The sequence below is a fragment of the Clarias gariepinus genome, chromosome 4, assembly GCF_024256425.1.
Source record: "Clarias gariepinus isolate MV-2021 ecotype Netherlands chromosome 4, CGAR_prim_01v2, whole genome shotgun sequence".
Lineage (NCBI taxonomy): Eukaryota > Metazoa > Chordata > Actinopteri > Siluriformes > Clariidae > Clarias > Clarias gariepinus.
Window position 1 is genome coordinate 13,218,972 of NC_071103.1, and position 128,233 is coordinate 13,347,204.

Below are 128,233 nucleotides of genomic sequence, written 5' to 3' on the forward strand. Positions count from 1 at the left end.
AGTTCATCCCAAAATTTAATAGATGGTGCTGTACATTTTTTTAATATGCATTCATGTGTCTGCAATTGAAATCTACTAAATACACACCTTCATTCCGCACAAGTCAGCCAAAAAAAATCATACACACTTTAGGAAAATAAAATCTTATATAAATATTTTAATAATACATTTATTTGTATGTTATATATACAGTACATACCAATTTGTTTGGACTTTTTCCTGATACAATTTATGATATCTTGATTTTTCTCTTTTTCTTAAAAACAGTTTTTGCATGGCCCAAGTTTCTGCTCTTTTGTCATGCATGACTGTTGCTTCTTACATTATGTTGCATGCGTTTTGTTGTATTCCTTAATCAAGTTTGTTAGCCTGACTATTGTACAACTGGCTGGTTGGAGTGTCGTAACTACAGTATGCGGCCTGGTCTATGTGACAATAAAAAAAAAAAAACAATGATAAGAAAAGCTGATCTGAAGGAGGCTTAACCAACAAATGGCTGCATCAAAGAAAAGGAAAAGCACAACTTCTGTCAGGAAAAAGAACCAGAGGAACAGCAGGTGCATGGCAGTGGATTTTAGGTGAGACATTCTCTCATGATGGAACTACTTGCATTCTCACCAACTGCCATTAAAGGTCCTCAGAACTTATGAACATTCTAAGTATCCATACTCCCACACTATCAACACCAGAAGAGAAAGGTGTTTTTTCTCAGCCAACTTTCCTCTACCCACGACCTTGAATACAGAATAAAGTGGTATAGAAGATGAGTGAGTAAGAGTGAGAACTCCCCTCTACTAAACGTCTTTACTGGCTAGGGGGTTTCAACGCATACATCAAAGCTGACCATAATTTTGTGCATTGGGACAATGAACAAAACAGGCAATGGCTGTTAGAGCTTTTTCCTGTTACACTCTGTGCATAACTAATACTTTCCTCTCAAGTAAACCCATACACAAAGTTTTTTGGTGACACCCAGGATCACACCACTGGCATCAAGTTGATTTGGTCATTAAAAAAAGATTACTTATTTATTATCAGTAAGATTCATCTTAAGCCCAATAATTCACCACTCAAAGCACAAATTGAAATCCAAAATAAATACAACTTAATTATTTGAGACCCCTGAGAGCTTCCATAAGAGTATGAGTTGAGCGAAACCGAGTGCACACCCTACTGGCACAGCTGTGGAGCAATAGAATTACATCCAGGACTGATTAGTTTGTACCCAGGGTTTTACCCTCCTATGTATTCTGTGCGGAATTCTCTACTCACACACAGTAGAAGGGGGACATCCAGTGTACCTTTTACAATCTCCCACTATAAAAATGTTGGCCCATCTCTCAGTGAATAAATATTCTTACAAGCCTTGGAATTTGTGGAACAGCGTGGCAATGGTTTGCTTCTTACCTAAAAGATAGGTCATATGAGGTAACATGGAGGGGATCTACATCTGCCCCACGTAGACTCTCTACTGGTGTCCCGCAGGGCTCAGTACTTGGTCCTCTTCTGTTCTCCCTCTATACCCGGTCTCTTGGTAAGGTCATATCATCGCATGGACTCTCATACCACTGTTATGCAGACGACACCCAACTTGTTCTTTCCTTTCCTCCCTCTGACACTCAGGTTTCCACCCGGATCTCAGCATGTCTGGCAGACATCTCATTTTGGATGGCTGCTCATCAGCTGAAGCTCAACCTCAGTAAAACCGAACTGTTGTTTATCCCTTGTGACTCATCTCCAGGTCAAGACCTTGTGATATCTATGGACAACAACCAAATCACTCCTTCAGCCACCGCCCGCAATCTTGGGGTAACCGTGGACAATCATTTGTCATTTTCCCCACACATCGCTAACCTTACTCGCTCTTGTCGATTTCTTCTTTACAATATCAGAAGAATTCGCCCATTTCTTTCTTCACAGGCTACTCAGGTGCTTGTTCAGTCCCTTGTTATTTCAAGACTGGACTACTGCAACTCACTCCTGGCAGACCTGCCTCTGTCCACGATTCGTCCTCTGCAACTGATCCAGAATGCAGCAGCACGTCTTGTTTTTAACCTCCCCAAATTCTCCCACACCACCCCGCTCCTCCGCTCCCTGCACTGGCTTCTTGTAGCTGCCCGCATCAAATTCAAAACACTGATGCTTGCCTACAAAGCTAAAAATGGCACAGTACCCACTTATCTCTCTGCGCTAATTACACCACGCACTGCATCACGTTCCCTCCGATCCTCCAGCACTGCTCACCTCATCCCACCATCTCTCAGGGATCGAGGGCGGCATTCATCCAGGCTCTTTTCTGTTCTGGCACCTAGGTGGTGGAATGAACTTCCTCTAGATGTCCGTACATGAGAGACTTTGACTATCTTTAAACGACGACTCAAGACTCATCTGTTTCTCCAGTACTTGGACTAACTTGGATTTTACATTTTTATATCTTTCCTTATATTTTACTTCTTAGAATTTGTCCACTGACAGAAGGGGAGAAAATAGTTTATTTTGTAGATCCTTATATAACATGCGTAGTGGGCAAATAGGAAGGTTCACCTGGGGCTGCATGTTTAATCAGAAAAAAAAACTCTTATTTATAATGATGGTGATTCACTTGTATTGTCATGCATTCCAATTATGGGGCAGTCACATGTTTACATTTCTACAACAACCCCAGATTAAAGATTAGCGTTTACAGCTCTCATTTCTCTTCCGCCATCCTACAGTATTGTTACTCACATGACGTGTAACAAAGGAGGCAGACCTTAACAGACTAGTCAGTTTACTCGATAAAGTAGGAGCGGCAGTTTGTGCACAATTTAAAAACTTGCGCCAATGTGGGAAATCGTGGTGGCAAAGGTAAAAGTGATAATGAAACAATGTTGGTTCTAAAAAGAAAGCGCACATTCCACAGTGTGAAACTTTTCCACATTGTGGCAGCAACACAAGGCAACACCACCAATATTTACAACCACCACAAACTACAGTACAAATTAGTCATTAGGGACAAGGGAACCACATCTGAAAATACCAGCCACCAAACCGCACAAATGTTCATAACTCAGACATTTTACGGCCCTTTGTCATGACCTTTAGATTACCACTGGCACAAAAAAATAAACAGCATTACCTATTACTTGGCTAATGACATAACTCCAATCAACTGAATTGAAAACGAGGAATTTAAGACAATGATAAAGACTATAGACAAGGGCCACACTCTTTTTCTATTTTTCTATTTTTCACTCCACTACATTTCTACATAGTGTTAAGTTATCTAACCAAAGTGATGGGAAGTATTTAAAACAATAATATCGCCACCTGGTGATTATTTTGTCTGTATAATTGCATTTCATAATCGTGTATCAGGTGTTTAAATCAGAAATAGAGACGGTTGTAGACAGCGACTAAACAACGCTTTCACAGTCAGAAAAGAGTGATAGAGAGAGCGAGAGAAAAGGTCTTTTACTTAAAGACTACTGTGAGCTAATACAAGCTCAGTATATTTGATACTTATGTAAATTTGAAGGAAAGTTCTTTTGTACTACTAATCAAAGAGAACTGTAAATGAATGACTTCTACTTTTGATTAAGTAAATGGTGTGCATCACCACAAAAAGTGGATCCAACATTGCAAAAGCAGCAGCCCTAATCAACTAGACAAGGTTTCATTGTTTTGGCCATGGGCTACATCTCAATATACTCATATATTAATTTAAATATGAAAAATGGGTACTTACTTTTTGTAAATAATTTTCATTACAGAAAGTCATACAAAAAGCAGAATAACATTAGAACGTATAAGGTACTATGCACACACATTAACCAGACGCAAGAATGATAGAAAAAATATAAGTACAAATGGCTTCATTTTAACACTCTTCTGCTGCATGTTTCTATATTTTATTCTGTGCCTTTTTAACTAATTATTTTTATTTATTTTATTTTAATACAATTGTTTTGTAATTTTAATTGCTAAAAAAGTGCTCTTTTTTTAGCAGTACTGCACCTCCAGCACCACCACACTGAGCACTGGGGCCCCACAAGGCTGTGTGCTCAGTCCCCTACTGTTCACACTGCTGACTCACGACCGTGTAGCAACACACAGTTCAAATCACATCATTAAGTTCGCTGATGACACGACCGTGGTGGGTCTCATTAGCAAGAACGACGAGTCAGCGTACAGAGAGGAAGTGCAGAGGCTAACGGACTGGTGCAACAACAACAACCTGTCTCTGAATGTTGACAAGACAAAAGAGATGGTTGTTGACTTCAGGAGGACACGAGGCGACCATTCTCCACTGAGCATCAACGGCTCCTCTGTGGAGATTGTCGAAAACACCAAATTCCTGGGTGTCCACCTGGAGAAGGACCTCAACTGGTCCCTCAACACCAGCTCCCTACACAAGAAAGCCCAACAGCGTCTCTTCTTTCTGAGAAGACTGAGAAAGGCCCAGCTTCCACCACCGATCCGGATCACCTTCTATAGAGAGACTATCGAGAGCATCCTGAGCGGCTGCATCACTGTCTGGTTTGGGAATTGTGCCATATCGGACCGCAAAACCCTACAGCGGATAGTAAGGACAGCGGAGAAGATCATCGGGGTCTCTCTTCCCTCCATTGAAGACATCTACACCACATGCTGCATCCGCAAAACCAACAGCATGGTGGCTGATCGGACACACCCCTCTCACACACACTTCACACTCCTGCCATCTGGAAAAAGGTACCAAAGCATCCGGGCACACACATCCAGACTGTGCAACAGCTTTTTTCCACAAGCCATCCGTCTCCTCAACAAAAAGGGACTGAACTGATAAACACACACACACACACACACACATACACAAACATTATCACTCAGCTTAATTCAACTACATCAATACATCAAAACATTGAGACTGGACTGACTAATCAACACAAGCGCAGACACACTGACCTACACCACCAAACTATCGTACACACATCTGTAAATGCCTCACTGTTTATCTCTTTTGCACAATATTTATTACTTTTTGCAAAATCTTAATTCTTGCTGCTATGTTTTACTACCTCAACACCATATTTTATGTTCTGATATGTCGCTGTCGCACTGTCACTTTGTTGTTGCTCGTTTGCACATTTGCACGTGCACTTTATGTTGTCTGTTGTCTGTAAAACCTGTAGATAGTCTTTTAGTTAGTTAGTCTTTAGTTAGTTTTTGTTAATTTATGTTGTAAGTTATGTTAGGACTATCTGTCTTGTCTCTGCTAGCCAGCTAACTAGGCCTCTAAGTTAGCTAGTTTAGCTTCTCTGTTAATTTATGTTGTAAGTTTATGTTGCATGTAGCACCTTGGTCCTGGAGGAACGTTGTTTCGTTTCACTGTGTACTAACTGTATATGGTTGAAGTGACAATAAAGCCGACTTGAACTTGAACTAGGGAGAGCTGATTGGCCGAGCTCTCTCATCAGGGTGGGAAATGTCTAATATTTTTTTTGAGGATGTGGGGATTTTCTCCCTAATTTAGTCGTGGCCAATTCCTCCCCGTCACTAGGGGTCTCCCACATAAAGGGTACTACTACCATTTAGCCAGGAGGGCCTAAGACTATCACGTATTCCCTCCGAACCGCGTGACGCCAGCCAACCGCATCTTTTCGAACTGCTTGCTCACGCACCGTTAGGAGCGGAGTAACACACTGGGAGGAAAGCGCTAGCCACTCCTTCCGTGTGCGCAAGCTCACAGACGCCCCTGATTGGCTGTAGAGCCGTGATTAATGTGGGAGCACAAAGTACCTCTCATCCCTCAGCCCTCTCTAGACCTCTTCGAAAATCGAACCAGCAATCTTCGGGTGATAGGGCGAGCACTTTACCACTGCGCCACTCGGAGGCCCAGGTTGGGAAATATCTCACATTAATTTTGGCTCTACAGCCAATCACAGGCGTCTGTAAGCTCACGCAAGCGCAAGGAGCGGATAGCTGTTTTCCGAGAGTGTTATGTGTCACGTGGTTCAGAGGAAACATGTGATAGTCTTCAGCCCTGACTGACTGACTGGTAGTAGTAGCCTCAATTTGGGAGGCCCCTAGTGAGCGAGAGGAATTGGACATGGCTAAATTAGGGAGAAAATCTAAACACTAAATGAAAAAGTCTCTTACTAAAGCCAACACATACACACACACCTTAAGTCCCTAGGGGCTACAGTGTAGAGAGGGGTTCCTCAGGTGGTGAAGTCAGTCTGGGTGCTGTTACCAGTGGCTGAGGTCAGGTGAGGCACGCTGTCAAGCCAAACTAAGCAAGGCTGTCAAAATGGACAGGAGGTACTCAAAAGCAGGACACAGCAGAAGGTCATTTAGAAACGGAGAAAACGGAGAAAGTTTAGGTGGAATACAAGTAATGGAGGAGATGCTGCAAGAATGCAATAACGGTTGTTCAGGAATTGCTGACTCGTTTCACATGCACAGAACTCAGTGTCAGGTTTTGGGGAGTCAACTGCAACAAATAACTGGAAAAGGAGGTGATCCTATACACATGGAAAGACTGAGTTATGGGAGATGAGCAGGTTTAGGAAAACTTAACACTGGTTTTCAATCAGAAAGGTACTCACATTGTGGCTAGGCATCGGGCAAATAAGTACAGTAAAGACCACCTTTGACTCACATGAAGATGAACAAAGATCTCTCAATGGGAAGCCTGAAGGCCAATGTGTAGTGAGAGTAGCCAGGTTTGCTAGTGCTAGCCAGTATGAAGTCATAGCACATTCATCAACTGTGTTAGAGTAGATTCGCAAACAGGGTTGGAGCAAATTAGGTATTCTAATTATTCATGGTCTCAGGCAGACTTCAGTTGTATGTAGATATAATGAGCATGCAGGTTATCATTCTGTCAGGTTATCATTTTCTATCAAGTCTGATAGAAACATGTATTTGCAGATTAACAAGGCAATTCAATTTCAGGTCAAGGTTTACAGACATCTGTTGGATGCACATGCACTGAAAATCCCAGAAATGGCAGGAAAATTAGTATTTAGCACACTCAGTTTGCAAGCCACTAATCCAAATTCAGAGAGGATAGTTCACTGGGTCTATGTAACCTATCAGGTATATTTAGTTATAGCAAACAAGCCCTGACTGGTTTGACTTGGTTAATGTGGAATGTACTGTAGGGTGGATGCACAAGACCCTGGCCAGTTTCAGATGGGTTGCCACTGGGTTGAGGATCTTGGAGATTGGAAATTGTCCAACAAAATGAGGGGCAGGTTTTCAGGAGGCAATTTTTAAGGGGAGGTTGTGTGGTACCCTGTAATATATTTATTTCACAACCTAAAATAATTATATCTTTATCATCGTTATTGTTTTGGAAGGAAATGTAGTGTGGGAATGCGTGACGATTTGCGCTGTAATTGGTTGTACGCCAGTACGTCACCGTGTACACTGGCACGGCACGTCACCATGTGACTACGAGATTGTCATGCACACTCAGAACGCGGCCGGCACTAGGACCCGGAAGTTAAGCGGTCGCCAACCAGGAAGTATAAAAGAGGTAAACAAACCATAGCACCTCGCTCAGTCATTGAGTTTCGCCGATGCTACGTCGGACTCCTTTACCTAACTGTGAGTACTCACCTTCTTGGTTTCAATTCCTGATCGAGTGTGTATCTATAGGACGCGGGTTAGATTGTGTCTTTCCCTTACTCCCCTTTTGTGAGAGTCCTTAGACTAAAAAGCGTGATTATCCTGCCTACTCGTGTTCTTCCGCGTTTGGGTTTACCATTCACGCTACAAAGGTGGATGGCGCCGCATCAACCCCCCCCCCCCCTCCTTCTGATGTATTTTTGGCACTCCCGGATAAGTGGGACGGCACGGATGGGAAGTGTAATGTGTTTTTAACAGTGCTTGATCTGGTTTTGAGTTTAATGCCACCAGGTACTCCACCGATCGGCTACGCATCTCGCTTCTGGTCTCGTTGCTATCCGGGCAGGCAGCTGAGCGGGCCACAGCAGTTCTCCGGGCAGATTCAGATACCGCACACTCATATAATGAGTTCACCCGCCAACTCAGACTCACGTTCGAACACCCAGCGGGCGAGGTGGAGACCGACACCAAACTCTACCATCTGCAGCAGGGAGGATCGTCCGTGAGCCGGTACGCTGCTGAGTTCTGGACCCTCGCTGTGCAGACCGACTGGGGAGATGCCGCGCTCCGAACATCCTTCTACGAGGGACTTCCTGCTACCCTGGAGGGGATGATCCAGCTCGCCCTCCGTATCGATCAGCGCATCCTCTCTCGCTCAAAGCCAGCCCCTAGGACCCTGCCGCCTGCACCCACCTTCTCCTACACCACACCACGACCACCTACTGCTCTCACCACCTCAACTACTGGATCTGTCGGATCTCCACCTCCTGCCGTGGTTGACACTGGAGCCAGGGAACCCATGCAATTAGGACGCGCCTCCCTGACCGTGGCGGAACACGAACGACGGTATCGAGAGGGTCTGTGTGCCTACTGTGGGTCGGAGGCGCACCACCGAGCTATCTGCCCTATTCGCCCGGGAAACGCGCAGCCCCGGTGAGTAAAAGGAGAGACTTACCGGGCCCCCTCCACCTCTCCTCCACACCCGACGCCACCATCTCACGTTTCACGGTTCAGGTAAACCTCCAAATTGGCCACAAACGAGTTCAAAGCACCGCGTTCATCGACTCCGGTGCCCCTGGTAACTTCATTGACTCTAATTATGCCAAAGATTTGGAGGTGAAGACTGAGGCGTTATCCCAGCCGGTAAAAATCACTTCGGTCGACAGTCGGCCCTTATCATCCAGCCCTATCACCCATCAGACCCAACCCATCACACTCGCCATAGACCAGCACCAGGAGCAGATCCAATTCCACCTCACGTCCATCTCATCACTGCCCATCATTCTCAGCTAACCCTGGCTGTTGCAGCACGATCCGATCATTTCGTGGACCCGGAACCGGATTCTCCAGTGGCGGCCGACCTGCACAGAACTCTGCCTACAGGCACGGACTGGGACGTGTTCCAGGGAGTCCGAGGCCCCCGACGTCGACACCAACGCCATCCCTGTCGCCTATCAGGACTTGGCTGAAGTTTTCTGTAAGAGACGAGCCACCCACCTCCCACCTCATCGCCCATACGACCTGGCGATAAAACTTTAGCCGGGTTCCGTCCCTCCCCGCGGCCATCTCTACTCGTTATCCACCTCGGAGACACAGGCGATGGAGGAATACGTCACCAACGCCCTCTGTCAGGGGACCATCCACCTCGCCTGCCGCCGCGGGGTTCTTCTTCGTCAAGAAGAAAGGGGGCGAACTTCGCCCATGTGTTGACTATCGGGGGCTAAACAACATCACCATTAAGAGCAGACATCCACTACCACTCACCAACTCAGCCCTGGACGCCCTCTCTGGTGCCACCGTGTTCACCAAGTTGGACCTCGCCTACATCTTGGTGCGCATCAGAGAGGGTGATGAGTGAAAGACTGCATTCATCACACCCACCGGACATTATGAGAGCCTGGTCATACCATTCGGACTCTGCAACGCACCCTCGGCCTTCCAACATTTCATAAATGACGTCCTCCGAGACATGCTATGCCGATGGGTGTTCGTCTACCTGGATGACATCCTCATTTACTCCCGCCACCTGGAAGAACATATCCAACACGTACGTGCTGTTTTAAAGAGATTGCTCGCTTACCAACTGTACTGCAAGCTGGAGAAATGTGCTTTTCACCAGCACTCCACCACGTTCCTGGGTTTTGTCATCTCGCCCCAGGGTGTGGCCATGGACCCGCAGAAGCTAGAAGCTGTACGTCACTGGCCCCTACCCAGGACACTCAAACAGCTTCAGCGGTTTCTCGGTTTGCGAATTTCTATCGTCGCTTTATCCAGGGCTACAGTACAGTTACAGCACCATTAACCACATTGACCAGGCCTTCATCTCACCCATTTCAGCTCAACCCAACTGCCATCTCAGCCTTCAAGGAACTCTGCCATCGCTTCACCACTGCCCCGATTCTTCTTCATCCCGATGTCAACAAACCCTTCGTTGTGGAGGTGGACGCGTCGGATGTGGGCGCCGGCGCAGTTCTCTCCCAGCAAGGTCCAGACCAGAAACTGCACCCTTGCAGTTTCTTCTCCAAAAAATTTGACCCCACTCAGCAGCGATACGGGGTAGGGGACCGCGAGCTGTTGGGCATAAAGTGGGCTTTGGAGGAATGGCGTCATTGGCTTCAGGGCGCCAGTGAGCCATTCATCGTCTGGACCGATCACCAGAACCTGATCACCATCAAGAACCTCATACAGCTCAATCCACGACAGGCACGGTGGGCACTATTTTTTGAACAATATAATTTCCATCTTTCTTACCGCCCGGGGTCAAAGAACACCAAAGCCGACGCCCTATCACGCCAATATGAGGACGATCTTCCCCGGGCGGAACCCGTGCCTGTCATCATCTCGAATCATCGCACCCCTCCACTGGGATTTGGAGACCACATGTCTCCACGTACCCCAACATCTACGAGCGGAGGTTTTCCAATGGGGGCATTCGTCCATCATCGCCGCACATTCTGGGGCTCGACGAACCCTATCGTTCATTCGACGGGCGTTCTGGTGGCCCTACTTGAGGAGAGACGTTCTCGAGTTCGTTCAGGCGTGCCCGGTGTGCGCCAGGGTAAAGGACACAAACCAACCAACTCCAGGAGAACTCCAACCACTCCCAGTTCCTCGACGGCCCTGGACGCACATCGCCCTGGATTTCATCACGGGCCTGCCGGTTTTAGAGGGTAAGAACACCATATTAACCATTGTTGATCGGTTCTCCAAGGCCGTGCACCTGGTGGCCCTAGCCGGACTCCCATCAGCAAAGGACACCGCTGAATTGATTTTGGAACATGTAGTCCGACTGCATGAGTTCCCAAAGGACATCGTCTCGGACAGGGGGCCCCAGTTCACAGCCCGGTTCTGGAAGGCCTTCTGCCGTCTGATCAATTCCACCTGTAGTCTGTCATCCGGTTACCACCCCCAGACTAATGGTCAGAAGGAACAGACCAACCAACAACTGGAGCGCTACCTGAGATGTTTCGTTTCCGATCGCCAGCGCTCCTGTGCCCGCTACCTCAAATGGGTCGAACTGTCCCACAATCTCCACGTCTCCTCAGCCACCAACCCAAGCCCATTTGAGGTGTGCCATGGTTTCCATCCTCCTATGTTCAACCATCAAGAACCGGAGGTTGACGTACCATCGACCCAACAGTTGGTCCGTAGGTGTCGGCGGATATGGAACCAAGCTAATCGCGCCATCCAACGAGCCAACACCAGCTACGTCGCCCAGCATCGCCGCCGACACCCGCCGGGACGTTTGTACTACGTAGGTGACAAGGTATGGTTATCAAGAAAATTATCACCAAGGTTCATCGGACCATACCGCATCACGTTACGGATTAACCCTGTCACCTACCGGCTCCAGCTGCCTGCGGTGCTCCGGATCAACCCAGTCTTCCATACATCACAGGTAAAACCCTTCATCACTTCACCTCTGGTTCCACTCACCCCCCCTGCTCCTCCTCCCCAAAACATTGACGGCGGTCCCGCCTACACCGTGCGACGGATCCTTGATTCCGAGGAGCGATCTTGGGTTCCAGCACGGTTCATCCTCGACCCCGAGCTCATCCAAGACTACCGTCACAGGGTATCCTCCACCTCAGGACCGTCTGGAGCCTTAAATGTTACTAAAGACCTTAACCTTTCCCCAAGCGAGGAAATGGACTTGCTAGTAAGATGGTTGGGATGTGAGTCAGCTGAGCACGCAAAACGCATCAGAGCTGTCCACATTAACTATCCGTTACAAGGGCTCAGACTTATCTGGAAAAGGCTTCATGAAACATATGGCTTACCAGAAATGGTAGAAAGTTCTCTCTTTAGAAAACTGGAGAATTTCCCAAGAATATCAAACAGAGACAATTACAGATTGCGTGAGCTGGGAGATTTGCTTATGGAGATTCAAGCAGCTATGCAGGATGGAGATCTGATGGGTCTTTCCTATCTAGATACACCACGAGGCGTAAATCCTATAATACAAAAACTGCCATTTAACTTAAGAGAAGTGGCTCACCGTGGGATCTAAATACAAAGAGGACTACAGAGTTTCTTTTCCGCCCTTCGAGTTCTTAGTAGATTTTGTATGTCAGCAAGCAAAAATGCGCAATGATCCAAGTTTCTCCCTTACAACTGTGCAGGAAGAGTCTCGCAGACCAAACAAACAGTTAAATAAATCAGTTTTCCCCAGAGCTGTTGCAACACACAAAACCCAGGTCTCTTCTGAGTATTCATCAGCTGCCATTAAACCCAAAAATAAGATAAATCCTGCTAAACATTGCTTTTTGCATGATAAGCCTCATCCTCTGTCCAGATGTAAAGGATTCAGGATGAAATCTATGGAAGACAGAAAGTTATTGCTCAAACAGCAAGGCATATGTTTAAAATGTTGCAGCTCCATCTCACACATGGCAAAGAACTGTGACGAAATCATTAAATGTTCAGAATGTGGAAGCACTACCCACATAGCAGCGCTTCATCCAGGCCTAGCAACATGGGCAACTGGTCCAAAACACCCTGTAGCTGAGATTCAAGAAATGAATGAAGACATTCCTGTGGTATCAGAGGTCTCCTCAGCTTGTACAGAGGTATGTGGGAATAGTCAACTTCCACAATCTTGCTCAAAGGTCTGTCTTGTGAAAGTCTATCCTGGAAACCATCCAGAGAAGGCAGTCAAAGCATATGTCATACTAGATGACCAAAGCAACAGATCACTCACAAGACCAGAATTCTTTGATTTGTTTAACATTACAGAATGTTACATAGCCTATACCCTCAAAACATGTGCAGGCACGATGGTAACCGAAGGCAGACTAGCTCAAGGCTTTCAAGTGGAATCCCTTGATGGAAGTGTAGTCTTACCCTTACCTGCACTTCTTGAGTGCAATGAAATTCCAGACAACCGTTCGGAAATTCCCACTCCAGAAGTGATCAGTAAGCACAGGCACTTAAGACATCTTGTAAGGTACATTCCACAGCCCGACCATCATGCTCCGATTCTTCTGTTGTTAGGCAGAGACATAATCCGGGTGCACAAAGCCCATAAACAAGTAAATGGTCCACCAAATGCCCCCTTCGCACAAAAGTTGGACTTAGGGTGGGTAATTGTTGGGGATATGTGCCTTGGGAAAGTTCACAAACCTAACTTTGTCCAAGCTTATCACACCAACATTCTGGAAAATGGACAGTGTACGCATTTCCATTTATGTCCTAATAATTTCAACATAAAGGAGAAATCGCAAAAGGTGTTGCTTTCTGAGTCTCGTTTCAGGGAGAGCATTCAAGGTTTAAAGGAATGGGATGTATTTCAGAGAACAAAAGATGATGAGAAAATAGCTCTATCTTTTGAGGACAAGCTATTTCTCCAGATTATGGACAGAGAAGTCTACAAAGATGATGAAAATTCATGGGTTGCCCCACTCCCATTCAAACAGCCAAGACAATATCTACCAAACAACCATCCACAAGCTGTGGAACGTCTTAATGCGCTTAAGCGTTCTTTCAGAAGAAGCCAGAGATGGAAAACGACTTTGTAGCTTTTATGGAAAGTCTATTCCAAAATGATCATGCAGAGATAGCTGCTCCAGTCAGTCCTAACGAACAGTGTTGGTATTTGCCTTCTTTTGGAGTATACCATCCCAAAAAGCCATCTCAGATTAGAGTAGTCTTTGACTCAAGTGCTCAATATAAAGGCATCTCATTAAATGGGGTTCTTTTGTCAGGTCCAAACCTCAATAACAGTCTCCTTGGAGTTCTCATGCGGTTTCGCAAAGACCCTATCGCCTTTATGGTAGACATAAAACAAATGTTCTACTGCTTTAAGGTTCGACCTGCAGATAGGAACTACCTCAGATTCCTTTGGTTTCATGAGAATAACCCAGAGAATAAACCCGTTGAGTACCGTATGAAGGTGCATGTATTTGGCAACAGCCCATCACCAGCAGTAGCCATTTACTGTCTTCGGCGTGCAGCTCAAGCAGGAGAAAAAGAGTTCGGACAAGATGTCAGACATTTCGTGGAGCAAGACTTCTATATGGATGATGGACTGAAATCCTTACCCACGCCGGGAATGGCCATCAGCTTGCTAAAACGTACACAGGACATGCTGGAGGATTCCAATTTGAAGTTGCATAAATTGGCTTCAAACAGTAAGGAAGTCATGAGAGCGTTTCCATCTGAGAATTATGCCAACGCATTAAAGGAACTGGATATAGGCGTCAATTCACTTCCCATGCAGCGCAGTCTTGGCTTACTTTGGAATTTAGATATGGATTGTTTTAACTTCCAAGTTCAAAATGATAAGAAACCTTGTACTAAACGTGGACTGCTATCGGTGATAAACAGTTTGTACGATCCGTTTGTAGGATTCGTAGCTCCTGTTACAGTTCAGGGCAAAGTATTATTGAGGGAATTGACCGCAAATCTTATTGACTGGGATTCACCCTTGCCTGTGAGCAATCAAGAGCTGTGGGAATCATGGAAAAACTCTCTGCAAGATTTGCAACATGTGCAGGTGCCAAGAAGTTATGGATCAACATCACTGTCAGATGCCAAATTCACAGAACTCTCTGTGTTTTCTGATGCTTCAGAGAAAATAATTGCAGCCGTCGCTTACCTAAAAACAGTCGACTCAGATGGTAACTGTCATATAGGGTTCATCACAGGCAAGGCCAGGTTAGCTCCACGACCAGAGCTCACTATACCGCGACTGGAATTATGTGCAGCAGTGTTGGCTGTGAACATAATGGAAACCATTACTGAGGAGATTGCTGTTAAGTTTGACGAGATAAACTTCTACACAGATAGTCGAGTTGTTCTTGGCTATATCTACAATGAGGAACGCAGATTTCATGTCTATGTGAGCAACCGAATACAGAGAATTCGGAGAAGCACTACTCCAGAACAGTGGCATTATGTTAGTTCAGAGCATAACCCTGCAGATATTGCAACACGGCCCATCGAACCAATGAAATTGCAAAACTCAATCTGGTTCAGTGGACCTGCATTTTTGCATCAACCAAAGACAAAGACTGTCGCTAAAGATCCCTATGCACTTGTCGATCCTGATCAAGATGTAGAAATTCGTACACATGTAACAGTGTTGAAAACCACTGTCTCAAACGCTTTGAACGTTTTTCTGATTGGAGTCGTTTGATCAGACTATAGGCAAGTTGATTCACATTGCACACTCTTATAAGCAGGACTCAAACAACAGCACTCCAACATGCAAGGGTTGGCACTGTTGTGAACTGCCCCTGAGTACTGACACAATACAACAGAGCAAAGAAGTTGTTGTGAAAGCCATACAACAGGAAATGTACGCAGAAGACTTGCAGTGTCTGCAACAGAACAAATCGCTTCCAAAAACTAGTGCGCTTCAGAAACTAGACCCTTTTATGGATGAAAGTGGACTCTTGAGGATCGGTGGTCGTCTGCTCAAAGCAGATTTAAGCTCTGAAGAAAAGAGGCCCCTCATCATACCTGGTAAGAGCCATGTAGCTTCACTCCTGATACGACACTTTCATGAACAAACACGTCACCAAGGCCGTCACCTTACAGAGCGATAAGATCTGCCGGCTATTGGATAATAGGAGGTAAAAGACGTGTGAGCAGTCTCATCCATTCCTGTGTTGTATGTCGTAGACTCAGGAGGGGCTGTGAGACTCAAAGGATGGCTGATCTGCCCAAAGACAGACTTAGTGCAGAGCCTCCTTTCACACATGTGGAAATAGATGTGTTCGGCCCCTGGTCAGTGTCTGCTCGGAAGACAAGAGGTGGCGTCGCAGAAAATAAAAGATGGGCAGTGCTATTCACATGTCTATGTATCAGGGCCATACACATAGAGGTAATTGAGTCTCTGAGTACCTCTAGCTTCATTAATGCCTTAAGGAGGTTCTTGGCAATCCAGGGGCCAGTAAAACAGATTCGGTCTGATAGAGGAACTAATTTCATTGGAGCTTGTAAAGATCTACAGATACCTTCCAATGTGGATGAAAAGGCAGTGGAACGTTTTCTGTCAGATCAGGGCTGTGCATGGATATTCAACCCTCCCCATTCATCGCATATGGGTGGCGCATGGGAAAGGATGATTGGACTCACTCGTAAGATCTTGGATTCTATGCTCCTTCAGATGACATCCTCCAAACTCACTCATGAGGTACTTTCCACCTTTATGGCCGAAGTCACTGCCATTATAAACAACAGACCTTTGATACCTGTGTCAACGGATCCAGCGGATCCTTTCATCTTAACACCCGCAACATTGCTTACCCAAAAGCCTGGTACAGACTTAATTCCTCCTGGGAATTTTAAGAAGCCTGATCTATACAAACAACAGTGGCGTATGGTGCAAAGTCTTGCAAGTACGTTTTGGGACAGATGGCGTAAACAGTACCTCGCTACACTACAGTACAGGCGAAAGTGGCAACATCAACAACCCAACGTCTCCAAAGGAGGTATAGTCCTGCTCAAAGACTCTCAGTCCAAACGGAATGACTGGCCCTTGGGTATCATAATGGAAACTTACCCCGGTCAGGATGGACGAGTCAGGAAAGTACAAGTGAAGATCATCGGGAAGGATGAACCCAAATTGTTTCTCAGACCAATAAATGAGATCCTACTACTCCTCCATGAAGATCCTAAACAGGATGTTAAGAGTTAAAGGAAAAGAAAAAAAGAGTTTGGTATTTTTAGAATACCAGACAGGGAGTGTTAAGTTAATCACATTTAACCTTGTATAAAGTTGCAGTTTAGTGACACCTTCTGGACAAAGATCGGTATTGAACTTAGCGTTAGTGTCCTTGTTTGATGACATCAAAAATGTGAGTCTAGCAGTAATACCGAAGAGCACATTGTCATGGCTAATATCGATCCCTGATTTGAGGTTGATTTAAAGGCACATTCAGTATGTAGACATTGTATAATTATTATTTTACTTATGTTCACGTATGCAAAGGCTATTTCCATGTTATTTTACATGTTGGATGTATAATTTTATTCTTTATTTAATCGATTGTATTACCTTTATGGTTTAGGGAAGTTAAAGCTAATATTATGTCTATAAAGGTCCCGGTTGTGCTTGTGCGTGTACATATCACTATTTTGTATACTTACATTCTGTGATTTGTATGTTTTGCAGTTTTACGTCATTCCATAAGCAACAGTAAAGGCTAGATATTATCTCCTGAGTCTGTTGTCTTTTGGGAAACGTTATCTGACTGCCGAGTCAAGCAAGGCGTTTGATGCAGAGGGCAGAACATCGCATGCTCCAATGAATCTGAAAGACAGAATAAGAGAAAACATGAAAGAAGCAGTGCTGTTAATGCTGTACAGTTAGACGAGCCCCATTCTGAAAATCATAGAAACTATTACACCCCTTGCCTGCCCCTCAGCAATGTTTCACAGTCTGTAAACAAAGAGCCTGCAACGCCAGTGTTCCCCCAGCCACAGAACATGTCTTGGTTCCCCGGACAGACGGGAGTGTGGACCCAAAGTTATGAGCAGCAGACCTGTAGGTCAGAAAGTGACGCACACCAACAGCTGGCAAGCCCATTTATGCCTTCACACCAGTTTTTAACGAGCCAAAAAATGGTTAACGAACAAAACCTACCTCGTCCAGCCGCAAACCCAGACCCCAGAAATCCTCCTTCCAGCCCCAACCACTACCAAATTTGTAATATGCTGTCAGGCCAGAGCAGTATACAGTCTCAGACTTTCCTCATGGACCTCCGTATGTATACCCTAATCTTCAGTGTCCACTCTTGCCCGTTAGGTATGCACCCCAGCAACTAAATCTCCACTGCCAGCAGATTAGGGCGGTGGAACCTTGCACCCATTGCTACCAATGTGGAAGTAACGAGCACTTCTCAGCCGGATGCAAGGCTAAGGCGGCACGACCCAAGCCAGGGGTTCCGTTAAACCGGAACGGGTTGCCCCCCAGGGACAGGGTGTGACCCGTGCAACCAAGAAGTCCCACGGAAATCGAGACCCGCTTGAACTGCAATCGCTCAATAGTATCATAACCACCTCCTACCGAGTTGGGTGGCCTCCTGCTGTCACCTCTTTAGTGGGCAAACAATGCCTTGTTGCCTGTTATCTGCAAGTAAAGAAAACAGAAGTACTATGGGACACAGGTTCCCAGGTGTGCATCATTGATAAAAAAAGGGAAAGGAATATGCACCTAACATGAGACTACAGAGCATCATGGAAGCCACGGATGCCCCAGATGCTTTATGCCTGGTGGCCAATGGGGAAAGCATGCCCTATAGCGGATGGGTGGAAATGTCCTTCAAGCTGGCAATCAATGTAAAAATTACTGCTCTGCTTTAAAGAGCATTAAAACTAACCAGCATGTGGCAACAAAACAAAAACACACTGATCAGATGCTGACAGAACCGGGGTAGTTAGCTAGCCAGCATCTAACAAAGTCACAACATAAGCCTCCACAGCAGTGAAATAATATTAAACACACTAGGTTTGCCGAATGTTTTGATCTTTGACCTGGTACTCAGTAACTATCACAGTACCTGTACTGAAGGTATTTTTAATTTAATAATTATGAAATTAAAAAGATGAGTACTACATCCTTATCAAAAAGTTAATCATAGTTTGCCATTATAATATGTAGCACTACTACAGCAGCAGTAAAAGGTTTGGACACACCTTCTAGTTCCATGTTTTATTCTGATTTTTATTTCTTTCTACACTGTAAAACAATGCTGAAGGCATCCAGAATGTGCAATAATCTCCTCTACACAGTTGATATTGAGATGTGTCCATCATGGTGCTTGATGGGTTTTGCAAATGCACTTGACAGTGTGCTGCTGTTTGAACCCCCTGTTAATCCACTGTATCCTGATGGGCTGGAGCTATTTGATACCCTTCACTCCCTAAAAAAGGTAGGGCGCCCTATGGTTACTCTCAGTGTCCAGAATAGAACGGATCATGACATTACGCTGCGTGGTGGGACTGATCTAGGACCATTGCAGCCTGTGAAGTCTCTCTTACCGGTAGCTCAGCTTCAGAGTACAGCCTCCATCTCTGTCATTCAAGGCATTCCAGGAGTAACGAGTGAAAATGGCATCAAGGAATGGGATCCTCCGGTTGACGTGAGCCACTTACTGTTGCCCCAACAAAAACAAGTAAAACAGATGTTACATGAGGAATGTTCTGCCTTTTCAAAGTCCGATGAGGATATTGGCTGTGCCCCGGGATTGCAACTGAGTATCTCCTTAAGTGATCACACTCCTGTCGCCCACACCTATACGTCAGTCCCCAAACCGCTATACCAGGAAATTATGTAATACCAGGAAGGATTACTTACCCGACCTAATAGCTCAAGGATGGGTGACTAAGTCTAATTCTCCTTACTCCTCTCCTGTCGTCTGCGTCTGTAAAAAGGACGTCAGTCTCAGGCTGTGCATCGACTACAGGGATTTAAACAGCAAAACGATTCCAGATCGCCAGCCAATACCCAGGGTACAGGATGTCCTCCAATGCCTTGGAGGTAATGCATGGTTCTCCTTGCTGGACTAGGGCAAGGCATACCACTAGGGATTCATGCTTCCAGACTGTCGATATATGACTGCGTTTACAACACCGTGGGGGCTCTATGAATGGGTTCGTATCCCCTTTGGCCTCATGAATGCGCCAGCCACCTTCCAACGCTTCATGGCGGAATGCCTGGAAGGGTTAAGAGACAAAATTGCATACCTTATTTGGATGACACCATAGTATTTACCGGATCTTTTGACGAACACGTGGAAGCAGTGAGGAAAGTGCTGCAAAGGTTGAAACCCTATGGAGTAAAATTAAGGCCAAAAAAGTGTGAGCTTTTCAAAAAAGAGGTGCGTTACCTGGGTAGGATTGTCTCAGAGGAGGGCAGTTGTATGGATTCTGCAGACACAGTCGCAGTAACTGCACTCGAGGAACAGGAACTAAACACAGTGGGAGACTTGCGTAGAATTCTAGGCCTACTTAGTTACTACCGGCAATACATAAAAGACTTCTCTCGGTTCGCCAGTCCTCTCTACGACCTTCTTAGGGGTAACACAATTGGTGATAAACCACAAGGGAACAAAAGATACCAAGGGAGGAACAACAGAAAGAGTCAAGTTGTGCTATCAAATACGCCGATCGAGTGGACAAAGCATCATCAGGAGATTCTTGTAAGATTGATTGAATGCTTGGTCTAACCACCAGTCCTGGGGTTTCCAGACTTCTCCCAACCGTTCATCCTACATACGGACACGTCGAACCAAGGACTAGAGGCTGTCCTCTATCAAAACCAGGGCGGTAGACTGAGAGTGATAGCTTATAGGTCACGGACTCTCACGGCAGCGGAGAAAAATTATCACCTGCACAGCGGGAAGCTGAAGTTCTTAGCCCTGAAATGTGCCATCACTGAAAAATTCTGAGATTACCTCTTTTACTCGCCAACTTTCACTGTGCTTAGTGATAACCCGCTGACCTATGTGTTATCTTCGGCAAAGCTGAATGCCACCGGCTGTAGGTGGGTGTCAGAACTTCACTTTTCAATCCGTTACCGACCAGGTAAAGAGAATATCGATGCAGACTAACTCTCTAGGATGCCAGTGGATATAGAAACGACAATGGCAGAATGTACAGGGGGAATTCTCGTCCGACTGCATGATGGCTGTGATCCAAGCTGTGGAAAATCAGCACAAACCAGACATGCCCCTTACTACCGTTTGCCAGAGCGTGTTGGATTGTGTGGAAGAAAGTGAAGGTTTTCTTAAACCCCTGTCAAATGAAGAAATTAGACAAGCACAAAGGAAGGACAAGGACATGGGAGTAATTATTGAACACTTACAAGCTGGCTTGAGACCATCCCCGCGGTGGCGGGTGGTCAGCTCGCCATTCAAAGTGCTCCTGAGAGAATGGGACAAATTAAAGCTGAATGAACACGACATTCTGTTTCGCCAGACATCTCAAAAAGCCCAGCTTGTGTTGCCTGCTCAATTCCGGAAGATTGTTTTCAAGAAACTGCATAATAGGAGTGGGGCATCAGGGCCTCGATCGCACTACAAGCCTCATTAGGGATCGGTTCTTCTGGCCCTATATGCAGAAGGACATCAAAGACTATGTCTTGAGAACTTGTTCTTGCATTAAACAAAAGAAACCATGCCGTGAGACAAGAGCCCCCCTCAAAAACATCAAAACTACCTATCCATTCGAATTAGTATCGATTGATTTCCTCCATCTGGACAAGTGTAAGTGGGGGTATGAGTACATTATGAGTACATATGCCACACCTTCAAAATCAGCAAAAACTGTGGCTAACTGCCTATTCAACGACTTCGCCCTTAAGGTTGGCTTTCCGTCCAGAATCCACTATGATCAGGGGGGAGAATTTGAAAATCTACTGTTCACCCAACTGTGCAAGTACAATGGCGTCGCTGGTTCCAGGACCACCCCCTACCACCCCCAGGGGAATGGACAGGTAGAACGCTTCAACCGGACCTTACTACAAATGCTGAGAACCCTGACGGATAAAGAAAAGTCAAACTGGAGAGATGCACTTAACAAACTAGTCTTCACTTACATACAACTGTACCAGATGTGAGGTAACTGGCTTCTCACCTTTCCGTTTGCTGTTCGAACGCTCTCCAAGACTGCCTATAGATTCCCTGTTCGGATTCAAACGGAATACAGTTGTACTCCGTGGTCTGAGTTTTACTGTTATCCACTGGCTTTGGCTTAGCACGTTGCACCGGTGTGATATTGAGAGGTGGGTAGTCACAGGGGAGGAGCAGGTTACGATGCAGGATTCTAGTTCTCCCTTTACTTTGTTCAGGTTTGATTTCGCAATTTCCCGGTACCACCCCTTGGGGTCAGATCCTTCACAAGGACCCTGCACCCATCTATAAAATCAATAGCATAAATCAATTCACATAAAGATGGTGAACAAGCATCGCATGACTGTTGTGTTGCTCATTATATTCCCCTTCTCAGGTATGATTTATGTTAAAGAAAAGGGTTATCGGTTTACTAAGCACTGAATGTTCATTATATGAGTCGTTGGCAATGTATGTAAATGTGTTATATCTGTGCTACCGTGTTATATGCGCCTAGGTGGTCTAATGCATGTGATCAGCACGTTAAGGCGTTCGTACCGAGCGAACATAGCATTGTTTATACGCTGTGTTACTGTATATTCTTAAGTTAAGTACCTGAAGTTACAGATCATGGGTTTATTGGGAGTATACATGTGCTGTTATACACACATATGTGACATGGGTATTTTTCACATTTATGCAAATGTGTGTGTTTGATTATTAGATCCCTTTTTTCATTCACATAAAGATGGTGAACAAGCATCGCATGACTGTTGTGTTGCTCATTATATTCTCCTTCTCAGGAGTGCTACAGTTGCCTAGCGGCCTTTTTCTCTTCGGTGGCGGGGATGCGAAGTCAGGCTCTGCGCAGGAGTAAAGGTGCCGTGGGAGCTCAGGCAGTTCTTTCCTGCACTGTCCTCTCATGGTGATCAATGGGCGGCATTCTGCTATCCTCTTTAAAGGTTAAGACGCACGCCTATTACAGACACATGTCGTGACATTCTGTATATAGGGTCGCAGGGGGCCTGGACTCTATCCCAGAAGAGACTTAAGGCATGAGACAGAGTACACCCTGGATGGAGGGGCAATCTTTCACAGGGCATGCACACATACTGTACACACACACACACACACACACACACACATTCATTCATTCACACACTATTTGGAAGCCAGTTACCTTAATCTACATGTCTTTGACCTGTGAAAGGAAACCGGAGTGCCCAGAGGATACCCACCAGGCATAGGGAGAACATGCAAACTCCATTACACAACCCGATAACCCAAGTAATTACAAAATGAAGTTTTTAAATTAAGATTTAATTTATTAAGGGAAAAATCTGCCTGGCCCTATGTGAAAAAGTAATTGCCCCTAAACCTAACAACAAGTTGTGCTGTTATTGGTGGCAACAATTGCAATCAAGCATTTGTGATAATTGCCATGAGTCTTTCACATCGCTATGAATGAATTTTGGACCACTCTTCTATATCGAATCATATATATCGGACTTTGAATAGGCCACTACAAAACATCCATTTTGTTTTTTTCAATCATTTAAAGGTTGACTTGCTGGTGTGTTGTAGTGAGCTTGAGGTCATGAACTGATGGCTGGACATTTCCCCTCAGGATTTTTTGGTCGAGCGCAGAATTCATGGTTTCATCATCAATTAGTCATCCAGGTCCTCAGACCATTTTAGACCATCACACTACCACCAACATGTTTGACAGGTGTGATGTCCTTTTTATAAAATGTGGTTAGTTTTAAGCCAAATGTAAAGGAATACACACCTTCCAAAGTGTTCAATTTTTGTCTCATCAGTTCACAGAAAATTCGTTTTTTGCAAATGTGAGACAAGCGTATGTGTTTGACAAGCAGTGGCTTTCACCTTGGGACTCTCCCATCCATTTGCTGTTGAATCATGAACACTAATCTTAACTGGGTTAAGTGAGGCTTGCAGTTCTTTAGATATTGTTTGGGTTCTTTTATGAGCTCCTGTTTACTGTCACCATTTAGCTAGTTATATGTTTGGCTAATTGTTGTGCTCTTGATGTAGGCCAGCATCTCTGGGGAGGGTTCACCACAGTTTCAAGTTTTCTGCATTTTTCTTACCATGGTTTGCTGAAGTCTTAAATCTTTAGAAATGGCTTTGTAACCCTTTCCAGACTAATGATAGTCAATTAATTACTGCTTTTAATGTCAATCAATTATCTGTCAATCAATTATCTGTTTCTTCATGAGTTGCTACCCTCCATGAATCACAATATTGCTTCAAACTAGGTGAAAGAGACAGAATGAAACTGATTAAAGAGGCTACCAAGAGACCTACAGCAGCCCCGAAGCAGTTGCAGAAATTTATGACAAAAAGTAGCCATTGTGCACAGTACATGTGACAACAATATCAAATAACAAATTCTCCACAAATGTGGCTTGTATGGTAAGATTGTGTAAGGGACCACCACTAGAGGTCTCTGTTTCGTTTGTGTATTTTTTGTTTTGCAGCCAGTACTCACCTGAATCGAGGTAGCTCATTACACCGTCTATAAATACTGTAGTTGCTTAGTCTGGGAACCTGGGTCGGGCATTGTTTATGTTTACTGTCACCATGTTGGCATTTTGTTTTGTTTAATTAGTATTTGAATTTGTATTTGAATTTAAGTTCTGTTCCGTATTTATATTAAGGCTCTAGTTTTGTTTGTTATAGATTTGTTGTGTTTCAGGGTGTGTGGAGCTGATTCGGTCTCGTGAAATGTTGTGTGAGTGTTAATATTTAAGTAAGTATTGTTAATTGTGTTCCCCAGTTGAGATATCCCTGTGTGTTTAGCTTTTGGTCAGATTAGGTAATTATATGTTTGGCTAAGTGCATGTTTAGCTAAGTGCCATGTCTGACTAAATGTCCACGGCTGATTGTCCATGTCTTTAGCCCTAGTCTTGTCTCTGGTCCCGTCTCTGGCCCCAGTCTTGTCTCTGGTCCCAGTCTTGTCTCTGGTCCCAGTCTTGTCTCTGGTCCCAGTCTTGTCTCTGGTCTCATCTCTGGTCCCAGTCTCATCTCTGGCCCCGTCTCGTCTCTGGTCCCAGTCCCGTCTCTGGCCCCAGTCTTGTCTCCCTGGTCCTGTCTCAGCTTTGTGCTTATTTGTATGTACTGCCATAGCGCCGGTGTCTCGCCATAGCACCTGTGTTTCACACTGTGCTTTTTGTTATAGTTTAAGTTTGTTATTTGTTTCCTTGGGTTTTGTTTCTCCATTGTGCATGTTTTATGTTTTTTGCATTATTAAAGACTCCATGTGGCTATGGCAATAACAGCCAGTACCACCCATTCATGACAGGTTGCAAGAAAAGTCACTTCTTAAGAAAGGCCACATTCTGTCATGAATAAGCATTGCAAAAATGTAGGTCAGATAAGATTAAAATTAAATTATCTGGCCACAACACCAAATATTGTCTGTGAAAATCCTGTGCAGCTTACAATTAAAATAACTCCATTCCTGCAGAAAATCCTGGAGGTGGTAATGTCTTGTTATGGGGGTGTTTCTCTGCAGAGACTGGAGCACTTTTCTGGATAGAAGTAAAATGGTTTGGCAAAATACTTTTAAATTCTTGAGGAAAATCTGCTGTATGACCCAAAGCACCACAGCTGTGGAATGACTTGAAGACTACAGTCCACAAACGGTCAACATCAAACTGCAACTAAGAGTGGACAAATGTTGCAAAGTCTAGATGTGCAAAGCTTTGTGTCCCATTTAGTAGGTGATTAGCTTTACCTGATTGAGTTTACAAGTCATTTTAGTAGAGGCTGATCAGTGATTCTGTTTTTTGTTTTTTTGACATGATGGTTATACAGTGTCTTTCCCTTGGATGTTAAACATTGTACGTACTTTACAGTACATACAGCTGCATAAATAAAAACTGTATCTTCAGTTTAGAGTGCAAAGCAACAATATGTAATTATTTTAAAGGGGGGGTAAGTATTTTCTATACCCACTCATTATTTATCCCAAAGCCAATATTTGCACTCATGTATTAACCCTAACATTTGCACCCAAGTAGATGCTAAAACTGCATTTTGTTCTCTACAGTGGAATCTGTACTATGCAATGACAAAGTTGTATCTATCTGTATCAATATACACTTGACAACTCAGTACGCGTTCGTAACTCATATGGTACTGTTTACAAATCTTTAATGTGACGCAGAAGAACGAGTAGTCTTGGATAGTGATTAATTTATTTTTTACTAGGCACACAAAGCATCGCAAAACCTCCATAGGTCATATGCACGAAACAGAAATGAGTAGTTACCTTTGAGGCTTTTGGTCCGAATCAAACGAAATGAACTAAATGACTCAAAGATTCATTTATATTGATAAACGAGATTCAAAGGACCAAATCACTAAAAAAAAATCTAACTTCCCATCACTACTATTCTGTAAATTGTGCTTGTGTGCGAAAGCGTCCTATACAGCAGCCACACCCCTCCCCCATACCCCCACTGTCTGCAAGCTAGTGGCTGTGTGTGTGCCCACATGTTTGTGAGTGTAAAACTGGTGTGTGTGTGTGTGTGTGTGTGTGTGTGTGTGTGTGTGTGTGTGTGTGTGTGTGTGTGTGTGAAAGTTGCCCTATAAAGTAGCCCCTTCCTTCCTCCTCCTTTTCTCTCTCTGGTCTTAATCACTACAGCCACAGTTCCTTTCAAAGCAGGTTAATAACTTTTTATTTTTACTTTATATTTTGAATATCTATTTTTATATGAGTATTTTTGGGATGTGGAACAAATCATTGGAATTTCCTTTATTTTTTGGGGGGAAAATTTGCTTTCATATACGAGTGCTTTAATATAAGAACGCTTTTGGAGCAAATTATTTTCACAATCCAAAGTTCCACTGTATATTACAGTATATTAGGACCATCAAATGGCCGGAGTTCTATCTGAAACCTGATGATTTTTTGATAAATAATAATAATTAATATACTAGTAATCTTGCGCTTTTTTTTTAGCTTTTTCCCACCAGGTGGGCGTGGCTATATGCGTCACTCAACAGGGTCAAACAATGCTATAGTTTACCGTGTATAGACAGAGTGTGTGGAAGAAATAGAAATGAAAGCAAAACTTAGTGTGGCTTAGTTTCTGATAAGGAAAGTATACTATGAAAACGTAACTTTTAAAGATGAATAGTCAATATATGTTTAGTTCCAAAACTATGGTGTTAATAAAAAGCATCAATGTGAAGTGTCACAATGAGAAACAACATGGGTCATTAGAGCAAACATATCCACACATATCCTCCAAACTTGTGGCAAGTTGTTGTGAGGATCAGATGATCTGTTTTGGCGACCTCTTGACGGGAGCAGCTGAAAGACTAACAACATTATGATCAAATATTTTATTACTGATATAATAAGCCCTAGTCACATGATTAACATATTATATATTAAATGCATTTTCATGCATGTATTTTAATCTGATCTCTCTGAATTAAAACAATTAAATATGAATGTTTTAATGAGTATGTGTTAATGCAATCGTTTTAATTTACAACATGAATATTTTTATCTTGCATAGTGATTATGTGGGGGGTGGGGGGGATAGCGCATAGCACCTTTTACATTCATTTAAAGCCCAGCAGCATGCAAATGAAGATTCACTAAAGATTGATTACAGACTGTTGCTTGTATTCTGGCAAGGACATATACCCAGCCAGGGTAAGTGTGTCCAAACTATATGTTTAATGTACTGTAGTTACTAAAAATTGACAACATACTGTATATATTATTGAAATGCTAAGAAATTTTTTAATTGAGATCTGAAGCTGAACACAAACTTGTTCGGACCTCAGCTCAAAGAAAATTCATATATATAATTAATTCCAGGATTTCTCAATTTGTGGATAATCTCACCATGGTTTGCTGAAGAGTCTAAGCCTTAGAAATGGCTTTGTAACTCTTTACGCACACTAGTGATGGGTCGTTCTTGAACGATTCGTTCTTTTTGATCGAATATTTAACATGACTCAAAGGAACGAGCAGTCTTGGATAGTGACTCGTTCATTTTCCACTGGGCGCGCATGTGCAAAGCATTGCAAACCTCCGTAGGTTATGTAAGAATTTAGCGATTATTTCTCAATGACTCTTTTACACCAAGTCATTCGTTCTTTCGTCACGTGACCCCCATAGACACTATATATGTAGTGCAGTACACAAGAAACAGAATTAAACGATTCTCTTTTAATGACTCTTCTAGTCCGAGTCGTTCGTTATTTTGTCACGTGACTCCCATAGATGCTATGCAGTGCAATAGAAATAGCAAAAGAAACCTAACGACTCAGACTAAGACTCTGTTTATTATAATATGACTTTAGCTGCATTGTAATATTTTCATTACTGAAACTACAGCCAAAATTTGTTTATGTAAACGTATTGGGGGTCTTTTTTATTGAAAATGCAACATTTTATTTTATTTCTGATCAAAAGAACGAACTTAACTAAATGACTCAAAAAAGTAAAATGTAAAAAAAAGTTTGAATCAGTAAAATGATTTAAACTTCCCATCACTAACACACACTGATGGAGACCCTCACTCAAACGCACAGACACATGAAAACACTCACTATAGCTTGCAGACGAGGGTTGGAGGGGGGCTGCTGTGTAGGACGACTTTCACACACACCAGTTTAAGACTCTCACTCACCACATATACTGTACACACACACAGACAAACACAAAATAAAAGATGCTTTATGTGCATATGTGTTTACAGTGTTATAGTGAGCAGTATATATAAAAGTGACGTATGCGCACTGAGACGGAGCATAGGAGATGATTAGCCACAAACCCGCAGTGAGAGAAAGGGAAGAACCATCGGCTAAGTTGTGTTCACGTGATGCTCATCGTCAAAACAGGAAGTGCATGCGTGCCACATGATACTCAATGATACTTGGTATTCGTATATCAAGACTCGCTCGTTAAGTTGAAGTTTCTAAAAAAAATTTGCTCGCGAAACTTGGTTTCTTAGTCTGATGTTCCACTTTGTATAAACACACACACACACACATATATATATATATAGATATATAGATAGATAGATAGATAGATAGATAGATAGATAGATAGATAGATAGATAGATACATAGATAGATAGATTTTAGATTTTATACTGTGATCAGATATGATCAGTTATTTTTCTTGCTCTAAAATCAAAACAGAAATTCAAGTGTCATAGGTGTGTGAAAAAGCAATTAAAGTATTATCTTTAATATAATTAAAGTAAATATAATTTAAGAAGAATTAAAGAGGATTTTTCTCCACACAGAGTCAGTTTACATGCAGAGCAGTATCAGGTTTCTTGCACTAGCAAAGCAGTATTAGGTGTTTTTAATGATGTCCTTCATAAGTTGGAGATTCTTTTTGTTTTGGTACTGGTATCAGTATCTGCAAGTTCGCAAATAGAATTATTTGTATGCATACTCTATCTGACAAAAAAGTGGTTTCAAAACATCCCTAACAAGTGCATAACAAGACTCGTTGTCACAGCAACCAGGGAGAAAGCATCATCATGCCGCCAGAGGGCGCCTTTTCCTGAAGTCTACATTTTTTTAATAGTGGTTAGCGCTGTTGCCTTGCGCCTCTAGGGTTCGGGTTCGATTCCTGGCCAGGTTAGATTCCTCTCTCTGTGTGTGTGGAGCTTGCATGTTCTTCACCTGCTTGGTGGTTTCCTCCCACAGTCCAAAGACTGGCTGATTGGCGTTCCCAAATTGTCCATAGTGTGTGAATGAGTGTGTGAGTGTGTGTATATGTGTGTTTACCCTGCGATGGATTGGCATCCTGTCTAGGGTGTACCCCACCCCGTGTCCAAAGTCTCCTGGGATAGGCTCCAGCCACCTCCCCCCCCTTCCCCCCACCCCCCACGACCCTAAATACTGAATAAAGCGGTATAGACAATGTGTGATGAGTTAATTGAATTGAATTGAATTGAATTGAATTGAATTGAAATGAATAATATCAGGCACATTCGGGCTTTGCAGTTTGTATTGTGCTATTAGCTGTAGTTTTTGAATTTTTATTTAAATTGTTTGCTGTGTTGCAAAATAAAATTAAATTAAAAAGTATTGTTTGCCATTAATATATTTTTTTATTATATAGCTGCTTACAGTTTCCTTATACACTAACATATGTATTACCTAGCCCTTGTGTGCTTAAACTCAAGTAAATTTGTTATCTGTGCAAAAAAATAAAGCCAGTGACTATTTCAAGTTTCTAAAATTCACCAAATTTATTAAAAGTGATCATTTTTATACATATTGAATTAATGTTAATAAAATAAAAAGTTATTTACACAAAATATGTTACTAAACAGTTTCTCACAAATACATATACAGTACAGACTGCTCTCAGTTTAGCTAAATAATCATATAATCAATAATAACATTAGCTAAGCACATATGCTGCATGTACAGTATAAGTTCGTAAGCCTAGCTATAAATGATATTTATAGTCTCAAATATAAAATATTGATTATAGGATAGTATAATATTCAATGAATGTTTATCATACTATAATTAGGTACTGTCTCAGTACCATAGTACATTAGGCACATCTTAGAGCAAACTTTTATCTATTTACAGCAGTAAAGGAAGTGCATTTACATGACATTTCTCTACTTGTTTTTATACAGTATTTTTAGTAGCTGATACTTATAACATTACATTTAAATTGCCACCATATATATTTTTATTTTGTCCATGTATTTATTTATTTTAAACTCCAGCTCAGTGTCCTTTGTTTGTGGAAATCAAGCTTTTTCAGGTCAGCAGATGACTTTGTTCAGGAGTAGGCTATGTTCAGGTCTTGTAGAACCCTTTGGGCTGTGGACTAAAAGAAATGATTATTAGTATTGCCTGTATTAACATGCAAATACAGCCTTTTTTAGGGATTTACACTTTTCAATTAAAACATAATTATTAATTTAGTTTATAAATAAAACATATTTATTTTAATATCATCCATCACAAAGGTATTTTCAGAGTGTCTAAAAAAGAGGAGAAATCGTTTTAAACCCTTTAAAAGGTTGAGTCGCTTGGTTAAGTGTGGAACATGGACAATTTTCTGCTTGAGCAGCTTATCTTAATAAATAAAATGCTTTAACATTTATCAGATTAGTCGAGCTTGAAATTATGAAGGCACATATACTATAAAGCACATTACATTGGTTAATAAAAACACAATTTTAATAATGTATAGCTTAATAATACATGATTACAGTTTCTTTTTTATGCAAGTTTAGAAAATAATTAACATAATTACATTTCATTACTATAGTTAACTATTATTGGTTTCAAATACTTGTACTTTCAAAGGAAAAAAAAAACAAACTTTTTACATTATATTGGACAATCAAATGTGCTCACTTTAATGTCTTGCTGATAAATGTAAATCCAGCTATCGATGTGTATACAAATTTTAGGAATCGAAGCAATTTTCCTGCTATAACATTCTTATGTAGTTGGCATTATAGCCATGTCATTATAGCCATGTCATTTGTCTGACATGGATATGCCACTGGAACTTGAGGATGAGTGCCCCTAGCCCAGTAAAATATTCAAATATTCAAAATACTGAAGAAACCAATGACCTATGTTAAATGAGTAGTCTCATTAAGAGCCATGAAGTCCATCTAATTTAAAAATATATAATGAAATACATTTTTTGTCAATTTTTTAACTTCAAATACATTTTCTTAACTAACATTTAGATAAATTGTCTAGGCAGCAAGTCAAATTCTTTTAGCAAATACTTGGTATATCACAAGCAAACTTACTGAAATTTAACGACGACTTCAGGCAAAACAGCGTAGTTGCTTTAAAAGTGAAAAAAAAATAATGAAATCAACAGTTTTGGTAAGAACTTACTTAAAATTTTTTAAAGATTTCTTTTTCTTTTCCATTTTTTGACCCAGTATTTATAGCACCTTGCATTTAGAGACCTAAAAGTGTTTAGTGTGCTGTACCAGGTCTCCACTACGAAACACAAATTGCCCTCAAAAGCCCAGGTAGTAGGCACAATTAATAATGTGTATTGTATTTGTGCTTCATTTTGTGAGTCATGTTTGGAAAAATACTTGTCAGGGAAAATTAACAATTACCACCTTAAACAAAGAATACAGGATTCATTCACAGTAAACATAAAACCCTTACATGTTAACGATAATTTATTGTGGCTTAAATATTGCACAATTTAAAATGTTACGTAAATGTTTCTAGGATTAGTATCTTAGTATGAAAATTATTTTATGGTATTAGTGTCAAATTTTGGCCATGTCATAATTTGGCTGTACAGATTAAAGTAGTAGCAAACCTGAACAAAAAAAAAATCTTACTTTTTACACCGGCAGAATTTCCTCTTACGCCTTGTGTACTTCATCACCTGTGCAAAATGAGAGGGATTGAGAGTCTAAAGTAAGAAAAAAATAAAACAGCAATGTCATTTTGACATGTTAATATTGTAGTAATGTTCACCTTTCTGCGCCTACGAAAGATGATGACAGTTATTGCAGCAAGTAAGACAAACACCAGAACACCTCCAACAATAGCTACAACAAGCCAAACATTTACTGGAGCTTTCACTGGAAAACAGAACACACAGAACAGCATTAAAATAAAACCATGTTGGGAATGATGTAAATAGAATTTGTTTAGAAATATTCTCAATTCTGATACAAAAATAGTATACTCCAGAGCTAGGGATCTGTTATTCTTGATCTACTACTTGGATGGATCCTTACCAATTTTTATACTGACTGAAGCTGATGTAAGCACTGTGCCATTCTTTTTGAGCTGACATGTCCATCGCCCACTGTTTTTCACATTTGATTCAGGGAATGACAGAACTGTGGTATGTGGATAGCTGTGATTTGACAAAGATAAACTATAAGGTGGTATCCAATTTACTTCCAAGTCAGGGATCATGGAATGACCCAGACTGCACGTCAAGTTCACTGGGTCACCTTCATATACAACTTTACTTCCTGATGAAGCAACTACAGAGAGAAAAAGAAATTTGTGGTTAATTGCAGTAAATTAGTTACTCATTCAGTAACACGATTTTAAAATAAATATTACACAGAAACAGATGTATTAGTAACTTGTTTGCTTTACAGTATCTGTACATTAAACTCATTCATCAGGACACATTTACCTTGCAGCACCTCTACCGTCACGCTTCTGCTGAGAGTAATTGATTTAAACTTCAGACTGCAGGTGTACGTCCCCCTGTCTTTTATAGACACCTTGGAAATCTTCATATCAAGCACGTGATTTTTAACCTCAGTCCCCTTGAGTGAGCTGTCCATGTCATTGACGACCTTCCAGGCAAGCGAATCTGGATGTAATTCGAGAAGGCGTCTGGACGAGGAACCGTCAACTGGAGTAAAGTTCCAGCTACCTTCACTCACCTCAAAGCCTTTTACTACAGACCAGGGAATTTTTGAGGACAAAGAACAAGGTATGGAGAAATCAGTGGCAGAAACAGAGGTGTAGATGGGATCTGATGGAGAGGGGGCGAGATCTGGGGAAAGAATAAGGAAGAGAGTTATTTAAATATATAATGTTATTAAAATAAGTATTTCGAAGGTCTTTCTTAGGTTTGTAGGTCCTAATATGGTTGCATAAATTTGCATAAATTGCATAATATTGCATAAAGTTGCATATATATTGGAATAATACTTTGTTGAAGCATGTCAGCGTTTTTGTGTAAGAGTCTATCAGCATGGCACATCTTGAAATGGCAATATTTGCCCACTCTTCTTTTCAAAAATGCTAAAAAAAAAATCTGTAAGATTGCAAGGGCATCACCTGTACGCAGCCCTCAGATTTAGATCAGGGCTCTGGCTGGGCTATTCAAAAACTTTAAATCTCCTTCTGGTGAAGCCATTCTTTTGTAGATTTAGATGTATGCTCTGGGTCGTTGTCATACAGACACATAAAGTTCATTCCAGCTTTCTATCGAAAGCCTGAAGGTTTTGTGCCAGCATTAATATAAAATTAACTTTAGTTCTAACTGAAGAAAATTAGCCCCAAAGCATGATGCTGCCACCACAATGTCTTACTGTGGGTTTGGTCTTCTTTTGGTGATATGCAATGTACCTTTATAAATTAAGCCCAAAAAGCCAATTTTGGTTTTATTCGACCATAACACATTTCCCATATGCTATTTTTTGCTAAATTTATCTGTGTGTTGATGTATTTCTTCTCCCTAACCCATAGCCCTGACATATGAAGAATATAGGAGATTGTTGTCAGATATACTACAGTATATAGGCAGTACTTAGGCAGCCTCCCTGATCAGTTTTCTTATTGTCTTTCCATGAACTTTAGAGGGACATCCAGTTCTTGATATTGTCACCATTGTGGCATATTTGCTTCACTTAATGATGACTGTCTTCACTGTGTTCCATGGTATATCTAATGTCTAGGAATTTTTGTAGGCTTCTCCTGCATGATACATTTTAACAATGAGAACCCTCCAATGCTTCGAAAGCTTTCTGTGGACCGTGGCTTGATGTAAGATGCTACTAAAATATGTCAGGAAAAGCATACTAGAACAGCTGAGCTTCATTTGGGGTTATTCAGAGGCACTTTAAATAATGGCAGGTGTGTATTGACTCCTATTTAATATAAGGTTGAATGTGATTGCTTAATTCTGATCACAGCCACATCCCCAGTTATAAGAGGGTGGTCACACTTATGCAACCACATTATTCATTTATTTTTCTCTCCCCCCTCCAAAAGAGGTTTTTAGTTTGTTTTTATTGCAGGTTATAGTCATATTAAAGGTGGAAAAAAAATTTTTATCTTGGTATCTTAGCTCTATATTTTGTTTACATCACAAAAACTATTTAACAGGTTGTGTAGATTTTTTTATATCCACTATATACAGTATATATAAATATAAGCCATGCATACTATTAACCATGTAGTATGTTTATTGTTTTATCTGTTTTAAATAAAAGTATAAAATCTTGTATGTAACTGCTTGAACAATTATGGGACTGTATTACATTGATTCTGCACTTACCTACAATGGTGACTTCAGTCATGGCATTGAACACCATGCCATCACCATAGCTCACTGCACAAGTCCACTTTCCACTGTGAATTCTAGAGGCATTAGTCACCTTGAGACTGTTTGTGTTCCCACTTGGCCTTCCATTATAAGGTTCATTATCAGGCCCTAACCAATTAGTGGACCGCACATGCTTTAATCCGTCTTTTTCGATTTCACAGAAGAGATTGAGAGTGGAACCAGCAAGCAGTGGTTTCTGTTGAGACATTTTTACTGAGTAAGAGAAAGAGAAGAAATTAATTTTGTCAATTATACAGTCCCAGTGGCACAATCTTTGCAACAGTAAATATGACCATTGCAGTAAAAATAGATTTAAATGCATCTCTGGATCACTATTTTATGCACAGTAAAAACACTTCCTTTTCAATGAGGTCCATTACAGTAAATTACAACCAGAGATTAAATAAAGATAAAATACTATTTTTCATTTGTAATTTTATGGGGGATTCCACTGTTTATTAATTACTGATTATTGAGGTGCAAATTGTGTTCCACCAACAATACAGTTAGAAATATATAATGTAAAATACAGAACTATATAGAAATAACATGCATTTAAAATATAAATAAATTATACACTTGTATATTTGTTTTAGTTCAATATAACTACTTTTACCTTTTATGTAGTCACTAATTACTTTCAATCACATTATTTTTATAGAAATGTTTGATTTTATTTAACACCTGATTATCAATTAATTCCATTAAATAATATGAAGGGAAATTATATATATATATATATATATATATATATATATATATATATATATATATATATATATATATATATATATTTTAATTGCATCCTGCAACATGCACTTTGTACATAAACACATAAACGCTTAAGTAATATAGGGAATAATACACAAGTCACAGGTATGTACATGATACAAGTTACATTATGCAAAAAAGTTTAAAGGTTATTAGAAGAAGAAAGTAATATCGTGATAATTACTAATGAGGTCAATTTAAAAGTATAATTTTAATTACAATAATTGAATTATAATTGAAATTCATTAATGTCATTATCAATTTAAATTTATACATACATTTTAAGCAACTTACTACAATGTTTTTATTTTAGGTCGAAATAACAGCCATTGAACGTCATTTCTCAAGCTAGGTAAAACCACTTCATTTGCAAATCAGACAATATGTTTGTATCGTACTTGTGCAGAGTGTGTTTATATCACAAAAAAAGAAGGCTTCCTAATGTAAATCTTGACTTGCTTTGACTGACTACAAATCATATGATTTCTATGGATTGCTGTATTATTATACGAAATATAATGTCAAGTTTTAAAAAGCGTATCACTTTTTCAGCTTACCTTCATAGAGTTTATATGTGGTTTTAAATTGCCTTAAAAGTTCATGCTGCTCACACTGGAACATTCCAAAGTCAGTCTCATTAAAATTTAAAATGATGAGAGAATAGTCTGGTGAAAGAGAGAGTCGCCCTTGCCACTTTTGTGGCACTGCCAAGACAAAAAAAAATTAATATAAGGGTAAAATAAATATGAGGTGAAAAATGTAATAGATTGATTTTTCAGCTAACCTGCTTTTGTACCAGATGATGTCGGGTTCCTACTAATCAATAATTCATTCTTAAAGTTCCAGTTGACATGAATTTTGTCTTGTGCCCCCCAAATGGTCCTGGGAAGAGTGACTGAGTTTCCTATCTGTGCAAAAGCCACCTTTTCTTCTTCTTTTTCTGAGAGAGAGAGAGAGAGAGAGAGAGAGAGAGAGATTCATTGACTTCATTAATTTCATAAGAGATATTTTTTAAATAATGCAAAGTGTTTTTTATTATAAATTCCAAGGAAACAGTTACAACACACTTTGTAATTAATTAAAATGTTTAGTTTATTTTTACTTTGTTTTGCATAACGTAATTTGCTACTGTAGTATTTTTCATGCTTCATCCTGGTCAAAAGTTCATCCACTTCAAAGTTGAAGTAGAGTCTATCCTAGAAATGCTTGATGTGAGAATACACTCTGGATGGGATTACATCACAGTGCACACTCTCACGTTTGTGTATCCTTGGGGGAAATTTTAACATAACCAGTCTTTCTATTAGCACGTTCTACAGGCAGTGAGAAAACTCGGGAACCAGGGATCCTGCAGCTGTGAATAATTAAAACAATCCACTGTATGACTGAGTGGAAGACTGTTGTGACTATTGTGGTGTGGTGTGTGATTAAATTTTTTTATATTATTCTTTTACAAACAGCGACTGGATGCCTACAGTCATTAATACTGATATTATTCTGATCAAATCTTACCTGCAGCTGATGGAGATGGAGCCACCAAAAGTAATAATCCCAATAGAAATCTCATTTTCTCTCTTAAATCAATAAAGTACAAATGAAAAGAAATAATTAAATGTTAGAAGAGAAATAAGTAATTGTTAATTACAATCTTTTCACACACTTTAACTCTCTGTTTAATCACATTTTAAATACAGTGGCCCACAGAGAAGTGTCTTACAGTAAAGCGGAAGGAAGGGGCTTGTGGTGGGCTTAGATTTTTTCGAAAGATTGAGGAAAGAAAGCTTAAAGATGATGAGAAGCAGAGACAGCAAGCTTTGCGGTGGGCTATGGGTTACAAACATAAAAAAAGCGAGGGGCATCAGACAGGGACATGAAAGAGATGAAGCTCAGAAGAAAGCCTGAGAGAAAGCGAGTGATGTAGAGAGGTGGGGCTGTGGGGGGGCTGAGATTGTATCAGGAGTAGATTTTTATCCCTCTCTTCTTAACCTCCTCACCTCCTCCACCCTCCTACACAACCCTTCTTCCTCCTCTGTTCCACGAAAGACGGATCTCTCCACGCTCACAAGGAGAAAAAAAATGCCACACGGCACTGTTAGTGGTAGGCTGAGCTGGGAGTGTGGTGTACAGCATATGGAGCTTTGTTGTGTGTGTTTCTGAGATTCGTGCAAATCTCTTCTTCTTTCTTTTTTCTCTATGTAGGAACGTTTACTCAAAAAAATTTTTATTTGCACTATTTACATTGGGATTGAAAATGGCTTTAATATATTTTTTATTTGATTTTTATTGTCCATTCTCTTAAATGTGTTGATTTTATGAGTGCATGGGAAACCCACTGGTCTTTAACTGCGAACAATTGACACTAAAACCTGCAAGGAATAAATACATAAATAACATTAACTCTGACTTCTGATTAATTACTGATTTGTTATTTGATTTAGTTAAAATGGTTCTACTGAACAGAGCTTTTCCACAATAATCACTGGTCTATTAAGTATATAACATTTAAAGTAGATGCTCATTTGGACAATCATTTAACACTCATTTCCACAAACATTTAAAGTAGATGCTCACTCAACAATCAGGTACAGTGAGAAATTCAAAAATCAGAAATATAATTCATTTTATATTTATGAGTGTGAACCCTAAGCGCTTTTAAAAAATGCTGCAATTAGTATTTATTGTCGCACATTTTTTACGCCATCCATCATCTTAGATTTTGTGAAAATGCTTTATTTTAAATTCCTCATTAATTATTATTTTTTCTGTGTTTTTAACTCTTGTGTGCCTAATGTAATGTATGTATCCAATTATGTAAACATTAAAGCACTTTTTGTAAGTCGCTCTGGATAAGAGCGTCTGCCAAATGCCTAAATGTAAATGTAAATGTAATTAAGAGCAATTTCTGCTCTTCTTGCTACTTGCGATTTTTTTGTTCACTGTAATTATCCATTCTTGCATAATGCAGAAGTTTTGCTTAGGGTATATACAAATATTTAAGATTATCATGTACTTGCCACAAGCGGTTTACTAATAATTTGAAAGTAATAAACTTCAATTGCGATCTGTTTCCAATAAATCTTTAAATGGCATTAGCCAATTTGGATTTACAGCGCATGAATGTGTTAAAATGCAGTTTTGTAAGGTCTGATAATATAACTAAATAAATCAAACCCTGATTTTGAAATACTGTATGTTTGTTCATGCAATGTAATTGATGATATCATAACTATAAATGGTTATATACAGTATATGTATTACTGGTAACTACAAATCGTTATTTGTTTAGCTTTTTTTACTCTCATTTTTAACAACATACTGTATGATTTGAAAAAGGAAACTCGTGACACAACACAAAAAAGGCTTATTGTTTAAGGCTGCTATTACAGTGACACTTGTATCTACGTCTTCTACATCACAGTAGCCTTGTGACACGCCTACAATAGGTACAAAAAAAATAGCCTAAACAAACACAATTCTGAAAGAATTCTGAAAATATACCGCTTTAACTATTTCTAATATTCTTAAAAAGAATATGATAAGAAAGTAGGAGAACAGCAAAAAGCTTCTGCTTCGAGAAAGGCAGCAAAACGAAAAGGTGTTGAAAAAGGAAGTGCAGTTAAGCAGAGGATAGATGTAGAGATAGAAAGAAGCAGACAGCTGCACCTGACAACTTAACCCAGAAAGACAGATGATCAGGGCTGTGGTCAGAGCAGAGGTTCAACAGAAACACTGCAGTGCAGCCGATTCAAGTGTATTGAGGGCATGTTTATAGGTTTTAAAATGACTTTACATTCAGATATTTTAAAATGTAAACACATGAGCTATGATTCCGAGATATGAAACTGATCACTGATAAATGTGCAAAAAATTATGACAATCAATTATTTATGGAGTTATGTTAATCGCTTTTCTGATGCAAATGGATATTTTTTCATATTAACAAATAAAGAAATTGCAATAATGCATACTTTTAACCTTTACTGTTTGTTACATAATTTAGGTGTTCATGTACAGTAACAGTAATGACAAATTGCTGGTCCTGTATTGTCATTCACATGCTACTAATCAGCATCGTCCTACGAAGTGGATGTATTTGACTTTTACAAAATGATAATATTAGGGAAATATAAAAAACATATATTACATATTCTCAAAAGAAAAAAAAAGTTCATGTCAGTGGGATCGTACACTTATATTGTATACTTTTAGTACGCGCCTTTACCAACAAGCGTGGTTTTAGTGTAATGTTCAAAAATATTTTATTAGAGCATAATGTCTTGATAAAGCTGTAAAAGTCAAATACATCCACATTTCTAGATAAAAGATGCATACTAAAGGTACAAAAGGCCTACACTTGATGGTGCCACCCCATCGACAAGGAAGTATAGTTTAATGCATTATTCAACTATACTGAAAATATTAATATTTTGTGAATAAGTTTAGTCCTTTTTGAATGTAAAGGTGATGTGCTTTGTTGGGTCGTGAGGACTTAAAAGTACACGATACTTTGAATAACACAATACTTTGAACAATGCTTATCGCCTTAAAAACACGTATCGACTCAGCAATAACAAAATGTCTCCCCGGCCATCATCATGAATAAAATGAACAAACGTATAAAAAGTGAAATGCATGTATATAATATTTTATTATGTTTAATAATTCAGTGCTACAGTAAAGCTATGAAGAAGGTTGTACCTGGGTTTCAGTACTTGATCATCCGATGTTTGTCGCTCCCTTTCTCAGGTCCTCACCAGAACTGATCCTGTGCAAGCTTTAACGGTCTTATATGGTGCGTTGACCCCTCCCTTACATCTGATTGGCCTAACAGGAAAAACAAGATGTCCAGGTTTAGAATAACATCAAATCTTTCATTTTTGATTAGCTAAAGAAACATCAACAGCGATATTCATGAATATTAATCAGTGCTGATCACGATCATCATTTTAAATTTCCAGCAGTTTTCCGCACTGTATACCTGATCAATCTCACATTATTGGTTTAAATCGACGTGAAGCAGAGTGCTTCGATATTTGTTCAAAGTTACATACATACATCGTTATGATTACGTTGTTGCATAAAAAAGTAATTATCCTTAAAATATATATTAAATGAAACAACATAATTAACAGATATCTGTAGAATATTTGTACAGAAACAATGTATTTTGTATGTATCTCAGTTATTGAGTTCAGTTATTTGTTTTGTTGAACCATTTTTTGTTCTTTATTCAGCTTATTGTTGACTTGACTTGTTGACTTATTATCGCTTTATCCTCAGTTCAAATCGCCTCTGTCTGAGCAGTGCAGTATAATTTATTAGCTATTCATTAATAGTTTATTAGCTATTCAAGTATATCATATCAGCCAATACTATGAAATATATCATGTGTTTATTTTGTAGATTTTTCATCTGTCAAATGTTTTGTTGCTTTGATAAATATTGGAATTATGTTGCGAGGATTTGTTCTCTTTTGCTCTAGTTTTCTACTCTGTATTTTTTTACTTTAGCTTTCAGTTCTTTTTTTCTTTGTTTTATGTACTGCTGAGTAAGGTACAAGAAAATCCTCAAAAACCAGTCATCGTCTTCGACTTTTTTATACATTTCCAGTGAAGCAAACAGAGAACAAGATATAAAAAATGTTGCATTTTTTTCTTTTGATTTTCTTTCTTCCTCTTTCTGTTCTGCTTTTTTTTCATGATAACTACGTTTTGATGCCTTACATACATTTATCTGAAATTCCACCCTCCTACAGAATTAATTCTTCACTTCATTATTGCCTTATTGCGTTCCTTGATGTATAGAGTTTCAACATTTAAGATTTAACTTTAACATTAACAAACCGCTTGATTGGCCCACAACAAACACCTTACGGTTTTAATGGCTTTACAAAATGCATAAAACCATAACACAATATAAGTGGAAATACTTCCATTATTATTTAACAAATCTCCCTTATGGAATCATTGGTTTTAACTAGAGATTTTCCCCGCAACCTATTGTAGCTCACATCACATATAAATCAATACTCTGACTCTGCAAAGTAATTTATTTTAATGATGTCTGTTATTAAAACAATACATTTTGTTTAACTAATAACAATTATAATAATAAAAGAAATTTTTAAAACAATGTCATATCTTACATTTTTAACAGTAAAGTTGTTGATTATCTGCAGGGTCAGAAAATAAAGGCATTTGTTCTTTTGCGGTGAACAGTATAACAGAAAAATCACCCATGTTTTGATTTGTCTAGTAAATAAATTTTTACAAAAGTAAATTTGTTTAAGTTTAATGCTTATCCTGCATACACTACAACTTCTTTTTTACCTTCTTTTTGTTTTATTCATCTTATTATGAACTGATCTTTGTTTAACATAATTTGTACTTCGACCCACAATATACTATGAAAAAGGGTCATCTGTATATTGTTTTATCTTATGGAATCTTTTTAAGTTTATTTACGTCTTAATTTGTGAACACAGAAACTATTTGTTCAAATTATCATGATAAATATTTTGTGCTATTTTACTAATGAAAGTTGTAGTACTGATTTTATAGTTTTTCTGATGTTTAATGCTATGATAAGTCTATTAAGCCTTAAATAAAAGAGTAAATGCAAAAGTAATCCTTCAGCAGTTTCCACTTTGGACATGACAAGTCTGCGGTGAACAATTAATAAACGCAACCCCCTGCTTGGAATTTATAAGAACTCACATGGTCAAAGTATTACAGTATGATAGAGTTAAGTTAAGTACTGCTTGAGAACACATCTAGAACTGTTTATGCATAAATATCGCTCCTGATTCAGGGAATCATTTTACCAGAGCTATAACCCTATCTAGTTCATGGGCCAGGACTTTATACTTAATGAAACAATGTACTTAACATACTTACAATAGACTTTTGTACAGTTTCCCTTCACTTTTCTAAACATGTAAACAGTTAAAATCTCATCATCCATTGTAACCCAGCAAAGGATAAGTTGATTTGTGAGTCTGAATCCTCTTAAGCTTTCGTCGACTTAAGAGAAGACGTTTTTTTCTTGCTAGTGTCACGCTGGTCGTGCTTAACTAAGTAGATTGATTTATATAATGTCTGTTGTTACAAGATCTTTACAAATAAATTTTAATTGAACTTAGGAATAAGGGGTAGACATGGTGAGTGTAAGGAAGAAACTGCATTGCTGCAAATTAATATGTTTAACCAATGTTGACAAAATTGACAAACACAGTTTTGCGATTGCAAATTCAAAGAATTCATACAAGCAAAATCGTAACATTAAGGTTAAGTTGCAGCAGTCACGCTCATCCATGTGTTCATGTATGACAGAAAGGCAGCCTCATACAGAGTAAGAACCTGCTTCTGTAGGACATGGGTGGTTTGCTTAGGGGAACCACATGAAGGTCAAAACAAACATGTCTCCTGCCTCACATCTGTCTTTGAGGTTTCACCCTTCTTTCATTTGCCTCTTCCTGCCTCACTTAGTTAATCTTTTTTTTTTTTTTTTTTTTAAAGGTTCACCAATGTAGCTCATGTCATCTCTAGATTTGTTGGGCCAAATATTTTAAAGAGATTTAGGAAAGAATTTAGACAAAATCTACCAAAAATTAGCAGTAGGTTTTTTGGGGAAACCTAAAGAATGAACTTGTGATTCATAATTATGACATTTTCATATGGGTGTTATGAGAGGAAAGACCCAGTTGCAAGGGATCCCTCATTACTCAGAGTGTTTAAGGGAGTATAGACCGAAAACAGAACCGTTACTGAAAGAAGTAAAGACTGAAAGGAAAGAAGGAGGAGGAGATTTTCAATTAGTCATCCTCCACAGCAACTAATGTAAAAAAAGTACAACTGCATATGGTTCTGCAAGTTATTTGACAAATGGGCATGAATCGTGTTGTTTCAGCCTTTTGTTGAAAACTTGAAGTAACATACAGTACATAAGATAAGTTACATATGTAACATGCTAAATTTAGCTTGGGGGAGAAAACATTCACCCACTCCTTACCGCCTATCCTTCACGCAGTAATCTGTCTGTTTTACAGTAATGACTATTTATGTGTTTAGGCTGAAGTCTGTCAGAAAGGGGATCCCTTAGACAAGCATGTTAATCATCATGAACTTTCAGACATTCCCACACTTTGCTCATTCAAGTTTTGCACATGACTGAATAAACCCACAAAATGGCTATAAATACTTTAACAGACAAAAACACAGCAAGTTATTGACGACACACAAAGACTCAGATTGTTGATGCTTTTCCAAAAAATAGAGTCAAGCGAATTCTAGTGAAGTGATGCTCGTAGATTTATCTCTGCTGTTTTTAATTCTTTTTTTTTTTTTTTGGTTTAATCTTTTCCAGTTAGTGATGCAAGTCCTGTGGGCTTTAAATGTACACGTGGTGAAATGTCAATGGAAAGAAGCTGGCTGAGTTTAGTGACATTTGGTTGCTTTATTGTGAAATGTAATTGAATATCTTCCATTACAAATCTCTTCCCCTCTCTCTCTCTCTCTTTCTCTCTCTTTCTCTCTTTCAACCCTTATTCCTCAACATGGCCTCACAAATGTACATTCTGCTTCAGGCCTTGGTTAAAATTATTAATCACTCACACTGGCCTGTGTTTTAATTTATTTTCATATAATAAAGATGTTAAAGGTTTGTGCTTGTCAATTATCAAACTTTACAAATGTCGTTTAATGCTACTAATGTCCTTTGTGTCAGAGCTTGACTTCTCCACTGCTTTTGTTAATTAAGTTACAGATTGTTTACACCACAGCATTAAGTGTTGAAGCTGAAGGTCAGAAAATATGGAATAATTTTTTTTTAACAGCAAAGCAACTAACACAGGCATGTGTATATGCATCATAGTGGGGGAAAAGGGGAAACCAGACTACCCAGGAACCCAGTGGCAGGAGGGCTCTTAAAATGTGAGAAATATAAATGAAGAGAGGAAAAGAAAGAAAAGAGCCCTAATGAGACCACTGATGAATATCGCCAAGAACTCTGTGCTACTTCTCTGTGTATGGGGGTCCATATTGAGAAGATACTGTATTTATTTAACATTTTTGAAGGCATCAGTGTCTGCAATCCATAACGGTCGGAGATATTGCTGGAAATTGTGTTGTTTAATATATACATAGGATTCCAAATTATAAGGCAAAAAATATTGTTTGTTGTTATTGATTGTTTCATTCTGTGTACTGTACAGTATGTACAGCATTTTTTTTTTTGCAGTTGGTGAAAGTGCAGCATGCAACAGCGAGCATTTAAACACCATGCAGCAGTCCAAAATGTACATGAGAATATAAATGTTCTTTACTGGTCTGAGTGATTATAATTAAGTTATGATACGAATTTGTTTCAGAATACTGCCCAAATGTAGAAAAAGCCTGATATCTTTTTTTTTTTGCAAATAATTAAAAACTGTAATTGCTGCTAAAGTGCAATTGCATTAAACACATCATGGTTTATTGTTTTTGTTATTGCAAAATAACTTTAGCAACCTTACGTTTTGGCCAGATACCTCCCACGCTATCATTTTTTATGTAACCAAACATAAATTTTGTTTCTTATGTGTAAGGCTAAGTAGTATATTTCTAAATTACATGATTATGTTAAATATAACTAATTCTAACTGACTATGTCATCTAGCTTACTGTATATAACACTATTAATTAAAAAAATATTATAATAAGTATGCTGATACTGCATGGAGCTGTTGAGGGTGGGATTAATGAGACCGTAATTTCTAAACTGAACTGTTAGTGATACTGTGTGGTTTTTCAGATGCAAAGCCCCTGGTGAGAGCAGAACAGCAACATCTAAGTAACTTTTTTTATAATATGCAAGGCAGGTAACATAAAACAGCTTTAAAAACATTCTTATCGTAGATTTAAAAAAAAAAAAAAAAGAAAGAAATCTTGACATTGTTGGACTGGAAACCTGGAAAGTTTGCAATGTACTGTACATATACTCTGTCAAAGTGTCAAACACGTGAAAAAGTAAAGGAAGAAAAACCACTTGAAATTGTAAAGGATGAAAAAGTGCCATAGTTTACATTTTCAAATTCAATTATGAAAGATAAGTTTATTGCTTATTACATTAAACTTAATATTTACTGCATGTGTCCTTTTATTTTGGGAAAACAATAACTATAAAATAACTATACTTTGTCAGAACAGAAAAAAATCAACCAAAAGCTAAGCAACCAGTAAGTGCAGACACACTAAAATATTGCAGGTTTTGTCTACATTTCAGTAGCACTTATACTATCTTGTTTAGCACTAAATAAGTAGCACTTATTGACATTAGACTAGCCTACGTTTCAGGTATAATATATTTCTTGAGACTCCAAAGATACAAGCAGCCGTTGTTTTGAATGCAGTGAAACTCCAAATCAATCATCAAAAGTAAAACTGGATAAAACTGAATTTGAACATAATCCATTTTATTTTTTAAAACACACTATGTTCTCCTGTTTGGTCACAGAAAAGCAAAAAAGTGAAAAGATGAGAAAAGATTATTGTATTCTGCTTCTCTTTAATAATGACAGAATTTTTGAAAAAGAAAACTCTTGAGATGCAACAAACCCTTTTACAGGTGAAGGTTGTCATTGTTTATGTTATCAATCAAGGATATAATTTGAAGTTTAAGAGTTATTACGCTTTAGGCATGGTGTTAGAACGACCCAAGGAAAGTAAACAGCAAGACGCTGAACACAACAGGTGGTGCGATTAAGGTTAAGTGTTTGAGTCGAATCCCAGGTCTATCATTTTAAATTACACTTACAATTTACGAAGAAACTTCTTATGTGAAACTCCACCAAACTGCAGTCACAAGTAAATGTGACTTTTTGATAAACAGGGTGAGGTTTTTTACAGCTGTAGAAAAAAAGCATTAAACCTAAATATAGGATAGATAGATAAATATATAACAATATATGAAGGAAATAAACATAACATTTTGATTTAGATCTATATATACTGTAGAGAGAGAAAGTAAATGTGTTTCTGTACAATGTGTGTTAGGCCTGGTGAACCCGCTTTTCAAGGAAACAAAGTCAGCTGCTGTAACCGTCTTTAGCAGCACCTGAAACAAGCACGTCTTTATAGAAACCCAGAAAAAGCCTAAACATTTCTTCAAAGATAAATGGCAAGAATGAGTTGTTGTAGTGTAAGAGAGTAATTATAGATTAGATGCTTTCTGAAGTATGTCCTAATAAAATATGTGTACATGAAAGACAATGGCGGATCACCTTCTCATTACAACTGTCTCTGTTTTGCTTTAATGAAACTTCCTCCTTCCTCTCCAGCTTTGTATTGCGTTCGATGTTGATCATATAGTACATCTATTTTTGCCCTTTTCATTTAAAAAGGTGTACCACTTCTGCTTTTGCATTATAACGATTATGATCGATTGATTGCATTTCAGGGTCTTTTTACCTATATAACCCTACAGCAAAGTATCAAAATGAGAATATGGGGGTGTAGGAAGACACCCAAAGAACATGGCTGGTATGTGTGGGCTAGGGTTGGAGTGAAAAGGAAAGAAATTTGTGTATGACACATTGTATGAAAGAGGGAATCCTAGTCTCAGTATGAAAACTCGTCACTTATACATAATACACTTATACATATGCATGAGCATATTCCAATCTAAATGGTCTATGATTTTAAGCTCACTTTAAAATGCATTATTCATGTGAAGAGTTTTTTCTGAATAATTTAATTAATGTACACAAAGACACTATTGCAAAAAAGTGACTTGTGGGTTTGTTTTAAAATGATTGCCATTACATTACCAAACATTATAAACAGTTTTGTCGAAACACAACGTCTACTCTATAGAAAAATACAATGTGTTCAAATACAACACATTACACAATGACTTATAATATACACACAGTTACACAATGACAATATGACGACTTATACAACCACATACACAATACATATAGACTGACTACAATAATGTATTGTGTTTGACGACCCATACACAAGATATCATTATGTTTTTAATGATTTTTTTTCTAAACACAACTCTACTCAACTCTGTAGCTTGTATGCAATGTAGAATACTTATGATCTTGTGAATAAACACCTGCGTATGTTGCATATGACATGAGTTGCAGTCAGTTACTCTTATATATAAAGCACCTCCAGGGTTTGATTCCCGCCTCAGGTCTATGTGCATGAGTTTGCATGTTCTCCACGAGCATGGTGGGCATCCTCTGGGCACTCCGGTTTCCTCCCACAGTCCAAAGACATGTAGGGTTAGGCTATATGGCATTCCAAATTGTCCGCAATGTGTGAATGACAAGCGGGTGTTGAGCTGGCAACCGACCCTTTAAGTAACTGCCACAGAAGCGACGGATATATCTCCGGGGTGGGTTGTATGTGTCGCCTCGTGCCGCATGGCATGAGGACAGACCAAAATATTAAATATTTATATATCCTTAACTCATGAAGAGTATTAAACAACTATCCATGATAGTTGATAGACTGGTGTCTCATCCAAGATGTTTATATTAACTTAAACACTTTTCTTGTTTCATTAAACTTTTATACTTATAGCAAACTGATATATATGATGGGTTTTCTGTCCAGTCTGGTTTCTCTCAAGGTTTCTTATTATTATCATCTCGGGGAGTGTTTATTAGTCCGTCACGCCAGATTGTTTATCAGGAACAAGTTATAATGTATACTACTATCCTTTTATTTTTTCTAATTGATATTTTTCATTTATTTTTTCTGTAAAGCTATGTGCAATCCATGCCCACAGACCGGAGGCGGGAATCAACCTCCGACCCTGGAGATGCAATATATACATAGCCTATATAAAGAGTAACTAACTGTATGCAACTCATGTCATACGCAACATACGCAGGTGTTTATTCACAAGATCACAAATATTTTACAGTGCTTACAAGAGTAAAGTAGAGTTGTGCTTAAAAAAATAAATCATTAAAAACACAATAATATATTATGTATAAGTCAGGACAATGGCCATTGTTCAAATGCTATACAAATTCAAGAAATTTAAGATGTATTTTTGACTCATGTCTGTTTCCTGGATAAGGTCTGGGACACAACCCTGTCCAGGATAAAGCGTTTAGAAAAATGAATGAATGTGTTTGTTGCTGTTCATATAAATGTTTTATTTCCCTAGCGTTGTTACTCCTTGATTTAGTTTTGTTTTGCTTTAACGTGTCTTGCTTGTCTGTCTAGTTTTACTTAAAACTTAGTAGTAAATACACATCTTGCTTTAAGCGGATTATAATTTTTTTGCCTGTCTAGCTTCAATCCATCTCGCTTCCAACTGTCTTGTTTTAGTCCATGTAGCTTTTTGACCCTTTAGCTTTTTACCCATATTACTTTAGTCCTTCCGGCCAATGCCTATTTTTTGTTTTTTGTCAGTTTTTTTGCAGCCATTTTGTGTTGGTTTGTCAGATTTTAGTCCATCTTGCTTTAACCTTTTGTTTTTACATTTTACTACATTATGGATTACTTTGCCGTGCTTTTATCTTGCTTTTGTTCATCCTACTTTATTCCATCTTGAGTTAGTTTGCCATGTAGTTATCTCTTGTACTGCAGTCCAGCTAGTTTTATTCCATCCTGCTTGAGACTGCATGGCTTTAGTACGACTTGCTGTCGCTCATCCTGAATTTCGCCACAGCCTCTCCAGCAAATAACAGATCGTGCACTAAACGATAGATATTAACAATAGATAAAAACATTTAAACTGTGAAGGTAAGATGGCCGCATCTACGCAGTGCAATTGCAAGCCAACCGCTTTGTACAGTAGTTATGGCATTGTATATAAAAAGAGTTCAGATTAAAATGATGTCCCCAAACGGATTTTTTCACATCAGTCAGCCACAACTATCACTGAAAAATCTATTAATTATTCATGCAAGTGGGATAGAAAGCATTTATTTTTTTATTGTTTCACTTGTTACCTCAAAAATTAACAAATGGTCAGTAGTTAGAAACTGGGTTTTAAGTACATTTTTATGTTATGTACAACTTCAACCCCTGGAAGAGAGGCCTGAAAAATTCATAAATCCAACCACAATTCGTCAAGAATGAAGTATGCACGCTTTGTAGAAAGTGAGTGTCAACTGGACCGATGTATAGTGTTGGCAAGAAGATTGGCGGTTTGTTGTGTTTTTAGCTCAATGAAATTATAACAGCTAAGCATTCATCATGCATTTTAAATAACAACTTAATATATTACTTGATTGTATATTTTATATTTATGTTCTCTTCTGGCTTTTGCATTCCACGAAGTGGAATATTTTTTATTCTATATTTTAAGGGTCATTCTATACTTTTCATTTTAGAGTATTATTTATTGTATTTGTTTAGAAAGTTAATCAATATGGTCAGAAAGAAGATTCAGATCTCTAATCAGCAAGCCACAGGAGACAATGGCAAAAAAAAAAACGTCCTGTGATGATGTATGGATGACAAATCAATAAGAACTGCCTAAGTAAAACATTACGATGTTATATGGTATTTTTTATAGAATTACAGACACCAGCTGTCATTTTATGTTTAATATTGCGTAAGTTCACAAAAGTTATCATAAAAAAGAAAAATGATATAGTTTTGGTATAGTTACGATGGAACGAGTAAGCAGCACTCATAGAAATCAAACGCAAAATTAAGAAATGTTTGTCCGATTGACACAACATTTAAATGTTTAAACATTTCCAAACACACTCCCTAGAGAATATTAGGTATAATTATGGGCTAGCAACTAATAAACCAAGTCTAAAGAAACTGTATGACTTAGCAATGAAGTGTATATCTATATATAGTGAGAAGGCAGTAGGAATAATAGCGCCTCATTAATCATTAACGAATACATTCTTTTGCTATATCTTTTTCCTTATCCTTCTTTATAGTACCAATACAAATATACACAACATACACATACTTTTTAAAATTATTTAAAATGCATGATTTTTTTAATTCAGAATGAAAGAAAATTAATTACTATTTAGGTCATTGAGATTTTACCACTATAAATAATTGTATGCAATATAATGAGCCTGATAATGTTTGATCATAAAAAATGTGAAAATTTATCATCCGTTGTCTCTGAATAATAACTGTCACAAGCAATTTATTGGCTTAGTCCTGGGACTTGTGCTTGTAACATGTAGTGCAAGTTGAGAGAGTAAATAATTTTTTTTTATTAATCCTTTATAACTTACAGATTCACATAAGCACATTTACGTAATATTAGAACAGTCTTGACTCGATATACACGTATAAGTTTCTCGTCAGAACCGTAAATGTTTACGTTCTGATGAGGCCTTAGGTCTTTCAGACAAAGTGCTTTATCTATATTTTGTACTGTATTGTATTATACAATTTTATGTATTATAAAATGATGTATTATGTATTATTATTATCATCATCATCATTGTTATTAACTATGATTACGATTATCATAGTTACAACGATCAAAGCACAGTACAAGTAGACAAATAACATAAGTATGCATATGAACCAGGCGTTGTTGTGTTGTTTGATAGCAGTAACAGTAATCACATATTAAATAATTCAATCTAAAAATTCATAAAAAGTAAAAGCATTTAAAGCTAACTGACGAACTGAGACGTTAACACTCTCAGCTACTGTACGATTAGCAGTACTTGAACCTACTGACTGACAGACAGGACCAAGAGCAAGCCCATACTTTACACTGATCAAAATTGTACTAAAAGCAGAATGTCAATGGACTAAAAGTAATTACTTACAATGTTGATGAGACAAGACGATTCCTTCTACTGAGCCTCACAGAGTTACACTGACATTAACATTCTCTAACACACTAGCACACACACACACACACGGGACAGGAAACAGTGTTGTCATCTGTCATATGTCTGCCTCACTACTGTAGAGGACTAAGCTTAGTTTAGCTTCACTAGCATCGCCACCTTCTTTACCATTTTTCTCTTGAATTTCTCTCCTCCCATCAAGACCACCATCAGTGATACAGTATGTGACTGATCTCTCTCTTTCTCTCTCTCTCTCTTGCTCTCTCTATCTCTCTCTCTCTCTGTCTTACGTGCTCCTCTTATGTCACCCCTCAGTAACTACTTCTATCTTATTCTAATCATGCTTTTATATGTATCCTGGATTGTAAGTTTTCACATTTGGAAAAACATATATATTTTTGCTCATCCGTAAGCTATTGTAGCGCCATGTAGCAGTGACAGGAGACAAGCTTCTGATGAATTTTGGCTCTTTTATTTTTTATTTCTCTTATAAAGTAGCTGTGTTTACAACATGACAATATGACGACTCATAAAATCTCATACACAGTACATACGACTCATGATCATACACACTACAATGATGTATTGTGTGTGACGACTCATATACAATATATTGTGTATTATAAGCGGTATTGTGTTATATGTGTTTTTAATAAACAAGAATAATCAACTGCGTAAATAAAAAGTAAAAGAGCCAAAAGTCATCAGAAGCTTTATATTATATATATACAATTTTTTTTTTCAAATGTGAAAACTTACAATCTGGGATACATATAAAGCATAATTACATTAGGCATTTATATTAGATTCTCCGCTATTTGTTAATCATGTGATCAAGTCACAAGTCACACAGGATATTTCAGGGCTTAACATACATATACTTATTCCTCAAAAGCACTCTGCCCAGGAGAAACTGTCAGCAGTACTGAGACACATAAGCACACACATACTGTAAGGTGACACTCTTTGCAGTCTTGGGCCCAGAGCAACAGTGACTGAGTGTGCTTACTTTCTAACCCACCAACATGTGTGTCATGGTGTTACCACCCATTTCTCAGTGGTATGTGTGTGTGTGTGTGTGTGTGTGTATGGCCACCTGTGCAGCTCTAACACCATCTGTACCAGTGCAAGCGGGAAGTGCTGCTACATCATGCTGGTGCAAATGTAACGAAAAACACATATTGGAGCACACATGCGAACACACGGGTTTTATTTCAATGTTTATTTAAGGTAGAACAAAGAGGTTTTTAACATACTTTACATACATTACATCAATCATATAAACCGAATGTAAAAGTCGTGTAGGTTTTGCAACCTTAAAAAATTTTCATGAAAGGATATTATTTACAAACTATATTTGAAAGAAAGACACAAGCAAAGGATGGGCTTATGGTTTGGTAAATAAAATGTTTTCATATTATTAAAAAATATTAACAAGATGATAAGATAAGAATGAAAATAAACAGGTGATGAAAATTTTCTCAAGTGGTTTTTGAAAATTGGTTTATCTCTTGTCTGCCACTCTTTGATATATTAATTATTTAAAGTGCTGTACTGATGCCTGGGAAGAGGAGGAGGCCGCTCTTTTCTACCTGTGCCAGGCTGCCTCACAGTCCTGTAAAGAGAAAAGCATTTATAACAAAGTCATATTTTATTTTATACTGCTTTCAGAATACTTAAGCTTGGGCCGAAACAGAATTATCAATAAGTGGATTATATTTCTGAATTCAAATTTTCTGTGTAATCTTCTTTTCATTTTATATATAACAAAAGAGGAAAAGCTACTGTACCTGCCACACTTGCAGTAATTCCTGGATGTGAGAGGCTGCTGCATAGACTTCGTTTTTTTTATCTTCCTCTGAAGAAGAAGAAAAAGTGGTATGAGCCATTTTATGTCTCTATTGTTTTCAGTTTTATCACTCACTCTCGGGTTTTTTTCCCCCCTCACCTTCATCCGTTTGTTTCTGCGGTGAATTAGAACAATGATGACAACAAGGCCAATCAGGACCAAGGAAGACGCTGCCACGGCAACCCAGACCCACAACTGCAAACCCCCCAAATGTTTTTTCCATGGGATCTTATTGGAATAATTAGGTTCTTCATAATCAATACCTAAGGTAGAAAAAAAGGATTTTGAAAACATACACACACACACACACACACACACACACACAATAATTGTATAATAAAAAAAAAACTTTTCTTATATGGCCATACAGTAAGTGTGGATTTGAATGGATTTGCAGTATGATGTAGAAAGCATCAGATATTGTGCTTACTAGAAGCAGCACCATCTTTGTTTAACACGGTCAAATTCAACTTAGCAGTCAGTGATGATCCACCCTGAAACTCCAGCCTGCACGTATACTCTCCGGCATCAGCAGGCTTCACCTGACAAATATTGAACAAATGTACACTATAACATAAAATCGCATATTTTATAATGGATGTGCATGTGAGATAATACATTTTCATCCTCATTAGAAGCATACAATGATTTATATATGTTTTAAAAAATTATCATTTTTAAATGAAGTACAATTAACAAGAAACACAAGAAACTTTCTTGTTTTTCACCTCTTTCAGTGTCACATTAAAGTCTGAATTCAGCTTCTCCTTACTGAAAGAGACTCTTTTATCAATAGTGACGCCCGTGTTATTCCACTGGAGACCGCCCTGATTACTCATTAATGTAGGGAGGCGAATTTTTGTAGAGGTGTCACGCGTCCACGAGCCCCCTGTTATACGTATTTTGCTTGGGGTGGATAGAAAACAGGGGAGCACAGCAGTGTGCCCCATAACAGTCATAACTTCATTTTGGGTGTTCAGAGGACCTAAGACATGTACACACACAAAAATTGTAGCAATAATTCATTAACAATTAAATTGGCATGCATTATACTACACATATGTGTTTAGTGTCCATAGTAATGAATCAGTGATCAGTAATCTGCCTAATTATCTGGAATTTACATTTATAATATGTAAGTGCCATGAAAGGAAATATATTTTGGGAAACATACCAACAACACTGAGGTCCACCTTTAGACTTAGCACTACGTTCCCTGTTTCATCTTTGATCTGGCAGGTCCAGGATCCACTATGGTCAGAGGTCACAGGTTTCACAGTCACAGCCTTACTTTTAGAATACTCTGCAGAATTTGGTGTTAACCACTGATATGTTCCTTTTGTAAAGTCTTTACCAACATCACACGTCAAGTGTGTTTCACTGGAGTACAGCACTGTAGGAGGGTTTGCCTGGGCTGAGAGAACAAAAGAAAAGAAAAGAGAAGTGTTTGTGTGTTTGGAGAGGGGGGGGGGGGGGGAGTTGAGGAGGATACAGAATTTGTCATGCAAAGTTAAAGTTGTAGCTACCAGTGAGAGAAAATACTACAGTTATAGGGGTTGAACTTATTTTCAATTATTTTCACTTGAGTATTATTGAAACTGAATACTTGCAATATTTTCTTTTTTACTATGGCCATGAACTTACTGGGATTAATTGCAAAATGCGAAAGAGTACAAAAGAGTAAAATCATTTATGATAAATAATAGTTACTTTGACCTGAGAAATTTCATTCACTTGATCGGGTAAAAACATTTATTTTTTAGTTTTACTTAATTCTATTACACTTGTGAACATCTAAATGCTTTTATGCTTGTTTTTAACTGTGAGTCTATGATCTAAGAATGATTTATTAAGTATTATGATTAAGTCAAAATGCATTGTTTACTACACAGAAGTTGTTGTCCCTCTTACCTGATGCCACATACAGTGTGTGGCCTGGTGTGAAATCATTGCAAGTGTAGATTCCCACATCACTGTTCTTCAGTGAGCTGATTTTCAACGCGGTTCCTTCAGGCCGTGCCCTCAAAGCAACGTCAAAATTACCTTTAAAATAAAGTAATTCACATCACACAATCACAGACAAAAGAAGATCATGTTAAATGTTTTCCGTGAGATGATTTGATGATTTGATGATGACATCAATCAGACTATAGAAAGCAATTAAAGCTCTTGATACCTTTGCGCATACTTCCTGATCTCGTGTTGTGGCTTAGCAGCATGCTGTTGTTGAACTTCCATTCAATCTGGACAGGTTTCGTAGTCACAGGACAATTCATTTTTACCTCTTCACCAGTTTTTTTATAAAAATCTTCACAACTTCCAGTGGTTACACAAAAAGCTGCAGCAAACTTCAAATTAGTTATAGTTTTATTGTATATGCATTATATTGGAAGCTAAGGTACTGTAGGAACTGCGTCATCATTAATATTTTCACTTACCAAAAACAATCCAAATAACGTTTTTTGGCCTAAACATTTCTGCTCCAATTCTGAAGGAGAAAAAAAATCCACAGAAGAGCATAGCTTTAATAAATGACATGATGAGGATTTGTGCTACATGAGTCTGGTTAGCAAAATTTTAATAAACAATGGCATTTTTATATTTATACAACAAATTTAATTTTCAATTCCAAATATATTTTACTTATATATTTTAGATGTTAATCTAAAGATCAAAAAGCAATCTAAAGACTGCAAAAGCCATTTCCGCTCATGCCGCAGCAGTTGTTCTATGCGATTCGTCTCCTATTCTAGTCATGTGCTTAGCGGCTTGTGCTTTCTCCCAGCAAGCAAGACTCTCAATACGAATATGAATACAAATATAAATATAATTTACAACATTATGTGATTTTAAACAATAATCTGCATCATCACACCTTCTAGAATAAAGTGTTTTGTACATTGTGTTACTGTAAATCTGCACAAACTGCAGAGATAATCATTTTAAATTAGTTTTAAATATATACTTTTCCAAAGTACTATGCAGAATTGTTGTTATTGCTAATCATATGATTATCAAGCTTATAAAACGATTACAACTTATAACAGTACTTATAAGTGGAATTATTGCAAATCTTTTATTGATAACATTTGTGTCACATGTCTATAGACTCAAGACTAAAGATTTATCAGTCATTCTTTCTCAACGCTAACAAAAAATAAAGAAAGCAATGTAGCACCAACACTGACTTTCTAACCACTAAGTGATTATTTATTGTTGTTATTTGTTTTAAATAATTTAGATTATAGATTTACTTTGTTTCAACATTTTTTTTTTTTTTGGTTTGCTTGTACTCGCACCATAATTATATTCTTTGTCTTGTTCTTTTAACCACAAAGCCAAGGTTAAAAAAATAAAAACAAGAAACTAAAATAAAAATAAAATGTAATAATAAGATGCTGGGCAAAGGAAAGAAAAAAATTAAGAAAAAATAGGAAGAAATAGAAAGAAAAACTTTAACCACTTGTTTCCAATATTTTGCTGGTAAATTGCATTTTTTTTAAATACACAATTTTATTTTCATAGAACTTAACATTTCTTTTTTCAGTGCAAATGTCACTTTTTAAATATTATATTGCAATGTTATATGTAAATATTATATTGCAACAAAATGCTTGTGGTTGATTTTAATTTATTATGCTATGATTATAATGCTAATAAAATAAGTTGCAAATGCTGACTATTTAAATAAAATATACTTTTAAATATCCTTTCACAATAAAAATATATTTATGTTACCTCATTTATAAAATATTAAGTTTTGAAAAAATAATTATTTTATTTAATAAGTCTATGTTTATTTTAAAACAATTTTTCATCAATTGACAGTAAAACAAAAAGTTTTGTCTCATGTTAAAGACTTATAAACCATTAACCTCATTTATTTAAATTATATTTTGATATTTGATGTTATGTGATACTTACAGGAGAGTTGAGTTGGGTTAGAGAAGCCTGTGTGTGCTGGTTCCTCTCTCAGTAAAGTAGGTTAATGTAGATTTGCAAGCAGCTGTTCTCTTCTGTACAGCACCAGAGGAGGAGAAATGAGAAGGGAGGTAAAGAGACACTAAAGAGAGCGGAAGAAAGAACAGTGCCACGCAGTTTGTGGGGAAAAGCGCTGTGAGAAGTATAACACTGGGTTAAAAATGATGTAGCCACATGTTTCAGTTCTTCATAACTCGAGTATTTGTTGTGTAAATGTAATAAGTTTAGGAAGACAAAATATTTGAAGCATGAGGAACAAACCAGAAGGTCTGTCCCTGGAGTTCAGGATTATTTTGTTTGTTTTTGTAAACTGATCACATACTGTATATGCACATAACCGCAAATGCTGAAAGTAGAGGAAATGCCTTTTTACAGAATTGCAGTAAACATCACCTCCATGCTGCGCATTTAAGACAATAGATTATGAGACTATTTTTTTTCTCTTATATTATAATGTATGATGTATTATATTATCATGTGTAAAGTTTTTAAGCATATAATGTCTCCTGGCCAACTTAAAATCAACTTAAATTCTGCATACAAACAAGCATAACATTAAAACCAAGAGAGACACCGCAGAGTTGATTTTAGGATCAGACTTTTACGGGGTAGGTTACTATTAATATATTGGTATTAATGGTAATTATTATTCTAATATTAATATTATTTTATTACATTTTGAATATATGACCACCAATAATAACATTAATATTACTAGTAAGTAAATAGGCGGCACAGTAGCTAAGTGGTTAGCACTGTCGCCTTGCACCTCCTGCGTCCAGGTTCGGTTCGCGTCTCGGGTCTGTGTGCGTGGATTTTGCATGTTCTTCCTGTGCTCGCTGGGTTTCCTCTGGGTACTCCGGTTTTCTCCCACAGTCCAAAAAATGGCAGATTAGACTAACTGGCATCCCCAAATTGCCTGTAGTGTCCCCTGCGATGGATTGGCACCCTGTCCAGGTGTAACCCACCTCGTGCCCTAAGTTTTCTAAGATAGGCTCTAGGATCCTATGACCCTTTATATAGAATAAACGATGTTGACAATGAGTGAGTGAGTGATTAGTAAGTACCTTGAGTTTCATGCCAATATTTTTTAAGAAAACAAAAAAGAAAAGAAATAAAAAAAATGGTGCCTGCAAAAGTAGTCAACCATTTTAATGCTGTCTATTGTTGTGTGCAATTATAATGGATTCATCAACTTCATCAATCACATATTTCAATATCAGACACCAATTTAAGTGCTGAGACTTGGGAAATGCTGTCTACAAAAAAATTCATGCAACTTCTGAAACTGGTAGTGTACATAGGTGTATTACTGTAGGCAAGAGTTGTCATCTGCTCAGCTTCTTTCTACTGATCATGTTAGACTTGACTTGACTCATGTGTAAAGACAAAAAGGTGTGAATAGTAAACAGTCACACCATCTATGAAATAAAGCTTGCAAACCAAGCAGCCACCTGCACTACTGTAGCTGTGAAGCACTATCTAGCAACTTAACATTAAAGTGCACCGGCATTCTAAAAGCAGATTAACAGTAAACTGGAGGAGATCTTTAGTAAACTACGTCATGTTTTAATTTACCTGGGCTTTTAACTCATAAGGAACAAAGTTATACTGTCAGGCAATTTCTGTCTCCAATACGTCGGCCACCTGAACCACAGAGGTAGAAAAGACAACTCAACGTTTAATAACTACTTCCTCTTCTTCATTTCTTCCCCCTGGCATGTGGAATGCAAAAGTTATGTAAACCATACCGCCATCTATTACATCAGAGTGCAACAGCATGCCATAAAGAATACTGGACTTTAAACCATTAAATAAACCTGGTTGTGTCTCTAAGCAGATTAAACTGCAGCATTTAAGAAAATGATGCATTATTATCATCTTTATTGACTTTGGTTTAATTTACACGTTACTGATCCCTAAAAAGGATCTAAAAATCACATGAAGTAAATAACGTTGTTTCATTACAATGGCACATGTGAAGGATTTGGGTGTATTAGGCAGCAAGTGAACAGTCAGAACAACACTGGTGTTGGAAGGCTGTTGCATAAGGCTGTGTGTAACCTCTGAGGAGCAACACAGAGTATTAGTTGTTGACTTGGCCTACTGTACAAATCGCCCAGGTCTCAATCCCATAAAGCATTTGTAGTATGTGCTGGACAAGCATTTCAGATCCATGGCCATGGATGCTCCACCTCACAACAGATTGGACAGATCTGATAATGTAGATGTGGCATATCTTGGTGCCAGATACCACAGCACACGTTTAGCGGTTTTGTAGAGTCTGTACCTCAGAGCCGTTTTGGTGGCACAAGGAAGACCTAAAATGCATTTTCACTTTTCTTTTACCTGTTAATAAGAGCTTCAAGTTCAAGAAGATGAATGGTGAGGGAAAAGATGGCTCATTAAAATTTAGTCTTAAAGAAACTCCAGACAGACTCATTGGCAAAGAGACACATGTTTTATTTCACTTTTTTAAAGCAGAACAAACAAAATGAATTAATTTCCCCAAAAAATGGAGAGAAAAAAATCCTTCAGCTATCAGCCTTGCAGCACATGACAGAACAACCATGTTTCTTTTTTGTTTGTTTTTTTATTCTTCAGCATGCCGAAGAATTATCATGTCATGTAGTGATCTAAGTCTTCCAGCCTTTGCAAAAACCTTGTTTTTGGGACACATGGGAGAACAAAAAAAAAGGTAAAGCCTGGCTCTAGAAGCAACAACTGCACAATAACCACTACAGAACCAGGAGAGGAGAGAGTGACAGAGAGAGAGAGAGAGAGAGAGAGAGAGTATTTTGTAGGAGGTCACTTGTGCTATCAGTGAGTCCTGCAGCACGGCTTACTCCACCATGACCCTCCTCTGGCTGGCCGTGGGCAGTATAAGAGGAAGAAGTGCTTGAATTGCTCGAACAAAAATCTGTGTCAGTTCAGAAGCTTGAGTATTGCCCCCTAGCATTCCTCAGCAGCTAAGACAACGTGTGTGTGTGTGTGTGTGTGTGTGTGTGTGTGTGTGTGTGTGTGTGTGTGTGTGTGTCGTTTACTCTGCCACTCTTCGGTAAAAGTACAGGTAGCCCAGGTCCTTCGGTGGTTTCTCAGAGGCGCACACTTTTTGATCATTAAAGATTACCCATCTACAAAAGAGAAGAGAAGAGGTAATCATATTGTATTTTCCAGGAATATGACCTTGAACAGACAATGAAATTAATGTGATTTACTTACTGTTGGTCCTTTTTGATGTGGCAAACGTAGTGACCACACATTGTACTCGTGCCCATATGACTGATAAAAGCAAACAGCTCATACTCTGCAAGACAGAAACGAGATCCAAAAAAGTAGGTTGTTAAACAGCAAAAAAAAAAAAAAAAAAAAAAAAACATGCAAAAACTAACAATCAGTTTCTTTTACTTCTTGCTATCGTGGACAGATACACAAATTCGACTCACTTCCTGGTCCGTCGCGAACACGTGGTCCTGGCGGTGCATCTCGGCTGGCTTCACTGACTCCCTCCGAGCGGCCGCCTTCGGACACCTCCATCGACTCCAGATCATCCAGGTGAGAGAAGATCCAGTCTACTGCGCGCTCGAGAACATTACTCTGTACACAAATATTTTCACAACACCTTTACTACAAAGTCAGAAACAAAACAGATTTTTAATCAATCCTTGGAAATTAATATTCCAGTCAATCCTTTATCGGAATTATAGAATTAGTTTATCGCTCATTCCTCGTGGTCTCTTATCTCTTTAGATCCATTTTACCACAGCTGTAACATAGATTTTAAAATTAAAACAAACAATCTCAGTGACTGTTTACAAACACAAACAGTTGTGTCATCCCTATACATTTCTCATGCTCCTGCAGATGTCAAAATAAAAAGCAAAAGTGTTAAGGGACTAAAAGCACCCTTTGTTTAATCAATCCCAAGATCAGTGACTTATTTCACGCTGTGATTATAATCAGGTTAAGAGTTAAGCCGTACAGCACTGGTGTCAACTGAAAGACTCTGACAACAGCATTTGTAAATTTTTTAAAGCAAACACTGGAGATATGAAAGCTGTGCTTGTCATCAGTCACTGCCTTGAGACAAAGTGCTATGTGGTTTCTTGTTAAATGTTTGCTTAGTCTATTTAATTTTATGCATTAGGAGAAAAGTAGTAGTTAATGCGAGGTGATTTGACCCCAAATTAATCTTTCAATTAACTGAACAGTTTGCTATGGTTATGATTAATAGTAAATATGCTCAGTTATTAAAGCTGAATTTTTCTCGATTTTGCTTCTTTGTCGAAAACTGGATGGGGCAGAGACATGTGACAATACATGTTGTAGTATATTTTTGAGGACAGTACATGAACACACACTGTGGTCAAAGTATAAACACAGTAATATTATTATTATTATTATTATTATTATTATTATGGCAATAAGTAGAAAGTTCGGTGTTTAATCTGCCTGAAAGCTAAACAAGCCACGACTGCTGAGATCAGAAACGCAACCAATGTGTAATTATAATCACTTTGTCCAATGCTCACCGTAGCTTTGAGGGCACGTGAGGCCTGATCTCGGCTAAATCCCATGGAAACAATGGTCGCAAGGTGCTCCTCTGACAGGCTTTCAGTGGGTGTGGATCCAAGAGCTGAACTAGAGCCAGGCAACACCAAGGGAGAGGCAAAATCTGCAGCCAATCATATAGACACAATAAAAAAAAACAGTGCCAGTCAAAAAAAGCTGTAGTAAAGCTTTTGCAAGCATGCAATTTTTTATACATAGATATATTTACCTGCATCATCCATATGTCCCATCACCCAGTTCATGGCAGAATCAATGCCAGTGTTTCCCGTGTAATACACAGCTTTCCTGCAGGCCTCGAGAGGAAAGCCCATCTCAGCCAGCTGAGACACCATGGACTCATCCAAGACTGGAGCTGATGGACACAGAAAGAAATTTCTAAAGACACTTAACATAAAAGCACATCACATGACTAAAGAAACTGACAGTAAAGGTGCTGGCAAATCATACAATACCTCAAAAACTTAATTAATTTGTCTTTCTAAATTAAATTTTTTAAGTGTATGGTAAACTAAAATTGGGCTTAAAGGAAAAAAAGCTTAAAGAAGCAATTAAAATTAACTGAGATCAATATTTAAAAAGTAAAATAATAAAATTAAAAACATGCCAAAACATCATTCACTATGAATAAAAAAAAATCTTGGGATACAATGAATCCTGTGTTTCTTTATATATATATAATAAATCTTCCAAGACCATTTAAACTATTTTTTAGGATATTTATAATTCCTCTATACCCAAAATTGTCCCTAAACAAAATACAGGCATAGACCCAAAAAATATAAACATGCAATATAAAGTAACACAAGAAATAAGCAAAGAATGAAAGAAGGGTGGAAAAAAAGCGATGACGATGGATAGATGGACGAGGAGGAAAGAGAAAGAGACAGACAGACTGACACAGCAGTGGGGAATAGAGAGAGTCGTCGTCCTCGTTGCCGTGGGAACCCAGGATACCTTTGACCTCCACGTCAGGGGTCATTAGAGGGGGCGGCGCCACCTCTGGAAGTAGCTCTTCCCCAGGCTGTTGTCCAGTTGCCCGAAGATCACTTAAATCCAGTGCATCAGGAACGTCAATGCTTACATCTAGTGGAGATGAACAAGATGAGAAATATTATTAAAATCAGAAACCCAAAAATCTGCCTACTTATAAACGAATTTTAATTGCATAACATGTATGAATCAGTGTCTTAAAACACAGCTAATCAAGGTCCCTTTAAGCATATGGTTTGAGATAGGTTTCAAAAGGTTGCTAGGCTACAGTCTAGGGTTGCAAATTTCATGCATTTTTCCTAACAGAAAGTCGCACATGTTAACAATTAATAATTGATTAATCATGAATAATCAATGATATACACATCCCAGCCCCCTTGTTTTAAGTTTAACTTAAATAGTCCTAGTGACACAATCCAGTGTTTTCCATACACTTACTTTATTTGTAGCAGCCTGTTACAATATCGGCAGGGACTACCAACCACATTGTTTTCTTTATTCATTATTTAAACTGGGCAAAATTTTATTCAATTGCGCATAGAGCACTGATTTGCTCAGATCCATGTGCGAATAGCGCTGCCCCTCTGTGCATACACACGTTGCCTGCGTATGTAAAGGACTCGTATAATCCTTGCCAACGTATGACAGTTTTTGCTTTCAGTTTACTGAATGTGTTTTAGAACAACACTGTTCAGTTTTTTGTGAAAGCTCACAGTGGAAATAATGATAGGAGAAAAGGAAGTGGATTGTAAGCAACCTGATTCATTCTAGTGTTCACGAGTCAGAGACCCAACTCTTCAAATAAGTTATTAGCAAGCATGTAAAAGGCATGGCTAGTAAAGTTAGCTAAGGTAATATCGTCTGTTAATACATTTTTTATTTCGTAATTCTTAATAGCAATTAGTAAGCTAACAATCAATACATCCATTAGATTAAATAAAACATCACTGGCTAAAAGAGAGCAACTACAAAGTTTTTTTTTTAATAACTAATGTTTTTTTAATTACTGTGATAATAATAATGATAAGTATTTTTTTAATCATGCAATCTAACTTCAAAAATACTTTAAAATAAGACAGGTAAATGCAACATTTAATGAAGAAATTAATTTTATGGATGACTATCTCAGAATGCAGCCGTAGCAGGTCTCATTTTATACGTTTTAAAAATGTGCATAATCACATGTCAAAAAATAACAACAAAAATATAGCTAGTACAAAATTTTAAATAATTAAGAAACAAAATGGTATAAATACTTACCCAGTTTTTTAGGAACCCAGTCCAGGCCAAAAGTAAATTTCTTGATTTGGATAACCAGGTAATCAGGGAATGAAGCAAAGCGTGTGGTCCTGAAATCCAGAAACGACAAGAAGAGCTCAGTCACAGTCTAATTCCACTAGTTATATGAACAAACCAAGGGGAATATAGGGCCGCAACAACGAATCGATTAAATCGATAAAAATCAATTACTAAAAGAGTTGGCAACGGATTTCACAATCGATTTGTTGTGTCGCGCAACATGGAGACTATAAAAAAAAAAACTTTAGTTGAGCGCGGAGCGGAGTGAACACACTCTGTCTCACAATCTGATGCTAGCAGAGTTCAGCGTCTCGGACAGGACGGAGCAAATTTTTTTTTCTTTTTAAACGAGCGGAGGTAGAGGAAAGATACATGGCGGAGGCAGAGAAATCCATAATCGGGTAAACGTCTCCCCTGCTGGGTCTTAGTGCGCATCTCTTACTGGTATAATCAACATCAGTGCACGAGTGCACTGTTCACTAAAACAATGTGACCACGTGTGTGCGCGTTAAACATCTTTAATTTTGTATCTGTATGCTTGTGTGTACCGCGCATGTGTAAAGCAAAAGCAAGTCTCATTAGAGGGGTTAAAAATCCATTTTCTCTGGACACTGTGCCACACACACACATACACAGACCCCTCCTACTTTCACCTTCACAGATACACACACACACACTCTTTCTCTCTGCTCTACACAGAAACACTGCTCACAATCCAAGGTTCCACAGTATATATTTGGCAGATGTACAGCATACATGTCTATGTTTTTGTGCTAGTCCATTTTTATTTTATCTTATTATCATTATTATAACAGTTCAAGGAGCAACATGTTTGTGCACTTCCTGAAGAGTTTAGTTCTGTTTTTTTAATAAAGGGTCTGAAATGAATGCTTTTCTTGTTTTTTTTTTTATCTGATTCATCAATTAATTGAAAAATAAATAAATAAATAAAAATCGACAGATTAATCGATTATTAAAATAATCATTAGTTGCAGCCCTAGAGGTATAAAAAAAAGTGTAAGGTTTACTGACTTGGTGGCAGTGGTCTTCCCCTGCACCGCAGAGCTCCAGAAGTCTGTTAGTGTCTCCGGTTCACTGAGAGCATTCATGCAAGCGGAGAACGGGATTTGAGCTCGAGGTGCGGCAGGAGGGGGGCTTCCGGATGACTCTGCCTCTTCCCGCAGACGCTCGGCCTCCTGTAACTCTTCTGATGGAAAAGAAACCAAAAATATGAAGAAAGGCTGATTTGCACAGAATGACAGAAAAATAACGGGAAAATAATAATAATTTTGTACACTTTTCCTGGAAGTTCTACAAATATGTAAATATTCACAGCACTGGAAAAAGTCTGGAGCCATCCCTCAATTCTTCATATTAAAATTATGTAAATTAAAGAAATGGGAACAAATGTTTTCCTGTGACAGAACACAAAGTGCTTGAAGATGTTATTAAAAAAATATATATGCAACAACCTACAGAATACACTTATGTAACAATCTTAGCAGCTCGTCTGTTCCAACCACTCAGCATTCACCATTACAGGTATATTAATCACCAGCCTGATCACCTGCATCTGTTTCTTACTGATTCATGCCTTATGTTTGATGTTTTTTAATGCATGAATGATTCATAGGTCACAAAAAAACATTCCTCTGAAAGTGGTCTAAAAGTGAAAGCCGAAAACTTGGCATAAATAAGAGCTATAAAGGTCCTGTGTGGAATATGGAGAAGTATTCCTCAAGACTACATTAAAAAAAAAATACTAGAAAGTCAGGCTCTTTGGAGACAAAATATGAAGAAATGAATGGTGGTTCAAGTGGCTTTTTCACACTACTGTATAATATTCACCAACATACATTTAAAAAAAAACTACTCTCTGATTTGTAAGTTGCTTTTTTAACAATTCATCAGTGTTGGGAAAATGTTGCTGTCAATCTGTATGTGTTTGGTAATCAGTCAGAAACGAGAACGTTATAAAGATGTAATTAAACAATCAATGATAAAGGCTATTGAATGGCCGCTTTTTAGTGCCTCAAATTTGTTTTTATACATTTGACATTATTTTTTAAGAAATTTGACTTTATTCAATACTTCAATAAAAGGCATTAAAGTTTCTTTAAAAAACAAACGTTCATAATAGTCCCAGGTCCCGAGATCCTCTCACCTGTGTTGGTGGCCTGGTCCATAGGCACGGGGAGCTGAACGATGTAGTCCACTCGTTGGGTATATTTGGCCTTCTGAGACTGCTGGCACACGATCCTTTCCTCCACCAGGAAGCGAAATGCTTCAGATGGGTTTGCCCCAGACCGGCAGTTCCTCTGTCAGAGGGATGAAAGGAGTGAAAAAGGAAGAAAAAAAAGGTGTAAAGATGACTGAGGAAAAGGCACTATTACTTACCTCAACCATGTTTATAAAGTGAAGGAAAAATTCCTGAGCGTCTTGTTGCCGATTAGTGGAAAATTCAGGGTGGCCCCGTCCGACAAGGGCTTTGAACATGCGAGGTGCTATGCCAACCTGGTCTCCCTGGAAGCAGATAATTAAAAATGGTTCGTTAAAAATGAAGCAACTAAAGAAATAACATTTAATGGACTGTATTGTTACCTTCTCTATGGTCACGGAAAAATAAAATAAAAATAAAAATTGGAATTGCTTTTTAACTTTGCATTGTTTTATTGCAAACAGGTACCACACAACCTATTACATTTTTCTACATAATTAATATGTGGTTCAATGCAAGTGCTAAACAAATTTCCAGAATCCTTTAGGGGGGAAAAATTGGATTAGATTCTAATTCATGTCACACTTTTAGGGTTTTTCATAAGAAAATGCTCCTGCATTAAGTGTTTTAGTTTCCTATAACAAATACCACATCTATCAGGCACTGATTGAATTTTCTAAAATGTATTCATGAACGACATCCTTGAAACAAGTAAATTCCTGTTATCATTCATCAGTCAGTGTTTTCTGGTCTGGTCTAGCATTTCAAATGACTGACAAACCGGAAAACAGCAGCTCTTGAATATTCATTTCCCATGACTTTTAGAAAGCGGTGACACCGAGATTCCTTTCAAAAAATGATTCAATCGACAATCGCTTCACCATAAACAATGTTATGTTTTCTGTGACCTAGCAGGGTTTTTTTTTTGGACGATGTCTGAATTTCTACTATTTAAACCACGGTCCATCCTACTGTAATCAGTTCATTACTATTACATAACAGCTAGAATTACTGTCAGAGCTGCTGTCATAAAACATTAATCCATGAGAGTGTTCAATAGACGTTAATTGATAATGGGGTTCAACAGAATTTTCAGGTTTCATGTCATAGGATAAGCAGCTTTAAGCAAGGTCAATACAAGCAGAATAAAATCAAAAATACATTCCTGTCATACCCTGGGTTCAGAGGATGTACCGGGGTCATCGCCTGGGTCTGCAGAGGGCTTAGAGTATTCTCCTGAGAGCAAACCATAACCCAGTTTTGCTCTGACAAACAAAAAGAGGGAAAAAAAGGCAAGAAAGAATTCTGATTAAAAGAGTTAAAATTTTAAACACAATCAAACAAAAACACACAGAAGTGCTCATCATGACTCAGCAACATCTGCTGGCAATTTCAGGTGTTAAAGTTAATTAAGACATCACTCGTCCAGCTATTTTAAATTGTAAAATATACTCACACTTGTGTTTTAAAGTCTTGGCTGGGATCACTTGGGGCTTCATCCAGGATCTTGTCCATGTTGGACACATACCTATTAAAGCAAGTTAAAGAGAAACACTGTAACGCACATGCCAGTAAATCTCTATATTACAATTTTATTCTGAGTAAATGCTGAATAAATTTTAAACTTTCCAATTGATCACAACAGTGCAGGCACTTCAGATAACGATGATTGGCAGTCATGTAAAAGAGCTGACACCAGAGGTGGAAAAAAAGTGTAGGAACAACAAAGCGGAATGTTTGTGCAAAGCTTTTGGTTTTACAATAATTGGATGTCAAAAATGTGGGTGTATTTCACATATATTTCCGAAGGCATGGAATTTTTAACAGGTTTTTTTTTTTGGTGCATGCTATGCTCTTTTCATCTATAGGTTCGATAGGCTATACTGCAAAACAGAATTATATTGTAAGCAGCTCTGTAACATTGAGATTAGTGATTCTGGTTTCAAATCAGCGTCATGTTACCTCTTGCAGATTACCCTTGATAGTGCTGAGGCACAAACTGACTTTGAGATTTTTGTAGATAACCATTATTTTTCCAGACACACTTTTAATTCCTATTGCATCTGGTAGAAAAAAAAGTTAGCTTACCCTGACTGACAAAAACTTAGGACCGGGACTTCAAGAAATGTTAATTTAAACGTTGATTTTTATTTACATTTGTTTCGTTTCAGCCATAAAATAAAAATTAAGCAGTAATATGCAAATGGAGAGGTACTGACTTTTCCTGGAAGTCAGGGATGGTGAAGAGCACTTGCATGACTGAGTTGAGGTAGCAGCTGTTGCCCAGGTTCTTCATACCAGTGAGCCCAGGGCCACAGAGAGGCTTCAGTGTGGTGCCGGACTCCTGGATCACCTCCCACTCACCCACACGCTGGTTAACTGCAATCTCTAATTCAGTCATGGTGTGTTCTGTCTAAGGACATATACAGTGATCGAGAACCAAAGAGAACAAGAGATAGGTCACGTCATGGAGAAATCAGCCTCTTTCTGCAAATCAAAACCCTATCTAAAAACATGTTGTCAACTACTTAACAATAACCCATTGATACAGAATCTGAGCACTTATAAAAGTTTCATTATTAAACACACTATGCATGTGTTAAAGGCTTACCTTCTCCATGGTCATCATATCAATACCAAAGTGGGTGAGATGCTCCGCCAGCTTTGAGTTCAAAACCATGTCATCCTCATCATATGAGTAAACATCTAAAAAAAAAATTTTTTTTAATTTTCACAGACCTCAATCTTTAATGTTTTAAAGCTGCTTTAATACATTGGCACGATATATTAGCTGGAGGAAATGTTTGATTTAGTTTAACTAATTAGCACAAGAGGGAAGCACTTAAAAGGAAGCGGCAAAAAAGAACAGAATACACTTCCATGTTACTTTCTTCACCTTAAGCCTATTCAGCTTTTAAGCACCCCTTAAATTTCTCAGGAAAGACTTAAAATATAATAAATCATACTTAGAGTACTATTAGTAATAAGACCAGTAGTTAAGGATCTTATAAATCATAGCTTATAAAGATCTTATAAATCTAATCCTAGGAGTAAATAAAAAAATTTAGCATCCTATTTTTGAAAAAGCAATCCCGTGTTGATTGTTTCTCTTTAAACAGAAAAAGCGTTATGAAATGATGGTGCTGTATGCGAAACAAATATAAAATATTAATTGTATTAAAACAGACCCCATTTTAATCTCCATGGTATTTATTTTCTAGGTTATAACCAACCTAATAAATCATACCTCTCAAAATATTTTGTAAATCATATTGCAAAATATATAAATATTCTGATAAAAAGAATTAATTAGCTTCTGTACTTTTAAACATAAATAATTTTATGCTATTTGTTATGGTTCTACGTGTGCTGTATTGATTTGTACCGGCTCCGTCAGGAGTGATGGTGCCCAGTTTGACAGCAAGCGGGTATCCTGTCTGCTGGAAGTGCTGGAGAGCGTGGTTATTTCCACCTGAACCGTCGAAATATCTCCGCCCACACAGCACCTTGCCGTCTGTCAAGTTCATCCACAGATTCTCCTGCAGGTCACACACCTCGCATTTCCAACCACTAAGCAATAAAAGGAGAAAATCACATGCAATTACATGCATTTCACCAACATCTAGGCAAACAGGCTGAATGGAATTTACCTTCACTGTGAATTTATTTTGGGTTTGATTCGTGCATGAGAGCATTTGGTAAAGCTGTTTCAGTTTTTCATGAATATTAACCGTGTCTATGTGTGTAATATTACCTAGGAGGAATTTTTACTCCATTGTCAAGCTGCTTGAGCTCAGCTGCATGTTTTGACTCCTGCCTCACTTCTCCATCCCACTGCTGCACCTGCAAAGCTTGTGATACAGAGTCTGCAGCCAGCAACCCTGCCATTGCCAGAGACACCTGCACGCACACACAAACACACACACACGCACACACACACGAAATACTGCTATTAAGATAGAACTTTACTGTGATATTTCTGTCTGCAATAATCATTACAACCTCAGTAAGTCTGTCAACTGGTGTTTCATGCTTTAAATTTTATAATTAAATCTGAATTAAACTTCTTCCAACAATTAACAGCAAACTATTAAAACATGAGCTTGTTAAAATACTAAACACACAATTATTTTATGAATTTAATCAACTGATTAACTTTTAAATTAACAAAGGTTTAAATTAAGAATTAATAAAAGCTTGAGCAGATAGAGAAATGCTACGGAGTGTCTATAGTTTTTAAAAAGGAGCACACAAAAGACCATTACACATGTAAAGCAAAATCAAAGTCAATCTTACTCGCTCTCTCACTACATCTGGCATACTGGTCAGGTCCTCTGATGTCACTTCCTGTCTGTCTGGGAAAAGAACAACCTTGACCTCCTCCTCATACTGCTCCTGATCCACATCAAAACCACCTTCGATACCTGAAACACACAATCATACAGAACGTGATCCCCATATTTAGATACTCAACAATACTCAAAATGGCTGTGGTATTCAGGCGATGACGGGTTGATGTTAACAGGCCCAAAATGTGCCAATTCATGTACTGAAACTTCTTCTTCTTTGTCTTTCGGCTGTTCCCTTTCAGGGGTCGCCACAGCGAATCATCTGCCTCCATCTAACCCTATCCTCTGTATCCTCTTCTCTCACACCAACTAACTGCATGTCCTCTCTCACTGCATCCATAAATCTCCTCTTTGGTCTTCCTCTAGACCTCCTGCCTGGCAGTTCCAACCTCAGCATCCTTCTACCGATATATTCACAATCTCTCCTCTGAACATGCCCAAACCACCTCAATCTGGCCTCTCTGACTTTATCTCCAAAACATCTAACGTGGGTTGTCCCTCTGATAAACTCATTCTTAATCCTATCCATCCTTGTCACTCCCAAAGAGAACCTCAACAATTTATGTACTGAAACATTGACTCCAAAATGTATTCTTTTTTATTATTATTATTTTTATTCATCCTTTTGCATATAAGGTGGTAAAATATTGCTGTTCCTCTATATTCCTACAGGTGGTGCACTGTAAACTATTCACACATTTACAGGCAGACAGCATCATGTGTGGTAGAAGCCAATTATGTAATACTTTTTTTTTTTATTGTAACAAAATCCAAAGAAAATTAATATAAAATTAGGATATTTATAAAACCGTGTTCCTCAAAAAATCATAATACAAATCCAATCGACATATCGTGATAATATTCTATCAGCTGTTCCCTGGTGGCGTTTCTCATAAAATGCTTAATGAGCGTAGAACTAAAGTGCCCATATTTTTGTATATTAGAAGTGGGTGGGGAAAAAAATTATTCCACAGAGGCTGCACAACTAAATTCTTCATTCATTCTAAGCTAAATTTACATGGTTAAATTTACACCGAACACAATGTATTTTAGCTGAAGAAGGTTTTTAGTAAAAACCCAAGACTCATCCTGCAACACCATTCTTGCGGGGTAGGAATAAATTATTTGGTATGGTTGTTATTTTTTAAGAATTGTAATGGAATCAGGAAAAAATTATATAAAAGTTATATATAAATAATATAGATACTTTAAAACCATAAATATTAAATTGAATCTGCACCTAGAGATTGTGATGATATATCAGGTGGTCCCTGGCAATCCCTATCCCTAATAACCAGTGGACATTTCAAACAACTAATCTGTTTCAAGAGGCCTTATGTCAAAAGGTTTTCTTATATATTAGTTTAGATAAACAGTTTTCAAACTGTTTTTCCCCCAGTATTTAAACACAGCACAAAGACGGCATTGATACATTGCCTCTTTACTGGATCGCCCATATACTATTGCAATTAGAGATGGAGGTAAAAATCTAATCAGCAATATATATATATATATATCACAATTTTTTGGGGCAATTCAGGTATAGCCACACTGATAGCGCACTACAGGAAAGAGCAAACTGCTGTTTGTTTACAATTGTAACACAATCTGAAAAAAAATAATATTATTGAATCAGAATATTTATATAATTGTGATACTTACAGAATCTCAATACAAATTTAAATGACAACAAGGTATCATGTAATATTATGTACAACTCTCATTATTTCATTGCTGTATATAATAACTTTCTCGTGCCCTTGGCCCCTGCAGTTCTGAATTTCAAATGGTCAGCATTTTGGTGCTGGAACTTGACCAAGATGACCAGCTGAAACCTCACTGCAGTGCAAAAAAGCAGAACAATTCCAGAACTAAATCTCTATCTGTGCAAACAACTGTCACGAACATGAGGTAGGTTTAAGCTTACCTATGGCCAAGCGAGTGGGTTTCTTCTTTGGAGGATCTCCTGACCCAGTACTGCCATCATCCTCATTCTGAAAAATATGCCGATGTTAGCGGGGTTTTTTTTATTCACATAAAAAGGAACAGCACCAGTCAAAAATTTGGACACACCTGCTTTCATTTTTTACATTCCAAAACAATAGTAGAGATTTCAACTATGAAATAACACAGAATTTGGGAATAAAGTAACAACAACAACATCTGTTGTTATTTTAAGATATGAAGTTCAGATGTTATGGAATAGTTCTTGCAAGAACAGTATTGTCAAGTGCATTTGCAAAATCCATCAAACAACATAATGAAACTGGCTCTTGTGAAGGCAAGACCAAATCTTCCCTATGCTGCAGAGTCAACTGTGCAAAGAAGATTACTGCACATTTTGGATGCCTTCAGCATTGTTTTACAATGTAAAAAGAAATAAAAATCTGGAAAACCCATCGAATTTGAAGGTGTTTCCAAACTTTTGACTGGTATTGTAACACATCAAAAGACAAACAAAAAAAATGCTAAACCCCGTACTAGAAGGTGTTCCTGTTGTATTTCTCATTTTGCAGTTTGAAAATGGGTTTAAATGCATCCTTTGGATCTGGGGTATTAGTGAGAGAGGCCATCAGCAATTAGACAGCAAGAAGATGCAACCATGACTTGTGTGTGTAATACAAGATGCCGGGGCCACCAGGCTTCCTTGCACCTTGGTAATTATAATGAATGCATATCTGTAATGGCAATCAGATTATTTATGTATTACTGTGCATGTCGAATGGTCTGTTAATTTAATACGATTGCTGCTTACTTTTAATTAAAGTCAGAGCATGTGACTTATAGCTGACGGTTATGTAAATCAATGTCTCGTGTTGGCAGTGATTTTGGGTGGCTCTGTGAACACGCCTTCAGCTTAACTACTCTCAAGCAATTAGTCAGAAGTTGTGCACATTGTCCCCTTTACTGTTAGGTAAAAAGGTGTTGTTTTTTTCTTTTTCTACTAGAAGTATTTAGACTTGAATAAGCTCCATGCACTGTATTTTAGGTTTACTTTCATTTTTTAAAACTGCTTCTAAATCAAATTTAAAGTAGTTTTAAAAGCGTCATTACAAACTTTTTATTTTTATTTTAAATCAAATTTAAATAATAAAAAAAAATTGAGTGCTAATATTTTTTTATTTCTTTTTATACATTTTTTTCTCTTTTATGTAAAGCACTTTGAATTGTTTTGAAACCTGTTTGATTTCAGTTTGCTCTAAAGCAGCCACTGTGCTAAAATAAGTTCATTACAATTAAAAGGGAATGCTTATTTATGACAAATCCTCTTCTTTTTGAATCAGTGATGTTTCAGGATCTGTACAAAACACACTGTAGGTTAATTTAACTGAAAAGCTAAACACATGTCTTGATGTGCATTAATTTAACTCCAATATAAATAGTTATACAGCAGAAAATAAACTTATATTTCAGTTTCCAGGCAGTCAGACGGGTAGACTAAAATGCAGATGGGAGAACTGAGTGTGTGTGGGAGAGTAAACAGGCCCCATGAGAGTTAAGGTGTCTTAGACTGTCTACAGATGATCAACCGCAAAAGCACTTTGTACCAGTGAAGCCATTGTTTCTCTCTGGAGAAAGCGGTACCATATTTCTAACAGGGAATTACGTGCTGGGCAGAAAACACTGCCTGGATTTCAAGCTCACCCAGTTTACACTGCCCTTTTCATAACAGAGCTAATAAGATGAGCCCGCGTTATGTGAAGCATGAATCAGCTTTTAAAAAGGATGGGAGAAAAATGGATAATCGTGAATAACACTCTAGGTTTTTAAATGCATTTTGATGATGTGGCACTATTTAACCAGTGAGCCTACTATTGGGGGGAACAAAGTGAAAACAGTGATCACCAGTAGGTGACATTATTCTAGAATATCTAATACCTACACATAAAGCATCCTTCCATTTACAATATATTTCAGATCTCTGGAAAACATTGCTAACATAATTTTAACCCTTAATGACTTGGAAATTTGAGGAACTGTGTCATTAAGGATTTGGGCCAGTAGGAGGACCCATGTGCTCAGTCATAACTGCTCATCAAACCACACAAAACAGCAATTAGACCTGTAGGGATATAACTGTTTGTAAGGTTTGTTTGTAGGAAATCCACACTATTACACATGTACAGTTCCTTTGTATGACAATCTGGATCCTTAAACATCATTTAAAACTTTACTGAAAACATAGAAATAGCCTAATTATGAAGCACTGGTTACTGTTTGGTCTCCTAACTAAGGAATAGTCTCTCACTTTTCAGTTGCTGTGCATGTTCCCATAAGCACAACATAACATCCTAGAAAACAGTTCTTGCTTAAATCAATGAATAATTTTAAGTGGATACTGCAGACTTGGATGCAAGGACTGCTGCTGTAATAATAAATGCTTTTTTACAAAAATAAACATTCTCCACATTTAGGCCAAGGAAGGGTAACAATTTATAGTCCTGCTATCCACCCCGATGTCCTCCAGAAAACAATCAAGGTCTCTTTTCAGGCAGTCTTTCCTCATCTGAATTTGTGTGAAACGCTAAAATAAGTGCTCCTGTGTAGCACAGCAAATAAATTAACTCTTATACTGTGTTCTGTTATCCTGCACAATCAAAAGTCTCGGTTTAACTTGACTTTTCCTTGTAAATTTGTGCCATGCGTCTTGCTGTGTCAGGTCAAGGGTTTGTGTTTACCTCCTTCAGGGTCGCCTGTTGTACTCTTTGTATGTGGGAAACAGTCAAACTTTTCTTGATTTCGAGATGATTCGGCTCTTCATAGATTCATTAACACACAGGTTTTTAGAAATGCTCCTGTACCTTTTCTCAGCTTTTCCAGCAGTTTTTAAATGTCATAACTGTGTTCTTGTTATTCTGCACAATCAAAAGTTTCACCACAAACAGCACTCTATATTCTTAAAAATACTGTTATGACAGAACAAAAAGAAAGGATTTATGTTATACCTAAAGAAGAAAGGGATGCTCATTTACCTGGGTGTGAGGCTTGCGAGTGCGCTTGATGTGCAGGTAAGCTCTCTGGCCGGTCCGGGCGTGATGTCGCTCCACAAAGCGACTCCCAAAGCCCAGGAAGGAGTTCATGCAGATGTACAGACCTCCCTCACTCTCCTGAACAGCGAAGAATAAATTAAATCCTTTACAAATTTTATCTGTTTAGTTTAGCCCAATAGATATTAATGTCACTGTCACCCTGCCTGAAGTCTCACACCCTAAACACTGCATAGTGTACAGTGTTACAGCTTTAGAATGGAAAATATGAAGTGCACTCAAAGTCATACAATTGGCTAGTGTTTAAAATGGGTTCAGTAGAATACACTTTAATACATTTAGCTCTTTGTGGGGAGCAAGGATTTGGGAACGAGAAGCAGGGAAGCGTTTAGGACACAGTTATGATGCTGACCGATCATTACTCAGCGAACTTAGCTAGCTGGCTAACAATGCTAGTACAGCCAGCTAGCTAGCTAGCTAGCTAATCTAGCTTAGTAAAATATTTGGTTAAATAAAATATGTAATATTTTTTAAATCCAAAAGTTGTTGATCTGTCAGAGTGTATATACTTATTTGTCTAGTAACTAACATTTAACAAAAGGTTTGTTTGCAGGAAATCCACTCTATTACATATGCAAAGTTCTGAATGAAGCTAGCTAACACGACTAGCCGTTCTGCTAACTCAGCATCATTGTTGAGCAACAGCGCTAAAAACAGTTTACAAGTTTTTTATTAATATACTTAAATTAACTCAACCAGGATGTTTACAGTAGTTAACGAGATATTAGTATAGAGAGTAGTGTGTGTGTGTGTGTGTGTGTGTGTGGTGAAAGGCTCACCGGAGAAGCGAATGACAGCGCGCACTCGTCTTTATGAACGCGGTCTCCGGGCCTCGGCACCCGAATAGTGGACAACACCGACATCAAGACCTCGCTAACCTCCGCCATGTCCTCTCAATATCTCTGCCCTTCTTTCGCGCACTCGTCCCGTCTTGCTTTAGCTCTCCCGCACCACAACACACCAACCCAAAATACCAGCGCGACGTGAGGTGACAGCTCCGCTCACTCACTCCCTTTTCTCTTTCCGTTTCGCTCAACGCACTCTCCCGCTCTCAGTGCCACCCAGTGCACCGGTCCAGTATTGCCAGATTTCTTTTTTCCCCAACCCAAATTCAGACAAGTCCCGCCTCCTAAACCATAATTGGTCAAGATATTCGCGAGCGTGTATTAATAGCCAATTATAAGCCAGAAGCAAATTGTGCCGACGGTTGGGTTTGTCGGAATACAGGTGGGAGCTGCAAAGGAGAGCAGAGCACGGTTACCGTAAAGTGTAGCAAATTCGCGCCTTCGTATTTGAGGAAGCTGGCATCATAGTCATAGTTAAGATGAGCAGACTGCATTCTGTTTTGTTTTTTTTTGTTCACTCACAAACAATATGTGGTACACTAAAATAATACATTTGCATTAGTTTGTTTTATCTGCCATAAATCTCACATGTATGTTTCTTTTTTATCTGTCATATAGAGACCTACTGTTGTAACCAATGTACATGTATCTGATTAAGATTTTGTTACTATTTATTATCAAAAAAACAATGTGCAATATAAAAACTATGACATTATATGTGCAATTAAACCTTTAAGACAAAGTGCAATTTGTTAATTTAAAAAAAGTGCAACAGTTTGATATCTGGGGATCATGTTATAGTCTGCTAGCTCAAATCCTTCTAGTATTCGTTCATACATTATTCTTGTATTATACTGTAGGTTCATTTGGCGGCACAGTGGCTTAGTGCACTTTCATCAAACCAGAAGCACTGTTGCCAGGTCCAATTCCCGCCGTGAATATGCGTGCATGGAGTTTGCATGTGCTTGGTGGGTTTCCTCCGACGGCTAATTGGCATCCACCGTGTATCCTGCCTCCTGGGATTGGCTCCAGGCCCCCATGCCCTGTATTCAGGATAAAGCTGTATTGATGATGAGTGAGTATAGGTTCATTCTACTTTTAATATCTTTTTGTTTTAATCAATAACTCAGAGAGTTTCTGCACATTAAATTCCAATGCATTCATACTGTTGGTATGTGCAAATAGTCTCTTGAACATAAACTTGAATGCATGTTTTAATGGTCAAACATCGCTTTTAAATGTGCATTTTTTTTATTGAATTTAATACAGAAATCAAATAAACAAAATCTTAGTATAAAGATCAGCGTTCCGTTCAGCATTCCATCCAGATGACAGAAAAAAAATATATCAATTGTTACCAAAGTCTAGAGTATGGAGTCTAGCACAAGTGTCATATGAACTTAGAGTTTCTGCACAAAGTAAAAATTAATCAAATGCATGCATAAATGGCAAAAAAAAAAATGCTCTTGAACTTTAATGTATGATTGTAATGTTCAATCATTTCTATTAAAGGTTTTTATTTTATTTTATTTGGTATTTGATATACAAATCAAACAATGCTGTTATGTTATGCATTTTACCTGGAAAATGGTGCTGTATATGTTCTGCTTTGAATGTCTGATATAAATACAAAAAGTATTAGTCATCATTATAAAACTGTATGCGCATATATTCTGAAAAACACCTAAAATGTGACCTTAAAAGGACAGGGCCTTGACTTGAGTTGTGTTACTGTTATTAAGTACCAGACAGAAAGGCTGGGCGCGTCACAACAAGACATGTCACACCATGACACAGAGAGCTTCTAAGAGTAGAAAGAGGAAAAACAGGAAACCCGAACTCGTATTGGTTACAGCTGTTGTTTATTTCCCTGCACTGTTGATATACCTTTATCTGTATGCTTTAACAGTTCATAACATCAGGGTGGCATTACAGTCTGTAGTGTTTCGAAGCCTGTTTTCACACACACACTTTTCTCTGCTGCATCCCCACCCATCTCATCTCTCTTCACTCCTCCCTTTTTTTCTTCTTTTCTCCACTTTTCCTCCCAACATCCCATTCCTGCTTCCCCCTGCGCGTTGTGCACTATGGCGCCGCGCCTTCACGCGCCTGTACACGTGGCGCTGAGCCTGGCCTCCGTGTGCGCGTTATGCTGCGTGTCTCTGGCTGCGGGCGGTGCGGGAGGCTCGACGTCTCTCTCCGGCCTGCTGCCGCCTTACGACGAGCTCTATTACCGCGGAGTGCGGGCGTATTTCTCGGAGGACTGGGAGAGGGCAGCCGAGTACATCGAGCTGTCCATATCGACCCGGGAAGCGCTGCGCAAGATCAGGCGAAAATGCCACGACGAGTGCGCAACTGCGGGGGACAAGCTAGTGGCCAGACTAGGTAGCCTTCAGCATAGCTGCCACAACAACAAAGCATCCCAATCAGGCTAAATAACTGCATGCGCTTACAGGATTTGCATACTCATGGCTACGTCACAATTGTTTTTATATCGAATGTGTTAAATGGGGGAGTGTGCAGAGATTAGGATCTGATCACAAAGCTCCAACAATAGGCATTTACAAAGTTTCTTTTGCATGTGCCACTGCATTGCCACAATTACATCATTTGTTTTTATTATTTTTGATGAATATGAGTTTAACAACTGTCAAATTAACTGTGCGTCACTGTGATGCAGAAAGTCGCATTGGTACCTCACAGCTCCAAGTACCACCGCCTCGATCCTCAACTATCTTTACAGATACAGATATCTTTACAGTTTTCTTTCACATGCTTCGCTCTGTGTAATTCGTCTCTCTGTCTAAAAACATTCCGAATTTTGGCTTTCCAAAATCGGCCCAGGTGTGCATGTGTCTGTGCATGATGCCCCGCTGCAGGTATTCGTCCGTTTGCACCCGGTGATACAAGGATAGGCTGCAGATACACCACAACTCAGGATAAAGCAGTTACTAAAGATAAATATGAAAAAAATGTAAAACCCGTAAAATTGTGGTACCTTGAGTAATCACTAACAGGGCATTGGTGGTTCATTGGTAGGTTTCTTCCCTGCCATGTAGAAGGCCCAGGTTCCTTTCCAACCCTGTGACCAAACCCCAGCCAGTGATGCAATGCCGGTCCCAAGCACGGATAAAATGGAAGGGTTGCATCAGGAAGGGCATCTGACGTACAAGCTTTGCTAAGTTGTGTGCAGATCTGTTGGTCCGCTGAGGTGACCCCTAGCAGAGCGCAGCCGAGAGACTAACAGCAAGTACTGTAATTGCTTATAGATACGGTTTCAAGATTCAGCCTAGTTAGCACTGTAATTGATGAAGTTATATCCTTGCATTATTTTACATCAGGGTATGTGATAGCAAATTCTGTGTGTAAGCAAAGAATTTTCAGTAATCGGCATGATTCTTTTGCAAGATACAATAGATGCTGTATCTAACTGCTTGCTGGCCAGTCATGCTCAACAGTAGGTCTCTCGACAGCGGGGATCAGATCAATGATTGTTCCATAACCACTCTGCCTCATGCATTTCAGGCATTCCTGGCCATTGGTGTTGTTCTGAAACAAAGGCACTCAAATCCACAAGCTTTTTTAACTCTCTGTGTATCAGCAGTAACATGTATCTTGGTCTAAAAAGGCAAAAATTTAGGGCTAAGAGAGGGAAACCACCTCCTCCCGCATTCTAATTATATTTAACATCAGTACCACAAACCCACAAATATACTTTATCTGTGTAGTGAACAGTCTCATCCTTACCTGGCCTCTAAAAATCCGGTCCACTGTATTGTTATTGCACCTTCATTATTGTTACACTGTACATACCCACATTAACAAGGTCAGTTGTACCACTGTTCATTCATGCGGTTTCCATCAGCAAGTCAATGTATAAAATCATGTATGAACATTTTTTTTTTGTTTCCTAAATCCCCATTCTGATATTTGATATTTATGTTGAGTGAAGCAGTTGATCTGTATCTGCATGAATGTGTCCCCTGTCCTGCTGACGCATGAGTCATTATTTGAATGAATGACCGCTAGGTGTTCCTAATAAAATGACTGGCTGAGTGGAAGTATTTGCTTATGTTTGTGGGCAGACAAAGAAAAAGGCAGCATGTGGGACCTGTTGGTATTGGACTGGATCCAACAGCGAGCGGAGTGTTTACGGTTCTGCTTGGGACGAGGCGTCAGTCCTGCTGGTCAGCTTCCTGTATCGTCGGACATCGAGTATGAATATGGGACTCGGAACACTTACAACTTCCTGCAGATTACATATTACGAGGTAGAGTAGCGTGAGCGTGCCTGCAATGAATAAACAAGCTCTCTACTGAGCAACAGTTTTCTGCTCATGTCTACTAGACAATAGCATTAATTATACGTTTTGACTAGTATTTTGGTTTTTAAAAGTCAAGGCAGCTTTAAACTCTCGTTCTGCAGATGGGTAAGCCGAGGAAGGCTGCTGCTGCCGCTCACACATTCTTCATAGCCAACCCGAGCCACCTGGAGATGAGGAACAACATTGAGAAGTACAGACGTATGGATGGTGTTACAGATGATGACTTTCAGGACAGAGAGAGAGAACTGGAGAAACACTGGGTAAGGCAAGCGAGAGAACAAGAGGGCAGCCGAGATGAAAATATGCACACTTTGGGTGCTATGTGACAAAATGCGTACAGTAGGAGGAATATTAGTATTACAGATAACTTAGCATCAGTAGGACATAGGCATAATTCTCTATAGCTATCGAAATTCATCGCATGTTAAAAACTGCCTATGCAGCATTTTTTGCAAAGGTGATACAAAAGTTCTTGCAAACATTGAGCTCTCTCTCTCTCTCATGCTTCATGCACCTGTTCCTCCAAATCACATGGGAAACACAGGAGCTCTATGATGCTGCTGTCACAGCTGAAAGCTCCTCTGACTGGGCCCGAGCCGTTGAGAGATGGAAGGAGTGTGTGAACGAGACACTGAAGCAGACAGACGAGTGTAGAGCTCAGTGCGTGATGGCATCACAGCTCCTCCCAGAGGAGACAGACAACACAGAGGGAGTGTATGAAAAAGCTGCAAGTGAGTGGAAACTGAATAAATAAATATACTTGTTTACACAAAAGCATCCATTTCATTTTCTAATGATTATGGAAATTTTGTATGAGTTTAGTATATGATGATCAAGGAGAATTAATAAGGTTGGCATGTTTTTTCTATGACCCACAGCCCTGTCTCTTTCTCTACTGGCATGCAAACAAACGTGTGTCTCTTTGGTGTCCACCAGGCCTGGACGGATCTCTCCTCAGGAAGATTTTCTTCCATTGCAGCTAGAGCATCTCCATATTGCCCAGTATAAAGGTCAGAGTGCAACCCAGTATTTCATTTAAAAAAATTGTTATCGGAGTCAGGTTTAGATTTATTGCCAGTTAGGTTTTACTATTAAACTGTTAAAAATGTAAAAAAGAACAAGGGCTAAGTTGTACTGTACAAAAAAGTCTTCTACAAAATTCTAGGAAGAGTGTTACAGTGTTATTCTTAGTTAGAATGTCTTTATATACTGTATGTTTATCATGTCTGCATTATTACAGTATATACAAAACCACCATTCATTCTTTTCAAATATGCCCTAAAATAAATAAATAAATAACATTAAAGAAGAATATTTGACCGTGAAAAAAAGCATCGTTTACATGACAGATCAGTTTTTGGATAAAAAATAAATAAATAAATAAAATGTTCACTCTCCAGCATATTCTCCAGCACACTCAGTAAAACCTCCTATCTGTTTTACTTGTTTTAACTGCACAAATCTATATCTTCTATAACACTATTTTTTTCAAGCAAGGAATTTTCTTACCAAATATTGACTGTTTTTATTTCATTTCACTTTAATAACCTTTATAGAAGTTTCTTTTATGTAGAAATGTAGAATTATTTTTGGCAATTTTTTGTTTGTTCCCAAGACTTTTGCACAGTATTGTAAGTAGGTTTTACTGAGCGTGCTGGTAACTTTGTCACACTTGCTCCTTTCAATTTTTTTATGCAAAACTTAGGAGCCTACATTAGGCTTTTTGTTTCCATCTGAAAAGTGGATTGTCCTTTACAGGCCTGCAAATATTCTTTTGCAATGTTATTTATATACTTTTTAAGGATGTTTGGAAATGGGATTGGTTTTGTACATAATAATGCAGACATGATAAACATATATAAAAAAAATATTCTAAACATAGCAAACTTTTGCACAGTATTGTATATAAGATATATATAATGATTTTCTTTAAAGCAATAAACATCTTCTGTGGCTCACCCAAACCTCTATTCACAACTCTGATTAACATGCAAAACTAAGATTAAGAATATCACATTGTTTGAATCCCATAGCTTTGTTTTTATTAGTTCTGGTTACTTTTTAAATGTAAATACTTAATCAGAAATATTTGTATTTAAATTTTAAACATAATTGGTTTATTTATTTATTAATTTATTTATTTATTTATGAATGACGTCTCTCGGCCTACCTGCAGCCACTACTCTTCAAGAAACACTGGTACAGAAAGTGTAGACTGACTGAGGTAGTGGAAAAAGTAGATGTTGTGAAAAGTATGCAGTAGATTGTGTAATGCATCACTGACGCATCGAGACAGCCATCTGTTTATGCCACAGCATTGTCTTGGCAAAGCTCCACTATTTTATTCAAAAGATTTCTATAACAACACAACTCTGTCAATTATTCAGCTGCAAGGTGTGTATTAATGTACTATGTTGACTTAGCCTTCATTTCTGTAGTAACAACTTACTTGTGTGGCAGATATTCCACATCATAGATAATTATTTATACAGTGAAACAGGAGTATACAATTTTTTATAATGGTTTTATTTTTTGCACATTGTTATATTTGCACATCTGAATATATTCTGTCTTTTGCACACAGATTTTCATTTGCCTTAAATTAGTTTAAATAGTTTTCTGCTGCTATACTGTCTTTATCCTATATTCTATATAGAAAAATTATAGTGATGAATAAAACACCACACTTCTAGACATGCTGTTTTTGGAAAATATTCAACTCCAGGCCACCCCACTGACGTTTTTTTTCTTCTATTAACAGCATGCCATGTTTTATTCCTTACATACTGTAGCTCAATTAAACCACTGACCTTTCTGATAACACTAATGAATCATTTAGCTGGCTGTGTTACCGTGCACTCAATTGCTTTTCTCTGTTGTAATGGTAGCGGGGGACATGAAGGGAGCGGTGCAGACACTGCGTTCTTTGCTACTTTTCTATCCACAAGACACCGAATCACTCAGTAACCTGCAGCTCTACTCAGAGTCTCTGGAGGGCGACACTGAAGCCCAGACTATTGGCTCTTTACAGGTAGGATTATCTTTACCATGTAATGATGTCAATGTGAATATTAAAGGGACTGAGATGTAAAACAATAGAAAAACATAATAGATTTATATAAATACAATTTACATGCACATGATTATGATATCAGTAATTGTCATCATTGTCATAAGAAGAATAATTTTACTTTTTATTAGCATTTTAATCATTCCTATATGCTTACGACAAGCTCAAACCTTCACTAAAAATCTGCAATCTATATAAATAAGAGTGTTATTTTGTCTGTACATCTTTACGTTTCATACATTAGAGGACCCAAAACCAGTCTCAGAAATTTTTTTCTCCTCTGTCTGTCTAGCCAGATTATGTCACACCATCACGTAAAACGGATGGAATTTAATAAAATTTTGGCAGTACTTGGATAATTAAACATGCACCATAAATGAAATCAAAATGTTGGACAGAGGCGAAGTTATGAGGAGTTAGTTATGTACTAGATTTAATAATCTACTTTAAAATAAGTTACTATCAAACTACTTGCTCAACATAAACTTACATCGGCACCAATAGATATTAATTAGAAAAGCTAAACTGATTTTTTTTTTTTAGTTAAATAATTTTTTTTTTAGTTAGTTAGTTAGTTAGTTAGTTAATATTTATAGTGCTGAAATAACAGCATCTACCAGAATGTTAACATTTGAGGTCATTGTAAGACCACACTTAATATCTATTCCATCTAATAGAGTGTGTATCTATTCCATCTAATAGAGTGTGTAATAGATCTAACAGAGTGTGTATTTGGCTGACGACGAAAGAAGTACAACTTAATGTAACAAGGCGTAAGATACTCAACCTTACAAAACTTCATTTCTTTGCATTTATACGTTAGGCAGAGTTCTGCCATACAGAAAGACAGTCAGACATGTATGTTGGATTCCATCTTAAATAATAATATCACTGAATACAATAAGGTTTATCAGCTTATTTTTAGCTTCACCCTTATAAATATTTTTACAAGCTCTTTTCTCATTAGACACTAGTAATAACACTAGTCACTAATAAATAAACTATAAGCCTAAATGTGTGACATTTACTACAAATTATGAAAACCTCTATTTTAAAAGCTAAACGAAAAGTTCTATAAATTTTGAATTATGGAAATGCAGAGATATTTTGAAATATGTTTAAAAAAAGATGTTCTCTGGAAAACTAGGAGAGCTGGTATAACATAGCAACCTTCTCTTTACAGGAAATTTCCAACTACATCAACAGAGCTCTAGCAGAAAAGAAATTGCTTTACTTTGGAGTGGAAAATCTTGATTTCAAATTCTTCGACCCGGTAAAACACATCTCAGTTTTCCATTTGTTTTTACTTTTTTTCACCCAAAGTAATAAACCAAGGCTTTCTGCTCGGTCTCTGGCAGGATCTGTGGACACCGGAGGACATAGTTCCTGAAGCCCTGAGGGAGAGCTGGAGGTGAGCGAGATGGACTGACATTTTTTTTATTAACGCAACTTAATTGATATCCTCAACCAGAAAAAAAGTTTGGCAAAATAATTATACTTAACAGAAGATTTGTGCAAGGATTTATAGTCAATGTAGTCAGGAGAAAACTTTATAACCTCACATGAGGACATTAAGGGTTCAGCAGGCTATGGTAAGATTACAGCAAGCATCTGATACCAATTTCTCATTTTCAGATCAGAGAGAGAGCAACTTAATGAGAGGCTAAAAGAAGGAGAGAAGGCATTAGAGGTGGATGACAGTGGATTCTATGCTGGTGAGTAGATAAAATTTAAATTAATTAAACAGCACACACTGCTGTCTATATAAATCTCAACCATCTCTCTCTCTCTCTCTCTCTCTCTCTCTCTCTCTCTCAGGTGGTCCAGTTCCTCTGGTTGGTGTGACCATTACGATGGATGATGCAGTCCTGAACGGAACAAATCGTGTTGTATTGGACGGCGTTATGTCTCAACCTGAATGTGACACTATAATGCAGCTGGCAAATGTAAGCTGATGAAGCTATGTACCCAGTCATGCACAAGACTGTTAGCTGCATCAGTAACAATATTTCTACAATTAGTGTCGGTTAACTTATTTTCTTTCTCCGCAACTTTTGTCTGGGGAGTTCCTCAAGGACCACTACTCTTACCTTACTCGTTTCTTTATGCACTGCCTGGCCAAATAAAAACCTTGCTGTTTCGGAAGAGACAAATAATTTGCCTGTATCAAGCAAAGAAAGCAACTAGGGAGATTTGAAATGACTGGAACTGGGTTAAAAACCCTTTAAACACGTTATCAAAACTTGCACACAATGTGATGAGAACCCACGGGATTGGGACTAAGCAACTGTGTGTCCATAAGAAAACCACTTGCTAGTGATACTAATCAGAAAAATGGTTTCAGTTTTCTGGGGAGAATAAAGATTGGATTTTGGAGCAATGCAAAAAGGTCATGTGGTCTGATGAGTTCAGATTAACCCATTCAAGAGTGATGAGTGCATCAGGGTAAGAAGAGAAGAACATGAAGCGATAGTGGCCACTCTACAAGCCTCTGGAGGCAGTGCTATGATCAGGGGTTGCTGTAGATGGCCAGTGCTAGGCTCAGCAACATTATGTGACAATAATGTGGAGTTTTTCTTTCTTCATATTCCCTTGTGAAAGAGTTATTTTGAGTATGAGGAATCATTTTCACACTTGAATTGGCCACCACATTGTGTTACGCAATCAAAACTAAGGGTGGTTAAATGGAATGTGTGCACCTTCTTTTTGGCCAGGCAGTGTATTTGCTTACTAACACAGTGCTTACTGACACAATGAGTGTCTTGGGAATATCCTAATCTGGATGCCAAATCAGTTTCCTACTTTAAATTAAGTTAAATGAACTGCAGCATGTCACGGAGTATTTAGCTTCAGTAGTTTAGGCATGCATTATTTTTTTTTAAATCCATGAGGCAAGGAAGCAATTTTTTTCTCATAGTTTGTAGAAAGTTATACATCACATTATTACAGGATATAGTTAAGGGCTTTACAACGGCTAGTAATCTTTTAAAACCCTTTACATACAATCGGACTGCGTTCTGGCCCTTCCTTGAACACAGCACCAAATGTGCTTTTGCAGTGATTTATATGCTTTTAAACTTGCTTTTAAAATACACCATATGAAATGAACTTCACGTCTATACTAACTAAATGTATCTAGAAATAGAAATACGGATCAGCAGGGTCTATTTCCTCACATCCTGTTGCAGATTGCTGCATCAGTTGGTGATGGTTACAAGGGACGGCGTTCTCCACACACACCTCATGAGAAATTCGAAGGCCTGACTGTTTTAAAGGCCTTTAAGGTAAAAAAAAAAAAAGATAGTAATAATAATAATTGCACAATTCCAACCTAACATCACCTGTATCCATTTTAAGAGTTCTTAAGGCAAACCTCTGTCTTTCAGTTGGCGCAGGATGGAATGTTAAACGAATCACACGCCAAGCTGTTACATGAAGTAGGCGAGAGAGCCAGGACCCTAATTCACTCCTATTTCAGGAGCCACTCCGCTCTCTATTTCTCCTACACACACCTTGTTTGCCGCTCCGCCATTCCAGGTACACAAACACTCCATTGCAGGTGAGGTTACAGACCTCACTGATATACTGTACCTAGACACATTTCTGAGGAAGGATTGACGTCCATCCGTGTTTAGGGCATCAGGAAGGAAGACTGGATCTGTCTCACCCTGTTCACGTGGATAACTGTCTATTGGAGCCGGAGACAAGGCAGTGCTGGAGGGAAGCACCTGCATACACACACAGAGACCTCAGGTACATCCGTTAATACTGGACCCACGCATTTATTTTGTACAAAACGGCATATATGTAACATATATGTGCAAAATGTTATTGCAGCGCTATTCTCTACCTGAACGATGATTTTGAAGGAGGAGAGCTCTTCTTTACAGATAGAGATGCCAAAACAATCAAAGTAAGATCTTCTGCATATGGGCTGCAGAGGGAGTAACGCAAGTAACACAAACAGCAAGCTTTAACACCTATGTTCTAAACTAATTATAATGTTCCATTTAAAAACTGCTGCTCTAATCGTTTAATTATTAAAGATTATTTTCGCCTTCTTACCATAACTTCATTTCTTACTTATACACACCTGTAAATACACAATTCCCATCAGGTGAGTCGCCACACATCTGCAGCACATACCTCTAACCTATTAATTAAGACACAAATTGTTTACATGCCCAATAACATAGGTAAATATTATACATTGTGTATGAAATTAAAACAAATCTAATGTAAAGAAATGTGAAACGAAAAAGGAACCAATGCCTCTGGGTCAATTTGACATCTAGAACTGAAGAGTTAGAAAAACATGCAGCTTACTCTGTTGGTTGTAATCTTCACACCCTTTCTATTGTCTCTCAAGGCCCGGGTGAAGCCCAGCTGTGGCCGCCTTGTTGGTTTTACTTCAGGACCTGTCAACCCTCATGGCGTCACGGCGGTCACCGCAGGCCGCAGGTGTGCACTTGCACTATGGTTCACCACGGAAAAGCGTCACAGGGACATGGTGAGAGAATATTTAAGATGCAATAGATTAATCATTAGTAAGCATATAAAAGACCTGATCAGCCGCTGTTACAGGCTACATGATTGCTTATGTCTTTAAATTCTTTCCTAGCACAATCAGGATAAATCTTTTTCCTTCCCAAGAATTTAATATTGCAGTCAATCCCGTTGACAGCATGTTTCCGGATTAGAAATAATTCCAAATGAAACCATCCTAAACTTGCCAAACAAACTTTGAGAAGCACCGACTCTTGCCCTGACTACTCTTCATAAAATTGAACAGTGACAATGCTGTGTATTTTTTAAGCCCTTCTGGGTTATATTTTTGTCCGTGCGAGCTAGTTACGCAAGTGTATTGCTATTTTTTGTCTCTGCACACTGCAGTAGGTAGTGCGGTGTAACATTCAAATCAACTAACACAGTGGGATTTTCAAGCTCATACTGGTCCAAAAATGTGTATGCATTATCACCTTAAACTCAGGTTTGAGACTTTAGTTTCTTCATAAGTCTTGTCCTTTTCAAAGCAAAATTCCCAGTGTTGAATTAAGAGCCAGAATGTTGAATTAGCGCACTACAGTGTTTACATAGGATCAACTAGATTCAAATAAACGCTGGAAGTGTTAGAACAACACTGGGGATTTTACTGCGTCCCTTCACCAATCACCATTTCACTATATACTGTAGATCTCTGAAAATTTTAATATTGTGTAAAAGGATGTGTTTTTTGTAATTAAATAAAATTTAAAAAGTAAAACAAATGAAAATAGCTGTTTTAATTCCGATGATTACTCTACTCTAGCTTTCAGCTTATGACAATCAAAAATCCAGTATCTCAAAATATTTTAATATTTCCTAAAATCAATCAAAAATGAATTTACAATACAGAAATGTCCAACTTCTGAAAATGATGTGATCACTTAATTCAAATAATTCAACAGAATTAATATAATAAAAAATAAACTGTAAAAAAGTAAAATGTATAATTGATAATGAAAGTAAGAACATTTTCACATTCGCAAAAGGTTTTAATTTATTATCTAGAGAGCATAAAGATTAAATAATTAAGATTAAGCAATGCAAAAAAGATCAGGTGGTCTGTTTGAGTTCAGATCGTCCCTATTCCAGATCGATGGATTCTTTAGGGTAAGAAGAGAAAAGCATGAAGCGATAGTAATATCTGGAGGCAGTGTTATGATCTGTGTCAGCTGATGACCTGAATGTACTTATCACATCTATGGAGATAGGCATTTTAGCCCTGTTGCACATCAACTACATGTTTGGTCCACAATCTACTTGATTTAAATGTATGGCGGGTATAACTATACTACACATGGTATGAAAGGCAAAATAATAAAAAATAGCAAAGTGCTGGAATTTATGTCCATTTAATCATTTATATGTTTTAAGGAACGAGAGGAAGCTGAAGCCATGTTGGGAATCAGCGTACAAAAAGCACAGGAGGAAAAGGAGGAGCATGACAGCAACCACGCCCCTGCTCGGAGTGGGCGGAGCCAGACGCCTAAGGGCAGAAGCAAAGAGAGGGAGAGAGTCTCAACTGGAAAGGATGAACTTTGAAAGTGAATGAACCTCAGGCACATCTCTTACTGAACATTTGATATTCACTCTAGAAGCGTCTCAGATGCTGTATGTGTGTGAGTGAGTTATTTTCTGTATATATATGTAGTCCAAGCAGTGGTGTCACATAATTCATTATTTGATGATTTTTTTTTTTTTATTACTGGATAAATAAAAAAAATTGGATTAACTAGATTGCGCTTGTTATTACAGAAAGATATGTGTTATGTGTACACATATGTTTATGTGTTGCTATTATGTGAACTAGACAGCATTTAAATAAACCAGCAAGAAGAATAAAGGTAAGAGTCATGGTCTGCACATCAAGAGTGATCAAAAAAATGTGGCAAAACATGGAGGATGAAAAGAGGTGAAGGGGAGGACGGAGAGCGACATTTCAGATAATCCTCCATGCATGTGTTTTTTAGAGCCTAGAAAGCTCCCATTTAGAATATTCCCACCAATAAATTATTAAATTAATCTTTTCCCTCACACATGATCTATACCGATTTATTCTGTATTCAGAGTCACGGGGGGCCTGGAGCATGTGCCAGGAGACTTATGGCATGACGCGGGGTACACCCTGGACAGGGTGCCAATACATCGCAAAGCGCACACACAGGCAATTTGGGAACGCCAATTAGCCTAATCTGCATGTCTTTGGACTGTGGGAGGAAACCCACCAAGCACAGGAAGAACATGCAAACTCCAGATGGAAATCGAACCCGGACTCTGGAGGTGCATGGCGACAGTGCTAAACACTAAATTACCGTGCCCTCCTAAATCAATCCTTTCCATTAATAAAACACACTGAATGTGTACTAACGTCTAAGCCCATTGCTGTAAAATATATTTAGGGTTAACCCAGTACATTCTTCTTATCTGATAGTACGTCCAGTAAGCAATACAATGAGTTAATTATCTAATTTTCTTTATCAGAATGTTTATAAATGCTGTATGTATCAGACAATGTAGAGAGTAATTTATATGCTAAATTAATGTGAGGGATTATTGTGAATTACCCCAGAGAAGAGGTCCAATTTTTGGTTTAATTTTTGGCAAATATAAGTGAGTGCATTCTAATCAGAGAGCAAAGGGCCAGTTACAGTAGATGCTCATAAGAACATGCCCCATTGTCTACGGCCCGGCTTAATGAGAGTCAATCAGAGAGTCAGCAGTTCTACCATATCTTCAGGCCCATTCCTGATTTGCCTTTGTATTTATCTTTGTACACATCATTTTGTTAATGTGGCCATTTTCAGAAGGATCTTTTTACTACTTGGATTTTACAGAAAACCCCAAGGTTTGTCATCAGTGCAAGTTTTACTTACCTCAACGAGATAATGAACAGAGACTTCATTTGGAAACGACATTTGGATACATGTACAGTTTCCCTGCCACCGAATATCAGAGATTTAAAAAACAACAGTAAAATTATTCCAGGTTTTCAGTACAGCATATGGTTAAGATAAAATGTAGTCAGTTTTTAGAATGTGTCATGACATGTGTCAATGAGTCATGTTTTAAAAATCCCAGACTTCCTACTATGCTTCAACATGCATGATTTAACACCTACATTTTGAATTTTATCGTGAGAAAGCTAAAAGGTCACATAACAGAGGCTGTAGTTGTAAAGGAGTTACTGTGATACATATACACTATTTGCACAAAAGTTTGTGGATATGTACAAAGGCTTTCCACTAGAATTCAGCATGTGAATGTTGGGATTTGCCCTTTCAAACACACATTGGTGATCGTGCAATGATAATAAATGAGGAGGTCTGTGCTGTGGACTGTATTCCAGTACATCCCAAAGGTGTCCAGTGGGATGTACTGGAGGTCAGGGTTCTGTGCAGGGTGCTCGACTTCTTCCACTTCAGCTGCAAAACATTGGTTTTGTATGCAGAGACATTGTCATGCTGCAACATCATCAATAATCAATGTCTTTCAAGTAATCTGGCAGTTGTGATGGTGATGTGGGTGGTCTAGTGCCAGGAAAAAGAATTTTTGCATATTTGTCACACAAATCATCAAACAAATTTTAATATTACACAAAGATAACCAGAAAATACAAATTGCATTAAAATTGAATAAAAAAATGCAGTTTTTAAATGATAATGTAATTTTAAAAAGATGTTCAAATCTGCCTGTGAAAAAAGTAATTGTCCCTTAACATAATAACCGGGGCAATTACAACTGCAATCAAGTGTTTGCAAACTGTCTTTCACGTCGCTGTGGAGAAATTTTGGCCCTTATATCGGGGCCAATCCCAAAAGACAACCTTTTTCAATGTGGCATCAATTTCAACATTCTGTGGGTATAAAAAGCTGGTATTGTCAGTAAGTCATTCCAAGTTCATCATTTAAACATCCATGAACACACAACGTCACTTAACGGACGAGCAGCGCCACCTGGCCATGGCGTGCCTTCGGGTCGGTGGCAGTCAGTCAGATGTTGCTCAAGAACTTGGTGTGTCTCAAAATGTCATCAGAAGACTTGCATCAAGACACAGAACTACTGGCAGAATTCATGACAGACCCAGGAGCCCCACGAGTGACAGACCACAATGATGACTAGTACCTAAGAACCTATTCACTCAGACATCTTTATGTAACTGCCACACAGCTGCAGGCCCGTTTACCAGATGCGAGGGGCACCAGGGTATCCAGACAAACCATTCGCAACCAACTCCACCGCTTTGGCTTGAATGCCAGACGACCGTTGCAGGTGTCTCCACTGCCGTGAATGTTTGCAGTGGGCACAAGACCATGGGACCTGGACAATGCAGCAGTGGTCTACCATCCTGTGCACAGAAAAGATTGTCGCTAGCGTTGCTGGAGAAGGCGAGGTGAGCGATACGCTGAGGTCAACATGGTCCCCAGGGTTTGCTTTGGTGGAGGAGGTGCAACAGTCTGGACAGGCATCACCAGTCAGCGCAAAACAGATTGGGTTATTGTACATGGCTCAGTCACTGCACGTTCTTACCTCAGAGACATCATAGAACCCATCATCATCCCCTAATTCCGTCAGCACACCCCCAACTTTCTGTTCATGGATACTGATGCTCCACCACATCGTGGCAGAATTGTCACAGCTCGACTTCAGGAAGTTGGAGTGCCTCATATGGTATGGCCATCAATGTCCCCTGACCTGAACCCCATAGAGCACGTCTGGGACCAGTTGAAGCAAAGACTGGATGATCGCACCCCACCCCCACGTGATCTGGCAGAACTGCGTGTAGCACTTGTGGAAGAGTGGAACGCATTTCCTCAGAACAACATCATGAGGCTAGTTAGGAGCATGAGACGTCGCTGTCAAGCTGTCATTGCAGCAAATGGTGGAAACACCCGCTACTGACATTGTCAATTTTTGTTATTTGTATACAGTATATATATATATACACACACACACAACAAGTTAAACATTTGAATTAGCCTTCTAATTCAACAGCCTTCCTTGATTTTTATTTCTGTCTATACAAAATAAACAAAATATCTAATAATATAATTTGAACAGTTGATAATCAGATGTGTCTGCTACTTATGCTCTGTAAAGATTTCATAACAATACTCATTTCAGGTGCTGTTAACTGGGGATTTTGAAGGCTGATACCTCTAAATGAACTTTTCTTTAAGTGAATGAATTGAACTATGGAATTAGAATGACAATATGCATAAGCAAAATATTACATATTAGAAAAAAATCTAACCTGGGATTTCAATCTGTTGTTTTTCTTTCTATTATTTGTCAAATTTGTAATATTTTGCTTTCTTTATTTCCTTTCTTTATCCGTTGTTAAGTACAATATAACGATATGATGCAAGCAGGACCTCCTGTCCCTCAAGTGGTAACTTCTCAAACTTTGTTTAACAAATGACAAATTTTCTGGTCTGCGCTGAGCACAAAGCATGGACAGAGTTCTACCCTCATACCGTCACTAAAATACCATAGCAGTTCTTTTTTTTTACAGGTATAGAACAAAGGTATCATGAAAGCTCTTCAGAGAACAAGTCAAGTCGAGCGAAGACAGGTTGAGAGCGGACACAGTGTCTGTACAAGCTGCCATCTTGAAGATGCAAAAAAGCCACGCTTGAGTCATTTGATTTGCTTATAAGTGAGTCACATGGGGAGCGGTGAATAATAAACCGCCATGCAATGATTTGAACTCTGCAAATATAGTTCTCAGTTCATTGGCAAAAACTGTGTTACTAATGTATGTAGCACAAATACTCTGGGACATCAAAAGCATATAGTTTATCAAATAAAAAATATATATTTTTAAAAAAATATGTAAGATTTTAAACTTTAAAAAAAAACGGTAAATGTTAGTAATTAAGTTTTGCTTATATCCATGTAGTTTGAGATAAAGTACTTATTTTGAATTAAAATGGGAATCTAACATTTCTAATACAGTGCTGTGGGATTTGTCTTAACACTTCATAGAAAAATGTCCTTCAAAGTCTGAATTTCATTCTTACAAATAAAAATAATAATAATAATAATAATAATAATAATAATAATAATAATAAATAAATAAAAATAAAATTTTCCCTGTTAATTTCTCCAATAGCGTCTATTCTCATGAGCTCAGGTTTCAAGGTGGTTCAACCCGACAGCCTCTTTCCCCACTTTCTATTTTCCTCCCAGGCAAATATCCCTCCTTTCTCACTCACTATGTTATCCTTTCAAATCTGAGCTCATTTCATTCCTCTGTAAACATCATCAGAGAAGTGGCAGAGAGGCAGGAGAGATCAGGACGGGTTTAAAGCTGAGAGGCTCGCTGTCAAACAGCGTTACAAAAAGCAAATATACAGTATCCATATTTACTGTGTTTAAAAGTAAAGAAGAAGGAAGAGGAGGAGGAGGAGGAGGAGGAGAAGGTAAGTGATTGCGCTTTTTTATACTGTGTTGTGGGTGCATCAAAATATGAGCTTTTGTCACATTCAAAACAATATACGATTGCAGATATTTTTATAGTTATTGACATTTGACCAAATTATACGACAATATATATATATATATATATATTGACTTTGACTTTAAAAATAAAGTTTGACACGAATCAAATACATGATTAGGTGCATGTTGTATTCCAGACCTACGTAGTAATGAAAGGTCATTCACAGTGGACAGTGTCCAGGATTCAAATAATGTCTAGGCCACATTCACGAAACCCTTACACACACTTCCTCTCTCTCTCCCCACCCTCTCAACTCTTATCCAGATGTGAAGAGCAGTCTGTAATCAGACGAGAGCAGATTTGAGGCAAAATGCTTTTCTTAAAATCTCACAAGCCTGGATTTAAAACCCATCCTGCCTCCATCCATCCTTTCTCTCTAGCTTTTTCCAACCCTCTTACTTCACCTGTGATTCCAATGTGGTCCTATCCCAATGTGGGGTCCCCCTACACCAGACAACACAACACTTTACACACAAAAAAACGCCTTCTGTATATTATTATACCCAGTTTGATAAACACCAAAGAACATAAAAAATCATCGAGTATTGTTAGTGCTCAGATTCACTTCGGAAAAAGATATAAACCGACACCATTTGACTAATGTCCATGACGGGGCAGTTCCCTCCCTCCAAGCCTGCCTGCACCTTTTCTCTCTCCCCCTCCTCAAACAAATTTTAGGCAAACTCATTTGGTCATAAGAGCTCGCTAGAGACACTAACACATTTAAACAGCAATAGAAGAAAAAGTCACCTCGCTTTATAAGGTAAGATTTTGCTATAATAATGGATTTTGTCCTATTTGTGTTGTCTATCCTACCTCTGGATGTTTGATTCTATTCTAAGATGCTGCAGGAATGTAATAGAAATTCTTTCATATTTGAAGGAGCATTTCAAAGAGGACTTCAAAGGCTTAAATAAGTAAACAACATAACTTTGGGGTAAATAGAGTTCCAAATGTATGTGTAGAACTCACTTTAAAACAAGTGAGTAACTTTTACATTGTGTACGTGGTTATGTGTACAGTATATACAGTGAAATCCACTGAGGAAAGTGTTTATGACTGCTTGGAAGACGTAAATTAATATGACACGATGAATATGACATGATGTGTGTTAGAAGACCATGTACTGAAAAAAAAAATTCAAACACAAAGTTACTTAGGACTGCAATCAGTGTGTATAGGATTTTGTTGTGAATGTTTTGAGGACGTATGGTCGAATCAGTGGATGTTTGCGTGCATCCTTATTTGTGACCATTTGCAAACCAGTTGAGAAGAGTTTGAATTGCAAATGGCCATCTAAGGCTTTGGGAGGGAGGTTTTGGTTTCAATAAAATGTGACCTTCCTATACAGGTGAGGCCTATAGAGTGACATTATATAATGAAACATTAAAATTAAAGAGTTGTTTTTGTTTAAATGCATTCGATTTATTGACTTTTGCTCTTTCACATTTCCTAGACATCACTGCGCTCATCTGATCTCACTTCCTGTTCATCTCGGTTGGGGTCTGTGCCTGACATCTGTTGCCATGGCGGATTTGGCGCAACTTCGGAAGGAGGTGGAGGACCTTAAGGAGCAGATCGCTGTTAGTATCTCCAGTCTGAATTATACCATCTAACACCACACACACACACACACACACACACACACATACATACATTGCAAGTGATCTTACTTTAAACTGGTTAATGGTTTCAAATAAAAACTCATACAGACAACAATAGTACAATTTGTTTGATGTGAGTTCAAATCTTAGCACTGCCCAGGTGCCACTGTTGCACCTTTAAATGTGACCTAAAATTATTGCATGTACATATTTAAAACTGAAAATTAGTTCAAAAGCTGTGCTTTTTAAGTCTTTCTTAAATATGTTATTTTTTTCTTTCTTAAATACGTCATTTTTCATAAGATCATTTTCTCTGACGCTTGACCTCCACAGGCGGCACGTAAATCAGTGCAGGATGCCACACTGAAGGATAGCGTCTCAGGAACAGCGTCGCTGTCAAAGGTTCAGCTCAAAACCAGGAAGACACTGAGAGGACATACGGGCAAGGTCTACGCCTTGCAGTGGGGCACAGAATCAAAGTATACACACACACACACACACACACACACACACAGTCCATGCAGCACGTAACTACAGACAGCTTACCACAAGCATGCAAATCACGAGCCAGCCAGTGGCACACCAACCTCTCCACTCCACTAAAACACAAACACACCTGCATGTAATCTGGTGTGTTACTGCATATGATCAGACGTTCAGTAAGCATTATAATTAAAGAGGTGATTGAGTAACTGGCTTAATTCTCTGATGTACTGATGTTTTTTGATGTATCCATCAGCAGGCATGGTGCACAATTAACGTTTTTTATGTTTGATACATTCGTTTTAACTCAATACATATTGTACATTGTTATTATATATACTCTGTGTAGCCTCCCTGACATTTTTTCCAACACTAGTTTACCATGTGTCTCTATGGTTTTCTGTCAGACTATGTGTGAGCGCATCTCAGGATGGCAAAATGATCATATGGGACACCCAGACCTCCAACAAGGTACTCAACATCTAACAAATGATTTAATTACATCCATAGAGAGTGTGTGGTGGCCATAGTGGTTATCACTGTGGCCTCGCATCTCCAGGGTCACGGGTTCGATTCTTGCCACTGGTCTGTGTACACAGAGTTTGCTTGTTCTCTTAGTGCTTGGTGGGTTTCCTCCAGGTATTCCGGTTTCTTCATACAGTACAAAGACACGCAGATTAGGCTAACTGGCATGAACAAATTGCCTGTAGCGTGTGAATGTGTGTGTGAGAGTGTGTATGGATGTGTCCAGGATGAATCCCGCCCTCCTGGGAGGGGCTCCAGGTTTCTTGCGACCCTATACAGGATGCGTAAGTGGTATGAGGAATGAATCACGTGACCAGATGTTGCCATTCTGCCACAGCGACGATCCAGTTGTGTCTAGCTGCCGGGATTTGGAATTGAAATTGTGGCAGCATAGAAGTTATATTACTCATAGTCTTAATTTCAGTACTGATCTAAATAAATATATAAATCTGATTAGTGGTGAATTGAAGTCTAACAACAACAAAAAAATCAAAAAGAGGGTGGATGTGGAATGGCGCTCATTTTACATTCCCAACCTTAGAATTTGCATTTACTTACCATAAAACGTCAGACGTACATGTACATCTCTCTGTTGCACCGAATGTCAAGAGAAACCCAGTAGAAGCACATACTGTAGCAGATAGACCAATATCAAGCTCAGTACCTCAGGATAGATATATTGAACAAGTCAATCTTATTATTTTAAGCTGGATCTGTGGTCTGTGTCAGATTCAGCAGGGATTCAAATTCAAATTCAAGTTTTATTAGTCACATACACAGTCATACACAGTACAATATGCAGTGAAATGCTTGCCACACTGAAGCTTGAAGATTCTATAGAAATTCATATTTTTTCTTCTTTTCCCCTCTTCCTGGGAACATCAGAGCATGCAACATTACAGATTTTACTGCCACAAGCTAGCAATAACCTTAAATAAATAAAATGGCGGTGATCCAGAAGACAAACCGCTAGAAGTGGCTCAAGGCCAAGCGTTGTTGTCACTCTGTAGAGTGAACTAAGGTGGATGAGGTGAATGCAGAGTACTGTACTGTGTAATGCCAGATACCGCATCCTATTTTCTCCACATCAGAACAAAATCTTGTTTAAAAAATAAATTTCAATTAAATAGTTTTGTATTGCAAATTTCTTTTAAATCGTGATGACGAACATGTTAATTTGCACATCACAAAAGTCGTTGTAGACTTGAATTTCTCTTTTTTTTTGTATGTTCACATACCAGTTTATCATCCGAATAAAATTTCACATAATTGTATTCTTTTAGATGAAGAAACCTTTTCAATTTGTATAATTTGCATAGTTTTATGGATAAAAAAAATCTGCTATAAAATGTTTATTGAAAATTTTAACATATACCTTCATTACTGTCAACTTTTTAATAAAAAAATATTTTTAGTGTTACGGTATAAAAACCCATGAAAAAAAAGAGATAGACATTCAAAATGGCAGGAAACAGTAAATAATTTAAATAAATGAATAGAAACATGTTTAAGGAAACACATTTACAAGTATACTGTTAGAAGCTGCATCAATAAAAATGTCATTGGAATTCTTTTGACTTTGCTCCATGTCCATGTTCCAGGTGAATGCCATCTCATTGAAGTCTTCCTGGGTGATGACGTGTGCATATTCACCTTCAGGAAACCTGGTGGCATGTGGGGGTTTGGACAACATGTGCTCTGTCTACAACCTGACGCCAAAAGATGGCCAAATTAAGGTCATCCGTGAGCTGCTTGGACATGACGGTGCAAACACCTGCCAAACACCTGAACATGGATTTATGCATACATACACACATATATACAGAGTCAGGCAAAACAATGAATACACACTTTTGGAAGAGAAAAACTCGTATAAATATTTTATTGTTTTATGTTATATATTAATATATATGATAATAATATCATAATTAAATTATAATACGCATCAAACTATTTTTCTTTTCCTGAAGTGTGAAATATATATACAGAGAGAGACAATTTACAGTGAGTTGTTTCTAATGTAGAGAATATGATATAGATTTGATTTCAAATAAGAAGATACGGAAGAAGCCTGGGGGTGTGATTAGAAGTGTGAAAAGAAATATTTTATTATTCAAATTATATCATTATAATCATAATTATTACTCAAAATTGATTTACACGTTAAATGCTCTAAAATAAACTAATTTTCCTTAAAAATATGTACTACTGTTTCTCCAAAAAATAGAAACTGCTTCTTTAAGTATTTTCTTAAACTTTAAGATAAGATAAGATAAGATAAGATAAGATAAGATAAGATAAGATAAGAGGAACTTTATTTATGCCGAGGGAAATTTTTTTGTAAATGTAAAAAAAAAAAAGGCTAACTGCGATTTAGTTCTATGCAGAGGTGCCCAGGCGAGGCAGGGAACTGCTTGGGGCCCCAGGACAGCATGGGGCCCCTGAGGGCTGACAAACGTATTTACAATTTATATTGATAATGGTGATGAATGCTAGTTGAAGCGGCCCCTTGCAAATTCCTGCCTAGGACCCCAACAGACTCTAGAATCACTTCAGCCTGTGTGTGTGTGTGTGTGTGTGTGTGTGTGTGTGTGTGTGTGTGTGTGTGTGTGTGTGATATCTAAATGTTCACTAAGTCCCCCGTCTCCTTTTTTCGTAACTTAGGCTATTTGGCTACCTGTCGCTTCCTGAATGACAAGGAGATCATTACCGGCTCTGGAGACAATACCTGGTGAGCACTGTGTTTTTTCTGGTCTACAAATAAAAGAAATCAATCAGATAACATAATGATTTCCTTACATTGGTTGTAGTTTTGACAAAATGTGAAGTCGGATACTGAGGGAAAAAATAAACATCTTTCATTTTTCATCAGCTGTCTCTGGGACATCGAGACTGGGGAACAGAAGACGACTTTTGCTGGGCACATTGGTGACTGCATGTCAATGGCTTTGTCTCCAGACTTAAACTTTTTTATTTCAGGATCATGCGACTACTCAGCCAAACTGTGGGACATACGAGAGGGACAGTGCAAACAGACATTCTATGGCCATGAGAGTGACGTAAATGCAATTGGGGTAAATCTCTCTCTCTCTCTCTACCTTCCTTTTAAAGACACATTCATATAAACACACACACATCTTTAATCACCTTCAATTTCAAGCACATTGTGAAACGTACACTCTGCCTTCCTCCGCAGTTCCTCCCCAGTGGTAATGCAGTGATCACTGGCTCGGACGACTCGACCTGCAGGCTGTATGACCTGCGCGGCGATCAGGAGCTGGCCACTTACAAGGACTCCAACCTGATGAGCGGTGTCACCTCCCTCGCACCCTCACTTTCTGGACGCCTCCTCCTGGCTGGCTATGATGACTTCACCTGCAACATCTGGGACACGCTGAAGGCTGAGAGAGTGGGTGAGTGAGGGGAAATTAGAGAGAGGGCAGTGAGGAGGACGGAGCAACAAGGAGAAAGGTTAACATGATTTACTAAGGGTCTATGTAGACACTAGGTCACAGATTTAAAACAATTAAGAAAAAATCTTATTTTCTTAATATTTAAGTGTAAAAAAAAAAAAGCCCAAAAATGTACTTAAATCAAATCGACAGGCTGGCTGCGATTCAGTTCTATGCAGAAGTGTTGCTTGTCAGCAGGCAAGTCAGGGAACTGTTCGGGGCCCCAGGACAGCATGGGGCCCCTGAGGGCTGACAAACATATTTAGAATTTATATTGATAATGGTGTTATCAAAACAAACAAAAAAAAATACAGGGGTCAGCTTCCCTTAGGTTCTCCGGTTTCCTCCATTCCACCAAAACATACCAGTTACTACATTGGTTATGCTAAATTGCCCCCAGGTATTAATGTGTGTGTGTGTACCCTGAGACAGACTTGCATTCCATCCAGGATGAATTCCTACCTCTTGCCCAAATTTTCCATGAATAAGCATTCACGAGAACCAAAATAATCCAAAACATGCTTTCAAAGAAAATAGAAAATAGAAATAGAAGATGGAAAAAGGAAACCAGGACCTGGAACACTTGCATATACTGTAAGTAGGCAGAATATTATGGGGTCAGGAGTGGCTCAGTGGTTGAAGGTTCCGGGACCCCAGGACCACCAAGTTACCCTTGTTGAGCCCTTGAGCAAGGACCTTAACCTCCAATTGCTCGGATGTGAAAAAATGAGATAAAATGTAACGGACGAGGTCATCTGTCAAATGCGCAATGTAAATTAAATGAAGGTTAAGCTGTGTTGTAAAATGCTGTTTTCTTTCCACAGGAACACTGTCAGGTCACGATAACCGAGTGAGCTGCCTCGGTATGGCCACTGACGGAATGGCTTGCTGCACAGGATCCTGGGATAGCTTCCTGAAGGTCTGGAACTGAAACACCTTCTGAACAAGCCACACGAAAAGAGGAGAAACATGATTCAGGGAACCATCTAAATGTACATGGGCAGAAAGTGGGAGATAGGTGTTTGCACTTGAGACCATTATGGCATATATTTAGGCACATTTATTTTCTTGAAGAAACTATGCAATAAAGGAAACAAGTGATATATAGGATTGTTCCAAATTTTCAGGGACCAGAGTTCCGTAAATAACTGCAGGAGACACTTTTCAGGTAACCTTGAAAGATAACAACTTAAGTAGAGCAAAGTAGGTAGAGTAGTCTCGGTTGATCTTAAATCCTGTTACTAGTGCATAGTACTTAAAGAATAAATGGAAACGTACCATCCCAGAAGAATGACAGTTAAAGTGTAAATAACGCAAACTATTGCAGAAGCTGCCAAAATATATTTGGCGTCGATATTTTTAAAAGCAAACCATAAATCTTTTGCTTTTTAGATTCATAATGATCTATAAGTCTGAAAACATTGTTTAATATTTGATTTCATATATAATCTGTATTTATTTGAAATATATAATATTGGCTACATTTCATTGCTTTAGCATGTCATTTTCATGAAGTATCTTTATTCTTCTTATATATTGTCTATTACACGCAAATACTTTGTAGCGTTATTTTACTATCCTTGGCTTTTTCACTATATTCCATTAATAAAAGAAAGCTAAGCACCACAATTCGATGTCTAATCCTTTTTTTATGGATTTTTATTAAGATCAATTAATGCTCCTAATTTGAGAGAAAAAAACAACAGCACTTTAAAAAACATAAAGCACAAAACCTATAAACACATTTTTTTCCAGCTTTCATTCTACTGGACTAAACCCACTAATATATAATAATACTAATTAGCTTATAACAACTTGTGAGATGCTGCTGTAGTAATAATTGAAATCATATCATATTCACAACCTTTGGAAGCTTATCAGAACAAGCTGAATTTTTTAAATATGTTGTTTACATTACAAATATTCCTAAATACCCTGTGCACTGAAGCAAAGCAAAATCTGTTTCCACCGAAGACAAACTTTCAAGATGTCAACTGACTTATGTGACTTAAACATCTTAATTTTTGCTTGACAAGTTGTGTAAAATATAAAACGATTGCACTCTACTAGTACAGGACTAACAAGACTAGAGTTGAAAGTCGGCCTTAGTTTTTAGTGCCACTTGCCAATGCTTCTTCGTCATGGGTGCCCCCATCCTCAACACAAGAGTCATACCTTTATACTCCTAACAGGAATAACCTAATAATTCAACACTTTAACTTAACTTTAACTACTCGGAGTTCTGACAGTGAATACATTTCAGTATGGTGTGGGTCATACACTGTGATCTAAGCAAAATCTTGACAGTCTTTAAAGTTTAATTCTTAAAACAATTATTTGGACCACTACAGTTTGAAAGAAAGCCACTGAACTTTTTTCAGTGGTAATGGAAACAAAATTGATAACCTGCTTTACACTAGAGTTAGTTTCACCCGAGTACAGTACTTTGTTTGGACAAGAGGCATTCCAATCATTGAAACGCTGGATCATTTTTTTTCTACGCATCTCAAATATGCACCATGTCAGGGGTGTTTTATATTCTAAAGTGGTATAGGAGGCCATAAAAAGTTAATTTATTAAGTTTCTCAGGACTGTCAATCCTATGGCAAAAAACCTGGTTAAATTATCTTGGTAATGGAATAGTTTGTGAAAAGCAATATTAGGTTGTGCTGGCGTACTGAATATTCTCATACGCCGTAATGCGATCTGAGGCACAAGGGCATAGCATTTAAACACATTTAAAAAGGCAAGCCATAGAATACACAATGTAAAAACTTTATTAGTGTTACACTTAACCAAAATAATAAGTTTTACTAATGCAGACAATACAGTCAAGTTAAAATAATTTCAATTTTATTTACAATTTTGCAAGGGTAAAAGAAGAAGAAGAAAAAAGAGTCACTAACAAGATCGCAGAAAAAGGAATGTAAAGACATCCACACACATAATCACAATCTCTATACAGCTGCTCTCAGAGAAAATGAGCTCTATGTACAGAGTGTTTGCTTGGAAATGTAATGAAGTCCATTATTTAGTCCGCCGAGTTTCTGTCATTCACTGATTTTCTTTATTGAGAGAAAGAACAAGGGCTCTTCTGTCCATTTGGTTAAACCTCTGTTTCTCTGGAGTAGAAACTTTCAGCTTCATCTGCACACAAGAGAGATATGTACAAAGTTATTTAAGGAGTAAAACTGCTGTGCACATTTTTAAGTGGGAAGACAAAATACCACATTCATGAGCTGAACGCATCACTCTCTGATAACGTATATTGTATTTTAGTGCTTTAAACCGGCTTTTCAGATCTCAATTCAAGTACTGAATTTATAATTTGTGAATATAACCATAGACTCAATGAGCATTTAATTATTAGGAAGACCTGCAAACCTAGTTATTTATGCAATGATCTAATCAGTCAATCATTGGATCAGTGCAGTAAATAAAATCAAAGATCCAGGCCGTTATTTGGCTTTCAACTGCATTTAAAACATGAACCCAAAGTCCCAAGAAATGTTTTCTTGCCACAGTTTGGGCCTAATCAAGTCTAATTATCGCTTGAATGCCACAAGCTAATGGAAGATTTTGTTGCTACACAGTGGCCCCTTCGTGGCTACAATTTACCAGTGAATTACATGAATGCTCAAAGTAAAAGGCATTTCAAACCGATTTCATAAACATGACAATGTATTCAGTGTTTCCTCGGGGTTCATTTAATTTAAAGGATCTGAACCCTACAGGAAAAAAGTAGTTTCAGAGTATGATACAACAGGAGATTCACAATATGGAAATGCACCTAAAAAAGCAGAAATTACATGATGCACTCGGGTCAACATGGACCAGAACTCCAGTGAATTTATTAAGAGAGAAAGGGGGAAAAAAAATAAAGTTTCAGAATCTTGAATCCATGAGCCTCTATGGACAACAGAGAGGCTCTACCCAGCATTTCTTTTTTTAAACTACAGGCACTGTGAGAGAACATAAATATGAAAACTTAATCTTACTGAGGTATACACACACACGACTGCTTTGATGTGAATACCAAGACTATAATTTAAATATAGCACTTCAACATGATAAAGTTTCGTGCGAGAGGCTGCATAATGTAGCCCATGCTGACTGACATTGTGCATGACCGAGAGAGAGAGAGAGAAAAAAAAAAAAAAAAAAAAGAATAAATGAATGTGGGATAAACCTGTGCATTGTTTCTAGGAGAATTTGTCTCCTTAAGGATCTGCAGAGGCGATCTGCCTTCACCAATAAGAGTTTTGCCTGGAACAAGAAAAACAAAATCAATTGACATGCTAATGTAACAGGCATCCATTAAAAGTAATCCACCACTCTGCATAAAGTAATATTTCAACATAAAATAAGTAAATGTGCATGACAAGAGCAACTTACCTCTCTGCTTATGTTTGTTGAGCACAACCTTATTCTCATTCTCATCAGTAGCTGGTCTGCGGGTGGACAGTGGTGAGGAAGTCGCTCTCCCACGGCTCTGAACTCCTCTAGCACGGACGCCTGTTGCTCCAAATCCCACACCCAGCCACTGGGGTCTGAATACAACCTGGCTCGGGCTGCAGGTGTCAAACTTGGGGAACGTTATAGCAGGCAGTGGGACTTCACTCTTGGCTGGCTCAGAACTTTCCAGTTTTGATTTCTCAGATGATTTCAGAACTTGCTCCATCAGTACAGCAGTTTCTTCTACGACACACTGTCCACAAAGCAAACATGTTAAAATTAGGTTTCAAAATGAATCTAAAATGTCCTGCTCTTGGGTGAAAACATACCTCCTGCTCAGGTGACTGTACCGTGTCAGCAGCGCTTTGTTGCAAGATGGCCTCTTGGACAGGAGTGGATGGACTGGGCTCATAGGTAATACAAGGAAGCGCATATGAATGATCCTCAACTTGCCTGTCCTCCAAAGGAGGAACAGGAGTGGATGGACGATCATCAGCTGAGGGGAAAAACTCTGGTGAGTAAACACCCTCACGGCAACCAAGCATGCTGAGGCTAAGCTCTCGATTAAGCGGAGACTCGCCCAGAAGGATCGCCTCCTCAGCTTCATCAATTGTGGCGTCAGCGTCCACCGCAACCTCAACCTTAGCCTCCCCGACCACCACAAACGGGCTGGTGGAGAAAGAACCGTAACCCATGGAGGAGTTGGCATCTGTCGGAGTAGTTGGACATTTGATGGGCCCACTGAGAGAATTGTGGGAATTAGGTGGGAGAAGAGGCTCTTTGGAGCTCTGCTCACTCTGCTGCTCTACACCAGAAAGGCTGTAGTGTTTAGTTAAGGACACAGGAGGTAGTGGATTGGGGGCAGAGTCACCAGTCATCACATCATTAAGGAAGAACGTGCTCAGTCGACGAGCCAGAGCGCTGACTGTTACTGCAAGAGACACACAGAAAAGCATGGTGTTTTAGAGCTATGAAGTCTATGAAGCAAAAACTAAATCTTACTGTCTGGTTGTTCAACTAGGTGCGTAAACAAGCTTCACTTAGAGTGCAGCAGCGAGAGTCCTCACTAGAACCAGAAGATACGAGCACATCACCCCCATCTTATCCACATTGCATTGGCTCCTGGTAAAATTTCGCATCAATTTTAAGATACTACTTTTGATGTATAAGGCATTGAATGGTCTTGCGCCGCAGTATCTGAGTAAACTGCTTGTGTCTTGCGATCCACCACGCCTACTTCGATCAAAGGATGCAGGCTGCTCGTCAGTATCACATATGAAAACTACAGCTGGGGATTTTTTTTTTTTATTTTTTTACAAAGCCCAAAAGTTACTTATCTTCCAATTATTGTTTGGGAATCAGACAGTCTCAGTGTTTAAGTCTGCCAGTGATGCAGACTCTCTGCCCTCTGGACCTGTCTGACTCATCCTAGTGTCCCACTTCTGGTTGGAGATCCCGTCGCATGGAATCCCTGTGTGGTCTGTTTGGGATGCGAGTGGTAACAAAGACGGGCCTAGCCTTGGCTGATGCAAACAGCTGTTGAGGACGTGTGACTGCAGTCACTTAATAGTTTAGAACTGGAGCTTCCTACAGTCTACCTGAGCCTCCAATAATAAACTGGCTCCATATTAACTTAAACACATCTCCTGTTATACTGAACTTCCAACCTCCTAACACACAGTATGATGCAGATCAATCCCTGCCATCCTTCATCACCTAAATGAGGATGGGTACCCTGTTGAATCTGGTTCCTCTAAAGGTTTCTTCCTACTGCCATCTCAAAGGGTTTTTCCTTGCCACTGTCGCCAGCATCCTCAGCTTGCTCATTAGGGATCTTATTTTGATTCATAGTTTTTTATTTTGATTGTGTAAAGCTGCTTTGCAACAATTTTAATTGTTAAAAGCACTATACCAATAAAATTAAATTGAGCTTTCCCCTTTATTAAACTAGGAGTTTAACATGTCAAAGTTACCTGTATTAACAAGGTACATATCTACATGTACAAAGTGCTCAGCCTTATGCACACAAGACATGAACCAGACACGAGTCCCACTGTTCCATTTGGCAACCAAAATGAAACAACTTTCTGGGAGGTAGAGTAGCTATAACCTACTATGTCAGCTGAATAGCTGTCTACTGCAGCCAACCTACAGTTCTTAAAAAAAAAACAGACTTGACAAGAGATTTACATTTATATCTGGTTGCACTTTAACTTTACATCACCAAACAGGTTAATATTGAGTATGCTATCATAAATTCATACACAATAGATGTGATGCTACTGAAAGCCCCATTCCCACCCCCACACCAGCTACATGTGAAATGCCTGAAAGCATTGCCTTAAATATACCTTTTCGGCTGAAAACTTTAACACATGTTCTAGGGACATCCAAGACCCATATTAACCTGATTAAAAAGTGACACCTTTAATGGTGCCTGTAGACGTGTATTCTCCTCAGGAAACACTTCAGGCTTGTCTGAAAAGATTGGACTGGTGCGACACAAAACCCTATTGTTTTTTTCCTTTTCTGGAAGCACACTAGTTTTAGGCTTCCACACAAACTTAGTTTTGTCTTATTTCAAAAAACCTAGACAAAAAAACAACAGCAATCTGATGCATCACCAATTGAGCAAACAAGTAATTTCAGGTAAAAAGTTGGTTACCTTTGTAGGTACAGCAGTTACCTACAAAGTGGTTATACTGCATAATATACCACATGGGTGAAATTAGTTAAGAACTGAAATTATGTGAGGCAGTATACGGCCCTGTATTGCTATAAATTAAGTTGTCGCCATAAAAATTGTGCAAAATAAACATATTTAGCTTAAGTCAAACCCTATAAACTAAAACACCGCTTCTCAATATATATTACCTTTCATACTGTCCTTCAGTGGAGTGCGAACGATGCCAACTGTAGGAGACCTAGGATCAAAAGACACCGGTCCAACACCCTCTGGACCCTTTTGGCCTGTAGAGGCTGCACCGCTCACCTGCACCACAGCAAAATCCAGTTATAGCAGGGAAACACTAAACAACAGGTCTATTTTAGTGGCCATGTGGATGTTACCTGAATAGGTGTGCGGTCGATTCCACACGAGGGAGATCGAGGATCTGCGAGCTGGCTCAAATGCTGATTTTTGAGCCGACAAATTGGGTCTGGCTTGGGTGTTGATACCACTGACATCTTGCTCTCGCTGGTACCCATGTTCAACTTCTGTTTTAAAGATAGGCTTTTAGCATAAGGTATGCAGGTTCAAGCATAAAGTGAACTAGCTGATAAACAAGTCAATAAATCACGAGTCATGAGATTGAAAACGTTGTCTGTGCATGTAAAAAATTAAAAGAAAAAAAAAAAAAAAGACAGCTGTGGGGAATCTAAATTATCCAGGGAATGAAAGTGGACTAGAAACACAACACCTCCGCCTAACAAACACCCATAAGAAGCTCATCTGCTCGGCCTAAAATGTTGCTTTCAATTCGAAAAACACAATCAACGCGAACTAACTGGGGCTGGTGTTGACTTGCACGCTGCTTATTCTCTAGGCTATACTTATACAACCTTTATTCCATAGTATCCACACTTTGTGTATTATCATAAGCGTACACTGATCCCGAAACGTGGAATACATGCAAAAATCACATAAGTTGCATATTTGTTTTCCCACCGCACAATTAAGCTAAATTAACTAGCTAGTTAAGCTGTTTAAGCAAACACATTATTAAGTGAATAATTTATACAAAACCTATTCACCTGAAACTACTCTGCTCCACAGCCACTAATTTCTTCGGGAACTCTTACCTTAGTTTATACCTTTTATTAAACCTCGAAAATGGAGTTTAAATAGTAAAAAAAGCCGAAACGCTGTTAAAGTCCAGTCGCTCCAGGAACCCAGCTACGCTGCTCACACAAACACTTACGGCGACTATTTAAAGCGCGTGCTGCACGTTTACGGCAATTTTCAAACTAGCCAATCAGAGGCCGCACACGTGCATGTATCCGGCTCACTGATTGGTGGAGAGATTCCCATTCAGTGGGTGTTTTAAATCATTTGAAATATAACATTACGCCTAAGGAGCGTAAATACTGGGTAAATCCCGCCCCCATCCAAGATGTATTATTTTTCAAAATAGCTTTTCCCTCCCTCCACCCACACACACTTATATTTCATATATATTTCATATATGTACTGTATACACACACACACACACACACACACACACACACATTTACATATTTAATATAAAGGCTCACAATAATTATTTCAAAGTTTTATTGCTTGGGTTACATATATAATCATACAGTCAGTTGGCTATATTCAAACCGGCATTATCATCATCATCATCATCATAATAATAATAATAATACAATTATGGTACACAAGATGGCAGCATTTACAATTAAGCTAATTAATTTACAGCAGGATTATTTATCAAATTAGATAAGGAGCAAAGGAGAAAAGGCGAGCATGCATCCTCAGGTTTCTCGTCCTTTCTTCGTCGCTGACAATAACGTTCATTTCAACATTGTAACTTACAAATCAAAATTATTAGTGGTTTACAAACAATTTCACACACAAATAAGTCTCTTTAGTCTTTATTCCTTCCAAAGTCATATACATGTTCAGCACTTAACATAGAGGAAAGCCTCTTTTTAGTGAAATAACTGTTCTCTAGTAGTTGAAATGTAGTCGAGACGAACCATATCAGTGACTAACAAAGTTAAAAGGAAACACGATGGACTCGTGGTTATCCATACAATCGAACCTTGCATTAATTTCTGTGGAGCTTTGAATGACATAGTGTAATGAGGCATCATTTTTACTGTTACACCCAAATCTTAAGAGCAGCCACCAATTATCACTAGTCAATCCGTCCATTCAGAGTATGTAGTGCATGAGTTGAGTTTTTCACACTCGTTTAATTCGTTTCCTCTTCTTTGTTCTTGTCGTCCATCTCTAACAACTCTCTTTATTCCTTAAACTATTTTCCATACTTCCAAAACACCTTTCCCCACACTCGCATGCTACATCCTTTCCCCCATCCCTCCTTCAGTCTGTCTCTCCGTCCCTCTGGCAGAAGTGTGCCAGGAGCGTGTCCAGATCTCGGCGGTCAGCAGCAGTGTACAACGAACTCTCTCCCATCATGCTCAGTGCCATGCGCAAGGTGGACCATATGTTGTCCGACATTATGGTAGTGGCAGAGCCTGGTGCCCGACTTGCACCTCCTTCCACACCGGCAGCTTGTCTCTGAAGAGAGAGCGCCTCAAGGAAATGTTCCACCGCTTCCCTGGGACAGACACAGCACAACAAATGGAAAGGAGAAGAAGAAAGGATCGTGATTTCAATTAGTAAAAGCAGATTGTAAACATACAAGAGCACTCAGCAGAACACCCTTACCTGTGAGCTCCCAGATTAACACAGCTAATGCCCAGATTGTAGCGACTGCGCACAAAGCCAGGCTGCAGCTCAAGCGCCCTTCTGTAGGCAGCAACAGCCTCTTCAGAGCGATTTCCGTTAGCTAGAGTAGCTCCCAACTTATTCCACAGCAAATAATCCTGCAAGTGAATAAAGAGAGACTAAGACGCTCGAAACATACAGCAGACTAGCAGACTCTGGGAAAATAAAACTGTACATATTCATTGTAATATAACTGGGAGAAATGTATTAAATGTATTACTGGGAGAAATTATAAAATAAATAACTTTCTTTTTAATTCGATCCGTCACCGATTGGAATCGCCTAATAATCACTTAATTTTTACAGATCAGTTGTCCCTAAAATGGCAGACGACATAAACCAAAGCTACAGTGAAGAGAATGAGTCAAAAATATACAAGTTAGCTCACTCTCTTCATACACAGCCACATCAACATGCCATCACCAGTCTTGGAATACTACCAAGTCTCTTTAAAAGTCGACAAATTTGCAATATGCAAAGTTTTTTTTAAAGCAAAACGATGTGGAGGAACGTCTGCCAAAGGCTTTAACACAATTAACCTCATTCGCAGGTTTATAGCAAGGCACTGTGGATAATTTGAGTATGAAAAGTTCCACTCTAAATCTTGTAGGTCAACCCTCACTTCAACACCTATAGCAGAAGCCCTCAAAAAGCTTGAGCCATATTTTACATAGAGTAAAAAGGCTAAAATAATTATTACAAAAATAAAAAATAATAATGAAGAGAGAAATAAAGAGCAGTTCCCAGCTCAAGCTGAGGCAGCCTGGGTTTACCATAATGCTCCATGCATGCAGACTGACATTGAGCTGCACAGCTGCACACATTCTGTAGAATAAGTGGAAATTACTTGTCTCTTAAAAATGCAGAAATTCTGGTATTTATTAAGAAATGCCTGCCCTTGCTGCTTACTAATTAGCAGCAATGAATGGCTAACCAAATACAAAGTGACTGATGTCTGTGTTTATTTAAAAGGCTCGGTGCAGAGTTTTGATTTGTTATTCACTGACAGCTTTGTTCCATGTGCTGCATGTTAAAACGAGCGAATATAGTAGAACAGTCGCCTTTTAGACAAGCATTTCAGCATTTGTGAGAGGCCCTTAATGCCAGTTAAAAGAATGCAAATTTTTGCTCTTTAGTCGAGCATAGGCTATTCTATTGATTTCAGTTTCTTTATAATCTACATAAAATAATAAAAGAACGGAATAATGTTGCATACAGTATGTTGCTTTTTAATAAATAAAAGACGTAAATATATGTTACTTAAATCTTAGATCTTAATTGTGTTTGTTCTTTTTACAGAGTGATTCAGCAGTTATAGCACTGGGCCTGGAAAAGGATTGAAAAGGTTTTAAGTTCAAATCCTGGTACTTTTAGTTTTTACTCCTGTAAGCAAGAGCCTTAATTCTTATTTAAGTTACCTGGGATAAAACTGTCTGTCCATTAACACAAATGTAAATAAGGTTGCCTCCATGAATTCCCCAGACTAAATTGCCCCTAGGTGTTAATGGGTATGTGAATGTGTGTTCATTGTGGTCTAAAATAGACTGATGTGCCACCCATTGAGAGCCTCACACCCAGTGTGGCAGGACAGTCTCTGAATTGACTTACTCGTACAGTAAATAAAACCAGGCTAGTAAAAAACTAGTACGATATAGTTTTATCCAAACAATTATACACTGTACTATACATTTTATAATATATTGTCCCATTTTTGTACCAAATACAGAGGAATGGCTACCAAATGCACATAGGAACTTATATTGTTAGTGTAAAGGTTTTCAGGGATGGTGCAGTCACGTTATTACATACCTAATTTACACAGAATTAAGAAAATCTTAATTAAAATGTACACATATTGATCTGATCAAGCTTTACTGCTACTGTACATGCAGGGGAGAATCAGTTGATGTAAAAACTGCCAAAAAGGCTCACCAGTGAGTAAACACAAACAATATATGAGGAGACAGAAAATTAGAAAACTGGTTGCAAGTTGTCACACAGCCTGTTATTTTTAAGACTCAAAGGAAATTGAAATAGCTTTTAGTTGATGTGTCCCCAAAAGTACTATAATACATGTGTGTGTGTGTGTGTGTGTGTGTGTGTGTGTGTGTGTGTGATTACCTGTGGAGTAACAGACAAGGCAGCAGAAAAACAGTCCACAGCCTTGTCATACTCTCCACTCAAGTTGAAAAGAACTCCGAGACCACATTGCAGCTGAGGGTCTACTCGCGTGGGATCAGCAGCCGCCGCACTCAAAAACAACGTCTGCACCTCATTAAACAGAGCCCTGAGAGACAGACAAGCAAGAAAAACAGACATGCAATATTCATTCCATATTTTACCCAAAAAGGTTACTGTCATTTGGGACAAAAATATATGAAAAAAAATCTTTGTACTCTGGCAGCAGTGATCCAAATCTCTCTCTCTCCTTCTCTTTCTCTTGAACTCCTTCCCTTTCTTTGTCCCTGTCCCTCTGCTCAAGAATATGACAGTACTTTGGATTGTGTCGCAGCCAATCACGAAGCGTTTCACAGGCCTGCCGGTGCAGGGATTCGTTTGTGAAGCTGACCGCTAGAGCCATGAGAGCTGTCAAATTGTCTTTCTTCAGCTCAATACACCTAAAAGCAAGATAATACAGGGAATATAAAACAGTATTAATAGAGCAATAAAAGAATTATGCAGCAAATTAAGAAATAGCAGTTTGTAAAATCCTCCACTGACCTGCGGAGGGCGCTGATGGCAGCAAACTCTTGCTCGTTCTCTGCTTGGCATGTTCCCAGATACTGCCAGGCCTGAGGCGTAACAGAGACACAAACATCTTAAATGCAAATGAGGAAACATTATAAAGATGACTGATAAGGAAAGCAGGCAGATTATTATAATTTTTATTACTCATTACTTCCTGTTTAGGAAAGAAGCCAGATGCATTATACTAATGTTAGGGATATTATTAGGACTGACCAGCTGGTTGTCTGGTTCTCTCTGCACTGCACTTTCGAAGAGACGCACAGCCCCGGGAATGTCCCCAGCTTCCATCCTCTTTACTCCCTCTGCCAGCGGGTCCTCATGGGACAGGTACGGATTTTCTTCTTCAAATTGATATCCCTGAGAAACAGGCAGTAATAAAGCACACATCATTACAAATACAGTGGCTTTAAGAAAACAGAGAATATCCAGTCTCTATATCTCCTCTTATGTCACAATATCATATGAGAAACAAACTTAATTCACCAGGCAAGTCATTACCAATTAGGCACACAATGTGTTCTTATTATGATGCGAGATTTACATATACATGTGTATATATCTCCAGCATACACACAAAGTATAGAACACTCGTTTATATTTATTAACTACAGTGAAACCTCGGATTGCAAGTAACACGGTTTGCAAGTGTTCCGCAAGACGAGCAAAGATTTTTTATAAATTTTGACTTGGAAAACAGACAAGTCTTGGTTTATGAATACTGAGTATCATGTATCACACATGCGCTTCTTGTTTTTTATGCCGAGCGTCACGTGACCACAACTGAACCAATGGATGTTCTCTTTCTTGTGCTGCAGAATTGTGGGTAATCGTCTCCCCTGCTGGGTCTTAGTGCACGTCTCTTACTTGTATAATTAACATCCGTGCACGCGTGTACAGTTTACTATAACACTGTGAACACGTGTGTGCGTAAACCATATTTTATTTTGTGTCTGTATGCGTGTGTGTACAGCGCAAGTGTAAAGCAAAAGCAAGTCTCATTAGAGAGGTTAAAAATCCATTTTCTCTCACTGCTCAAGGCTCAGCCTGGTCTTTGTGTCTGTGTGCGCGCGCATCATAGCAGCAGTGATTCCGTTAATGTGTCGCTCAATCGATTGTCAATAGAGAGATTTCTTGTTTATTTTTCCAATAAAAAAACGTTTCCGTTGTGTGCGCACATATGTGTAAAAAAGGTGGAGTAAGGGTAACTGTGTAAGACGAGAAGGGGGAGAGGGGACCTTACTTTAGATTCACATACAAATATACACAGCACCTGCGCATACAAATGGAAATACTTATCTGTTGGGATTTATTTTTACTTTTTTTTTTTAAAAAAAGGTAAAGTGCAGGTTAATTTGTTTTATTTTTAGTTTATATTTTGTGTTAATATGTATTTATTTTTTGGGGCTTTGGAACGAATAATTTAAGTTTCCATTATGTCTTATGGTAAATTCGATTTGGAATACGAGCCTGTTTCCGAAACGAATTATGCTTGTAATCAAGGTTTTCACAAGGTGGTTCAACAAACCACCTAGTAAAAACAGTTTATATAGGACTTAAACTTACAATAGTAAAAGCTAACTATCTTTTCTGTGAATGGAGAAGTTCTTTTGGCATCTGTAGTTACCTTGTCGTATGAGTTGCTGAGCAGCTGGTCAAAGTCAGAAAGCCAGGGATGAGCCTCGGCATCTCTCTTAGCCATCTCCTCCCATTCCTCCTGCAGCTTTTCCCAGAAATCGATGTCACTCTACATACACACACATAGCAAACTGTTAATACACTTTACGTGTCGCTACAAAATTGCAATCTAATCACAAAAGAAGCAAGTTATTACAGGTAATTTATGCATAGTCAGTGATGTAAGTGGAGTTTTGCCTAAGGTACAGTATACTGAACATAACCTACAGACTCAGAGACTCCTTTCCAAAGCCTCATTTATCAGTGTGATGTTTCTTTTCAACTAGTAGCATGTGTGTGGTTTTGGTGACTAGGAAAGGCTAATGAGGTGCTTTGTGAATATTAATATAAATAATTAGCACAAAGCACTTGCAGGCATTGCACCGAATGAGAAAACGACAAATAGGCAAGAAAATCACAGATGCTGTCACATATTATTTATATAGTGGCGATGTTATGAAAGAGGGATTTCAGAAATTAATAAATACAGGAAATATAAGTTTCCTTAATGCAAATACTTCTAGTAACATTATTTGCTTTTGGTCTATATGAATAAGTTTGAATACTAAAAGGTACATTTAATAGTTTAATAAATGTAGTTTAAATCGCATCCATAATATGCGTAAAAAAATTCTCATTATAAATTTTGAATCAAATCATGCAGCCCAAAAAAATAAACGCACACTTGTACTCTAATACCTCCACGGCAGCTTTCGCCTGCTGAAAATCGGGTCCCGCCGCGGTGAACTCATCCACCCAGGACTCAGCAGACTCTGATACCTGAGGAAGGAAACCAGTTGGTCTTACAATGCATTGTAATCACCTTGTAGCACTTACACATGGTGATAATGAAAACAAGGAAAATGTACAGTCCATGAGGCAACTGCGTAAAGGAGAAAGCGTTTTACCCTCGTTAATCTTTCTTGCTACATACCTATAGAGGCACCAGCCTTTAAATGGGAAGGTGTGCTTTGAGGAACTGAGAGGAACTAATGAAGGGCAGCCATTTTGTGTGGATTCACTCTCATACGTAAGCAAAAGAAAAAATTGCTTGCATCAAGGCAGCATGAAGAGTAAAGCGACAAGAGCAGACATCATAACCAGAAAAAGCGGCAAAAAATAAAATAAAATAAAAATAATAATAAATGGTGAGAGAAATGGACCCCGGAATATTAATGGGGGGAGAAAAGGGACAACTAAATTTGTGTTGCCAAGCAGCAGGGGGTCCTACCTGACTGACGAGATTAGCCCAATGTTCTGCCTGTTTAGCTTTAGCTTGGTCATTCTTCTCTTTGCAATCTTGAGTTTCCACTTGTACACTCCCTCCCCCTGATTCCTTCAGGAACTGTGCATCCATAATGGAGGCAGGTCGGAGGGACAGGTGTGTTATGGGTTTGGTATTTGGGTTCATTAAGGAGTTATATTTAGGTATGGATTGAGGTAAATAGGTCAAGAAGAAGCCAGACAGAAAAAGCATGTTATAGTAATACCACCCAAAAGTGACATGTCAGTGTTATAGAGCTGGGGGAGAATTTTTTTTTAAGTAATAGACTTAGGATTTATTACTTAAAAAGTTAGAAAAGAGTTATTTGTGACAATGCAGCACTTACGGAGGCACAAGGCAAAGGTGTTCCTATTTTTTTAATTCACACTAAACAGCATGAGCTCAGATGGCTGCAGGCTGCACATGCCCTCTTTATGAGGCTGGTTAGGGCTCGTACCTGCGTGAAGCTGGACGCCCAGTTCTGTGCCTCTTTGGCCTGTGCTTTATCAGCGAGCTGCTTTCCTGCTCTGTCCTCCACAGTCACACTGCCCTCGCCAATCTGCCTAACAAACCGCAGGAACTGCACAATGACAACAACAACAACAGCTGTTACACACCTACTGTACAGCTCGTCTGGTACACAAGTAAGTTCAATCAAGACGTGCTTTAAAGAGAGACATCCTGATATACTGATGTTGCCATGACAACCCTAATCACACAGTAAAAGAATACAAGCACGACTCCAGACAAACACTGAGATTTAAGATAATAAAAAAAAGTAATGACATAAGGCAAAGTAAAATAGAAAATGGAAATAAATTGTACATAAACAGAGGTGTGCGTCATAACAAGCAAGATGCAATTTTACAAAAAAGCAATGCCTTGGCTGCAGGATCCATTTACAAGCCACTTAAAATCAATAAGCGGCCTGGCAAAAAAACATTAATTCTTCTCCGTAGAATCAGTGTGGTGCTGTGCTATTATATAGGCAGCACAAAAAAGTGCTAAAAATATTATGACTCCATAGTGCCACTATATTAAAAATGTAATACCAATACCGAAATACATAATTGAATTCATACAGCTGTATGAGGCTACACTCAAGACTGCCGAGGTGCATTTTGTACATTTGTGATTGGCTCACCCCCAAATTTTTCTTTAGGATCAATAAAGTAAGTTATCAGGCAAACGTTTGAACACACATGCTTATAGAAGAGCCTTTCACCCTCTTTTTTTATTATTCTTATTAATTTTACTATTCTTCTCCACCTTAACATTCCTGCCTTTCAGCTCATCATCGAAGTAAAACATGGTATTTCAACTGAACTAGTCTAGTCATTGTTTTGCCCATAGAAAGGCTGCTCGCAGGATTTTTTTTGTTTGTTCTTTCTCCCTACAATTCTGCATAAGATCTCTGTTGCGACCTAAAATTGAAATACGAGGGCGAGTCAAAATTTTCACACCCCAGTCTTATCAGCACTTTTCGTTCAAGACTACTCCTCCCCATTGACAGTTTTTTCTGTGCAGGTGTGAACGTGTTTTATCAGTTCACTTGTAACTGTGGTGCAAGCAAAAATGGATGCCCCACTTGTCATATGCACAAAAGGAGAGCAGCGTGAAGAAGTGAAGACAGTGGTGCATTTGTGGCTTGCCGCTTTAGCTTAAAACATTTTTTAATGAGGGGATACAAAAGTTTTTTGACAGATCAACAAAATGTATTTAAAAGCAAGGAGCTTATGTAGAAACAATTATGTTTTTTTTTATTCTAGAAGTGTTATATTATTAAAATTAATTCTTCTGCCAGGGTGAGGATAATTTTTGACTCACCCTCATACTTTGCGTATGGAGTATCCCCTCTGTATTTTAAAATTTAAAAGAAAACTACCTGATGCTCTTGTCCTCCATCTGTATGATTTCGTGCTGTTTCCATATGATTGGTTTATTGGGTAATTGTATGAATGTGTATAGTTGCTCATATTGTACAAGTGGATGGTGAGTATATACGCAATCCAGTGTGTCCAAACTTTTGACAGGTAAAAGACACCTATCGATAATTTACGGGATGGTCCGCTGTGGCGACCCCTTGTCGGGAGCAGCCGAAAGACTAACAATAAGCAGCTCGCTGGCAAATAGAGTCTAGACAAAGTGGCACATTGCAAAAAAAAAAAAAAAAGAAAAAGAAAAAAAGGAGCATGAAAGGGAATGCTCACCTCTGTGTTTTGCAGCTTGGGGTCATCGACCTTTGCAAGAAGTTCATTAGCTGTTTGCTTCAGATCCTCCCCTGGTTGGTACTCTTTTGTCCTAATGGGTTAAAACAAATTAATGTTTAAAGAAATCTAGTTTTCCAACAGGGTTGCAACAAAATAAAAATCTAATATATCTGCAGGTCATTATGACTGATATTCACAGCTACATGAGGGAGAGTAACAACAGAGCCAGTGAATCTGTCCTTCTTTATGCCAGTTCCAACCCATGTTCAGTTGCCAAGGACACACACTACCAACTAACCATTTTGCTTATATTACTTCCCCAAGGTTAAAATTCTCTTATTCTTTTAAAAAATATTTCTACATTTAATTGTAAATGGTGAGGAATCTTTTCTAACCTTGACTTAGCACTTACTGCCTTCTGAACATTATTACATTCAGTCAGGCATTCACACATTTCCATTCAATACAGCCTCTCACCATTCTCTCTCTTGCTCCTTCTCGCCCAGATCTCCTAACCACAGTTTCTCCTCCGACTGCTCCAGATATTCTTCTGCCCATCGCCCAGGGTCTGAAAAGAACACAGAAAAAAATGGAGAGTGAAGTTTACAAAAAAAAGACATGACAGGGAGTGAGGAACCAAATCGTAAGAGAGAGGACTAGCTGGAAAATCTGCAATGTCGACTCAAAAACACAGGTACTATATGGCCAAAAATTGCTGCCATATAGGCAGCAATAAGGCAGTCGCTGAGGCAATTGCAGCTGCTTACACATCGTTAGGGAGTGGTATAACTCTAACTCAAGCCTTTATGAAAAAAGGCACAAGGAAAAGGGGAAAAAGACAAGCATTCTTCATAAGCCGTAAAGGCAAAGTACTTCTGAGGCTCTAAGAGGTGATATCAGTGAATATTCAGTGGACTGTAAATGCTCCTGCAGAAGACGGACATAATCTAAAATTATTTACCTTGACTTCTCCCTATACACCACATAAAACCTGTCATTTCCACAAGTGTGTACAGGCCTTAAATATCCACTGTACAGTACTCTCAGAAAGTATTGAAACTCCAAGGTCACCAATTATTTTCCTTTTGTTAAATATGGTGAAGAAAAAGTGGATCAGAATTTCAGCTTCAATTTCCTGATCTTTAAATTTAGATGTGCTGAAGAATTTGGAACATGATCAGATGGCAGACGACCCAACTTTTAAGGTAAGCAAAAAGTCTTGAAACAAGAACAAGTTAATAACAGCTTATAACCGGTTACATATTTCTTGCTTACAATAACTACATCAACCCCACGGCCCACTGACATCAACAGATTGTTGCATTCTACTTTTGTGCTGCTCTTTTCAGGCTTGGGTCACATTATCTTCTTTTAGTCGTTGTTTGTTTTGTAGGGTTTCTTTGTTCAGTCTCCTCTTCGAGAGGTAAAATACATTTTTAACTAGTATCAAGGTCTAGTGATTGATTTCACTTTTTCTCCTTGCTGAAGTCCTTTGTTGTGTTGTCATTATATTGTAGGCCATTGTCTTGCTACATGGTGAAAGTTCCTCTTAATTAGATGCATTTTTCACAAAATTAGAAAACATAATGTTTCTGTAGACTAGATAATTCATTATGTGGCTACTATTATACATTACATAATCAATCAAAAATTAGTGGGTCTGTTCCCACATTAGTTATCACATAAGCCCAAGCCATGACACTACCTCTACCATCTTTGACTGATGTGCTTGTATGATTTGGATCATGAGCACATACTTTGCTTTTGCACACTTTGGTCTTTCACTTCGGTAGAGGTAAATCTTGGTTTTAAATTGAGGGATCATCTCTGTATTTTTTAGCAAATTGAGATGGAAATGATCTTATAGAATGTTGTTTTTTTATTTATAGCTCCCACATTTCTGTCATCAGTTGCTGTGGTTTTCCTGTTCGAAAGCTGTTGGTACACATGTGGTTTCTTTCCTGTTTACAATATTTAAAGCTGCTGTACTGACTATATCTAGTGCTTTTTAATGGCTCTAATCCCTATTTTCTGTGTTTTAAAATGGTTTGCCTTTATCCCACAGACAAAAAAAATCCATGCTACCTGCACTACCATGAATTAATTTATTCCCTGGTTTCCTAAGGATGCTTTACATATCATACTGTGAACTGACTTGTATGTTCTCGCTCTTTGACCCTCACTTTGTATTCCTTTACAAAACTGAATGCCTGAAAAGTATTAATATACATGCTTAACATTAAAATGCTATTCCTTTGACATGCACCAATACGTTTATTGCAAATAAATTTTTTTTTAAAAAAAACACGGAGAGGTCAGACTATTCTTCTTTATAATTTGGATACCTGACCTTCACACCCATACGTGGGTCTTCCCTGAATTGTCTAGTCAGAAACACAGACTTGTGTAGAATACTGCAGCCAAACCCGTTCCAGCATGACAACAATCCTGAGGAATAAGGTGACATTTATAAGGACATAAAGTGCAAAATATTGCATGAACTCGGGGGGCCTACACAGACCTCTGACTTTAACTGCACTAAAAGGGAGTAACAATTTTCAATATTTTAACCCTTTAAATTGCAGTCAGATTAATAAATATTATACACATTTAATTTCCATCTAAGCCTAAACCAATCACTGTTATGTATATAATAAAGCAAAGATTCTGAAGTAGGAAGGGATCCAAAAACAAATTGTATAATGACTAACCTGCCACTTCATTGATGAATTCTCTGGTCCAGTCAGCATCTGCTGCATCAAAACCCGCCTGAGCAGGAGAGACTGCGGAGTCAGCGCCAGACAGGAACTCTGCTGCCCAGTCACCCGATAGTGCCAATGCAGCTACGTCTGGAGCTGCAAGAAGACAGTTTTAACATCTTGCACCTTATATCACGTTTTAGTAGTACTACCGTATAATAGCAATTGATCTGAGGGGATGCTGAGCTGAGGCTTTAAACACAGGATGAAATAATGCTGCCTTTTTGTTATTAACTTGACTATAAATAGGGCTATCAATGTGACCCTAAGGCATCTCATGGCATAGATATGAGCACGTTTCCTGCACGCGCTTGCTGTTAAATGACATACAGTGGCGACACAGCAGGTACTATCAACCCCAAAAAATCAGCCTGAGCTCAGGCTTTTATTTAGCTACTGAGACTGCTGAGCTTTGGATTCAAATACTATTCAGTACCATACGTATATGTAAATTTAATAACAAAAAAAAGTAAGCTCATATATTCTAGATTCATTTCATGTAAAATTAAATATTCAAGCCCTCTATGTTTTAATTTAGATGATTTCAACTTAAAGCTCATGTAAATAAAAAATTTAGTATCTTAAAATATTAGAATAGGGTTTGTGTAAATGACTATTCATACAGTATAAACACTGTGTATCTCAGTCTAGGTTCCGCACTTGCATGTAAAAGACTGCCTTTGACAGTTTGACAGAAGATTATAATCAACACCCTCCATAAAGAGAGTAAGCCACTAAAGGTCATTGCTGAAAGTGCTGGCTTTTCCTAGAGTCCTGTATCGAAGCATATTCATGATAAGTTGACTGGAAGGGAAATGCTGCACAAGCAACAGGGATTACCGTAGCTTTAGAGGATTCTCAAGCAATGCTGATTCAGGAACATGGGAGAGCTTTAAGAAAGTGGAGTGAGGCTGGAGTCAGCACATCAAGAGCCGCCATGCACAGAAGTCAGAAGGCAATGGGCTACAATTGTTGCATTCCTAGCATCAAGCCATTTCTGAACCAGAGACAACGTCAGAAGTGTCTTATCTGTGCTAAGGAGAAAACGAACTGGACCGTTGCTTAGCGGTCCAAAGTCCCCTTTTTAAATAAAAGTGTATTTTGCACTTCATTTGGAAATCAAAATCAATCAGAGTTTAAAGGAAGAGTGGAGAGGCACAGAATTCAAGTTGCATGAAGTCCAGTGTGAAGTCAGTGATGATTTAAGGTGCCATGTCGTATGTTGGTGTTGATCCACTGTGTTTTTATCAAATCCAAAGGCAACATACTGTAACTGTCTACCAGGAGATTTTCTAGTAGCAAGCCTTATGGAGATGCTGATTTCCTTTTTCATTTGGTCACAGTGCAAAAACTACCACTAACTGGTTTGCTGACCAGTTATAGCGTACCTATGGGGTATTGTCTATTGGAACACCCAACCCAACAATACAGTTAAGCTGACAGTTGCTATCAAAGCAATCTGGTCTCTAATAATACCTCAGCAATGCAGAAGGCTGATCGCCTCCTTGCCACATTGATGCAGAAATACATGCTAAGGAGCCCTGACCAAGTATTGAGTGCATAAATTAACATACTTTTCCGAAGCTGGCTATTACTTTTTTTATCCTTTTTTTTTAATCCATATTTAATTTTCATAAGCGGTCATGATCATAAAAAAAAAAGCCTTGAAATAGTTCACTTTACATGTAATGACTGTTTATTGCATGAGTGTTTTACTTTTTAAATTTAAATCTTGTAAAAAATAACAAATATATAGTTCCAGTAAAAGTTTCGACACGAGTTTGGATTAGTTTTCTACTTTCTAGAACTATCATCTTCAAGTCCATCTTAAGATCAGCTTTTCGAAGCGAATTATTGCATACTTTGGATGCATTCAGAATTGTTTTACAATGTAAAAAGAAATAAAAATCACAAAAGATTATGAAATTAAAATTAGTGTCCATACTTTTGACTGATACTGCGAGTGTGTGTATGAGAAACAGTGAGCATGAGAGAGTGTTACCTCTTTGTGGGGCTTGTCTGTAGGTTTGCTGGTCAATTTGCTGCATTTCTTCTAAAAGCTGGCCCATGTCGAAACTGTGAGGAGGGCGTGGGGGCGCCTGTAGAAACTCATTCACCAGCTGGAATTAAAGGTGTTATGATACAGGAATTTATTTACGTTGTTTTCACACACAATATCTGATCTTTACCCAAAGTTCCCATCCACTCGTTTCTTTTAAACTATTTCCAAAACAGCTGAGTAAACAGTTTGCTAAGAAATTCTTGGGACGAAAGGGGGAGTTGAACTTGTCCTGGATACCAGATGATTTTAACGAATGATTATTGGCAAAATTGGCATCATAGGTAACTTTGGTGATTTTGAAAAATTAAATACAATTATTGCTTAATGCTTAAAAATATTAAGAACGAGTGTGTGTTTAGTATTTCAGCATTTCTTTTACTACAGTATTGAATTATATAGGCCTCTAGCACAAGCTTATGTATACAAGTACAGTAGTAGAGTTGTAAAAAAAATCTGCAGTGGTGCTGTTACTTTTTTTATGGTCTGTTATGATAAAATTTTACACCCTTACTTTAAGTGTTAAAGATATATTTAAGAGGTATTAATTTTTCTTTTCATGTATACTTTGAATAAGTCATAAAATGCCTTTTGAACTGTAAAAGTATAAAATTGTTTTGAAATGTACACCATTTGCATAAAATTTTAAGTACTGCCCCAGATTAATTTCTGCAAATGTATGCAAAATGCATAAAAATCATGTGATCTCCATCTTTTAAATTGCTGTTCTATGTGAAGTCTACTTTGATTCTTTGTTTAATCTGCTACTGTTTGTTTGTATATCCTTCTTTTCAACAGAAATGTTTATGAAACATTTTTCAGTGACTGTGTCATGTCATCTAAACAATTTTATTTAAATATATATTGTCATTTAAACATTTAGCCATTAAAATGACAATAAATCCATTGTCATTCCATGAGGTATGATATAAGTTGAATATATCTTTACAGACACCCACGGAAGATCATTAGGTTTGTTTGAGATCCAGTCCCAGTCTGATAGAAGTCCTTTGAGCTACCCATACGTTTTTTGTGGGTTTAAGATCATTGATACTACTAAAACGCTCAGTCATTAAAAAAATAAGAGGGTCTTAAAATTAGAATAGACAACAGTTTCGCTTTAACCTGGCTGTTAAGATCTACATTTTGGCTTGAGGTACTATAACACAACACAATTTCTATTACTGCAACTATTATCTTTTTTTATCACTACAGACCTATATTTCAAATCAACAAAATTAGTGTATATTTAATCCAGATGTATTAATTCATTACAGTCCAACTCCAGATTTAAGCTAAATAATTGTTAATAGAACATATTGATACCTCTTCCTCTGTGGCTATTTCAATCGGCGTGGGGGGGATCTAAGTGGGAAGACAGTCAGAGAGAGACACAGAGAAGCATATGATGAAGTATTTAATTCAATGAGTCCAACTAATTACCATATCTGTAATTTATGAGTATGTCAGTAGTGTTACTGTGCTTTCTGAAAATAGCTTAAAGCATAACAACAAGAACTAAATTTTACAAAAAAAAAACTAGAAACTGTAGGTTCCCTTCAAGATTTTTCATTACAAACTCAGCCTTTCATCATCCAGCTAGACAATAAACATTCCCTATTTTATATAAAAAATCCAAACCAGAGCCAGAAAAATACAATAACGCTACGCGTTTGTTGATAAAATCAAAGTAAAAATTTTAAATATACTTAAACTACATATATAATATAGTAACTGTTCACAACCAATTACTAAATACAATCAACTTACAGTGGGAGTTGACCTGTGTCTCCAAGCCCCGCCTTCTTGGGTCATGTGACCAGTCAATTTCATGAGGGGATTGGCTCCCCCGCATTCCGCCTCTACCAGCTCCCGCATCGCCATGGCAACACAGGGTCAGGATGACTTTGACAACTCCTTATACCTTCTAGGAAGAAATGCAGTGTTAAAGAATAATACAACTTTATATGTGTGAGTCTTATTAGAAAATCTAACTACAGTAGAATACCAAACACCACTCTTATTATATTCTATGTTGTATATCCTTTACATCCTTCCTTATATCCTTATAAGAGGTCATTATCTTCATCCCGATTTATCACCTCATCTGCTGAATCTAAGTTTCCACTGGCATTAACACATTACTGATGCATAATCTGATTACAGTGACAGCAGTAAAGAATGAGAAGGCTTTCAAAAAGGAAAACCCTCAAGACAAAAGTTGGTGGAACATTTGCATTTTTTGTGCCAGTATATACATAATAAAATTTTGCTTCACGCTGAAGATACGAGACATGAATACGAGGTTCGCATTAAGAAATGTACCGAAAGGACGCATGATTAAAGCTTATGATAATAATTATACTGCATATTACACTGAAAAATAAAGTGAAAGAAATTACACACATGAATGTTTTTGTTTTGTTTTGTTTTTGCCAAAAGGCCACCAGTTCAATTTATAAACATTAATATATTCACACAGTATGTACTGTATCTGAAGTTTGGACACAAGTTGGAGTTATTTTCTATATTCTACAACAATACTGGCTTTTTAAAACTACGAAATAACACATCTGTAGTTAAGTAATTGAGTAACAACAATGACAACAACAACCTCAGTCAGTTGTTATTTTAAGACACAAAGGTCAGCAGTTCTGGAATACTTCTTGTAAGAACAGTATTGTTAAGTGCATTTGCAAAACCCATCAAGGACCATGAAGACATCCCAGGAAAGCAATTTTGGATGTCTACACCCTGGTCACACACTCATTCACACTAATGGGAATTTGGAAACACTAATTAGCCTACACTGCATGTGTTTGGCCTGTCAGAGGAACCCCCAAAACACACACACACACACACACACACAGAGACCCTAGATGAGAATCAAATCTTTTTCTTTTGATAATTTTCTATATTTATTATCCTATGTACAGTGTCACAGGGACTGGAGCCTATCCCAGGAGACTTTGGGCATGGAAAAGGTGCCAATCAAATGCAGGACATACACATACAAAACTCTGGACTCTGCATATATACTTATTTTATGACACTTTATCACCGTGATCAGAGGCACACCTGATGCAACTTCTCTCCTCTAATGTGTAATGCACCAACCTATACACAGACCCCATGCAACCCTTCTGCAATGCATGCTAAAACAATCCTGGTGGTTCATTTCCTATGCAGATTTAATGAATTTCTTATAATCTGCACTCTCCTTCTGCTTCCCTAGGCACCATCATCAGATAAGAAGGGATTATGTCTACTGATGAATTATTAGGTGTTTACATGGTAAAAATATTAGTCCTGGATGAGGTTACTGCTTTTGTGTGTGTTCAGGTTTATTTAGACACCTGGTTCAGATTCAGATCCTGAATAATTAGCCAGTGATCTGATCAGAAGACTAATGTGGTGAATAAATACCATATGCAAACATGCTTTTGTACTGTACGTAATGCAGATGTCACCTGTGATGTGTAAAAACATGTTGAGATGCAGATACAGTGTAGTTTATGTCCTTACATCAGCTGGATATCCATACTGTCCCCTGTATATAGTGTATTTACAGTCAGATAGGGAGCTGCATCAGCTAATCAACTACTTAGCTCAGGTAATAATAATCAATAGGTGAGTCAGGAGTTAGCAACGCTTACGCTTTTTTTTTTCATCAAACCATGCTAATTCTCCCTAGAAGACTAACACATACAGTATATACACTGTACACATGTAGCTAGTCGGCTAGTTTATTAAGCTAGCTAATAGACTCACCGCTGCGCAGTAGTCCAGGCGATGTGGCTGTTCACTCCTCTGCTTAATATCAGTAACACACACACTGCTTTGACTGACTGCTTCGAAAAAAGTACCACTTATAAAACAATAAACAGTTTTCCTATACTTAGTCATCAAATGTGGCGAAATCTATATGTTTACACTCCCCCTTTTGACCCAATAGAAAGAGGTGAAGCAGCTACATGAAGCAACCGCTCAACAAACGCTATTCACCAAGACGTACAGCGCAAGCCGCCATAGCACAGGCAGGCTCGATAGTGCGTAACTTACGCCGAGCCTACGCAAACTTCCTGGAATGACAGCGCGGATGTAGGCTCGTCGTCTGAAAATAAAAATGTTAGTAAGATTTTAACAGAAATACATGAATGTGGCGTTTCGCGCCACACATTAAAGCGCTGAACCTGAACCCTTTTCATTGTTTCTTATTTATAAATTTGTTTTATTTTAGTTTGTTTGCGAAACGTAGTATAAAAATGTCACGTTGTGCAAAGACTCAAAGTCCACTGTCCCCCCTGTGAGGCACTGACAAGTGACAGGGAAAATCAATCTACAACTGGTTTGTGCTAAGTCTAAAAAAAAGAAAGAAAGAAAAAAACGTTTAGATGCATGGTCCAACCGTTGTGGCAATGAATCTCAGCTTTCTGTCTATAAAAAGGGTGCAGTAACAACTCAGTGGCCACTTTATTAGGGACACTCATGCAGTTACCCAACCTGCTACTCAATGCATGAAGCCATGAAAATACAGTCCATGAGGTCCTCATATCAAACATCTAAATGGGAAATGAGAAAATGTAATCTTATTTCTCACAATGGAATGCATGTCTGTGCCAGAA

At 38.3% G+C, this 128,233-nt stretch overlaps 7 protein-coding genes across 14 annotated transcripts; 2 read left to right on the forward strand and 5 right to left on the reverse strand.

The window, feature by feature from the left end:
* Nucleotides 1-29,904: 29,904 nt before the first annotated feature.
* On the reverse strand, nt 29,905-51,499 carry cd4-1 (CD4-1 molecule). 2 transcript variants are annotated; one of them, XM_053493652.1, is made up of 12 exons: nt 51,305-51,499; nt 40,231-40,356; nt 37,045-37,106; nt 36,317-36,472; nt 36,090-36,236; nt 34,714-34,974; nt 32,836-33,204; nt 32,423-32,677; nt 32,157-32,263; nt 32,018-32,064; nt 31,460-31,498; nt 29,905-30,513 (listed from the first exon to the last, which is right to left on the reverse strand). In XM_053493652.1, exons 3-12 carry the CDS (start codon nt 37,097-37,099, stop codon nt 30,483-30,485), a joined length of 1,467 nt encoding a protein of 488 aa, XP_053349627.1. In that variant the 5' UTR covers nt 37,100-37,106; nt 40,231-40,356; nt 51,305-51,499; the 3' UTR covers nt 29,905-30,482. The 2 variants fall into 2 exon arrangements, with proteins under 2 accessions (XP_053349627.1, XP_053349628.1); XM_053493653.1 differs by lacking the exon at nt 31,460-31,498 and having other exon boundaries at nt 51,305-51,496.
* Nucleotides 51,500-52,653: 1,154 nt separating this feature from the next.
* On the reverse strand, nt 52,654-57,434 carry cd4-2.2 (CD4-2 molecule, tandem duplicate 2). The gene is made up of 10 exons (XM_053494064.1): nt 57,102-57,434; nt 55,616-55,665; nt 55,354-55,515; nt 55,089-55,220; nt 54,352-54,591; nt 53,906-54,162; nt 53,608-53,719; nt 53,277-53,440; nt 53,119-53,186; nt 52,654-52,943 (listed from the first exon to the last, which is right to left on the reverse strand). Exons 2-10 carry the CDS (start codon nt 55,650-55,652, stop codon nt 52,862-52,864), a joined length of 1,254 nt encoding a protein of 417 aa, XP_053350039.1. The 5' UTR covers nt 55,653-55,665; nt 57,102-57,434; the 3' UTR covers nt 52,654-52,861.
* A 2,166-nt stretch (nt 57,435-59,600) lies between these two features.
* On the reverse strand, nt 59,601-76,710 carry usp5 (ubiquitin specific peptidase 5 (isopeptidase T)). Of its 2 annotated transcripts, none has more exons than XM_053494934.1 (20): nt 76,414-76,710; nt 75,560-75,694; nt 72,514-72,580; nt 70,534-70,661; nt 69,992-70,137; nt 69,623-69,807; nt 68,849-68,943; nt 68,457-68,650; nt 67,694-67,765; nt 67,412-67,502; nt 66,417-66,542; nt 66,184-66,337; nt 65,052-65,226; nt 63,981-64,069; nt 62,628-62,813; nt 61,939-62,082; nt 61,691-61,833; nt 60,605-60,755; nt 60,381-60,465; nt 59,601-60,292 (listed from the first exon to the last, which is right to left on the reverse strand). In XM_053494934.1, the coding sequence occupies exons 1-20, from the start codon at nt 76,519-76,521 to the stop codon at nt 60,199-60,201; spliced, it is 2,568 nt and encodes an 855-aa protein (XP_053350909.1). In that variant the 5' UTR covers nt 76,522-76,710; the 3' UTR covers nt 59,601-60,198. The 2 variants fall into 2 exon arrangements, with proteins under 2 accessions (XP_053350909.1, XP_053350910.1); XM_053494935.1 differs by having other exon boundaries at nt 62,685-62,813; nt 76,414-76,709.
* A 1,759-nt stretch (nt 76,711-78,469) lies between these two features.
* Nucleotides 78,470-89,974, forward strand: p3h3 (prolyl 3-hydroxylase 3). Its single transcript, XM_053493767.1, has 16 exons — nt 78,470-78,864; nt 80,565-80,749; nt 80,905-81,063; nt 81,348-81,534; nt 81,682-81,813; nt 83,692-83,834; nt 85,057-85,146; nt 85,232-85,284; nt 85,509-85,588; nt 85,692-85,819; nt 87,062-87,157; nt 87,260-87,410; nt 87,509-87,626; nt 87,711-87,786; nt 88,243-88,383; nt 89,790-89,974. The coding sequence occupies exons 1-16, from the start codon at nt 78,567-78,569 to the stop codon at nt 89,955-89,957; spliced, it is 2,205 nt and encodes a 734-aa protein (XP_053349742.1). The 5' UTR covers nt 78,470-78,566; the 3' UTR covers nt 89,958-89,974.
* Nucleotides 89,975-95,613: 5,639 nt separating this feature from the next.
* On the forward strand, nt 95,614-102,002 carry gnb3a (guanine nucleotide binding protein (G protein), beta polypeptide 3a). Its single transcript, XM_053495180.1, has 9 exons — nt 95,614-95,680; nt 96,374-96,500; nt 96,855-97,000; nt 97,412-97,475; nt 99,131-99,293; nt 100,194-100,260; nt 100,402-100,603; nt 100,726-100,942; nt 101,806-102,002. Exons 2-9 carry the CDS (start codon nt 96,444-96,446, stop codon nt 101,910-101,912), a joined length of 1,023 nt encoding a protein of 340 aa, XP_053351155.1. The 5' UTR covers nt 95,614-95,680; nt 96,374-96,443; the 3' UTR covers nt 101,913-102,002.
* A 1,815-nt stretch (nt 102,003-103,817) lies between these two features.
* On the reverse strand, nt 103,818-109,370 carry cdca3 (cell division cycle associated 3). 3 transcript variants are annotated; one of them, XM_053495178.1, is made up of 7 exons: nt 109,238-109,370; nt 108,506-108,652; nt 108,311-108,428; nt 105,766-106,367; nt 105,377-105,689; nt 105,171-105,247; nt 103,818-104,128 (listed from the first exon to the last, which is right to left on the reverse strand). In XM_053495178.1, exons 2-7 carry the CDS (start codon nt 108,641-108,643, stop codon nt 104,036-104,038), a joined length of 1,341 nt encoding a protein of 446 aa, XP_053351153.1. In that variant the 5' UTR covers nt 108,644-108,652; nt 109,238-109,370; the 3' UTR covers nt 103,818-104,035. The 3 variants fall into 3 exon arrangements, with proteins under 3 accessions (XP_053351153.1, XP_053351152.1, XP_053351154.1); XM_053495177.1 differs by having other exon boundaries at nt 109,190-109,352; XM_053495179.1 differs by having other exon boundaries at nt 109,250-109,331.
* Nucleotides 109,371-109,707: 337 nt separating this feature from the next.
* pex5 (peroxisomal biogenesis factor 5) lies at nt 109,708-127,590 on the reverse strand. 4 transcript variants are annotated; one of them, XM_053495243.1, is made up of 17 exons: nt 127,380-127,590; nt 125,379-125,535; nt 124,935-124,973; nt 123,552-123,669; nt 121,502-121,645; nt 119,268-119,358; nt 118,791-118,881; nt 117,038-117,160; nt 116,548-116,661; nt 116,016-116,096; nt 115,267-115,386; nt 113,856-113,999; nt 113,616-113,686; nt 113,291-113,512; nt 113,016-113,181; nt 110,835-110,992; nt 109,708-110,724 (listed from the first exon to the last, which is right to left on the reverse strand). In XM_053495243.1, exons 2-17 carry the CDS (start codon nt 125,490-125,492, stop codon nt 110,487-110,489), a joined length of 2,034 nt encoding a protein of 677 aa, XP_053351218.1. In that variant the 5' UTR covers nt 125,493-125,535; nt 127,380-127,590; the 3' UTR covers nt 109,708-110,486. The 4 variants fall into 4 exon arrangements, with proteins under 4 accessions (XP_053351218.1, XP_053351216.1, XP_053351215.1 ...); XM_053495241.1 differs by lacking the exon at nt 116,548-116,661 and having other exon boundaries at nt 125,379-125,532; XM_053495240.1 differs by lacking the exon at nt 116,548-116,661.
* Between the last annotated feature and the right edge of the window lie 643 nt (nt 127,591-128,233).

What these genes read in the sequence shown, in the direction of transcription:
- cd4-1 (XM_053493652.1), bottom strand. Translation starts at nt 37,099, where the DNA reads ATGAGATTTCTATTGGGATTATTACTTTTGGTGGCTCCATCTCCATCA. An exon ending in CACATATAAACTCTATGAAG is followed by an intron (nt 34,975 to 36,089) that starts GTAAGCTGAAAA and finishes TCTCTTACTCAG; the next exon opens with TAAAAATGTCTCAACAGAAA. An exon ending in GACGGTAGAGGTGCTGCAAG is followed by an intron (nt 32,678 to 32,835) that starts GTAAATGTGTCC and finishes TTCTCTCTGTAG; the next exon opens with TTGCTTCATCAGGAAGTAAA.
- cd4-2.2 (XM_053494064.1), bottom strand. Translation starts at nt 55,652, where the DNA reads ATGTTTAGGCCAAAAAACGTTATTTGGATTGTTTTTG. An exon ending in CACACTGTATGTGGCATCAG is followed by an intron (nt 54,592 to 55,088) that starts GTAAGAGGGACA and finishes TTGTTCTCTCAG; the next exon opens with CCCAGGCAAACCCTCCTACA. An exon ending in AATTACTGCAAGTGTGGCAG is followed by an intron (nt 52,944 to 53,118) that starts GTACAGTAGCTT and finishes TTCTCTTTACAG; the next exon opens with GACTGTGAGGCAGCCTGGCA.
- usp5 (XM_053494934.1), bottom strand. Translation starts at nt 76,521, where the DNA reads ATGGCGGAGGTTAGCGAGGTCTTGATGTCGGTGTTGTCCACTATTCGG. An exon ending in GGGACATATGGATGATGCAG is followed by an intron (nt 61,834 to 61,938) that starts GTAAATATATCT and finishes GATTGGCTGCAG; the next exon opens with ATTTTGCCTCTCCCTTGGTG. An exon ending in CACGTGCCCTCAAAGCTACG is followed by an intron (nt 60,756 to 61,690) that starts GTGAGCATTGGA and finishes ATTTGTGTACAG; the next exon opens with AGTAATGTTCTCGAGCGCGC.
- p3h3 (XM_053493767.1), top strand. Translation starts at nt 78,567, where the DNA reads ATGGCGCCGCGCCTTCACGCGCCTGTACACGTGGCGCTGAGCCTGGCC. An exon ending in CAAGCTAGTGGCCAGACTAG is followed by an intron (nt 78,865 to 80,564) that starts GTAGCCTTCAGC and finishes GTTTGTGGGCAG; the next exon opens with ACAAAGAAAAAGGCAGCATG. An exon ending in CTATAATGCAGCTGGCAAAT is followed by an intron (nt 85,820 to 87,061) that starts GTAAGCTGATGA and finishes ATCCTGTTGCAG; the next exon opens with ATTGCTGCATCAGTTGGTGA.
- gnb3a (XM_053495180.1), top strand. Translation starts at nt 96,444, where the DNA reads ATGGCGGATTTGGCGCAACTTCGGAAGGAGGTGGAGGACCTTAAGGAG. An exon ending in ACACCCAGACCTCCAACAAG is followed by an intron (nt 97,476 to 99,130) that starts GTACTCAACATC and finishes TCCATGTTCCAG; the next exon opens with GTGAATGCCATCTCATTGAA. An exon ending in GTGACGTAAATGCAATTGGG is followed by an intron (nt 100,604 to 100,725) that starts GTAAATCTCTCT and finishes CTTCCTCCGCAG; the next exon opens with TTCCTCCCCAGTGGTAATGC.
- cdca3 (XM_053495178.1), bottom strand. Translation starts at nt 108,643, where the DNA reads ATGGGTACCAGCGAGAGCAAGATGTCAGTGGTATCAACACCCAAGCCA. An exon ending in TCGACCGCACACCTATTCAG is followed by an intron (nt 108,429 to 108,505) that starts GTAACATCCACA and finishes GCTGTGGTGCAG; the next exon opens with GTGAGCGGTGCAGCCTCTAC. An exon ending in CAACAAACATAAGCAGAGAG is followed by an intron (nt 105,248 to 105,376) that starts GTAAGTTGCTCT and finishes TTCTTGTTCCAG; the next exon opens with GCAAAACTCTTATTGGTGAA.
- pex5 (XM_053495243.1), bottom strand. Translation starts at nt 125,492, where the DNA reads ATGGCGATGCGGGAGCTGGTAGAGGCGGAATGCGGGGGAGCCAATCCC. An exon ending in GAGAACCAGACAACCAGCTG is followed by an intron (nt 113,687 to 113,855) that starts GTCAGTCCTAAT and finishes GTTACGCCTCAG; the next exon opens with GCCTGGCAGTATCTGGGAAC. An exon ending in GTTAATCTGGGAGCTCACAG is followed by an intron (nt 110,725 to 110,834) that starts GTAAGGGTGTTC and finishes TGTCTGTCCCAG; the next exon opens with GGAAGCGGTGGAACATTTCC.